We start from the raw sequence: 121,896 nt of genomic DNA on the forward strand, positions 1-121,896 counted from the left end.
GTCCAAGGACCGAAAGGCAAAAGAGTTGCTCGAGGAGTTTGTCCAACAGCGAGTCGACCACTCTTCACAGAGTAGGAAAAGTGGGCTAGTGGTAAAATTCGAGTCTGGATTGGGTGTCCGTCAAGGACCAGACGAGGAAGTTAGAGCGGCGGTAGAAGCATCTTATCTGGGGAACGTACATCAGCATGAATCATCGATTCCGTGTCTGAAATGTGCCGACCTTGGGTTCGATCGAGAGAGAAATGGTTCACCTGTGGAGGCTGGAGTCGAGATTATGGATACATTCGCTGGAAAGAAGTATAAACCGGTTGCGTTGAAAACGAGGCCAGTTTATGGTGAGCTTCAGAGAAATATCGCATAAAGAGGGAAATCATCGGGGATCCTTTGGCTGAAATGCCTAAGTTATCACCAAATCCGAGTGAATTCGTACCTACCGAGAGATATACACAAGAGAGGATGGAAATTATCGATAAAGTTCACAACACTGGGTTCTTGAGGAGCGAGGAAATGAAGGTTATTCATAATTTCATGATGCTTCATTGGCCTGCGTTCGCTTGGAATGACGAGGAGCGAGGAACTTTGCGACATGATTTCTTTCCGCCTGTCGAAATACCGACGGTCGAGCACAAAGTGTGGATAGAGAAGAGTATTCCGATCCCGAGAGGACAACTAGAGGAGTTTTGTAAAGTGATTAAGAAGAAAATCGACGCGGGGTGTACGAACCGTCGAATGCTTCATATCGCTCAAGTTCTTTGGTGTTCTCAAGAAGGATGGCAAGAGTATTCGACTCGTTCATGCTTTGGAGCCGTTAAACGCGGTTACAATTGCGCATTCAGGAATCCCACCTGCGACAGAAGAGTTGGCAGACCACTTTTCGGGTCGAGCGTGTGGAGGAGTTTTGGATTTGTACTGGGATATGATCATAGGGACCTTGCGGAGACCTCGCGGGACTACACAACGCTTCAGTCGCCCTTCGGAGCGTTGAGATTAGTGAAACTTCCTCAAGGATGGACGAATTCGTACCAATTTTCCATGACGATGTCAATTTCGTCTTGCGAGAAGAGGTTCCCCACGTTTCGATGCCATATATCGATGATGTACCTATTCGAGGACCAGCAACGCGGTACGAGGATGAGAACGGAGAAGAGGAAACGATACCTGAGAATAAGGGGATTCGTAGATTCTTCTGGGAGCATATGCAGAACGTGAATCGAGTAGTTCAAAGGCTGAAATACTCAGGTTTGACGGTTTCTGGCATGAAAGCGGTGTTGTGTGCGGATGAATTTGTGGTCGTAGGCCATACGTGCTCGCATCTGAAGGAAGAAGGCCGTCGACGGATCGAGTAGGAGTCATTACACGATGGCCTCCTTTGAAGAATGTCTCTGAGATAAGACAATTCTTAGGAGTCTTGACGTATATCAAGCACTTCATTCAAGATTTCCATATTATGAGCAAGCCGATGACGGATATGCTGAAGAAAGGAGTGGAATTCGAGTGGGGAGAGCTTCAAGAGGCTTCTATGGCGTTGATCAAGAAGGCAGTGGCAGAGTGTCCGGCGATTCGACCGTTGAACTACTCAGAAGGATGGACGACAGTGATTCAGATCGATAGTTCGTACAAGGGAATCGGAATCGTGATCTACCAGTATCATGAGAACAACCCAAAGAAACGATACTACTCAAGATTTTCATCAATACCGCTCGACGAGAGACAGGCGAACTTTTCTCAGGCGAAACGAGAGTTGTTTGGCATAAAGCGAGGCTTGGAGCACATGCAATATTGGATTTTGGGCTGTAGAAATCTGGTACTTGAAACAGATGCGTCGTATATTAAGGGAATGCTGGATAATCCTGGCATGGGCCCGAATGCAACGATAAATCGGTGGATTGAACAGATTCTCATGTTCCATTTCGAGTTGAAACATGTAATCGGCAAGACCTTTACGCCAGATGGACTCTCGAGACGAGACAAAGTACCGGGAGATGAAGAGTATGAGAATACCGATGATGGACCCGAGTTGGTGAAGCCAGGAGTGCATAAAGATTGGGATTATTCGATTCCTCAACCGAAGGAGTATGATGATTTCAAGTCGGAAATTGACACGAGAGGTGGATTCTACTTCGGAGCGTTGGATCTCGATGAGCACGACACAATGGAGAACGAAGCCTGGAGGGAGCATGGTCAACTTTGCTTGGATACCTATGTGGAATCAATGGATGAGGCAGAAATTATCAGGGATACTTATCGCAGAGAAGGAATTGAGATGCCACAGTACATTTCATCGTTCGTGCGAGAGCCTGAGAAACTCCTACCGAATTCAGCGTTCAAATGGGATGCTAAGAAGAGGGAACCATATCCTGAAGAGCATCGGACGACAGAAGGAGTACGCGCGGATGAAAAGCTCGAGTTGGTTGAGAAGTGGCTTCGAAATACCAAGAAGAGACCGACTGGATTCACAGATAGGGCCTTCCGAAGCGTTGATAAAATACGCTCGGAAGTTCTTTCTGAGTGAGAAAGGAAGGCTTTTCCGTCGAGATAAGGATGGAATGCACAAGATCGTTGTTAAGAAGGAGCATAGGATGTATGCGATGCGTTCTGCGCACGATAGTTTGGGTCATCGAGGAGCGTATGCAACGAAATCCTTGATTGAAGTCAGATTATGGTGGCCTCAGATGGATCGAGACGTATCTTGGTATGTGAAAACGTGCCATATGTGTCAAGTTCGTCAGAGTACGATGATTCGAATACCGCCTATACCTACGAAGACTCCGAGCTTGTTCCAGAAAATCCATACCGATGTGATGGTCATGGGAGCGACTTCAAACGGACACAAGTTGGTCATTGCGGCGAGGGATTCATTGAGTAGATGGCTGGAAGCTAAGGGCTTGAGATCAGACACACGGCGTCGGCGATTGGGATGTTCTTACTCGAGAATATTATCTGTCGTTGGGGTTGTCCTGCTGAATTGGTGACGGATAATGCGCCCCAGTTTCTCGCGGCTCTTGAGTGGCTCGGAAACAAGTATGGCATTACTGGAATCAAGATTTCACCCTATAATTCGAAGGCAAATGGACCTGTGGAGAGTGGACATCGAGATGTTCGACAGTCGATTGTAAAGCGTGCGCTGGTAACCCTAACAAATGGTTTTATTTCTTGCCTCAAGTTACTTGGGCGGATAGAATTACCATTCGGAGAGGATTAGGCTGCTCACCCTATTACGCTGTGACTGGTTGTCATCCGATTTTGCCATTCGACATCGTGGAATCGACGTGGTTGGTCGAATATCCAGGGAAAATCATCAGTACCGCTGAGTTGGTCGGATATCGGCGAGAGCATTGGTGAAACATCGAAATCATATTCAGGAGATGAGAGATCGAGTCTCAAAGGAGAAGTTAGAAGCTGTTCGTCGATATGAGCGCATCCACGCTGCTACTATCAAGGATTATGACTTCAAACCTGGAGATATCGTCTTGATTCGTAACACTCGCATCGAGAAGAGTCTGGACAAGAAGGCAAAACTTGTTACCTGGGACCAATGGTGGTTGTGAGACGGACAATGGGTGGATCTTATCTAGTATGTGAGCTAAATGGAGCCATGGTACCAGGAAAGATTGGCGCATTCGAGTAATACCCTATGAAGCCAGGGAGAAGATTTCTTTCTCAAAGGACATCGAAAAGATGATCGACATGACAAAAGAGGAACTGGATGAGCTCGCAGAAGGCCGAGAGGATGTGGAAGGAACGGATTTGCAGTTTGGAGACATAGATCTTGACGAGGAAGAGTCAGATTCCGAGAGCGAAAAGTCAGATGACGACGCTTAAGGAGGAAGACTGCTTCAAAATCGAAGAGAAAAAGTGTCACAACGCAAGAATACATTCGTTCGAGGTGTGAAGACATAGTACAGTTCAAGTAACGACCAGGAACGGCTGATCTGGAAAGCCTTGGAAACGAGTGGGGGTATATAGTACTATGGGAGAAGGGATTTCGATGGAGCAGTAAGGGATTTACTTGCGGCCATGGGAAGGACCGTTGGGAGTTGCGAGACGAGCATTTCCGCGGATGATAGCCAAGTACTGGGACGGATCGCTGACGAGGAGAAGTCAGAAATCGAGCACTATGACGAGACTGAGAGGGACGGACGGGAGTTTACTATCAACTTTCATGTTGCGGTCCTTCGCGAGGTCGAAGAGTGTTTGGTAGCGACGAGCGACTACTTCGTACGAGTCACGGGCATATGCCATACGCTGGACAGCGATGAGCACTTGCTGCTGAGCGAGTTCGAGGCAGGCGGTCAGCTGCTTATTGGTGATTCGGACTTCGGTTCCTTGTGCGAATTGATCGAGAAGTTCTTGAATGGTCTTGTACTCGAGATCAGCAGGAGCGGAATCGTCAACCGGATAAGGATTGGTCAAAATCTGGGAAATTCAAGTCAGAAACTTCGAAATCTGGTCAAGGAAAAGTTACAATTCCGGCTACGGCAGCCGCGGGGATCTGCGAATATGCGAATCAGCGATAGAAGGGACATCGGATAGAGTCTACAGACAGTTGGGAGGTCCTTGGGGTCTTTCTTCTTGAAGGATAAAGAAGAGATCGGCGCAGGGGTTTTGCCAGACTCGTCTATGAGCTCGGGAGAACTGGCTTTGTTGCGCTTCTTCTTAGAAGGACTCTTGTCGGTATCGCCAGAGCCTTCCTAGATAAGAACGCACCGAGTCAGGGAGATTGACGATGAAAACGTTCGACTCAGAGTCGAAGAAGAGAGAACGAACCTCTTCTTCTTCATCTTCGGGTTCAGGGGAACGCTGTCGCTGGAGTAAATCAACGTTCGAATGAATATTCAACAGGGAAAATACCTTGTGCGACTGGTTAACGGTCGAAGAACGAGTATTCTGACGCGATGATGAGTTGCGGAGGGAATCTTCGACGGAGAAAAGTGAAACCGGAGTGTTCTTGGACGAAGACGTCTGTCACTGATAAGATAGTGTCGCTTCCGTTTTGGGAAATGATATTACCTTTTTGGTCTCAGGGGTCTTTTTCTTGGATTCATCCGCTTTGTTGCGATGAGCCGCGAATGTGCGTGCAGACGCGTCGATATGCTGCATATGGGCGATACAAGTGTTGGTGTCGCGAAGATGTTGATCGACTTTGGCGGTCCACTTGCCGTCGTTGCGAATATTGTTCTGAATCGCATGGAGTTTTTGAAGCGCATGGGGAAGGTCTTGATAGATCAACTGGCTTGCAGCCAAACGGTCGCGGACCTCTTCCTCCTTGAGCTGAGGAAGCTAAGAACGATGATGAGTACCATTATTCCGACTAGGAAAAGTGACGACGCACCAAATACCGATACAACAAGTGAATTTTACGGACATTCTCGTCGTTGGTACGAATGCGCAAGTCGGAAACGGTGGTTATGAACTCGTGAACGTCGGCTTCGAAGTTCTTCTGGAACTCCTTCCTCGGGTTCGCGAGGGGGCATACATCGAGTCTGCCATTTTGTGTTCAACTGGAGACGTCTGAGGGTTCATATCGTCAGTACTCAGGCTTGGAGGAGACTGTGGAGGAAGTGCTCGTACTGGTCGAGATTGGAAGGGAGCGAATGTCTTTGGATAGAGATGCGAGAGAAACTGGAATGGGTTATCGAACCAGGACATCTTTTATAGGCGATGGCTTATTGCTGGGACAGCAAGATCTTAAAAATGGGGAGATGGGCTCAACGTGGTGCACGTTTTGGCATAACATGGAGAACATGGAGCGCAGCATGGTTGTGGACCGCAAAGCATGGTTCTCTCGAAAGAGCGAAACACTTTGGCGATCTGGATCATGTTTCCACCCTCAAAGATATGCTATTACCGTCGAGATTGCCACTTTCTTATGAAATGCAAGCATGGAGAAGGATATACCCGGACCTGGATCTTATGCAGGACTGCCAAGGCAGCCTGATCGCAGTTTCTGGAAACGAGATCTTCGGTATCAACCAAATCTTCGAGTAGGAAAAGTGCCGAAACAGAGGAAATCAAGGAACAACACGCCCTTTGTGATTCAAAACGCTACTGTAACGACAGGAATGATTGTAAACGACGGTAACGACAGATAAGAAGTTGGATTAAGGGTTTGCGCCGTTGAGATTGTCAAACGACATGATCAGCAGGGCAAGGGTGGAAGGAGTGAGCCTGTGCGGATGGGCAGGTGGAGCAAGCAGGAGCGTCAGGAATGCCCATTGGGACGGAATGGATCACCGGGGAATGTTCTCCATGTTCAGGGATCGTTTCCAGTGCGGGCATATCAGTGAGAGAGGATGCAGAGGACGCGGAAGAGTCGATTGGGGACGTTCATGATCATGGTGTGGCCATATTCGTTCATGAAATCGTTATCTTGGGTATAACCAAAGAGCGATGCCTGAGGGAAATAGGTCAGATCGACAAGAATGGACGATTCGCAGAGGGAAATGACCTTGGAGTGAGCAGATTCGAGTCGAGCGAGTAGCTCTGAAGCGTATTTGTACTCGTTCTTGAGGGATTCGACCTTTTTACGAATTTGCTCGCGACGAATCTCGGCCTTGTCTTCGAGTTGGATGCGGGAGTAATGAGCGAGCTTCGAGAGACGCATGGTACTGGGGTTCCCGTCGAAAATGGCTTCGGCCTGATGGAGTTCGTCGTGGCCGAGTGTGGAGAACAAGCTTTGGACGCCACATTCGAGGAGTTTTTGGGTTTTCACGCGCATAGCGTCGAGGAACGTTTTGAGATGGCCGTTGGTGCGGAGTTCCTCCCACTTGCGAAGTAGGACGAGGGTCTTGGCCATCTCTTCCTGCTCGTTGGTCGTCTTCTTATGATCTTTGTTGACAAGAGAAAGTCAGAAATGCCTTTTTCCTGTCAGGAAAATACCAAACGCACCAAGAAATGCCAAATGAGAGTCACGATTGAGACTATAAATGACATGGAAACCTTCGAGAGTGGAGAAATCGCAGGTGTCGTCGCGATTCAGACCACAGGGGATGCAAGGAAGACCAGCCATGAGGTGGACACAGTCGCGATTGAGGACTTTGCAACAGTTACATGGGCCGATGAGCTGTTTCCCGTCAAGAAATTGCAAGATTTCGAGTGGGAAAAGTGACATACTTCAAGACTCGCACACATTTTGAAGATGGATCGATAGACTTCGTCCACGAAGATGCCGCTATAGAGGATAGGGATCATGGGCTCGTTGACGCACTTGGGGAATACCGTTGTCGGTCATGGTAGAGGGTCAAGACAGACTTTTCTTAGAGATGGAAAAGCTTTTATTCGACGAAACCATTACAAATTCGACCACACAACATCAAGGACGTTATCTAGGCGACCGATCGGAGTTGCTACTGGTGGATTGCTGAGAAGAAGACATGTGGGGAGTTGTGGATTGATGGGAAATCCGCAGATCTCGAACAAAGATTGTCGAGTTGATGAATTGGGAGGGAACCCAAGTCCAAGATCGAGTCAAAATACTCAGGACTTTGCATTGGGGACTTTTCTCAGATGAATTTTACTTAAGTTCGGACGAGAAAGGAAGGCAATGTGAAAATACTGATTATTTTGCCGGTCGTAAAGTACTTTACGCCGGCCGCGCACTGTGAAATATACAAAAATTTTATAGTCCGTAGACTTTCGACCCGCCGACGAGCTCCCAACCATCGAGATGCAACCGGAAACCAGACCAAGGGGATCTCACCCAGATGTGGATGGACCCGCTTCGTTGGAATCGGGTGGAGCGATGGGCATCTCCGTGTCGCCCAGCAACTCGTCGTTCTCCTCCGTCTCCTCGTCCTTCTTGTCCTTCTCGTCCTTGGGACCGTTGGGATAGTTGGATCCTACAGAGGAAAAGAGTGTTAGCGATGGGAAGCTGAGGAGAGAGATGTGGAAGTACCTTTGCGAGCATTGGCAAGGAGCAGCTGGTTAAGGACCGCGGTCGCGGACTCGTCGCCAGTCTCGAGAAGGAAGCGTCGCTCGAGGCCTTCGGAAGAATGGATCTCGACAACCGACTCCAGGTGCCCCTGGAAGGATTCGAGTGCCCGTTTGACCGAGGACATCGCCAGGCGATGGGCTTCACGAGTCTGCGCTGCCAGCTCGAAGACCTCCTTGAGGTGGATCAACTCCAGATGAGTCTCGCGGTTAGAAGACGCGATGAGAGGCGTGAGATGCTCGATGACTTTGAGCATCTCGTCTGAGGAGCGTTGGTGGTCGCAGAGGTGACCCTTTTTGCTGTCGTGGTTGCAGTTGTCGCAAGGAACACCGTATCCCAAAGGGGTGCAGTCTCGGCGGAACATCATGCACATCAGGCATGGCCAAGCGGGAAGAGGGGGCTGGTCCGGGAACGCTCTCTTGAGGAAAGCAATTGGGACGGGTGCGGACTCGACGTAGTAGGGCTCGAAACCCTTCGACTGGATCGTCGATTTGCCGGGGTTAGTTGAGACGGGCGAGTCGAAGGTCTTCACGAGGGCCGTCCAAGAGAGAGGCAACGCTTGGGTAATGCGGGACAAGACCAGCCGGACGCGATTGTTGGGGGTGAAGGAAAGGATGTCGCGCATGAAGCCGCCGCGGTTGGAAGAGACGAACCAAAAGCTGGTTGAGCTTATGGGTGTGTGCGGGGTCAGATGCGTCGAAGGGGGCGTCTCGTCTGCCGGACGATAGCGGAAATACCCATCAGCGCCTGGCACCAACTCATCGTTTAGCTCCTCAGCATCGTCAAACTCCAGCACCGTGCCCTTCTCCTTGGCATATTTCGACTTTTTGGCGGGTGGCTTGCCTGAAGAACGAAGAGTTAGTGGAAGCAAGAAGTGAAGGAAGGCTTGAGAACGCACGGGTGGACTTGGAGACTTTCTCTGGAGAGACAGTCTCTTCTCCAGAAGAATCTTCACGAACACGCTTATGGACGGGAGCCTTGCCCTTCTCTTTCTTGACAGCAACAACGGACTCTGAAGAAAAAGAGTGTCAGTACAATCCGGTTTGGGGGAAAGGGAGATGAATAAGACGTACCATTGTCGTCATCTTCACCGTTCTCTTCCTCGGACTCGACTGGAATGACAACCGGGGAGGGCTGCTTGGCCTTGGGTTTGGGCCGAGGTTTTGGCTTCTTGTCGTCGGCTTGGTGTTTGGCCATCAGGCGTGGAGGCTGGGCAGTTCGAGCTCCTTGAGCTTCAGCGTCGCCGGCATATTGCTAGGGAAGGCTTCGGCGGAAATGTCCAAGTAATATGAACCAAGGTCCTGAAAAACCGAGTCAGATAATCGAAAGGAGGAAATAAAAGGAGATACGCACGGTGAAGAGCGCAAATTTACAAGTCAGGAACGCCCAGTCCTTGTCCAACTCTTTGGAAGGGAGCAGGTCCCGCAATTTGATGGTCAAGTCGACGAGGAGCACGATATCGAGGGATGCATATTCGGTGGAGGCTCGCGAGAGGGATTCGGTGTATTGGAAGATATAGCGCTGGAAAGGGGTGATCAGAAAGGGGAAGTGCGAGAAGAAAACGAGAAGACTCACGAAATACGGGAGTACTCCGTTGAGGTGCGACACGAGAGGAGGAGTTTTCCAGTGTGGCTTGAGGGCAGGAGTAGACGGGTCTTCGGCGGTGACGCGACGGAGGGTGTTGAAGAAGGATTGGCCGGCCTTGTTAACGAAGCAAGACCAGCAGGGGTTGGAGGTCAAGGGGATGATAGGAGTTAGAGAGTCGTCTGACAGAGAGGGCGAGGCTGCCCGAGCCTGTTTCTTCGACGGGGAGGTCTTTTTGGTGGACATGGTGGAAGAAAGAAAGAAAGAATGGGACGAAAAAGAGGGGCGGACAAGCTTTATACGCGCGAGCGTAGGGCTGTGAAGAAGAGTGAAGAACAAAACGTGACAGCAAGGACGCTTCTGAAGCTTAAACCACATGCACCGGCTCCGGGGAATTAACTTTCTCTTGCGCGCAGTCGCGGAACCGCTCTATTTGGTTAGCAGCTTAAGTGTATTGGGTGAATCTGGAAACCCGCGGTAGAATTAAGGGAAGCTTGCGAGACGGAAAGGGCCGACCGGGCGCCTGAACGGAAGCATTCCTTTGTCCGAGGGCAAATCAGTGATCACGGCAACGCCTTTGCTTGGCAGAACCAAAGATCCGACAGAGAATGTCAAAAATTTGAGTCTGAAGTGTCGATCCTTGATCTTCGCTGACGGCAAAAAGTGAAAGATGGAGAGAATTCATTGATGTTGTTGAATTCGAGTATTGCCAAAGACGACTGGGGACAGTCGAGATTTGAAAATGGGGGAGATGATAAGCCGCAGTCTGGGACAGACCAGGAAACGACTATTTTTGTCGATTTTGTTGCTCAGCGCACGTCTCAGAGTTGACATGAGTCCCGAATGGTCAACTAGGGAGTTACCTGCACAAGAACATATCAAAATCCAGTCAAATCCTATCAAATCGCTCATAGTGATTCCAAAGTCTTGACTAGGAAAAGTTCGCAGAGCCCGCTTCTCGCTAGAATCCATCCAATTCTATGCAAAATACCCAAAGGGAGTGTATTCTAAAAGGCATATTCGGTTTGGCGCTCAGTGGAGACTCGAAATCGACAACTCCTAGACTAGGGCCACCCCTATCTCTGTTGGTATCGACGACTGACATCATTGGAACGTGGTTTCGGATCATGCTGGAGGATCGGGAGTGCCAAGGGACGGTTAAACGGTGAAAAACCTACTCAATTGATTGGGGCCTGGACCTGTGATCAACGGCGACTCTAAAACACTGTCGAGGAACTGATCATCTGAACATTGGAAATGCGCCAGGAGAGTTGGGACAACTACCGCTGAGGCCATACGCACAAGATACGAGTTATGGGTGTCAATCGAAAGCTGGGAAGCAGAGCTATCCACTTATCCTACTCAAGATCGAGGGATTCTTCACAAGCAAAACTAGATGGTCGCGAACACGGAAGATTTACACAGGTCATTGACTCCAACACACGCGATACCAGTCATCTGGACCTGGATTTTCGACTCCGGGTCGTATGGCGAAACGATACCTATACAATTATGCACATGGACGACTTTTCTTACTCGAGATTTTCCCTGATTCTATCAATTTCTGTTTAGTATTTATACCTCTGTTTTGTATTTGGCAGGTTCACGGATTGCCCCGCTCTACTAGGTGCATCTGGGGATCTAGCTCGTCAATTTATCTTGCTAGCTCTTTCGAAATAGTATCATCGTCGAAGGATTATTGGTTGAGGGTTTCGGTTGCCGTTTAAAAGAGAGTTCCGGTTGCTGTTTATTGGGTTTCGGTTGCTGGTCGAGAGTTTAAGGCAGTTAGTTCCTGACTCGAGACAACTCAGAGGGTTTAAGGCAGTTAGTCCTGATCCAACGAGTATAAACTCTCCGGGCATCGTATTGGCGCTTCTCTATTGCTGAGTTTTGTCGATAGTACGCTTTGGGGCACAACAAATCAACGTTTTTCGCAAGAAACTCGTATCAACCCTACAACCTTACACATTTGTGCCAAGGCTCTGTTCACAGGGGTCTGTTCTCGCACAAGGAGTCGACGATATTTTGGGTTTTGTGACTTTCCCTACTCGACATTATACAACTTTCTCTCTATCTCAAGTGGAGTTTTGGTTGTTTTTGTTAGTTTGGTTAGTTAGAGGCTCATTTGCTTTGTCCCCACTCCGCACTCATCAGCGGGCAGAAGCAGGGCCGGCCACAGGGGTTGGACTTCAGCAGAACAAATCCTTGTTGGAACGCGGCCAATAAGAGAAAAGGAAGCTTTGGTAGGGGACCGACAAAGAAAGCCCGACCAAGTTGGCAAAATGTGGATCCGGACGCAGCAACGCAAACTCACCCTCCTCGACCTAATGTTCCCAAAACTTAAAAGAGAATCCGCGCAAATCCACCGAGTGGGCCTGGTACGCGTCCGTGAACGACCACCAGCGCAAGCAAGGGCGATGAAGGGGACTACACGTGCCTGATCAATGTGGAACGATTTTTGATTGCCATCAGAGCTTTTGATGACTGCATCTTGCTATATCAACCTTACTTAATCAATTATTAATTTTGGTCCCTGGGCTTATAAGTCCCAAATATAATATTACGAATATTCAGCCCAAAGAAAAGGTGATTTCTCTTCCTATATGTATTTTTATATTAGTCATATCTCTTGATTCCAGTGAGAAATTCTTGAAATACATCTGTCACAATATCTTTTGCATTACCCCCTTGGGATGGTACCCACATCTTTTGCATAGATGTAGCTATATGTACTGTTCCAAAAGCTTAAATGATGTCCAGCGCAACTACGAAATCCACGACAAGGAGATGCTCGCGATCATCCGCGCACTCGAGGAATATAGACACTTCCTCGAGGGCACCGCGCACCCTGTCGAGATTTGGACTGACCATAAGAATCTGGAGTACTTCAGGAAGACGCAGCACCTCAACCAGAGACAGGCCCCGTGGTCCCTATACCTCTCCCGGTTCGACTTCACACTGCACCACAAGTCCGGTCGCGACATGGGCCGACCCGACGCCCTCTCCCAGAGACCCGATCACGGAGTCGATTCCAACAACTCCGATGTTGAACTCTTCCACGTCCACGCACTCAAGGGCGTTTCCGTTTCCGGTCCTGGCTCTGAACTCCTTTGCAATATTCGTGATACCCTTTCCGGTGAGCCTGGCTTGGAGGAACCTGTCGCACTAGCAGCCCGGCAACTCCTCAAGGTCCAAGGTCAAGCTCGAGGCCCCCGCTCATCACATTCCAATGAGTGGGCCGTCTCTGGTGGTCTTCTTCATTTCCGCGGGAAGATTGTGGTACCCAAGGACAAGGACCTTCGGAGACGCATCATCGAGCTCTGCCATGACACTCGAAGTCGCCGGACACGCTGGTCGCTTCAAGACCTTGGAGTTGGTCTCCCGGAACTACTGGTGGCCCCAGATGTCTCGCCATATCGGCCGGTACATCGCGACCTGTGACCTGTGCACTACCTATTGCTGATTCTATGCAAAAGATGCTGGCAATTGCTTACCAGGCTAATGCAAAAGATGTCAGGCCCCTTGTATTTGCTGATTTTCTCAATGGTACTGATGTATATGACTAATGTTTTGACATATTATGTCAGATAAATCACCTTTTCTTCAGGCCGATGACTCGGTATGTAATATTGGAGACTTAATAGGACAGAAACAAGGAAATAAATAATGGCTTAAGTAAGATTGATCTAACAGAATTCAGCTATCAAAAGCAGTGATGGCAATCAAAAATCGTTCCACATTAGTCAAAATACCTTATTGCCATCAATCCCATCAATGATATCATCTCCCAGGTGCTAAAAACACAGTAATACTTCTTTGAATAATATATCATAGGCCCTTGCCCTCATCTTTTGCATTAGCCTGGTAGGCAGTGGCCATCATCTTTCGCATAGATGGAGCTATATGAGCTGACCTGTGCTGTTGCACTAAGGCCCTCCGGAGATTGCCCCATGGAGCGGTGCACCCAACGGAAACACCCCCAGAGCACTGGCATACCGTCTCCGTTGACTTCATTGTCGAACTCCCCAAGGCCCATGGGTACGACGCGATCATGGTCATCGTCCACCTGTTGCAGCTGGTCCAATGCACAAGTTGTGGGTTATAACCCAATGGTCCAATGCACAAGACATGGGTTATATACCAAAATATACTATAAAAGCATAATGTGACTAATGTGACATCATATATGTTATTGTAAATCACCTTTTCTTCAGGCCCATGACTCGTGATGTAATATTGGGCTCCTAGGAGAGGAGGGAATAGAGATCAATAATAACTAGAGAAGAAGTGATGCAGCATCATGTGATCATCAAAACAATTGATCTCTTGCAAAACTGGTTCAACAAAGATTCGATTTAGTTTGGACCATCAATCCCATCACTAATATCATACTAAACAGCTCAAAAAAGAATAAAATGAAACCAAGTAATTATTTCTCCAAATTCCCCTGAGCTATAACCCATGTCTTGTGCATTGGACCTTTGGGTTATAACCCATATCTTGTACATTGTAAGAGGGGCACCAGCTGTGTTGTCGACACCCTCGGAAAGCGCGCCCACTTCTCGGAGTGTCATACGACGGTCGACGTGGTAGGAGCAGCCCGCCTCTACTATCGGAATGTCTGGCGACACCACGGGACCCCGGAGAAGTATGTTTCCAACCGCAGGTCGCAGTTCATCGCGGACTTCACCCGAGAGCTCTGGCGTCTAATCAGCATCAAGCCTGCCACGTCCACCGCGTACCACCCCCCAACGGACGGCCAGACAGAGCACGTCAACCAGGAGTTGGAGCAGTACCTGCGGATCTTCACCAACTACCAGCAGGACGACTCAGACAAGCTGATTCTGGCCGTGGAGTTCGCTTGCAACAACCACGTTCACTCCTCTACGCAACAAGTCCCATTCATGATGGACACGGGACGACTCTCGTGCATGGGCTTCGAACCTGGAGTCTGCTCTGCTATGGAGTCAGTAAACGAGTTCCGCAACCAGATCACCACTGGTGTTGCTGAAGCCAAGGCCACACTTACTAAGGCCAAAGAGGAGTACAAGCGCTACTACAACTAGAGACACACTTTGTCTCCGGAGTTTAAGGTTGGTAACCGTGTTTGGCTGAATGCCTCTAACATCAGGACAACTCGCCCCTCAGAAAAGTTCTCCCACCGCCGCCTTGGACTGTTCAAGATAGTCGCGGAGATTAGCAAAGGTGCCTACAAGCTCAACCTCCCTCCTGCTACTCAAAGCTCCACCCGGTCTTCCCCATCGTCAAGCTTGAGCTTGCCTAAGACGACCCCTTTGATGGACGCCCCGGCTACGACCAGCCCCCTCTGGACCTCGAGGATGGAGTCCCGGAGTGGAAAGTGCAGGAAATCCTGGACGCAAAGATGAGGTATAAACGGCTGAATTACTTCATCAGGTGGAGAGGCTATGACATGTCGCACGACCAGTGGGTCCGCTTTGATCATAGCTTTGCCTCAGTTGAGGAGTTCTATCGTAAGTACCCTGGCAAACCACAACACATTGCCTCTGCGACCTTCGACACAATACCCTTCTGGTTTATGCGTCGGGACACCACATTCAAAGGGGGGGTGATATCAGGGGAACCCCCCTTTTGGCCCCTCAGAGACGTGTCCGATTCCTGTTCCGACTCCGGTCCGGCCCTCCATCTCGCGTGCACAATCACCGATCTGTCAACACCCTCCCGACAGTCGCCCTGGGACCTTACCTACAACGCCGCCCAGGCCTTCTGTGCCCGACAGCAGCAGCTACAAGCAGTATATAGTCAGCTCCCTAGCAGGCAGACCCTTAGAGTTTCTTCTCTTTGAATCCTCCCCTGTGTTGAAATAAGCGATGATCCAAGTGCTGATGGGATCAAAGAGAGCGATAAGGGTTTGCAATCACACTCCAATGAAGGATCTGTGTGTTAGGGCAAATGATGCCCTACGCTGACTATCTATTGAGTTTATATACTAGTTGTACACTATTCTAGTATATTCTAAGTGAGTCTAGGAAAATCAGTTGGCATAAGTAGAATGTGCCAGAACATTCCGGCAAGTCACACATGTGACCATCACAACTTCAACACCCTGCTAGGTCAGCTTCATTTGTATTTGCTTACCAATGTTCATGCTTTGGATCCTCCCCTGCTAGGACCTTGATCTCAGGCCTCCGGGGTTGCCCTTACAATTGTGACCAAGGCCACACAATCTGACCTTCTCATACAATATACTTTGAAGTTTTGACTGGTGTAACTATCATTACCATTTATGTTATACCTACTAATTTAGGAACCTAGCTTAAAGTCTCAGACTGTGACAGCAGTTCATTATTAGCAATAGCAGCACTGAGAGACGTGAAAACTTAGAGATGTTGCAGAATTATTGGGGTATTTATTGTAGCATAGGGCATTTGGGGTCATCCCTTCATATCAGAATGTGCAGCCCACTGGGCTATACTAATATAAAAGGATAAGTGGAATTGGTAGGTGGATTGTGTTTATAGGCATGTGACTAGTCATCTCAAGTGTAATTCTGACAATTTCTGTAATGTTGAGAGGTAAAGAGCTGGGGAGTAGGCCTGAAGAGTGAAGGCTCAATAGCTCTAGCTTAATTGACACATCCATTTTATCTACGTCGCGTCAGTGCATTTCCAAAACGGGCGATTATGTAACAACACAGGATCCCGATTCCCCATCATGCATCATGTTACACCAGACTACATTGACATCGTTCCTTTATACCGCGTCACGGTGTCGTTGGTCAAACTCATTCTTCCCCAAATGACACTGTCGCAACTTCCAGTTCCACCTTCTGGGCGGGTCAGAAAAGGCCGTCTACGCCTTGACAAAAACAGCTTCACTGTGTTTTCTTCTAGATGCTGCCGGCGCGTCGTCAAATCAAATGTCTCCCCGAACAACTTACGAATCTGCGCGAGCGGACAGAGGGGGAGTACTAGTGGCAAGACACGCCGCAGATGGGAATGGAACCTAGAATCCCCTCAATGGCACTGCGCATCCCAAGCACATTACCACGTGTGTATCCGCCGGTTGACTCGGAGGCAAGCTCGGAGGATCTATCATCTGTTTGCATGGTGCTTGCTAGTGTACGACCTCCGGCCGCGGGCTGTGCAACAAAGCTACACAGAACTCTCCGGGGCCATACGTTACGTGCACACCTGGTGTCTTCGACTTCTCACGCAAGACCCACAGACCTCAATTACAATTCACGGCGGTCTTGACTTGACTCGTCAGCGCAAGCGCGCGTTGACGGTCAAATGTTTTGGATGAATTGCAATCAATCACTGGTAATATTTACGTACCAAACTTGACTCGCAATCGCGGGAAAGCCACGGTATAGATAATGCCCATGAATTCTCGCCTACTGGCCGCCGCTCGTTCTGATTCTCTTCAAACTGCCAACGATGAGGAAATTATACCTCACAAACATGAAATTTCGAGTTCACGATTTGGAGGAACTCGTAGTATTCATTGGACCCACAATGACGTCTTATGCGTGCGACGCACTTTTGGTGCTCGGAAGCTGTTGCGTCCCGGTCGCTGTAGAGCCAAAGTGCTGAACTACACAGTGGGGCACTGCCAGTGGTCCGCGGCCCTCTTCGAATAATCAGTGGTCGGACTCAAAGTATGCACCCCGTTCGAGTCATAGTATCCTTCAGGCCCGGGTTCAAGTTTCCACATGCGGAGAATCATAATGGAACCCTCTACAGCTTTGAATTGTTGACAATTGTAGTCTGAGTCCACGAACCACCTCGTGGTACGCATCCCACGTCTTGGGTCGGGCATCGAGATCCATTGGTGACTCTGCTTAGAGCTCACGGACTCGGACAAGATATACTTAGGTTGCCGACAAATCTATAAAATTCGATGCCAGCGACCACTTTGAGTTCAGTCTGCCCCTCCTCGCAATCTTCTTCCAAGCTCACTTTTGCCAGTGGTATGATATCCACATGCAGTACTGCTCGATTCTCATGACATACTCATGAAGAGATAAAGATTATCAGCATGTGTACAGGCTGTCCTTACTTCAAAACCCGCAAGTGGTGCACACACAAAATCCAATTTCCGGAGAGTTTCAAAGTTGTAAGCGACTGTCCTAGTTCAATAAACTTAAAGGATTCAAAATGTAAATGACTTATCATTTCAGTGGACCGACTGCGGCGTCCAATACTGCGCGAGTTCACAGATGCATAGAGGGACTCCGCCCCATAGATGTCTAGAGAAGGGGTGTTACGACAAAAGGTTTGCCACTAGTACTCTTGTGCAGATGTGAGCGAATAAACTGACCAGTTGCAATTGCATTTAGAGTTTATGATATGACTTTGCAGGAGGATGGACTAGGTTATCTAGGGGAAATCAAGGTCGGAGACAGCAGGTGCTCAACATGCTTCAAACGTTGAGCGCGCAAAGAAAGGTTGGACAAAGGATCACAATGATTGGTACCAATATGGCTTGAACTCCCATACAACTTGAAGTAGTTTGCTGACTGGATCATATATTTCTTGGAACCACATTTGTGGAAAATTGCTTGTGCACAGGAGACTGTTGTACCATTTGGCCTGCCAGTGGCCCGGGCACTTTTTTACTAGTATGTCTATGATTGTGATAACCTCCTCCCGGCTCCGAGTTCTGTGACAGCTATTATTAGCACTTGGGACTTATCAGCCGCAGAGTTGCCAGCGCCGGCGCGTGGGAACTGGTTGTTTAGTTCTGTTTAGTTCTCCGTAGTGATCCGACAGCCCGGTGCCAGATTACCCTGCAATGACTACTGTATCATGATCGTGACTGCTACTAACTTTTTCATCGGCTTCAAATCGCGTCATTGTAGGCTTCATGATCTTTCTAAATTCCCAGTCGACTTGCAAGTTCCTGGGTCAACAGCACCCCCAAGGCTCCAACTTGAATTCGAACTTGAACTTGAATCATGATGCACATCATACACCCTCCGCTGATCCGAGAGTTAATTAACAACTTGAACATCAAGTCAACATTACATATGTTTTTGTATCGGTTTACAGTTGATTTTATCCTTGCTCTGCTATGTTCAACCCTCGGTGAACTTTCAAGTTCCACAGCACATCCTCGATAAACTGCTGCTCTCAGTCCCAAGTTGGCCAACCACCACACCACCTCCGTTGTCCCGCTATCATAATCCTCACTCTGCTATCTCCGACCCTCGATGCACTCTCCACAGCACATCTTCAATAAACTGGCTAAATGTGCTGTTCTCAATCCACACCACCACCTCCGCCCACCCCACTACCATCGCGTCCACCAGCTGGCCACATCGCCAGTCCATCGTACGTATTCCGCATTCCCGCGAGATGATGAGCAGGAAAGTCGGAAAGGAAATAGGTCCAGGAAAAACTCTGCCGAAGAGTGGCGAAAAGCGGGTCGGTTGCGGCATTGGGGACGTGAGTGGAGGTATAGAGTGGTGGACGTTGCGAAGATAGATTGAGCTTGAGGAGCTCATCAGTTAACTTTTGGTGCACTTGCTGCATGGTTCCGTCGCGGTTCTCTTGGAACTCTCCGTCGCCGACTCTGATATTCGGACCAATATCCGCCCATCGACTTCTCGATCTCGCTCGCTATAGCCAATAACTCGGGACTTGCAAATGCTATATATGCTCCGCCAGATTTGGGGACGAATCCGTTTGTTCTCTTTGAGCCGCAGTCTGGGCCGAAGAAGAAGCTTCTGGGAGCTGTTCGCGAGGTAGGGGATATAGAGAACTTCATTTTACTTGTCTTTGAGCGTCGCCAGGTCGCGTCCAAGAAGTGGTATTGATATGAATGATATACACGAGGCGCTAGAGCCTGAGATCAATTCCCCAATCGAATGAGAGTGCTTGGGCGAGCAACCGTGTCGTGCCGGGGGGCGTCCGGGAAGGCTTCACTAGCCTCGTAGCGTTTACCATTGATTTTCAGACCGACGAGATGACCCGGTGTCCCGAGTAGCGTCTTAGTCGTAGCTAAGTAGAGAGTCAATACAACGGTGTGTTGAGTCAAATAATGACTTACACCATGCCCCCGCGTCCGGTTCATTCTGCCAATCACCCATGGTGCACCACATGAAAGTCACCCCATTCCTTTGCAACGAAGAAATGGCCAGTGGAACCAGAGGAGACTGTTCCTGCGCAATGTGGTATTGCCAGACGCCGGATATCATCGTCGAACGGTTGGCCCAGATGACACACATATAATTAGTGCCAGGGATGGGTATACCAGTGGTGTACCGGGGAATAGCCTTGGCATGTTCAGTGCCATAGTCAGCCTACGTCTAGTTAGTTTTTTGTCCGTGTGAAGGTTCAAGAGTTATACTCCAAGCATTCCCCAATTATCAGGGTCCTCAAAGGGGGCGGCGACGGCCAAGCTCTGCGACGGGGGAAGGGAGGGGGAGGGGTAGTTGCCAGCCATGTTATGGTGGCAGAAGATGAAAACAAATGACGCCACGTGACAAACAAATACAACAAACGAGCTTACGCCTTGTTACTCTTGAAGCTTTGTCAAGCATTAGTCAAGCAGGCCAGTATTGAAATTCTCGTGCGATTTTTGCATCGGCTTCAAAACCTTGTGGTCGAAGTCATTGTAGACTTCATGCTCTTTCCGAGTCAACTTGCAAGATTCTGAGTCAACAACTTGAACTTGAATCATGATGTCCCTCAAAATCATGTTTTTGTATCAGTCTACCGTTGATTTTATCCTCGCTCTGCTATCTCCAACCCTCGGTGGACTTCTGAGTTCCATAAACTGCTGCTCCGTTGTCCCGCTATCCCCGCTCTGCTATCCCCAACCCCCGATGCACTCTCCACAGCACATCCTCGATAAACTGGCTAAATGTGCTGTTCTCCGTCCCCACCACCACCTCCGCCCGCCCCACCACCATCGCGTCCACCAGCGGCACCAGAAACGGCCACATCGCCAATCCATCGTACGTGTTTCGCATTCCCGCGAGATGGTGAGCAGCAAAGTCGGAAAGGAAATAGGTACAGGGAAAACTTTGTCGAAGAGTGGCGAAAAGCGGGTCGGTTGCGGCATTGGGGACGTCCGTGGAGATGTACAGCGCCGGGCCGTGGCAGCGGGAAGAATGTTGCCAAGTTGTATTGCGCTCAAGGAGCTCGTTCGTCAACTTTTGGTGCACTTGCTGGATGGTCTGGTCGCGTTTCTCTTGAAACTCTCCGTCGCCGACTCTGATATGCGCGCCGAAGTAATACCCACCCATCGACTTGTGAATGTCGCTTGCTACGGCTAGCAGCTCTGGACTTGCAAATGCCATGCTACGCCGGACTTTGGTACGGATTCGCTTGTTCTCCTTGAGCCGCAGTCTGAGCCGGGAAGAGCCGAAGAGACTACCCAGCTGAAGAAGCTTATGGGAGCTGTTTGCGAGGTCGGGGATGTAGACAACTTCATCGTACTTGTGTTTGAGTGTCGCCAAGTCGCGGTTTGTGTCTAAGAAGCGGTATTGATATGGATGGGTGTCGTGGAAGTCCAGAATGTCAGTTGTGTCGAGATTCATGGCACTTGGCGAGAGTTTGTCGAGATAAATCACGTCCCAGCTGCTCAAATTGAAGAGCCAGGCGGGAGAGACATGCGTGAACGAGTCTTGGTCTAGACATTCTGGCGGGATGAAGCTAGAGCGAAGCTTGGGGCAATGTCGTAGTCCCGTCTTCTCTGCAAGCGCGAGGATGATTTGCAGCTTGTCGGAGCTCACATATCGAATGGGATTCGAGCCGAGACGCAAAGGCGGGACAAGCACAGTCCGGTTGGTCAGTTTACCAAGAATGAGCGCGTTTTCGAGTGCAATGCGTTGATTGTGGAGGCCACTATGCGGAAGATACGACAGGAACTTGGCGTCGGGGGAGAAGATGGAGGGAGCTTGTGGGAAAGAGCAGCAACTGGAAGCAACATCGGGCAAAACATTGGTGATTGATGACACGGAGTGGGAGCGAGTAGACGAGTAGTACCAGTAGCACGAGAGACATGAAGTGGACAGCAGGCACGCGACAAAAACCCAATAGTTGCCGATTCTGGTCAACATGATGATGGTTTTCTGTAGGAGTGTAACAGGGAGTCACAGTCACTCAACGTTCAACTTGAAAAACCAACTCTAAATCACAATAAGAGTTAGATTTCTTTGCAGACACTTGCATTACCATGCCGTACACACTCCAATGCACTGATAGCTACTCTAATTACCAACCGTTCAAGTTCTGTGCTATGTTAGAGTAGTTAGTACTGTAACGTTAACATAACAGGGAGTCGGGCGGGTCCCGGTGCCAGTGGGGGCTTCTGAATCAAGTTCAACTCTACGAGGCACTCAGGCCTCAGGCTCTCTTGCATCAACACACTCCAATTTGTACTTACTCCTGATTACCGACCGCTATTCCAAATGGTATCAAATTCAGCTTGTTGGCCTGAAACAGCTTTGAAGACCAAAGCAGTCCAGACCGCATCTTGAAACAACAGGTGCTATTTGGTGCTGACACCCTTGGCTTCCCAGAATCAAGCCAGCCGTCCTTCCACCAACGATTTGATTCTGAAAGCACTGATAAGTACAACTATACAAAAAGCAGCTATGCTATAATGAGTAGGGTAATCGAGAGAAGCAAATGCAGCGATATTAACCATGTGTATGCCGGAAAAAATGTCCTTCCCTTTGTTTTCCACCCGTCAAACGCCCAACGCGAAACTTAGGGAGTTCTCCGCCTCCTTATCGCGTTCAAGATCGTGCCACGCAAATGTTGCATTAGTCGGTGATGACGGAGTCGAGGTAGGCAAAAGGCCTAAAGAAACGCCGCCACTTGTACCGCCACGCCCACCGCTCCCTTCATCTTCCCGGACGTCAACGTCCATAGCGGACGGAGAATTACTGGTCTCCTCTCCGCCCACATTCTTCAGAAACTCTTCCCAAGCAGCATGATCTGCGTCAGGCATCGGCATGTCGAATCGCTCTGGTGAAGTTGGAGTCGTCGCAGCGAATTCTTGGCTTTGATGCCCGTTGGCCATGGCCATGTACATCGGATGTGGCCTCGCCCTTGGCATTGGCTGTCTCCTCTCCAACGTCCCTTTACTTGGGAACCCATCCACACTGCTAAATAAACCTTGTTCAGGTGTCTTCCCAGCCCATAACGCCCGTCGCACACGGTCGACTGCAGTGCCCTTCGCAAACGGGTTATTCACCGTCGCATTCGTTTCCGATATCGGGATGTCGGTGTAAACCGCACGAAGCAGTGGAACCCGTAGCGAGCTCAGTGGAGGCGGGGGGAGTTGAGGTAGCGCAATTTGTTGCGGACTCTGGGAGAAAAATGCCGATATTCGGCCATTATTTTCTTCCCCCGCAGCCGCTGGAGGTGGCGGAGGATCCACAACGAAAGACTGCGACTGATCATCGTCAATCTCGCCTTCTGCGTCAATTTCATCATCCGCATCCTCGTCTTCCCCACTGGCTTCTCCGTCACCATCGCTTTCTTCAAGCTCCCAGTCATAATACTCTTCGTCCATGAACATCAGTGCTTGCGGATGTGGTTTGCCCGTGGCACTGAAAAACTCGTCCGCTTCTCGGCTTACCAGCGAGCGGATGAGTGCAGGGCTGTATCTCGAGCGCCTATGAAAATGAATTAGCGACCAGCAAATGAAAATGCATCTTGACGCACATTTCCCAGACCCTAAACCGACAAGCAATCTTCCACACACCCCAGGAAGTATGCCAGTTTGACATTGGCTCAGGACCTAAATCCTCCATGTGGTATGGGTTCTCATATAATGCCTCTTGTGCCTGGTTCTGAGCGCTAGGAGCAGCACTCTCTGGAGCTGTAGTAACAGCAGCAGAATTATCAAGCGGTTGTTCCACGTTTGACGGTTCAGCGAGGGCAGGGGGATCCAATTGAACTGGCTCGACCGGTTCCGCCTGAGGTTCGAACGCCAACAACAACGGGCTGACACTGCTGGTTCTTGTCCTTCCCATTCGAATCATCCCATGACTCTGATTCTCCTCAGCCTGACGCCGTTCCCATTCATCTGCCTCGGCTCTCTCCCCTGCCTTTCGCCTTCTGAGCATGAGGGCATTCCACTCGATTGTGTGTGTATGGCGTTCGGAAAAGGTGCTATACGCGTTTGCATTTGGGTACCCAAAGGACTGCGACTGAGATGGTTGCTCCTGAGAAAGAGGCGGAGGCAGATTCTCCCGTTCTCGAGGTAATGTCCAGGCGGGAGAAACCGCCACAGGGCTGGCAGCGCTCAAGTCTAATTCTATGGGGGAACCGTCAGGAGCGGTAAATGTCGCAATTGAGCTGGGCTGTGCGGAGTCATCTGTTGCATCGCTACTCCAAGTTGAGTCAGCCGTGGGCGCTAATAGTGGCGCTGGTGCCGAAGTCGGTGCGACGAATGGTGATGGCGCAAAGTCTTCAGGAGAAAGTGCCCGTATCAGTGGTGGTAGTGAAGCGGCTATGGATATGGGGGAAGTCGGAGAGAGAGTCGGGGATGTAGGACTGGTTGGGATCGGAGTCGTAGTTATTAAAGGAGTAAGGGTGGATATTGAGGTGGGGAGGGTGGGAGGTGAGGCGGGACACGTCAAAGGAGGCGACGATGGATTGACTGCTGACAACACTGGACTGCTGGCGGGGGAAGTTTGGCTTCCGTTGCTTATCTTTCGTGTTGTTGTGGGTGGAGTTGCTGGAAAGGAATCTTAAGCATCATCATTCGAATGATAAGGCGAAGTGCACTCACCACGCAAAGGCATTTCAACGTCCACCTCCTCGACAGGCACACAAACCAGCTCCCTTTCTTTCTCCTTGCCCTTTTCTAAATCGATATCGACATCCAACTCCATTTCTATTGGCTCCATCTTCACCACAACTTTCTTCGTAGACCAAAGAACGTCAGTTCGTTCCCGCACTGGACTGACACCCATATCGATTTCATCTAAGCGACTGGGCGCAGGGCTTGTTCCTCGACTTGCGGTACCGTTGTTGGCGGAGAGGGAAAGAGTAGGCCGAAGGGTCATCGGGTTTTGATTTTGGGAGAGTGGTTTTGACGATGATGCGCTTGTCGTCGCTGAAGCCGCCGCCTGAGCATGTGAATGAGAAACAATTTCAATAACTGCAAAAAAAGAACTTACATTCGCCAACAACTGAGCTGTCCGCCTCGTCAACCTCCGCATCCCCAAGGGCGGTACCAACGTTTGCGCCTGCGCTTGTTGTTGCTGCCTGGTCTTGGCTTTCGTCGTCTTCTTCTTCGGGGTTTTACGGTCGGTGGTTTCAGCAAAAACAGGCTCGATGGGAAGCCCACTACTTCTCGTGTTATGAACGGGAACATGGCCGGGCGAGTCTGTCGGCTGGGGTGACGCAGTGGCTTTCGTTCTGCTCTTACGAGTCGGTGTTGGAGTCGGAGTCGACGAGTTTATGCTCTAATTGAATGGGGTTAGCGACAATCGACAATCCGGGTCACAAAAAAACCACAAGTCAAGGGAGGTTAAACAGTATGTACCTCGGCCGAATATCGTTCTCTTAACCGGGTTGACGCATTCCCGCTGGCACTGACTCTACTCTTCTTGACCACGCCATCCTCATGCAAATCCGGACTCTTTCGTTTCTTCGGCCGAGCAGATGACTGTTTGCCATTGGGAGTCGTGTTTGCCCGCGTGCTAGAGGATAGACCACCGCTTCCGTCAATGGAAAGAGAAAGAGCCTTGAGGCTGAGCCGCCGGGAGTGACGGGGCTCTGGGGCTGGAATACGCGAGGTCGATGCCACAGGGCTGAGCGTAGTCATCGTGGTTGCCTGTCACACCTATGTCACGGTCATTCGGAGAGTTTTCGTCATCGCTCTTGGCCCTTGTATTATTATTGTCTTCAGTGAACTAAGGCTTGAGGACGATACACGGGGTATATTATCTCGCAAAAAAAGTCCATTCAATGCTATTACTGATTCTTCTTCTCAACTGCATCAAAGCCCTTGGGAGGATCGACACGCAACGGGCTCTGGATGCTCCCGAGGGCATTGATACCGAGCATAATAATCGGAAGGAGAACAAAAAGCGTAATGATTAGAGCCGTAATCAGACCCGGAGTCAGCAGTTGATAGTGGGCCAAGATACCGCCTTTACTCGACGGACTAGGAGCAGCCCGCAAGTTTACAGGCGTGCTGCGCTTTGAGAGTGACGCGGAGCTGGTATATATGACAATATGGTGCGGGAAGAGGGTTGCAATTCGAGCAAGTTCAGTGGAGAGTATGTCGTCTAAAATAAGTAGATGCTTAATGGTAAATTTCATTGCAGAGAAGACACGCACCGTGTTTCAAAAGAGCTTCTTTGCGATCCTTCGCGAGCCCATCCAGAGGTGGGAATGTCAACGCCAACAAATGTTTTGCGCTCCCTGACAAAGACGAACCATATCCTGGCGCATAGGAGACATATTGAGAGTTACACCGAGCCGCAGTAGTCTCCAAGAGTTGTGGGACGTTGTGACCGTGGTTTGGTACATATGGTAGTTGGCGGGATGAAGGCGCCGATGCGAGGGAACGAGCCAGGTGGCTAGTCGGAGATAGAGAACGCAAATCTGAGGCGCGTAGCTGAAAATGCAGGTCAGTAGTGCTTCGTGAATAAGATGGAAAGTAATGCCTCGGGTTGGTCAATGAAGACTACCGCATCGTGCCCACAAATGTCTGTACTTGACAGCAAGGCATCCAAGGTAAACTTTGAAGGTAACGAATCCAATAAGGTCGAGCTATGAACCACGTCTCAGCATATATTTACGGTTGATATTCCACTAACCTGTGAGAGGACCACGAGATAACCGGAGCTGTGTTGGAGAAGGCCAAAGCAGCAGACAAGAGAGCTGAGAGAACGAATAACTTCATCGTCGTCTGAAGGCAGGTCACGCGTGACCCACACTTTCAGCCTTCCGAATTTGAGCGCAACTTGTGCTTCAAAAAATGAGCCTTTCCGCCCTTCTTCTTGGAAAACCCAAGAAAGTTGACTCGGAGCTGGATGCACTGTTTAAATCCAATGTCCGTCCCATTAGTCTGCTCTCGAAACAAGACTTGATGCAGTTTATAGCCCATTCCGCCACAAAATTCCAGCATCCCTGCTACATCAACCCAACCGCCAACAAAGAAGCGAAAAATCCAGGAATCTCATGGCGAAAAGAATACGAAACGAGCTAAATCCGGCAGCCCCATAAAATTGCCAGTCGAAACCAAGCCAACCAAGTCTTCGAAAAAGCCGAGAAAGTCTCCAACACCTGTACCCCAAAGCTCTCCGGAGCCTGACGACTCTGAGGACGATAACGATGATTTGGAAAATGCATACCTTCTTAAAAGTCAGAAAAGGCAACCCGACCAGTCCAACAGAGAAGATAGTAATAATTCAGATGCCGGCGGGTCTGAAGTCGAAGTCGACGATGAATCGGATGCACCTCCACCAACCCACGAATCACTCCTATCCTCTGCCAAACGCGTGCGTGTGAAAACCAGCAAAAAGAAGGATAAATTCGTGCCCGAAGACGAATCGGCAGCGCAGCGAAACGCTCGAACTCTGTTCGTTGGAGGGCTTCCAGTAGAAGTTGCAGAGAAGAAAGTAAGGCTTTGAAACTGTCCTTCCGCATTCTCACTCCCTACAGTCACTCAAAAAACAACTTTCACGACACATTCTCTCCTTCCTTCCACCACCCAGTCAAGGAAAAATCAAGATAGAATCCGTCCGCTTCCGCTCCGTAGCATACCAAAAGCCATCCAATGGGCCGACTTCCAACAAAGACGGGTCGAAACCTGCTCCCAACGCCAATGCCTCTGAGCATAGCAAGTCGCGGGCAGCCAAATGGCGAGACGATGCAACAAAAGAAGAAGAAAAGCCGAAGGAGTATCTCACGCCTGCTCAAAAGAAAAAGGTCATGTTTATCAAGGGGGAGTTCCACTCCGAAGGACGGGGCGTCAACGCCTACGTTGTTCTGGCACATCCAGTACAGCGAGACAATGATGTTGATATGGACGGGTCCGACCCTTATAATGCTGCTCTTGAGATCGCACGTGCAGCAAATTTCTCTTCATTCTTAGACGTTGCTATCCGTGTCGATGTTTGTGGCCAGCAACAACCAAATTCGAACTCACAATCCAATTTGGACGCCATCGGTGCCACGGGCGACCCGAAATTCTCCCTTTTCATTGGAAACCTGGAGTTTGGTTCGCAAGAGCGAGATGTGATGGAGTTTTTCGAAGGTGTGGTCGCTGGCGAGCGAGGACCAGCCCCTGACTCTGCCAACGACGAAACTAAACAAGCAGCAAGATGGGTTCAAAGCGTCCGCCTCATCCGCGACCCAGAAACACAACTCGGGAAAGGGTTTGGTTATGTGCGGTTTTCGGTCGGTTTACTCTTCCGCTCATGCTGCAATGCGCTCATCATCTTGATCACAGGACCGCGAATGCGTCGACGAGGTTCTCTCCCTTTCCAAGACGGACGAAGGGAAGAAGAAGCTCAAATTTGCGAAACGCGTCCTACGAGTCCAGCGATGCAGAGCTACCACAACGAAAAGCACTTCGTCTAAACCAGCATCCGACTCTGTTGTCCAGCCCATCATATCGCCAACCAGTAAAACGACTAAACGCGGGGATCCAACATTGGGCGAGCGACTTGTGCATCTCGGCAAAGAAGAGCGCAAGGCTGCGAAGAAAGCAGACAAAGATAGGGAGAGTAGGAGGGCGGAAAAGAAAATGAGAATGCGGATGAAGGTCAAGAGCCAAGTCCCTGGTGGATTTGGAGGCAAGGGAGCTGGGAAAAGTAGTGTGAAGAGCAAAGAACGAGAGCGGATTAGGAAAGTTAAGAAATAACAGTCTATATATTCATGCTGTTGCTACTAAAAAAATGATAGCTGTTCACGGGCTTCGACGCCCACGACTACATATCCTCGAAAACACCAGTTGTTCTGATTCCACTTTACGCCCGTAATCCACCTCTGGAGGCCACACTCGATTTGTTGCCAAGGACTGCAGCATAAAATCAACGTCTTCTGCGTCTGCAAGCAGATACGTCCTGCAAAATTCCGGGTCCAAATAGTTGCCAAAACGCACCCAAGTCACAAAACTGGTTTCCCTCTATGGCGCATGCACACAGTCCCCCTCATACCTTCATTTTGTACAACCCATTGACATCATGGCCATCTTCCTTCTCTGACGATGCCTGCCAAATCCCTCTGAGCCGAGCCGAAATCCCATATAACGCGCTTCAAAGGTTTGACCAACCCGATCATCGTCAAACTCAATACCGTTGAGCTTTGGTGTCGCAGATGCCGGCCCAAAGAACACCTGAGTCAAAACTTAAAAGAGTAAATCTTCTGTCCGATCTGTTGCTCATGGAGAGGCAACATTAGGCAGCCATGGATAATTCAAGCGGCCTATCCGGTTCACGTTTACAGCAACGAGCTTTGAGAAGCTGGGTATTGTTCGTAAAGCAGTGCTGAAAATTTGCCGGGAATGACGAGGGTTATATCCTGCGGGGCCAACTTTGAAAGTAACGATAACGATTTGGATTTCGAGCTCAGTGTGTAGACAGCACCAATCATGCAACGTAAATAAAGCAATAATACACTTGGTTTCAAGAAGTGGCTGGGAGAAAACCAATCGTCAGTTTGACTAGAGAGATTGCCACTAGCCAACGCACCAAAACCACTATTCATGCCTCATTTTGATTCAGCATTCAACCCCCCACTCGTGTTTATTGTTGTTTCTTCGTCTCCGGCTTTCCTTGGGCATTCTTAACACCAGCCTCAACTCCGGTCTGGCTGTATGGATTCGACGGCGCCTCGTAGGGTTTCTGGACGCGTTCCGAGCTAGGATCGACGCGGTGGACTTTGGGGTCTGTGGCCGGGGTCGAATCCACCTCTTTGGTATATGTGTCGGTTGTGTGGGATGCGCTGGTGCTTGACTTTGCTGCCGCGGATGTGGATGAGCTGGCGTAGCGTTTGGCAGCTGGGGCAGAAGAGCGGAGGAGGGCAGAGCGCATCATGGTTGGGTTGGGTTGGTCTAAGCCGTGTTAGTTCTTGGGCGCGAACTGGGCAGCTTGGGCGCACCTTATAGTATTGGGGCGGTAGATGGAGTAAGACGAAAGCCAAGGAAAAGCTTCGAGTTTAAGCTGGCGTCACACCGACTGTCAAATGAGGGTCAGACGACGTCATTGGCAGTGCGGCCATCACGGATGTGGCCATCACGGATGTGACCGTCACGCGACCGGCCAAGAACAGCTCTAGTACAGCTCTTCACAGAAACTGACAGGAATCATTGCCGCTCGCCGCCACGCCTGTCGTGCATTATTCTTCTCCCCCTCTACGTCGCTCCTCCTTCATTCACGCCCTGCACATTCCCCTTTCTTACGCTTCTTGCCTCTCCCCTCCTTCCTACCCAATACCCGTAGACGATGAAGCTACGCAACACGCTGCTTCCTGCACTCCTCGCGAGTATTCCAGCCACCATTGCCCTCCCCAAAATCACTCGAACGGGCCGCTACCTCTACGACGAGAACGGGACGAGGTTTTTCATCAAAGGTCTAGCCTACCAGACTCAGGGTACATGGTCATTCCAGTTTCACAAGCAGCGCTGACGAAGCCCGCCTCAGGCATTGTCATTCCTGGCCCCGACAACCCACTCGGAAATCCTTCTACCTGTGTGTTCTCTTTTGTCAAGTCGGCTCCTCTGACCATGTTGCTGCTTAGATGTGGACAATCTGGCTGATTCGGCTGCCTGCGCTCGCGACCTCCCCAACCTGCAAAAACTCGGAATCAATGCTATTCGGGCGTATTCTGTCGACTCCCGGCTTAACCACGACTCGTGTATGGCTGCGCTCAGTGGGGCGGGAATCTATGTCATGTAAGACCCTTCCGTTCCCTCGTCCGCAGTTCAGCTAAAATTACTTTTCTTAAGCCTGGACTTGACGCTTCGTGTGTTTTGTTCCGACTCTGTCCTTCTTTGACTGACCATTGTTAGCTCTCAATGGCTCCATTGATACTACCCTGCCTACCTGGAGCACGAATCTACTTAACCAGGTATGTTATCCTTGGCCCTGCCCAGCCCTCCTGACTGGTCGTAGTACATCGACACAATCAATCTTTTCAACAAATACGACAACATCCTTGCATACAACGTTGGCAATGAAGTTCTGACTGCTGACGCCACCAACGCCGCCCCCTTCCTCAAAGCTGCTGCCCGCGACACCAAAGCTTACCTTAACTCCATTGGATCCTCTGCGCTCATTGGCTATGCTGATATCGACGGAGCATCCTCGTTCCGTGATGCGGTGTCCGCCTACCTATCTTGCGACCCGTCTGGAAAGAACGACGGTAGCACCAGCATTGACTTATTCGGGCTTAACAACTAGTGCGTGCCTAACAGCTTTTGATTTATAAGGTCTCACTCTTCCCGCAGCGCATGGTGCGGCAATGCCCCCACAACCACCTACAACACGCTCAACGACGAGTTCAAAGACTATAACGTCGCGGCTTACTTCTCCGAGTATGGCTCAGAGAACTGCAATCCTGGTACACGGCCCTGGACCGAAGTCGGCACCCTCTTCGCTACTCCTATGAGCGATGTGTGGTCGGGAGGCATCGCATTCAGCTACTTCCCTGCTGCTGCGGGAGGCCATGAGTTTGGCATGGCGACTTTGTCGTCGGACAACAAGACTGTAACCACCAATGCCGACTTCGACAACCTTGTCTCCCAATACGGCAAACTGACCTCCCTGCCCACCACGCCCGCAAAGTCGTCTGTCCCTGCCTCAACTTTCGGGACGTGTCCCGCAGAGAACAATGCTTTGGAAGCGAGCACTACCATCCCGCCAACACCAAACACGGATGCCTGCACCTGTCTCCATAACAAGCTTCCGTGCTTGTTCAAGCCTGCGACCAGCGACTTCAATGTTGTCTTGGGCACGTTGACGGGGGTCGTCTGCAGCCTGCTTGGTCAAGTCGGAGGCAGTTGTGCGGATATTGGAACAAACGGGACCACTGGTGTGTATGGGACAGTTGCTAGCTGTGACCCTGGTGCGTTTATCTTTGCGACTTTGGCATTCAACAGTCTCATCTTTTTCCATTTAGCCACTCGTCTCTCTTATGCCTTCTCCCAATACTACGAGCTAACCGCTCGTGCGGCCACTTCTTGCGACTTCGCGGGCAATGCAACGCTCTCCGACTCGGTCAAGTCGTCGCCGGCCAACGTCGTTGCGCCAAGTTCAGCTGTCTCCCAATGTCTCACCAGCCCGAGCGCGGTTTTCACCCCCAAAGCGAGCTCTGGTGCCCCGGGTCCCTCGGGCAGTGCTGGCGGTGGAGGTGGAGGTAATGGTTCGGGCGGTAATGGAGGCAATGGTGGCGGGAATGGCGGAAGCAACAACACAAACGACGCTAGTGTCCCTATGCGGGTCGGGGTGGTTACCGTGATGATGGCCGTATTGGGTGGCGCTGCGTTCGTGCTTGCTTAAACGTGGGTCTCACCTTGATTGCTACTATTTCCCTACTACTACCGAATGGACGGACGCACATCGGACATGATAGATACGACTACTACTACCATATTCTTAGCTACAGCTCTGCGTGTACATATAGTTTTGTGCCTTGGCAGACATCCCATCGCTCGTTTTTCTCCTTACGGGGCTGTTAGGGACACTGAATCTAATTTGAAGGACTGTAAATTGGCTATGAAAACTGGTCGGCGTAAACGGAATGTTCTTTCAATAACCAAAAAGCATCGTATAGACACAGCGCAATGTAGAAAACAAACTAACGCGGCGAATGTAGAGAATATCCTAGTCGTAATACCTACTCACTGTGAAGTAAGCACCCATTCATGTCGCTGTCGCAAATGCAAGCAAAAAAGCAGCCGAGGCATGGCGTGACATCCATCTTGGCCTATTCCAAGTCCCAAACAAAGTTTTTTCAGGACGCTGCCTCCGAGCCAGCGGCACCTGGTCCCCCCTCCTCTTGGTGCGCCTCTTGTTAAGCCAGCAGCAGCAAACCCTCGAGCGGCAAAGCCTCCGCCACCTCGCCCACCACGTCCCCCACGGCCATTCGGACCACCGCCGCGGCCAGCTGGGCCGGACTCATTGTTGTTGCCTCCACCGAAACGCTGCTCACGATCAAGCGCCTGCTTAACTTCGGGGACCACATCTTTGATTTTCTGCAATATCCAAGTCAGTTTAGATTCTCTCGGGGGAAAAACAAGTCCACACGCACAGGAATGTGCTTGTCCAGGCCCGCACGCATCGCTTCTTCGTCGCCGAACTCGATATAACCCAGACGCATTGGTCTATTAGCAAAAGGAGGTGGTAGGTTAATTTTGGTGATCTAAATGATGAGTCAGGAATCAGGAAGGTTTCGAAGAAAAAATAGAATAAACGCACCCCCATCCTTGGCTTCGCCAAAGAACTCTTTGATATCAGCATCCGTTAGTGCCACAGCCGTAGGCCACTTCATGAATATCGTCCATGGGTTACGCGGTGGGCGATTTGTTTTTGGCGTTCGTGCCCCACCATCGGTAATGGGCGATTTAACGTCTTCAGGCTCGGGAGACTTGGCGGCGGCAGGAGTAGAAGTCGATGCATCTCCATTCTCAGTCTTGTCCTTCTCAGCCTGCGCCTTCTCAGCACGCTCTTTGTCTTTCCGCTCCTTTTTATCCTTCTTTTTTTGCTTTTCCCGTTCAGCTTTCTCAGCCGGAGTAAGTCCATTTGGCTTTGTAGCGGGTGTAGATGATGAAGAGTTGTCTTTGGAGGCGTCTGCTGCAGCTGCGCTTGAAAGCTGCGCGACAGGGACAGGAGTAGATGATTTCGAGGCCGCCGGTAAAGCGGACGTTTGCGAGTTGGGTGTGGTCACCGAAGCAGTTGCAGTACGACGATACGCGTAATTGAAGCCTAAGAGTGTCAGGCAACATCAAATAAAGAGCAACTAAAAGACGCACCCTGACTCTTGAGCTCGGCACTGACCCGGCCCTCCTTCACATCCAGTATCAGGGAACCATAAGCGGCATCACAGAGATTCCAGTTCCAGCAGTTTTTCCACGCAGGCTCGTCGGCAGACCCAGCGGTCGGTACTCGGTCAAGGACATGTAAGGCCTTGTCTAATAACACGCGTTGGTTTTCGTCGATGACTGCGTCAACCTGGGTCTTGACACTCTCCCAAACTTTGTCGAAAGCTTCCTTGCCCTGCGTGAGCTTTGTGCGGAATGCTTCAAAATCGCCTTGCACGCTGAACTCGTTGTAGGAGGTAGCATAACGGAAATGAAGGCCGGCCGAAATGGTCAAGTCGGCTTTGACGACCAGTGCGAGCTGGGCCATGATGCCTTCCCTGCCGGGGCTTGCGTGGGTGACGAGGAGTCTCGTTTCTGTGGGATCAAAGACACGTTGGGCAGTGTCGACGAGTTCTCCGATTTGGAGGGCAGTGGTCCACATTGTCCCCTGGCCACCAGCAATTGTCGCATGTCCGTCTCCATTGTCAAACATTTTATGGGGAACCAACGCGCCACCCAGGCCTAATAGTCGTAATTTGACGCCACCAAGGTCAAGGCAGCGTGTAGTGGCTTCGTCAAGAACGTGGAGGTTGTCGATTGCATATGCGCCAGACCTGAACTTTTCGAGGACCTGAACATCCTCACAGGCACCCCAAACGGTGAAAACCGGGATTTGCAGTTTTATTTGGCCGGAAAGAAGGACGGGGAACTCTGAAAGTAGCGAAATATTGACGGTCTGGCGGATGACAGCTGGCGGGTTGTCGGGGGCAAGGAGGTGAGTGCGTTGGGAGGTCGAAATGAGTGGCGAATACATCGTGAGATGTCGGAGGGTGCGGTCATTTATCCGTTCGAGTGAGGGAGCCTCAAAGAAGCCAAAATCGCCAGTATGGACAATGGCTTGTGCATTCGCGTCTCGAGCGAGGTCATTGAGAGCTGAAAGACGACCACGAATGTCTGCTATGCATAGAATCCGACCATGTGCGGTGTCGAGGACTTTTGTTTGGGTATTAACGCGCGGCGGCAACGGGGCGGCCGACATGGTGGTGGTGAAAGCAAAGATTTGCTGGTCACGCCCACACAAAGAAATTTGAAAGAAACGTTGGTCCTCTATTCAAAATTTATGCGACACATCGACCCTGAAGCCTAAACCCTATTAGGCAGACTTTGCAGACGATATACTGAACGCAAAACGGTGTAAACAAATGACAAGCGTGACGCCTTTTAGCTTTTGCTCTCATCCCGAACAACTTTACCGTCTACCACCGCCGTGTTATCTGAAGAACACGCTCAGCAAAGGTTGTCCGAGTTTGGTCTGTTGTCTACACTACTCCCTGTCACCTCCATCTCGTTGCGTGAGCGATGAACAACAAACTGGTGTGTGCCAAAATTTTGCTTACCGCATTATGTTCTGAGTCAATCCACCAAATCAGAAGCGACTACTCTTGAATCACTTCTTTCACTGGGAAAAAACCGTTCTCGCATGCCGTCGTCCCAAGACACCACATTTTTCAAGCAACGAAGCCTATCCAACCGTTGCTGCTAACACTGTCGGGCGAACTCTTTCTCCCCCTCCCTCTTCGGCGCATATTAAGGCTCCACTATCCCTTCTCCACCGTGCCTTGCGCATTCAGAACATCGCGCCCCACAAAAACATCAAGTCAATAACTGACCGAATCTTCAGTGGACCGCTTGAATACGCTCAGTTACAACAAGAAGGCTCAACACATTTCGTGACTCTGAGCTTCCTCAGCAGCGACTCTGCCTGGCTGTTCGCTCGCTCCCAGCTTACCGACCCTTTGAAGTTGGAACAACTCACAGGCTCAGATTTGGCGCGTTGGGAATGGCTACCGCCAACCCCACTCCCGCGCGAAACTGCCGATGCTATAGGCACCAAGCTCGCCAGGCGTACGCTGTGCATCTCATGGCATAAGTCCTCCCCGTATCCCACAACCCCTCAGATTCACACCCTTCGGAGAAAGTTATCGCGATTTGGACCTTTTGTGTGGTTCTGGCAATTCAACGATCGGCGTTTTGTCGTCGCCTATGCCGACATCCAAACCTCGATTTTTGTAGGCGTTTTCTCCTCTCAATATCTTGTCTTTGACCTATTTTACAGGCACGCAACAGACTGGAGGACGCCTTAGAGAATCAGGCCACAGTCAGGTACTTCCCTGATTGGACTGAGGTCTCCACATCGTATCGTAATAGTCTATGGAACTGGAGGATGGAACAACGTAAGATTTTCAAGGAACCAATCATTATCATTGACTCTTCCTTAGAACAGAGGGTGGGAAATAAGAGAGTACGCTCGTTCTCGTTACTTACAGTGTGAACATTCGTAGCTAATGCTTTCTAGGGGGTCACTCCGGAATGGCACTGGAACTAGATCTTTGCTCCGTTTTCTGAATGGAGACGATATTATTGACGTTGCTGGCTTCATTCACCAAATTGGGCCAATGGGGAACAAGCGTTAGCTGGCCAATCAGTGCTGTTCCATTCACAACAGAAACTGAACCCAAGTGTTGTGACCAAACGACGCGGAAGGCTTACAAGCTGTACGTATACGCTATACATGTGTCCTTATTCATGTAACATGTAGCCATTTTACTCTCCCTGTGCTTGTCTCCTTACTGCGATCATTCCAATCAAAATGACGGCTGACTCAGCACAACTTGGAATCGGCCATGGCCAACCGCACTCGCTGTACCAGGATAACATTCAAAAAGGCTAATAGCCTCTCATCACCTTTCAGATGAGCTCGCTTCCGAACCCTCCTGGAAATTGCTGCTCCTCAAGCGAAAATTTCAAGGTGAGTCTACAAGTCAGGTTACGCGCCACCCACATATGAATCATCAATAGGCCAGGGTGTAGCGACGCTTTCGGTCATGGGTCCACTGGTGCAGCAACTCCGTGATCGTCATGAACATTGAACAGGCAAGGAGGCCATCTTCCATCTTTGCTCGTCAAGTCATGCTCGTGATCCACAGCATTCTCTGGAACGCTTGATTAATTCAGGCTCGTACCCTACGTGTAGGACAAGCGTAGTAAAATAACTTTGGTGTTTTTCTGTAAAGACCGGACTGCCCACTCGAGACGAGTTTTTGTCAACAAAAAAAAAGTTTGGGCTAAGAAGCATTGTACATCGAGATAGAAAGGAAGGGTAAAAGTGTTGAACGAAGTGAAAGTACGTGAGAAGGATGTGGGCAGTTTGGGTTGTCAAAGGTCTGTCCAATGTCAATTGTGATACGGAAATGTTCGTGGCTCAGAAGTCTGTGGACAGATCAGCAACAGCTCTGTCTAGCGAAAGCATTCACCCACCAATGGGAGAGGTGAAGTTGTGGACCATCGGATGCACTTTGCCAGAGGGAATCTGACGGAGGTTGTGCTGCGAGAGATTGTTTTCGGTCAGCCGGTCGATTCCACCCATCTCGATGTCTCCGCCCCTGCGTCGATTGGGGCGCATGGCGGGCAGGCGTGGGAGTTCCAATGACTGTGCGTCCTCGAGCTCTTTCCCGCCGGCATATGGGGGCGTTGCGACCCGGTACGGGTCGGACGGAGGGAAGGTTAGGCTAACGCTGGGTTTCGTGATCTCTGGCGAGGCCTGCTGCGAGGACATGTAGGAGTTGCTGGAGTATCGGCCGTAGTCCTGGTCCAAGAATGTCGATTGGCTTGGGGCTCCACCATGGCGAATCCGTTTGCGGTCGCGAGCGGCGTCTTTGTTGGCGATCTCGCTTTTCACAGAGCGCGGGAAGAAAATCTGGCATCGTGAATTGAGTTTGGGCAGACAGTCGCAAGACAAGTGGTGACATACAACAAGCGTCAAGGACGAAGAGATACCGCAACCAAAGGCAGACGCCATGATCAATATGTCTAGAATAGGCTTCTTGTCAAACGACACGTTGCATAAAGATAGAACACACCAGTCCATAGCATGCTTTCGTTGATATGGTTATGTGGGCGAACGCCATCCACACCCAGAATGACCAATGGGATACACATGATGAAACGGAAGCAGACTCGAATCATCTAAGGGGTTTATTCCGTTGGGTATTCCAGAAAATGTTTGCGACATACGTTGAGTTCATGAAATTTCGTCAAACGGACGACAGTATCAGTGTCTACACCCTCGTTCTTCTGCGGGGACATCAGACTGACCGATGGACAAGGAAGAGCACATACCAGACTATTGAGGAATGCAGGGAACGCCCATCTATCGTGGTTGTCATGATAATCAAGCTGGGTAGACAAGATAACTCACAGTATGGGAGTGAACCAAAGGGTGAGCGACAGGCTACCGAGACTACCGGCCAAAAAGGTGTAGGCTTCACACTATAGACGCTGAATCAGAGATGAACAGCAAGCAAGCAATCGCGCACCTTCAACACATCCGAACGCGTGAGGATGGTCAACAGCGGCATATAGGTGATCGCGATAGCCGAGCCGATGACCCATGTTCGGAAGTACCAACTCCTGAACCAGTCTTGTTGTACGGAGCCCGAGTTGACTAAGAACAGCCAGAAACAAAGCTCTAAGCTTGTGTTAAGGGTACCAATAAGGTTAGGGAAGATATGACGGACCTTCGAGGTGGGTTATCCTATGACCATGAAATCAGTGCTTGATGTGGAGTAGCGTAGGCTGACGCACATTTCTAAGCTCCATGCTATGGAAAACGCGAGTAAGAAAGGGAATACTGCGCGTTGCTCCGCCTCCGGCCATAACTGAACAGGTTTTGGGATGACTGCCGCGCGTTAGTTTCTAAAAAAAGGCACCAATGGAGACTGACTATGGCCTTTGACATCGATGAATCCTTGCTGGTACTTGATGACTGGAATGAGTTTGAGATTGGCGGAGGGTATGAGACCAGTAGGACGCACTAGTGAAACCGAGAGAATACGCCAATATTAACGGTGTGCTTGTTAGATACGAGTACTGAGAAAGGATAAATCAGACTTTTGAACAGAAGATGCAGTATTGCTCACCGTCATGAGCCGCTTGAACGCTCCCGACGACCCTGTATTCCATCTGCATTCCCATGTTGGCTGTAACAAACTTGGTTCAATGGGAGTGCACACCGTAGACACTGGAATCGGTCGAAGGACCAGAGATGGAAGATAAGGAATGATAAAAGCTGCAAGGAGAGTGAGTACCCCTCGAAATAGCGGCAAGGAAACACGCACAATAGTGGATACTATAGCCCAAACAAGGTACGTCGCGGGAGAAGTGTGGGACATGGTAGAACGAAAGAAAAGAGGATTGCGGCTCGAGCCGGCGAGAAAGTGAAAAGGCAAGAATTAAACTGCTAGAGCTAACCTAGGAACACCGTTTGGACCGTTGACTTTATATGATCGCCATGTGCTTCACCGACATTGATAGGTTTTGATGTGGAGATGAAGGTGATGCAAGCGGAGCCTGGCTTGGTCGTCGCAATTTGCGTTTGCGTTGCCTTGCCCGCAACCTCGGAGCGTCATAAGGCTATGAAACATCGCTGACCTTCACCGCGTGGCTCCGAGTCGGACATTCAGGGGTAACAACAAGTAAGACAGAAATTTCCTTTTTGGCAAGCGTGGGAGCGAATACACATCCTGATGCCTCCCTCCATCGACGAGCAACAAGACGTTCTTCTCGCCTGCAGATACGGCGATCTCGACGATGTTAAACAGTTCATAACCGCATTCGGAGCCCAAGCTGCTGCCGAAGTCCGAGACGACAACGGTAACTCTGCACTGCACATGCTGTGTGGAAACGGGCATGAAGGTTATTATTCTCTCTTGCTTTTTGTCCCTCAAACATCTCAGCTTTATAGCACATTTCTAGACCTCCTCGACTATCTTCTGCCCATCCTCCCGTCCTCTCTACTGTCCGCCCAAAATAATGCACAGTCGACACCGCTTCACTGGGCAGCACTAAACTCGCATCTGAACATCGTAAAAAAACTAGTCGAGTTCCCGGGGGGGCCAGGAGTCGATTTAATTGACATAAAAAATGCGGCCGGACGATCTCCCCTTGCGGAGGCCGAGCTGACTGGTTGGGACGAGGGAGCGCAATGGCTGGTGCAGATGATGAAGCTGGATGATGGGGTCAAGGAGGGTGAGGGTGAGCCGGATGCCGAAGACGCACCACTTGAACCGGGGCAAAAAGTCGAGATCGAAATTCAAGATGCTGATGGTGAACTGGCCAAAATGACAATAGGAGGTCGGGAATGAATAAGTGAGTGATTTTTAGTTTACCAACTGAGTGCTCGACTAACAATCCGTCAGTGTTATCTTCTCTTCCGAGCTCAGGTTTGGGCTTGTTTCTTGGCTTGTTTTTGCAAGTACTACTCCATCCATTTACTTATTCGGACTGAAATGTTTGCCGCGGCCACGCGACTATTCGTGATTGCGTTGTGTTCATACATTCTGTCAAGATCTGTCCTTCCAAAATAATAGCACAACACGTCAGAACATCCTCTAACAAAGCTCTAACGATAGTTTCGTCAGTGGTGGAATTGGGGACAGTATCATATTTCAAAGGCCTGATAATCTATTCGGACTTGCTTGTGGGCTGAGTGATAGTGAGGCTTGTGCTTACTTGCAGTTTGGCTGGGAATTGTACTGGTCAGAAGATATCAACGACTACAAGCTCTGACCTTTACTGATGTGTCTTCAACTGTTCCATGATGTTCAATGGGTGCGCGGAGGTTGACTTGACTGGTGGAATGCTTCGGTGAAGGTCATTGGAAGCTTCTCTAAATTGACAAAGAGTTCAAGTCGTGCTGGTGGAATGATGGTAGTCTGAATAATACATATCATAGTTGCGACCTTGATTGAGGACATACTAGCTTGCTGGAATGCTTCAAGTGCTTGCCGAGACTGTAGCTGAAAGGGAGCTTGGAGGGTGGATTGGCTGCTTTGAATGTCGTTGTGCAATGCCAAGTCTGGGAAGGTTCAGAGGTCGTGGTGAACATGGCGAAAGTTTACCTGGTCGGGGTTGCGGAGCGAATATAGTCAGATTTTGAGCTGAACATTGTGCGTCGAGACTTCCTGTAGCACGATTTTCGGGCGTTTCGTTCCGACTCGGACCAAGAATATGTTGTTCCATAGCGTCAAGTGATAGTGAGTGACTGCCATTTCGACGTGAGGAAGGGAGCAAAAGAGTGGACTGTTGCAAGTCCTCGGCAAAGTACAAGCGAGAGGAAAAGGGCTCAGTAGACGGAGGAGGGGAGCGCAACGCGTATTTGCGGAGGGCTACAGTCGCAGAACTATCTTCCTGGGGGGAGTTGGAGGCGACTGGAGAGAAAGGCAAGAAACTTGGAACGCAAGCGGAGTTTGAGGCAAGTTCGGGATATTCTGCATCCACTGCGGGGGGTTGGATTGGATATATCAAGGAATCGCGCAAGATATTATTCGTGACAAAACGTGAATGTCTGGTTGCGTAGGTTTCGTGATTATTCTTCGAGTTTATGAATGAGTGTGGGTCTACGTTCTCGGCATTTTCGTCGTAGCCTGACGAGGGAGTAGATGTCCGCTCGGGTGGGGAGCTGAATGGGCTGGGCGGCATGAAGAAGACGAAGATGTCACGACCTGTCACATCCACCCGTGACATCTTCCGCACCGCCAACCCGCCACATCGCGCAAAGCTGACCAGGAGTTGGCTCACCGATGGAATTCTTCTCCCAAACTTATGTAGCCCTTCGTGGACCCACTGGCGCGCCACAGACCGCCACAGACACCATTTCGCGGTTGAGCGATCGACTTTCGCCTGCAACTCTGTTGGCAGACCGTCGAGCAGCAGTTCAATCGCTCAAGGGACTGGCACGGGACTGGAAGGAAGATGTTGGAGAAAGGGCTCTTCATGGCCTACTTGAAGTACTCGCAAATGATGCCGAAGTCGATGCGGATATAGGAAAGGCTGCGCTGGAGACGCTAATCGTCCTATGTGACGTGGAGGAAAGTAAAGAGATTGGGTTCAAGCACACGGACGTTGTCCTCGAAACGGATAAAGCCATAAACACCCTCTTCACTCTCATGGCTGATACCAACTTCTATACGCGTTTCGCGTCGCTTCAGTTTCTCTCGACATTGCTGCAGAATAGACGGCCCGTTGTGCAGGCCTATTTCCTCAAAGCGCGTTCTGGATCATCGAGTATCATGTCCGTGTTAGAGGACAAACGCGAGATAATACGAAATGGTGAGTTATCCTACCTGTTGGATGAATTTAGACTAAAAACCTAAACAGAGGTCATTACTATGGTCCAGACATTAATATCCCAGAGTCCCGATATTCAAAAAGTGCTCGCTTTCGAGGGTGCCTTCGAGAAACTATTCAATATCGTTACCCAAGAGGGCGGAGTCGAAGGTGGGGTTGTACCTCAAGCAGCGTTGTCTTGTGTGGATGCTCTCCTGCGGTTCAATACCTCGAATCAGGTTTGCCGCAACTCTCTTGGCCTTTTGTTGTTCATTTTAACACCAGAGCTATTTCCGTGATACGCCTCTACCTCCTGTGCTTTGCACACTGCTCCTCTACCCCCCCAACCTTCCTGTGGATGAGAAGGCACCTCAAGAATTTGCGTTGCAGTATTGGGACGATCAAAAAACCGCCAATGCGTCTCTCATCGTCGCTATTATGGGCATGTTCATCGGTAGCTCCAAAGGGAACAGTGTAGGTCCAACTGGCCGATTTGCACGAAAACCTAAATCTTCTCTAGAGTCATGAACTTTCATCTTACACGCGATGCCTCATCGAAATGGCTTTGGCCTCGAATGCACCAACCCCGCTCAAGACACAGGCATACTCTTTCGCTTGTTTTTTCTGTGCTACTAGACTGACAGATGCCCTGTAGGCTCTTAAACTACTCCCCTCCAACTTGACCTTTCCGCTCTCGGAGCTGCGACTGACTCCGTACATGCCGGTTCCAGAGACCAATGGCGACGAATGGGATCGTTTGGAGGAGGCCTCTGCCCTAGACGTGCTTGTGGAACTTGCTTTGCACGGCGAATATAACGGCTTGGACAGCGAGAAGCGTCTCAAGGATGCACTCGAGTTGCGAATAGCGGCTGTTAACGTTTTTGAGGTAATGGATTCACATATCCTCCTGTCATTAACGCAAGGTGCCCATAGAATTTTGTACGACAAGAAGACATCCGGCTGGCGATCCTACACGGAATGCTTCCTGTGGAAGGCTCTGGTATTGTTACCTGTTTTTTGTGGTAATGCCTAACTTGGCACTAGGACCTTCAGATGGGCCTTCACTGCTCCACGCCCTTGCCCTTCCGCCGGATACCAGCACAAATGTCGACCGATCAGCATCAACCACCACCCAGATCGCCGCCTTCCTCTTTGCCCATTTACTTCGTTCCTCTGTTCGCGCCAAAACGCTTGCTCGGTCAATCAAGCCCCCAAATCTTATAGAACCGTCCGGGGGTAGCTTTTTTGTTCCAGCAGATGGAGGCCCACCGCCCGAGACGGCGCCAGCAGAGGAAGAAGACGATCCACCACAAGCTCTACTGCCCTTACTTCGCGAGCACCTATCGCTTGCTGCTTTGGCGCGAGCACGTGCGAACACGGATGCTGACCCTAGAGAAGCAAGAGAATGGGATCGGTTTATTGCGGCCCATCTCTGTTTGCTGGCACAATGGTTATGGGACGAGCCAGCTGCAGTGCGCGACTTCTTGGATACCGGGGGGCTTAGTGTGGTATGTTAAGAATATTTTATCTTGAAACTCTAATCAACTTGGCAAGCTCGTGGACGCGATTAATCAGACCACAGAAGGCGACGCCCTTGTTCCCGGTCTTTGCGCTTTTCTTCTTGGAGTGTGTTACGAATTCAATCGCGAACCCGGCGAAATAACACGGTTCGTTGTTTTTCTCTGATGACTAGATTCAGCATTCATCGCTATTGCAGAACAACAATACACCCTATTCTCCATCTGCTGGGCGTTGAAACTCTTGTGGGGCGGATAACCCGGCTACGCGAGGATGAGCGATTCCGCACTGTTGGCCCCGATTCGGTCGTTCTGCCCTACCCGACCTCACAACTTGCACCCACCGTCCCGATTCTGAAGGCCGCGCTCCCAGAGAAGGACAAGGAGGGCGAGATCTGGTTCGACTGGGCATTTGTCGACTTTTGGAAGTCCAATTACTGTCAGTCCCCATCCCCGATTCCGAGGCATCCCTCCCTTATTTCCGTTTACCAGACACCGTCCAGCGAGGACTCTCGACAGAGCCGGATCAGATGACCGCGTCCTCATCTGGACAAAGTGCTGAGACTGCCATGCTGATTGGCTCGCTCCGGGAGGCCATTCGAAGTCAAACGCAGGAGATTGAAACGCTACAACGGCAACTCAAGGAAAAGAGCGGTGCCCCGCCTCCACCACCACCACCGGCCCCGACACAGCCTTCCGGGCCAAGCCCAGAAGAGGTTGGTCTGAGACTAGCCCGGTTACTATGTCCGTTAACACATTTTGTGCAGTTCCAAGCCCTCCAAAACCGGGTCTCGGAGTTAACATCCCAAGTAACGAGTCTTACGTCGCAATTAGAAGATTCAGAAACAAAGCGAAAGGACGTGGAGAAAGAGCAGGAGGATTTGCTGGTGCTGCTTGACGAAGTTACGGCCAAACGGAAAACAGATAAAGCGAGACTAGCCGCTGCAGGAATGGAGGTTTCGGACGATGAGGGAGATGATGATGATGATGAAGACTAAGATCCATGTCTGCTTACCTTTCGGGCTAATGAAACTTTTGACCAGTCATTGACGATTAAGCGTGGAATTTTATGCTACCGTGGAGTATTAAGGGGACTTCGTGATAAATGAATGCGTGGGGGTGTTTCCGTTCGTGGTCATTTCTCCGTCTGTGGTTTCCGTCCGTCGTCATTTTTTGTTGTCATAATGCCTAGATCGCCAGCCCAACCTGGTCCCCCTCTTTCTGGAGTTCGTATTCCTGCCAAAGACTAGAGCGTGTACTATCGTGAGCCAAAAGTCTGACAAACTGGGTCACATTCCAGACGTCTTGGAAGTTGCTCGCAAGCCCCAGACTGATGCGTACGACACCCAGTTCGTGTCCGATAGTGCGAGTGAATTCTGCAAGGCTTACGCCATCAGAGAGCCGATTCATCTCTTCCTGGTAGCCCAGAAGTGCTGCCGCGCCACCAGGATTGCACATGCACCCCGTGCGTAAAGAAATGTTCACACTGGTTGCAGCATGCTCGATGAAGGAAAGCGGCAACATCTTGCCAGAGGGCTGTTGCGGCAAAGTTAGCTTCAAATTGTTGTCGCAAATCGAGATGACCCACGGAAAGAAACACGAGGGAAATGAGCGATCCCGTATCGGCCTGTTCTCCCACAAATCCAAGTCTCCGGCTCGGCGTTGCGGACAGGATTCTCACAACCGGGGTGTTGGTAAATTCGTGGTGGAGTTGTGACAGTGTCGAAAGGAGATAGTGCATCAAGCACGAAAGGCGGAGTGGAAGAAATGGCAGGTATGCAGATAGAAAACGCAGTCCGTTAGTCACGGATGGCAGGAGAAGATAGTTGATCGTGCCGTCCTAAGTAGGAATAAGTAAAACAACTGAATCGAATCAAGCCTGAACTCTACCTCAAACTGTTCGTGGAGCACCGTAGAGCGCGTCCTAACCGAGCCAGGGACCTGGACGATGTCGACCGTCCCCCCAGCGAACCAAGGCCGTTCCAGCTTTGCCAAGAACGACTTCTTGATGACTAGAGCGCCAATACCCGTTGGGTAGCCAAACATCTTGTAGAATGAAATTGCCATAGCATCAATAGAGGAGCCCGTCAAGCATATCGAAGAGCTCGCGGCAAGTGCTGCCGCATCGAGAAGAGTGTAGTAGCCTAACGATTTGGCGTATTCGAGTACCGACAGTGGTGCTTTCGTGTTGGTGATGTTGGATTGTCCGGTCAGCGCGAACAGCGATGGCACAGTATTCTTCGCTCGTGGTCTATTTCGCAGTAAGATGTTCTGAGAACGCGTCAAACACGAGAAAAACGCGTCATTGAAAGCACTGTACCTTTGCTGTGGGTGGGTCAAAGCCACCAGTAGATGTCGCGGGAATGTAGGAAACCCGTGCTCCTCGAGAGGCGGCGAATTCTCGGATTCCGTGGACGCTATTGTGGGAGTCGCACGCGAGGACGTAGGAGCCCCCACCAGAAAATGGAAATGCTTCGCCAACAAGCTTCAAAGCCCCGGTTGCGTTCGATGTGAAGATGACGGCATAATCCTCCGAGGACGCGTGAAAGAAGGAGAGGACAGCCGAGCGCGCTTCATCGGCACACTTTAAAGATAACTTTGAACTACATCGAACCCATTAGCATTTTTGTCAATCAGACTCGCGACCTAACCTGTTGCTGACCGAATGGGTGTTGCCTAGCACGGTCTGACTAAGAAATTCGGTGTGGGCGTAGAGCAGGCTGTCTGGATGTAGCGCGCCCCCCATATAATCGACGTATGTTTCGCCTTTTAGTCGCCGGTAATCATTTCGACGAAGAGTGTCAAGAATCCAAGTTAAGCGATATTCTGAGCTGGGGTGAGTATTGGTCCATGGATAAAGCATTTCGACGCACCAGGGAATACGGCGAGAAAGTGCTTGTAGTCGGCAAGAGCGTCAGTTGGAATACTATCATGGCCCGGAGCGTAGGTCGGAAGCGGGAGCCATTTCGGAGATGGCGGTGGCGAGTCATGATTGTCGGCCTTCTCCCGCTCCTGGCTTTTGTAGCGTGCCTTTGAATTGAATATGCTGCTCGAGTCGTCATCAGACGCGACTGTATCGAGAGCAACCTTGGCTGTTGATGTGCAAGGGATAGGTATGCGAAAGGATTTCCGGTGGGAGGAGGGAGCATGACCCATGGCGAGGCAGCGGTGTTACGGCGAGGTGGGGGCCTTATAAGCCCTCACACGAAAGTACATCGACTCGATATTGATGGTTCTCGTCAGACCTTGAGTTGATCTCTAACGCGCTGAAATAAATAATTGGTAACGATGCGCGCCGAAAGCGCGTAAGAAATGGAGACAATTACTATTTTGGGAAGCGGTTTTTCCACGAAAACTCCGTGGTCATTTTTTGATCGGAATTGATCCCGCGGCTGAGCGTTATCGAGTGCACTGGAAAACAGCTGGATCTGGTGCTAGCATATCAGAATGCGGCGGATGCGCCTATTCATGAAACGCGCTCGGGTTTGTGGCAAGTCTCTGAATGTGGAGCTGTCTTTTCCAGTGCTGTGGACCCGCCGGCGGTTTATAATTTTAACGCAGCATAAGCCACTCTCCTGCTGCATATCCAAGACTCCTTGGAGCCAAATTGAATGCACCGCGGTAAAGATGCCTGCTCAAGAATACTTGGTGTGACTCGGATTGTGATGCGAGGCCGATTTATGCCGCTAAGTGGGTCGCAGAGATATGACTTGATTTAGCAGTCCTGGGGACCTGGACAAGTAGAATTCCGGTAAACAGTAACCGGTAAAGCCACCGATATGAAAACGAAGCAAACGCCGCTCATGGGGCGGTGATATACTTCCAGGTTTGGTTGTTTGGGACGGGCCTCGGTCGGAATACTCAGTCTCTGACAGATTGTTGTCGTTCAAGCTGTACTAGTAGGTAAATATGACCTGAGAGAGTGGGGCGAGCCCAGTCACAAGTTTAAGATGATTTTGATATATTCAAAGGATTCCTAGTACTTTTACTTTTTCTGTCAAATGAGTGGATAACATTAGCAATAAGGATAAAAAATGAGGTCTAGATCATCAACTCAGAGTCCTTTTCTTCTTGCGTCGCATGCCAGCTCTTGTACGCGTCCAAGAGCTTCGTGTATCTCTCTTCACTGGCGAGAAGCTTGGCAAATTGGATCACGTTCCAGATGTCTTGGAAGTTGCTCGCAAGGCCGAGGCTAATGCGGACGACGCCCAGCTCGTGTCCGATGGTACAGGTCAAGTCCGCGAGGGTGGCTCCGGGAGAGAGTTTTTGCATTGCGACCTCGTACCCCAGCAGAGCTGCCGCCCCGCCCGGATTGCACATGCAGCCAGTGCGAAGAGAAATGTTGACGCTAGTTGCCGCATGCTCGATGAAAGAAAGCGGCTCCATTTTGCCGGTGGGCTGCGCGGGCGATTAGTCACTGTTTAAAGCGCTGGGTTAAGTACTGACGGAGAGAAACACGAGAGAGATCAGCGCGCCCGTCTCGGCTTGTTCGCCCACTGAGCTAAGCTTCCGACTCGGAGTTGCGGACAGGATTTGCGCAACTGGAGCATCGACCGACTCGTGGCGAAGTCTTGTCAAGTGCCAGACGAGATAATGTACCAAGCACGACAGGCGCAGAGGGAGAAATGGTAGATATGCAGACAGGAACCGCAGTCCGTTCGTTATGGCCGGGAGTTGCAAGTAATTAATGGTGCCATCCTATTGAACTGGGTAAGCGACAGCAAGTGGGGCGATGGAAGAGACCTACCTCAAACTGTTCGTGCAATACCGTAGAGCGCGTCATGACCGAGCCTGGGACCTGAACGATGTCGACAGTCCCACCAGCAAACCAAGGCCGCTTTAGCTCGGAGAGAAATGAGTTCTTGACAACCAGAGCACCGATACCCGTTGGGTAGCCGAACATCTTATAGAAGGAGACCGCCATTGCATCCACTGCCAAGTCCGTCAAAGATATTGAAGAGCTTGCGGCCAATGCTGCGGCATCAAGGAGGGTGTAGTAGCCCAGTGACTTCGCATATTCGAGTACCGACAGTGGTGTTTTGGCGTTGGTCACATTGGATTGTCCGGTCAGCGCGAACAACGACGGTTGATGCCTTGGCCTATTTTGTAGCAATATGTCCTGAACACATCAGCATAAACAACACGGCCGTAAAAACGCTACACACCTTGGCTATAGATAGCTCAAAACCACCTGTAGACGTGGCAGGGATATAAGAGACCGCTGATCCTCCTGATGCAGCAAATTCTCGGATTCCATGGACGCTATTGTGGGAGTCGGCCGCGAGAACGTAGGAGCCGCCGGCAGAAAAGGGAAACGATTCGCCGACAAGTTTCAAGGCCCCGGTAGCGTTCGGGGTAAATATGACAGAGTATTCGTCTGAAGAAGCGTGGAAGAAGGAGAGGACGGCCGCACGCGCTTCGTCGGCACATTTTAAAGAGAGTTTTGAGCTATATAGAACTTGAGAGCGTGTTTCTCTATCTGGTTCGCGGCAACCCACCTGTTACTGACGGAATGAGTGTTGCCTAGCACGCTCTGACTGAGGAAGTCGGTGTGAGCGTAGACGAGGCTGTCCGGATGAAGAGCGCCGCCCATATAGTCAACATAAGTTTCCTTTTTGAGTCGAGAATAATCGGTCCGACGGAGAGTGTCAACAATCCAGGTCAGGCGGTACTCTGTGATACATTCAATGCACGTTCTCAGCATCTGAACTTTCAGCACACCGGGGAATATAGCGAGGAAATGCTTGTACTCGGCAAGTGCATCACTTGACAGATCATCGTGGCCAGGAACATAGGCCCGACTTGTGGGGGCTTTCGGACGTGGCAGCGGTGGGGTGTAATCTGCCTTCTCGTCCCATTTTTCGTTTTCAATGATTAAGTCGTCGCCATCAGACGCGGCAACTGGGACTTGAACGAGGGATGTTTGAGTTGAAGTTTTGCGTTGAGAGGATAGTGCCGAGCCCATGACAAGTGAGGTGCGGCATTCTGGGAAAGGAGCGCCTTTATGAGGCTTAGACAAAAGTTACCGACTCTTGGAGTCACGGTTCTGGTTGAGCGGCCCAGGATCAGTGACCCGATGATGGATGCATCGATATTACTTGATCCGACTGGGGGACATGTGTTGTCGTGCGTTGTGCACGACCATGCTGATCCCCTGCCGACGCAGTATCGGATCTGTCGTCATTGACATGTGAACTTCCCACACGTTACTGCTTCTCTTCAAAAAAACTGAACCTAACTTGGTCATGAACAGCCGGTGCAACTCATAAGCGCTTGCGTCGACCTCGGGGCCAGTCTGCTCAATTCCCATCAAGAAACGTTTGAAGACCACAGCGGAAACTCGTGAGCCGCATGATACAGCCATCACAACGATCAGCCCATTCGGAATGTTTGTGCCCAAGCATGGAGAAAGCTTGGTGCAAGCACCCTGAACTATTCGCCGAAGGACAAAGCGTCGGTAGTGTCATGGTATAGATGGCCTACAATTCATCAATCGCGGATCAACAGATAGGCAGCAGCAACAGTAAGTCGCACGCCTGCAAACCGTTGCAAAATTTCCATGCAATCCACAATTCCACAAGGACATAAACACAGCCGGATGTGCAGTTTAGGTTCCGTGAGCGAAGATTTTCCAGGCCAAGAACCAGAGGTCGGAGACCGTATCGAGCGCAACGCACTCATCCCTGGATTCGTCAAACTTCACGGCATTCTGCTCGGGTTTGTGGAAAGTCTAAACCCTCCGATGACTTATCAGATGAACGACCACGTAGCGAAACTTGTCGGACAATCACTCACCGACCGGCAGTTTGACGAAATGATTCTACCGCACCGTCCGTAACCTCCTCCCGACGAGCCTTAGCGTTGTCATTCGAGATGTTCAGGTTGTCGACCTTCGGAGCTGTCAGCAAAGTAGTCGCACAAAGAAGCAACTTGAAATATGGCTCCCACAAGTTCCATGCCAACTTGAACATCTTCGAGAGAGGTATTCCCAATTGGCACATGGCATGTACTAGTAATTTGCCCGGCCAGTCCACCCTACAGAAACAGTCAGCGCACTATTCCCATATTCGTCACATATGGCTTTGTCTCACCAACCAGAGAAGCTTGATCATCGCCTGGGTCAATATCCAAGTCCAACAAACCGCTGTTACCGCTGTTACCACCAAAGCGCAAGTCGCCTGATTTCGAGATTGTGCCCCGAAAGATTCACCCGCAACTGTCACTGCTCAAGAGTAGGGTATGAAAACCATCAACTGGAACTATCAAGAGTACTTCCATAAACTCGATTTTCCTCTGCCTTATGACGCACTGTCGCGGGTAGCTTGCGGGCGGCGCCATTCTGTGCTACAAAGTATTCTCATGCCGATTCGCGAGTCATGATACTGCCAGTTGTCAAAAGCACGAACTTGAATGGACTCTGAGCTTACCTCGCCAGCGAAGGTTAACCAGCTCTTTGACAACTCGATGGCTCGCACAATTCGAAGTTACAGTTTGGCCTTGAAATTGTAATGGATTGCTCTGCTTTGTGTGTTGACTGTTAAACGTTAAACACACATGTTTTCTAGCTATCATTATCCCTGGGCCTCTTGCAGAAGAAGTTGAATCCTGGTCAATGCTGAGAGAAGGGAAGATGGATGTCGTGTTCTGCTTTTCAGGCACTTGTGCTTTCGAGCTGCTAGGTTTTCTTCCTGTTCAGCATGAAGGAATTGATACCTTGAGATGGCACAATCGTCGTAGAACTAAATAGATTCTGCAATGCCACATGAACCATAAATACCCAGGACGAGTCCAGCAACCTCAGCGCAGTTTGAAGAGGGATTGTTGTTTTACGCTAAAGGGTATTGTCAAAACCCTAGTTGATTTTCCGACGGAACCTAGCGAACTTTAGTTTGCGTCTGAACCGGAAGCAGGTGTGAAGGCGTTGTGTTGTGGTTTGGTTGTGGTGGTCAAAAACAACGGAGTCACAGTGACCGTGACTCCGAAAACGAACTTGGTCAGCCAATTGGGTTTTCCCCCATTAATATTGTGGGTTGTCTGCAACCACGTCCAGTTACCAGGGACCGATGGCCGCCAACCCTCTTCCACCTCCGTTCATCACCATTGAAGGCATCATTAACGCTCGTTCTGTCGGAGGCTACAGTGACCCACCCACGAAACCGAATCTCCTCTACCGTTGTGCAGACCCGTCCCGCATCACCCCGACAGGCAAGATCCAGCTTCAAGCGCTTGGAATAAGTGACGTGTTCGACTTTCGCGCGGACGATGAAATCGCAAGCTACAACACGCCTGCACCCGACGTGGCTGGGATTACCTTTCACCGAGTGCCAGTCTCGGAGAAAAGGGCGTTTGACCCAATAAGTTTGGCTGCGCGGTGAGTTGTCCTATCAGTTGTTTTGTAGGACTCCTCATTCTCATCGCACAAGGATGGAGGAATTTGCCAACGATGAGCGAGGGGTGCGCCAATTATCAAAAATGAAGGCTATCGATTGAACCCATCTATAGACCTTCGTGAGACTGAACAACGAAATTTTGGAAAGCGCAGGTCCTGCTTTTCAAACGGTGCTTCGCCATATGCTTGATAACCCAGACAAACCTTGCATGGTCCATTGCACCAGTGAGAATGCTATCCGGTCGTGCTAGATCATGCTCAAAGTCCATCTAGTCGGGAAGGATAGGACTGGGATATTCACCGCTTTGCTTCTTATGGTGAGCTTTTTCCCTCTTACTTCCAAATGTTGACGAAAAGGCAAGTTGCTCGGCGTTCCAGACAAAGACATTGCGGCAGAATATGGACTCACAAGCGCTGCTCTCGAGCCTTATGCGCCGCTACTCATAGAACGGTTCAAACAACGTGTCGGGAACGTCGAACATGATAACTGGGAAGGGCTTTCGCAGATGATCAGTTCCAAGTGGGTTTTCTGTTGCTCCACCCTCAGAAAAAAACTTATACCCCCAGACCTGAAAACATGGAAGCCATCTTGCAAATGGTCCGCGAGAAATATGGCGGCGCAGAGGGATGGGTCACAACACACACTAGTCTTACGTCCAGCGATGTTGAACTGCTACGTCAAAACTCTCGATGAAACCACACGCATTCAGGCCATAACTTTTTGTGACAAGTACTTATTAGTTGTCAATTTGTTTGTGATCAAACCTCTACTTCCTTCATGCGCACCCAAACCCCGCCTCGTATATATGCCGTCAAGTGGCTCTTGACAAAAAGCCGCTCCTTACGCTTCCATCCCAATAGGTCCTGTTCCGGGTCTTTCCATTCGTTTGGTGGATGGCTTTCGGGTGGCTGTGCATCCATGTCCAGCGAAACGTCAGAGAAATTTTGCAGTAGGCGGACGAGGAACACGGAAGTCTCGTGGTAGGCGAATTGTTGGCCCAGACAGATGCGCGGGCCGGCGCTGAAAGGTAGGAAGATGAAGGGGTTGGGGATCACTGATGAAGGGTTTATTGAATCAGAATAGGCTGATAACAAGTGCGTTGAACTCACGGTATTTGTGCAAACGTTCGTCGATAAAGCGCTCGGGGTCCCATTCGAGTACGTCTGGCCCCCATAAATCCGGTCTACGATGCATAGCGATGGTTGCATAGGGAACTCTAGAAAGCAATTGAGCCCTTGGGCTACAAAAATGTGAGTTAAGAGCTTACTTGGTGTTGGCGGGAATATAGAATGGCTTTGCCCCAGGTTTGAGTGGTGGAAGGATTACGGGTTCAGATGTGCATCTACAGGGAATCAGAGAGTGCCAGCAATATCTTTGCGGCTTACCGCATGTTCAGCGGAACGGGTGGATGGAGTCGGAGTGTTTCTGAAAAGTCCATAATGATGTTGGGTGGGATTTGGAGCCGAAATAACACACCATTCAACACTGCACGCAAATACTTCATCTCGCGGATATCATCGGGTGTCGGCGCTCGAGTTGGACCGACAGTCTCCATTATTTCGGCGCGCAACTTGGCCAAAACATGGGGATGGTCGGTGAGCATGTAGATGACGAAAGTGAGCAAACTAGACGTTGTGTCGCGTCCTGCGAGGCCAATATTGAGGATTTCGTCGCGGAGAATGGTTTGATCTGTGGTCATTCAGTTATGCTGAGCATGAAGAAGAAGGGTAACAACAAACCTTGGGTGTAGTGGGACAAATGCTCAACCAGAGTTTCGCCCTCTTGAACCTCACGGTCGTCCTTGATACTCTCAGCAGACAGCTTCTCTACACCGGCTTGCTTCCCATTAGCAATCGCGGCTTGCAAAATTGGATCCAAGAAACGTCGAATAACGCCCATCTCCTTCGTGACTTTGTTGCTCCAGAACTCCATCAACGGCCACGCAGGGCCTATTGGTCCTCTTCGTATCGTCGACTCCTGTGCACGAGTTATGGCACCAGCAAACTCCAATGCAGCTTCGTGGTCTTTGTCTAGAACTGTGGTCGATCCAATAGGTGATATGGCGGTATGTGGATACGGCAGGCCAGCTTCAAGAGTGCGCGGGTCGTAGCCGAAAAGGAACTCGCCAGATGCGTCCATTGCGAAACGCGTTATGACATCCTGAAAGTCGACCGCGAACCCGTCACGAAGTCGCTGTTTGATTTTGTCAATGGCGATGAGCGAGTAGCGATCGAAGAGCGCAAAGTCGCTGACGCGGTCGCGCTTGAAGAAGGGGCGTGTCATTCCACGGTGGAATCTGACAAAATTGGATAAGTTGGTGTGTTTTTTTGCTGGAATTTACGACAACATACTTCCATAAGTCGCCTAAAACAAATGAGAATGGTGAACCCAATATGACATAGCACACGCACCATCCGCCAGAAAGACACCCGTGCCCAAGAGGTCGCTGAACATGTCGCGAGAGTCTGCCCCCTTCTCAAAACTGGAAAATTGGGTTGCGAGTATTGCCTAACACGTCACAGTCAGAGCTGTACTGGAACGTAGTTGTGTTCTGACTTTGATATATTCTGGCTCTGCAGTTATCATCTATTTTCCGCATTAGCATTGAGGATTGACAAGGAAGAATTGCCACGCACTCGATTCTCAAACAAAATGCGTAGGTTTATTATTGGTTCCCCAAGCTGTTGACTGAGAACAGAGAAACCTTCCCCAGGGTACATTTTCTCCGCATTGACGACTGCATCGCGAAGGACGTCGACACCGCCAATTGCGCTGGGTTTGGTCCGCGGCAAAACAGCCCCGTTGGCGCGCGCATCGCGTCTGTCACGGAGAATCGCCCGCCAAATTCGGAAAGTGACCGTGAGTGGGATGCTGGCCAGCAGAATGAGGCTTTGCTGCCATGCAGGGAGGTTTGGTGGAAGAATGTCAATGTCAAAATACCGCTGCCCGAAAATGCGCGTGACAATTACCGCCAAAGGAGGTAGAACGACAGCGGGAAGGCCTCGTGCGATGAGGAGCGGCCCTGGCGGAAGCGGGGCCATGATTTGCGTCCCTGGAATAGCCATTTTTATGCAGCGTGGATTTGGTCAACTGGATTCGTAGCTTCCCGGATACCCGGACAATAACTGAACACTCAATTGAGTTGGCTTAGATTGCACGGCTCTGGTGGATGTGCCGAGCGACTTCATCATCCGCGGCAGGGTATTCGGGACTATTCGGAAACCAGTTCGACAAGTTTCGTGAAGAAAAGAAGGGTCACACGTTGTCGTGACGTCGCAACGCCGCATTGACCCGTTCACGCAGGTTCACGCAGGTTCACGCTTTCCAATTCACGTTTTCGTTTTTTGTCCTTGAGGCGCGAGTCCCCAGCCCCAGGTCGTTGTCCAGCCCACAAGAGTCCCCCACCATATATCCCACTCATCCGACACACAGTACTAGTATGTTTCTCATTGAAGTTCAAGTTCTCCGAGTCTTGTAGTCTCGCTCGCAATCCCTTCTTCTGACCCGTGAAGATAGTCATTCACGAGAAACCTTCCGCAATAGCCACCTCAAACACGAACATGTACTCGAGATCCACCCGCGTCATTCAAACAGAGATATCGATCCACCGATTATTCTCACCGCCCCCCCCATATTTGCGTCACTCTCTGCAGCCCCTGGTAGAAATGAGGGGTTTGCGAAGGTCCTGGCGAAGTATCTGGATGGAGCCAGGGTCGGGGAGGCTGGGGAGCTGATCAGAAAACTTGAAGAGGTCGAAGAAGGGAGATCAAGGTGGGGATTCAGTGCTGCTCTTGCTTTGTTTTTGACTCGGACTTGCTTGCTTCATGCTTTTATCGATTTAGTGGAAGTTGGCGCCCGGCAATCACAAGCAAGCCTTTCTTCTTTGAACTTTCAGCCCCCGGCTTCAATTAGAGCAGCGACAACCACGGTTGCAATTTCACTTGTGAAAAATACTCAAGGACAAAGGCCTTTCAGATACGATGACATGATAAAACTGCCAACAACGTAGTGATTGAACGCTCACCTTCTTTAGATTTTCCCTTGCTCGCTTTAACAAACGACGCAGTGAGTACATACTTATGTTCGACGAGCCTGGCGCACTCAGTTGAATCTTCTAGTTCTATCCCCTTTCATCTTACGCGAACCATGCCTGCCACTGCCAGCTCGTCGAGGAAGCCGGGCTGTATGTCACTCTTTTATACTGCCAGGCTACTCCGCTCATCCACCCCATTGCTAGGCCAGTCTATTATTAGTATATTCCATAGCAAAAGCTTCCAGAGGAGATCCTCCATCACCAATTCACCGCAGGCATGTTTGCTCTGGACGCCAGCGACCTCAAATGTTGATATATCTGCAGACATTTCCAGAAACAACTGGCTTTGCTCGCCGGGGTGAAATTAAGCAGGATGTCTTCGGTGACGGACCGTTGACACTGCCCACACCCGTAACTTTCTCCCGGGAGGACTTGCGTGTGCGGCACAGTGCTCCGGACTCCGACCCTCCACTAAGCTACACAGACAGTGTAGCCGAATTGATATTCGAAGACCGTTCAGACGCCAGCAGCGACAGTGAGGATGTGACAATTGGTGTTGACGAGTCCGACCATGAGCCGGAGCTGCCTTTAAGCCTAGCCAATCCGCCTGCCATGGAATTAGACGAACCCGAAGACGATTTCACTGGCAAAATAGAGGTATCTCCCCACAAGTAGCATAGCATAGTACTAGTCAAGAGAAGTCAATAGTAGGAGTAGTAGGAGTCTTGAGTCTTGTGTCGTATGCTTCCACATCTAATCTAATCATTTACTAGTAGATCACAGCCTAATTGACGGGCAATTAATTACATACTCGATCCTCCTTTGTACTCCAACCACCATGTCCAGTAGCAAACGGTGTTTCTCTAGCGATGGCGCGCAAATCTACGCCGACGCGGCTGGAAATGCACAGAACCCGAGCATGGTCTTTGCCCACGGATTCGCGCTCAATGGGGTCGTATTTGATCAATTGTTTGCACATCAACTTCTGCTGGACAATTTTTATCTAGTACGTCGTACTACTAGTCAAGCCACGATGATAACAATTCTCAGGTGCGATACGATGTTCGCGGGTATGGATGAAGCAGCAAGCCAGATGACTCAGCGGCCTATCAGTCAGCTCTCTACGCCGATGACTTTTCTGCGGTCTGTCAAGCGTTTGGCCTGGTCAAACCGATATTCGTTGGATGGAGCGCTGGAGCCCCTATCATTGCAGACATCTGTGCCCATATCTCGCCTTGTCCAATTCTTGCTGCTGTGGCGATGTCAGGCGCTCTTTGCCCCGCAACATCAGAGCAGACCCTCCGTCCGCTCTTGCTCGACTTCATCGCCAAATTCCGCTCGTCTGACGCCAAGACGACACTGGCGGTCCGCCCCGCTTTCGTTGATGCGTGCTTCGTGAACCCTGCTTCGGTTGCTGTTGAGGTCAAGACCGCTTGGATCGGCGCGACTGTTGTGCATACGCCGAATATCACTGAGGCTGTCTTGAACGGGCACCAGCCTGGCGCGTGTCAAGATGCGCTGACAAAGCTGGGCGGCGAGGGCTTGCCTGTGATGGTCTTGTATGGCACCGAGGACAGCATTCAGGACGGCGATGTTGCTGTAAAGCTTGCAAAGGAGTATTTTGTTGATTTCACGGCTGTATCGGTGCTTGGCGCGGGACATGCGGTGTTCTACGATGCTTTGAACGAAACGGTGAGGCATCTTGTCGGCTTCGGTTTGCGTGTTTGTACAAAGAAGTAGATGTTTGTAGAAAAGTCAGTCAAGAATCTTGAGACTGCTATGTATCCATATCCGAGGACCAATGCGGCAATGCCAAGCTTGAGGGAGACAAACGTCGCGTTGACGACAGAGGATCCCAAAAGAGTGTTGCCATTATGGTCTAAGCGTAAAGGAAGGAATAGACAAATGAAGAATGACAAATGAAGAAGGTTGCCGAACAGAGCGAGGCATTGCTTTGTTCTGGGATCAAAGCGTCAGGCTCTTTGTGCCACTGGTGCTATATATACGCGCCTGGTACATCGGTATGAGCCCTCCATTTACGCTCTGAACACCTCTCCCTTCCATGTTCCGCAAACTCTCTGATCTGTTTGGCTACTCCCGACAAAGTGGCGCGCTCCACAATCCCCGTGAGGGTGGCCAGAACCAGCAATTCGTCATTGTTTTGCCACCTCAATCGCCATCTTCGAGCCAACGCGAGCGCAAGCAAGCACGTCAAAAGTATCAAGTACACGAACGCAGGGTTGTGCTGCCCCCAATCAAGCTGCCGCTTACTCCTGGATGGAAGTTGAACGGGAGCGATGACGGATGGGATTCTGAGGAGGAAGTTACTTCGTACTCGGACGAGGACTACCCACGGAAGGACACACCGTATTTGCCTCCCGATGCCGCGGATCACTTTCTACGAGTTCCAACACCAGTCCTTTCGGCACACATCTCTGTCCTGGACGGATTCGCCCCGCGGGTGACCCCGTATGTCTGCGCAGTCAGGAGCGTCTAGGCCAACTTTGTAACTGAGATTGTATAAATGAATATGTACTTGTTCGGGCCAAAGGCCGTGCTTCTGTCTCTAACTGCATCAAGTACAACGGCGGTGGCTACTGTTTCTTCATCAGCAGGTACACACACAAATCTAAAGACAACTCACCTGTGTCCCGCGCGAAATCTCTCCGTTTGCACCATCCAGCAAGAGCAATTATTGCTCCGAAAATGTCAGATGTCGAAGCAGAGCGCGTTGTTAGATGCATCGAGCGCGGCCTAGCTCAGCGCAACGCGAAAGCCATGGCGTTAAAGGCGAGTTCTTTGCGCAAGTCACAGCAAGGACGCCCGGGCCGGCCCCACGTGATCGCCGACAACCTTCTCTTCCGACGGCCATCTTGAGACAGACAACATCTAATCGAATGGTTAAGCAACATTAAGGCAAGACAAACGACACTCACCGGCACTCAACAGCCCCAACGAACCAGAGCAAACAGCAAACAGGGCTGGCGGCAAATGAGCAAGATGCACTACTCGGAAGGAACGACTCACCGTGACGGCCAGCCGGCTATAATTCAGCAAGGAGGCACTACTGCGACGTCTCCTGAATCAAATCCGGCCGCGCCGGCCTTTCTGCATCGCCAAACGTGCCTGCAGCCGCCGAAACTCGCACTCTCGCCGACTACTGCTGCTCCACACGCCAACACTACATTCCTACATCGTTTACTGCTACTCTCCTGCCAGAAACCGCGCGCCAACAACGTTCTAGGCGAAAACTCGGCGCGCAGGCCCGGTCTCGCCCACTACCCGCCAAACGGCGGTCTTGACGCCAACTCCCACCGCTCTCACTGCCAAACTCGCTATAGAACGGCTTCATTAGCAAGAACACCGGGCGGGACTACCCAGCAAGCCGCTCCTGCTTCATTCTCGCTTGTTGCGCCAGCAGCATCACAGCCTCGACCCAAAACTCGCCGAAGCTGCTCGTCCAACCATTCGCCCGCCAGAAACCGCTCGCGGACGACCACGAAGTCGAATCTGGGCGCGCAAGTCCGACTACTCGCTAAATGGGGCCGGTTTGGCGCCTATTCCTGCCGCCCTCGCTGCCCAACTCGCTTCAGAACGGCTCGATTAGCAAGAGACGCGGGCGGGAGAGCCCAGCAAGTCACTCCCGCTCCCTCCTCGCTTCTGGCCCCAGCCCCGAACCGAATCAAGAGCAAGAACACCAACGAGCACGTTGGGAAAGACAGCGCCCGGGCAACGCGGCATTCTCACGCTAGGAGCGGCGAGCCCGACGCTGAGCTCGCAACAACGCCTCCTCCGCACCACCCGACGCGCCTTCTGTACCCCAGTCCAACTCGGCACAAACTCCGCCATCCAACGCGCTATAGAGGGGCTTGACATTAGCAAGATTTGGCAACCAAGACGGCGATAACACACACGGTGTCGGTATCACCAACTTTGGCGGAACAGCGCGAGGTAGCGTTGTTGCCGTCCTTTGCGATGACCGGAGTGGTCTCCCGTCGTTGCCCGACTCGAAGACGCGAGTTGCAGTCCCAACAACGGTGTCGTGGTCATTGTCCTGCTCAACTGTGAGTGTATTCAAAGTTGGATAACTTAATGCTCACCGTTGTTGCAGATATCGTGAACGGCGACCAAGCTTGGTACCATGACTGCAACAAGGCAAGTTAATGTCTTCCTGAAGAAACTGACAATGAACTCACAAGCGCGCAGAGGGCGGGATCAACACTCGGGAGAACACGGTCGTCGTTGAAGACGTGTCCCCTGCTGAGTCAAAACCTAGGCTGTCGTCAACCCCACCTCCCAACGACTCTCCCCAATGACCAGTTATTCGGGGGGGCTCACGGCCGTCGCCTGTCGCGATCTGTAAGGAATATTTGAAGTGCAAAATGGCGATACTTAGTCACCGTTGTTGCAGGCGTTGTGCTTCGACAACAGCGGTTGTGGGACGGGTACCGCAACTGCAATGTGGTAAATCAAGGCTTGCGGGAAGAATGGCACGACCGACTCACAAGATCGTAGACGTCGGGATCCGGACAACGGTGTTAACGCGACCTCGCTATCGGTTGGCGCCCGATTCAAGGTGCAGTCGACGTGGGAGTTGGTGAGAGATGAGGTGGGCAACGAGGAAGTCGGCAAAGCTGGCGACGTCGTATGTAGTTCGCGGTCACCTGGGATAGTGTCAGGAGAATAAATCCATCAATCACGATGAGACCATGCCCGTGCAGCGCAACTTGAGCTCGACATTGCTCGCAACGACGAGGTCGATGGTGGTCGTCGAGATTGTGCACTTGCGGAGCGGATGAGAAGGGAAAGTGAGGGAGAGAGGGAAAAAGGAAGAAGGGGGAATGATGGGAATGGCGGATTTGGGCTGGGTTTTATACCCAGGGCGCCACGCAAGCGAGCTCTGAGACATGTGAGAAAGTTCTCACCGGATGCACGGATCGCGCAGGGCTGGACTGGGCGGTTTCGCCACTGTCGGAATACGCGATAAATGCTTGGAAATGGATTTTCTGAGCATTTGTGTGCTATCGTGGCGGAATCTGGGCGCAGTACAGCACTGAGGCTTATGGAGAGCCTTGTTAGAAATGTTCTTGTGCCTTACGGTGGTGGATAGCACACTGAAATGCATGATGAATCGAAAACATTGTTGGGGGCAAAAACAGGAAAATACGAACCATCCGTAAGGCGGAGCGCCCATATCCTAGGCGAGTGACAGACGGGATGATTAGACCGTGATATATGGCATGTTTCACGCCGTGATTCCCTGAGCTTACCGCTGAGCAGGTGGGAAGCGCGGAAAGACCATCTTGAATATACACCGCGTATACCGCCAGCAAGGGGAATTTGAGGAGGGGAGACGGCTTGGAACACCACCCATGGGACATGGGTGAGTTGCCAAGGGAATCGGTTGAGCCCCAGGCTCAGACTCCCAGGAATGAGCGAAATCACGCACCTGGGCAAGATCATATATAGGTGGGACTCATTCGCCTCAGATGAAAGCATAGGCAGGCAGAGTGCTTACGTAAGCACTTGATCCTAAAATTGGAGCCCAATCGGAGCATTTCTAGGTATAGAGCGGCGGTGAAATCACAAATTTCCCTTTTTGGTCGCAGGCGTTAGCACACGATAAGGTCACGTGACCGCTCGGCGGAGCGCAGGTTTGACACTCTTACTTGAGTTTTGGGTGTGAGTTATGCCCGGAATGTCATTAAACTTCAGCAGATAGGCGAGTCAATGACAGCTTTGAATTGATTCAAAGCAAACTTGATATTATACTAATCTGTAATTCTCATTGTGGGTCTTAAGCGCCTGATTTTTATATCTATTTTGGCTGCCCCTGAGTATCCTCAGCTTTAGGATTTGTGGAACTCAAATTCCTCAACTTGTTGAACTACTCAACTTCCATATGGAAACGGTATCCAGGAATGTCTATACTTAGTTTTTTGTTGACATTTCTAAAACAGATTCCACTCTTTTTGAAGCACTTTTTGTAAAAACACAAGATTTTGGAGTTGCTATATTAAGATTCTTTATAAATGTAAAAGCCAATATAGTTCTTCACCTGTCAGAAGCAATACTTGAGAAACAGTCCACCAGAAGAAGCAGCAGAGCCAATATACTAGGAATTCAGAAACGTGAGAACTGACATTAGCATAGCCACCAATGTCAGATCACGGACAATTTGATGTCAAAGCTTGTGCAAGGCCCAGAGCACCAATACCTGGAAGTACAGTCATGAAAATTGCACAGAAGATTATATGGTATTAGAGGACTTGTGTGACCAGGCCACTAAAATGAGCATCCAGGAATTAGAAAGATATTCAGGATCTATCTTTCAAAACATTTCTACAGGCAATCTAGCTGAGGGTCAGAGACCTGACCAAGAAAATGGAATCAGAGGGAGTAGTGCATATGATCTTCAATCTGACACTTGCCTGATGGGATCTGACCTGGAAATTTTGAGTTATAACCAAATTGATGTTTTGAGAAAAAAACTCATGGTTTTGCTTGTATATAATAGCTCTGTTGAAATATTTTATATCACTGATAAGCACTTGACCTTGTCTCATAAACCTGTGCATGCGCATGACATCCTTTTGATTCTCCTTCTCAATAGAGTATAATAAGTAACAAATTGAACTTTTTGTGCATATGATAGGATAAGCTTGTGATACCATCAAAACCTGTCTATATGATCATTGCCCACCAGTCACAGCTAAACAATTTTATTATATTTTTACCTACTTTCTATGTTTGTTAAAATCACTGAGAGACAAATATCAATTTTGACATTTTATTGCATTTTTATATACTTTTTGTTAGGACCAAAACGATAGTTAAGCTAAGAATTCAACACATATGTTGAGCTAAATCAATACCACTTTTGAGCTTACTCGCAGTCAGGATTATTTGTTCTGAATTTATTTTTATCTACTTTTTGTTTTATTTTTAATGTAGCTTAGTTCAATAAACATAGCTTCAAGGCTCAGCATCTGATTAGGTCAGGTGACTGAGATCCAAAGTTATGGTATTTTCTTGGAAGTTAATGTTACCTACTTTTCATTATGCTTATTCCTTGCCAAGATTGCTCAAACACCAGATATTTATTAATAAACATTTTATTTGATTTTTACCCACTTTTTATTGTGCTTATTTCTGGCCAAGTCGTAGTTTGGTGTTCCATCAGTAATTGTAACGACCCAGTTTCTATCCAGTTCTTAGCCCATTTTGGCTAATGACACCCTATTGAATATAAATCTGAATGTCAATTTTTTCAAAGTATAGGAATTTTGTACAAAGGAAAGTTTTTTTACCCACTTTTTTTATTCCTGGCCTATAGCAATTTTTGTTGTAACTGAACAATCACACATTGGCTATTTGATTTTTCATGACTTTCTATTGAGCTTATATCCAATCAAGAAAGGCTTATTACCCACTTTTTATTGGGTTCCAGTTCCCTAAAACCAATCATCACTGCAGGAGTTCGGGAATAAACGGTGCCCCTTTCGATCCATTATACACCTAAAATCAGTGTACCAAAAAAAGAAAATTTTTTATACCTCTATTTGCACCCAAAAGAAATTGTTCCAAATTTGCCTGCTTATATGAGAAATAGATGCTATAAACAGACTCAGTTTTGTCCCCCCGGTTTGGGGGCAGATCAAACAGCCTTTTCTAGACCAGTTTTTGTATCAAAACATAAACCTAAAAATATGGTCCAGGGCCCTGATATATATCATATAAGTGAATATATGTGAATATTTTTGGTTCATGTTTTGATACAAAAACTGGTCTAGAAAAGGCTGTTTAATCTGCCCCAAAACCAGTTGACAAAACTGAGTCTGTTTATAGTATCTATTTCTCATATAAGCAGGCATATTTGGAACAATTTCTTTTGGGTGCAAATAGAGGTATAAAAAAATTCTTTTTTTGGTGCATTGATTTTAGGTGTATAATGGATCGAAAGGGGGCACTGTTTATTCCCAAACTCCTGCAGTGCATCATGGAGTGATGGCAAGTCAGCTTACATACTAACGATCAATATTTTCTCCAAATTTGATTTTTTACCCACTTTCTATTGGGACAAGGATTAATTTTGACCATGGAAGTCATCAATATTATAAGAAAAGTGTTGATTTGATTGTTTTATTTCTGGCCAAGATCCGTTTTGATGTTGACATTTGATTTGATTTTTTACCCACTTTTTATTGGGCTTATTGTTCGTTTTGGCTGGATCATTTTGTTCAAAATTCAATTGAGATCAGCAATTTCCTCCAAGAAAACCTTGACTAATACATATTTCAACCTATCCTTACTTACTATTTGGATTGGTTTTTGATGCAAATATTTTTACTTTTTATTGGGCTTATTCATTGCCAAGTCCTGTTTTGGCCAATACTTTGTTCAAAATCCAATTGAGATCAATTATTTTCCTCTATCATATATGTACCCACTTTCTAGATTAGTTTTTAAGATACTTAACAGTTGAGATGCATCTCATGTGATTTATTTTTTATTACCATATCAGGAAGTGTTAAGTTCCACTTGCCTATTTTGGAAGATCTGTCATAACTGCCATTCTTGGAATCAGGCAGATACTGTTGAGCACCTTGAGCTCTAAGTAATGAACTTTGTCTCAGGCTGGAGTTGAACTCAGGACTTACGACGAAGATGAAACGGTCTAGGCCAGAACGTTTCATCTAGACTATAACATAATATTTGCAAGGTCCGATCAAACATAGGTGACGCCAAGTAGTCACGCCTAACCGCTCTTTTCTCTTTCCCCCCACGTCGTTGTGCTGCTGTGGGTGCTCTTGCTCTGTGTTGTAGCTGTTGACTGACCAGAGCCTTAGTTTCCTGCTTCCCTCCCCTCTCCCCCTCCCCACCCTCTCCTTCACATTTTTTTTTGTTGCCGTTGCTGCCCTGCCCTCGGGAGGGGAAACCCTGGCCCTCGGTAGAAGGAACTGCAGAATGGGACTGGCTACCCAGGGCACGCGTTGGAATGGCTTAATTGACGCGATTTTGGGTACATCTCAATTTTTCTCCTGCCAAACCTATGCCAAAAAGTGTAAAATCACGCAAGTCCAAATTAAAAGTAGAAACACGTGACCGCGTGGACTTGGGCGTGGGCGGAGGTGGGGCCGGCCGGGCGGAGGTGGAGCCGGCGTGCGATCTGCGTGCAGCGCCGAGGTCGAGGAGCCATGTGCGCGTGCGTGCGGCGCAGCGGTGTGTATCCATGTCCAGTAGCAAACAGTGTTTCTCTAGCGATGGCGCGCAAATCTACGCCGACGCGGCTGGAAATGCACAGAACCCGAGCATGGTCTTTGCCCACGGATTCGCGCTCAGTGGGGTCGTATTTGATCAATTGTTTGCACATCAACTTCTGCTGGACAATTTTTATCTAGTACGTTGTACTACTAGTCAAGCCACGATGATAACAATTCTCAGGTGCGATACGATGTTCGCGGGTATGGACGAAGCAGCAAGCCAGATGACTCAGCGGCCTATCAGTCAGCTCTCTACGCCGATGACTTTTCTGCGGTCTGTCAAGCGTTTGGCCTGGTCAAACCGATATTCGTTGGATGGAGCGCTGGAGCCCCTATCATTGCAGACATCTGTGCCCATATCTCGCCTTGTCCAATTCTTGCTGCTGTGGCGATGTCAGGCGCTCTTTGCCCCGCAACATCAGAGCAGACCCTCCGTCCGCTCTTGCTCGACTTCATCGCCAAATTCCGCTCGTCTGACGCCAAGACGACACTGGCGGTCCGCCCCGCTTTCGTTGATGCGTGCTTCGTGAACCCTGCTTCGGTTGCTGTTGAGGTCAAGACCGCTTGGATCGGCGCGACTGTTGTGCATACGCCGAATATCACTGAGGCTGTCTTGAACGGGCACCAGCCTGGCGCGTGTCAAGATGCGCTGACAAAGCTGGGCGGCGAGGGCTTGCCTGTGATGGTCTTGTATGGCACCGAGGACAGCATTCAGGACGGCGATGTTGCTGTAAAGCTTGCAAAGGAGTATTTTGTTGATTTCACGGCTGTATCGGTGCTTGGCGCGGGACATGCGGTGTTCTACGATGCTTTGAACGAAACGGTGAGGCATCTTGTCGGCTTCGGTTTGCGTGTTTGTACAAAGAAGTAGATGTTTGTAGAAAAGTCAGTCAAGAATCTTGAGACTGCTATGTATCCATATCCGAGGACCAATGCGGCAATGCCAAGCTTGAGGGAGACAAACGTCGCGTTGACGACAGAGGATCCCAAAAGAGTGTTGCCATTATGGTCTAAGCGTAAAGGAAGGAATAGACAAATGAAGAATGACAAATGAAGAAGGTTGCCGAACAGAGCGAGGCATTGCTTTGTTCTGGGATCAAAGCGTCAGGCTCTTTGTGCCACTGGTGCTATATATACGCGCCTGGTACATCGGTATGAGCCCTCCATTTACGCTCTGAACACCTCTCCCTTCCATGTTCCGCAAACTCTCTGATCTGTTTGGCTACTCCCGACAAAGTGGCGCGCTCCACAATCCCCGTGAGGGTGGCCAGAACCAGCAATTCGTCATTGTTTTGCCACCTCAATCGCCATCTTCGAGCCAACGCGAGCGCAAGCAAGCACGTCGAAAGTATCAAGTACACGAACGCAGGGTTGTGCTGCCCCCAATCAAGCTGCCGCTTACTCCTGGATGGAAGTTGAACGGGAGCGATGACGGATGGGATTCTGAGGAGGAAGTTACTTCGTACTCGGACGAGGACTCCCCACGGAAGGACACACCGTATTTGCCTCCCGATGCCGCGGGTCACTTTCTACGAGTTCCGACACCAAAAAAAATTCCTCCTTTCGGCACACATCTCTCCATAGACTGTCCCGGACGGATTCACCCCGCTCGTGAAGTGGATGACCCTGTATGTCTGCGCAGTCAGGAGTGTCTATAGGAAAATTTAACCTTGATTTTCTTCGTCAGATAGAAGTCCACATCGTTACGAACGTTGACGCCTTTATCCGGTACTGGGACATGCATGGCTGGGACAGCCTCTTCAAAGCGCGGTCTTATGTTCACGCTCGAGCAGCAGAGATGCAGCGCCTGACGCGCATGGGGAATCAAAGAGCGGGGGAACAACAACGTCTGGAGTTCTTGCACTCTCAAGACCTCGCGCTGGCATATGCCCAGCAAAAGTTCGCCGAAATAACGCATTTCGGTGGAGGTTTGGGGCAGGGGGATCCATAGAGAGCCTGAAATGGATTGTAGACAAGAGTGGTTCCAACTGCCAGAGCCATGGCCAACCTTGGATCCTTGTAACTAGTACTGATGTTGTAAAAATGATATGTTGTGCTTGTTTACTGCTGTTTACCGTCGATTGTAAGTCACATGACTCACATCGCACTTGACTTCCGACCAAACATTTCTGCGACCCCCGCTTCGCTCAGTACATCTCTCTCCCTAGACCTTGTAGAAATTTCTGGGCACTCTATGCAACATACTGCTCTTGCTTCTATCTCCGCTGCTACCTACTCCGTACACTCGCCTAACTTGAAGCCCCTCCGCAATACTACCAAGGCCGCTGTGAAACGCGCTGAGGCTCTGATGTCGCGCAAACCTGGCTGTGTGTCTCGCCGGGATTTTTGGCACTCCTTACTCACCGCTGTCATCTGTATTTCACAGGCCAAAGCCGCGCCTGGCCAAATGCACCATTCCACTCAAAGACTTTCCAGCGCTCTCCAAACGTCAAGAATCAGCAGCAGGTGTGTCTCGCTGTGCGTTATATAATCTCCAATCAAGCCCATGAGGCCTTGGCCGATTCGAAATATCAAGGAGCGCCGAGAGAGTATCAAGAATCGCGTTTTCAAGCGGCCTCTGGTGCTTCCTTCCGCAATTCGAGTGACACTAGATGAAATTCGCTTTCGTACCGACCTCGAGCTTACTCCTGCTTCTTTCATGTCAACAACCTATGAACCCGATACAGAAACCGAATACAACGACTCGATCTCCGACGAAGATGACAACACAGACTATCCAATACCACGCTTGAGCTCAGAGAACCCTTACAGTTACACGCAATATCGCCTGGCGAAGAGAACCGACCGCACGAAGAAGACCGAAAAGGTGCGCAATCGCGCTCGTCTGTTCTTTCTGCTGACATATGGTAGGAAAACATTCCCGTCCATCCCAAGTCGACTCCTTCTCATCGGAATATCTCCTTGAAGAAATAGTGGCCTGGACTGACTCGGAGATCACATGTACAAATCGAGTTCTTGGATAGATAGTGCTACATAAGTGTACAATAGAAGGAATGGACGGGCTTTATTGCTGCAACTGTGGGTGTCTTGAGATGTATTCGTCAGTGTCAGAGGGTTCTGTGGTGAAACTACCCACTTAGACCGTTTGTGGCACACCAGTGCGTCTTTATCGAACGTCCGCCACCGTTTTGAAGGGGGACATTGCATACAATGCATCTTGTCACGGTCTTGGGCAGGTAGAAGTGTTCTTGGAACCGTATTGGGGTCAACATCCGGATGTCTGGCAGGTGAAGATCAGGCAAGGATAACTCTCAGAGTGTTTAACACGGACTTATCGACCAGGTGAGTGCACAGACCAGCTGTTTTGACCAAACGATTACAGATTGGACAGCGGGTTTTGCCGTTGGGGTTAGAACGAGACGGTATGCATGCGTATTCACGAAGAATAAGACCACGGTGCTCGAGCCATACTATGCGACATTCAGCGAGTATTGACAGTGAATTCGGTCATACCTGATAGAGTGATATAATCGAGGTCGCGTTCAAAGACTCGTAAGACGGTGCGAAAGGTGTTGGAGTGTTTGAGGAGGTTATTGAAACTGACATTATCCTCGGCGATACAGAAAGTCTTAATTCTATAAACAGGGCCTTTTATGAGGTATTGTATAGAGGGAGAAAAAACACACACCGTTCGTAGTTGACTTTCCGAACGTTGGCGGCTTCAACCAGATACAGCTCTTTCCATGTGTCGAGTTGCTTGCCGTTCTAAAAGAAGAGGTGAGATTTGGCTCTGGTCCGCAGTTGTTAACCGCATAGTACACTCGTAAGAAGATCTTGAGTCCGGGCGCGTTTTCCTTCCTCCAACTAACAACAAAGTCTTCAGCATCAGGTAAGCATGGTCAGGCCGGGGCGGAGCACCTGACGGACTTGGTAGATCGTGCAGTTCGAGGAACTTGAAACATGATATGGTTGGCCCGTTGGCATTACTAACTGTCCTCCTTGTTGTTCTGCTTTCTGGATGGCCTCGCGCAGAGCCCGTCGAGTGTATACAAAGTATTGCTCCTCATTTGACACCAGTCGTAGTTGCAGCCGCGGAAGCCAGGAGAGGTATGATGAACTCGGTGCACGGGGGCTGCCGCCAGGCTCAAGCAAGAGGTATTTTTTGCTGGAAATGTTAGTCAACAGTCAGGGCTTATCGGAAAACCACGCACGAGAACAGAAGCTTTTCACAAGACACCTGTGTAGAAGATAAGGTGTAACATTTTGAAAGAGAGGAGACGAAGGATGCGCACTGAACAAGCTCAGGCTCGCAGTCTAAGAACGCATGTGAAGGGCAGCTTGTCTGTCTGGACTTGACAACTCTGGGAGCCGAGGGGTTCATGAGAATACGAATGAAAAGAGGTGTTGCGAGAACATACGTCACATTTCCCACCACCAAAGAGCCAGGTAGCATACGCCGACACCGAGTAATTCCCACTCGTTTCGATGCCCACTGGACAAGAAGGAAGAGCTTGGCAGTTCCCCCGCGAGAACGCGGTAAAGGCAAAGTCCCAAATCCAGGGGTGGGTTTCAATTACGCGCAGGAGGAAGCGAGAAGTCTGGCGCAGCTGAGTGAGATCAAACGGGCTGCAGTTTTCAAGGATCTGAGCCGATGTCAATGCACGCTTCATATTCAAAGCAGGACACTGACTACAAGGCCCACGTCCAACGGGAAATTGTTGAGCATGGAGAAGGTTTCGTGCATATCGAGTCGAGTATGGATAGCAAGCAAGAGGGAAGAACGGCGCGGTCACGTGACTTCATCACAGCTTAGAATACCTATAGACAAGCGCAGCCCTAAAGACCGCTCAACTTCAGAAGAAAGAGGAATGATTACAGCTAGGGCAAGTACAAAATACTTGGTACTTGGTCGCACTCTTGGTTAGCTGTTGCTGTAAGCCTGAGCGCCACGACAAGGCGGTGCGACATTGCCCAGGGCTCTCCACTACATGGTTCACAAGCAACAAAATAACCCTCGTCCACACGATGAATCCCATATACCGCTACTCCCCCCAGTCGAAAGAGTTTGGTGCAGGCTCAGCAATGACGCGCCGTTCCGACCGACTCCGGGTCCCCAGGCATGGTCTATTGGTTGACTGATCGCCACAGAGCAGCAAACGCCGAAAACGGCTTGGCTATCACCGGCAGATGCCTGGGCCAAGAGAGCGGAAAACCAGTGTGGTACGGTAACAACATCTCCAAACCGCGACACGAGTTCGCGCATGTCTGGAAACTCGCTTTCGCCGTAGCACCAGTCACCGTTAGTGCAAGCACTGTCCCTTTTCTGTTGATGACGACCCGCGATGCAAGGTACTCCAGTCAGGACGCTCATTCGTTGCCTCTTGATGTCGAGTGGCGAAGGGGAAAGGGCATGTTGGACACCGCAGGAGGTGAAGATAGGTATGTCCTTGATTTACGAAAGCGTTAGATTGCTTCGTGATCGAGAACAAACTCACATCGCCGAGTAACAAATTCATCCTCGAAATGACCCACAGTGATATGCGAAAGAGTTTGGTGAAGGCTCGGATACGATACGTTGCCCGACCGACTGCGGTTCCCCGACCATGGTCTATTTTCTTTCTGATCGTTGCCGTCTAAAAGGGAGCGGAAAACGTGTGGCCACGGTGACAAGATCTCCGAGTGGCAAAACCAGTTCGAGCCTGGAAATTTGCCTTCGCCGTGGTACGCGTCTCCGTTGGTCGCCAGGACCGTCCCTTTTTTCTTGCAACGAACCGCGATGCTCGGTACTCCAGTCGGGCAGCTCGTTCGTTGCCGCCTGATGTCGAGTGGCCGAGACGAGATGTTGCAAGACATATATGCCCTTGATTTGCGAAAGCATCAAATAGTGACCAAGAACGAAAGAAAGAAAGAAAAAACTCACGTGGCTTACATCCACAAACGCAGCTCAAATCCACCACGTCGAAGAATACACCAAGCACTTTAGCGAAGGCAAAGATATGAAGCGCACCCAACGTGTGGTTGCCCGAGCATCATCTATTTGCCTTCTGATCGTTGCCGGCCAAAAGGGGGCGGAAAATGTGTGTTTACGGCGACAACATCTCCTGCCAGTAAAACGGGTTCACGAAAGCTGGAAAGTTGCATGCGGTAGCACGCATCTCCGTCGTCGAAGCGACAGTCCCTTTTTTCTTGCGAACGAACCGTGATGCACGGGACTTCCGGTTGGGCAGCCCATTCGTTGCCGCTTGATGTATGCATCTGTCGAGTGGCGAAGAGGAAATATAGCAAGTTGCAGCTAGGTAGAAGATAGATTAGCTTGAAATGAACAACGATGAGAGCGAACGAAAGCTCACACTGGCATCGTTAAACCCGGATAGTGGAAGTCAAGCGGAAAGAGCGCAATATGTGACGAGCATGGTCACATTCGCTTTTATTTCTCAAGATATGAGACCGCCGCTTCAAGTCAAACGCCGCACCCGCAAAAGACGTGAAACCGCCGTTTCCAGAATACTAAACTCCACCGGTTTATCTTGGCAATCGGCGCAGAGATGATTCGAGGAGTGGTATAGAGCTGTAATAAGTCGATTGGGGTCGGTCAGAGGGAGATTCCCCACGTAGTAAGAAGTAGTTGAGGAGATAGCGCAACAAATGGACTTCAGACGTTTGCTCAGTCAACGACTGCAACTTGAAGACAAGGCAATGAACTTGAGGAATCATGAAGGCCGATTAACAGCGCAGACGGTAGCTCTGCCCTTCGTGGTTTAGGCAGTGTGGCCTGGTGGTGAGAAATTGACACAGATTTCGAGTCAGAGCCTATGGGCCCGATTGTTGCGTAGATGGTCAGGAGCAGATACAGATGGTTTCCAGCAAGCCATACCACGCTTAACTACCTCGAAGTACTTATCGTCCCGTGAGCAAACAAGTACCGAGAAACGCGTCGTGCCCGCGTCCTTTGAGTGCGGCGGGTGCGAGGCTTAGACGTGGCTAAGATTTGCGTTGAATCCGTCAGTGGCGGGAGTTTTCATGACGATTCGAAAAATAGAGGCAATCTTGGATCATGTGCCTTGCTTGATCTTCTTCCCTAACGCCCATGGAGGCTCCGCCTCCGCCTCCTCCCCCGCGTTCCCCACTACGACCCCCACCCACAGCAAGTACCACAACGATAGAGACTGTACTTCAGAGCACGGCAACAACACCAGAGCCAACGCTTTCCAAGCGACAGCATGCTCTCCACGAGCTCCTTTCGAGCGAACGAGCCTATGCTTCAGACCTTACTCTTATCCTTGAGGTCCACATACCTCTTGGTGCGTGCTAGTATCTCCGCTACGCAACCCTTGCTAAAGACTTATAGCCCAGGGCCCCATGACGCCAGACGACATCAAAATAATATTTGGGAACATTGGGGAACTCGCCGAGCTGTCAGATGCTTTCTGTGAGGCTCTAGAACGAACGATGGGGAGTGCATTAGAAAAGGCCGATGCCACCGACGACCGGATAGGCGAGCTTTTCCTCCGTTATGCTCCAGAGGTCGAAGGACCCTACAAGCAGTACATCACGCGACATCCCTCCGCGCTTGCCCATCTCACTGCCCTCCCAACCACGCCCGAACTCACCGCCTACCATGCCAAGACGCGTGACCTCGCATCGTCACTCTCCCATGCCTGGGACTTGGCGTCCCTGTTAATCAAACCGGTGCAAAGGCTGCTCAAGTACTCGTTACTTCTTGGGGCCATAATCGACGCCACACAGCCCACCCACCCAGACCGACCACATCTCGTTAATGCACGGACTAAAATCGAGGAAGTAGCCCATGCCGTTAACGAAGGCCGGCGAAGAGCAGAGGTAGTTAAAGAGGTTTTGAACGCGCCGAAAAAGCCGCCCACTGTCCTCCGTATTAAATCCTTCCGGGCCCCAGCAGACGTCAACTCAGAGGCCGCTCGTGTTGACCGAATGGCTAGTGAGCTGGCCAGAATTGACGTGTTTGCTCAGCAATTGTCACGAGGTGCCCAGGAATGGGCCAGAGCGGCAGACGCGTCAACTCATGCTTTACTCACTTGGGCTCGAGCGTTTGCTGCCGCAATCGGGCTTTCTTCTACCGTCCGCTCCGAAGCATTCGATGCGTTTCTTACCACACTTGTGGAAGGCCTCGTCCCAGTCGCAGCCGGTCTCCTTCCCAAGATTGCATCCGACCTTCTCGCTCCGTTAGCTCGTCTGCTTGCTACTACTACCCAACCGCGACAGCTTCTTGCCAGCATGAACGAAAATGCCCCCCTTCATCACCATCTGTTGACCATGACAGTTTCCGCCAAAAACCGGCCACCACCGGCATTGATGGAAGCCTCTGCGCGTTATCTTGCGCTGAGAACCCAACTCGCAGCTGAGTTTCCAGAATACCTAACTTTGCTCCATCGCGGGCTCGCTGCGTTGGTTAGGCGCCTCGCTGCTGTTCAAGCTGCCTTCTTTTTCGACTCTCGGGAAGTTTGGGCTGGGCTGTGGGACATGTTACGAGTCGAGGGCGAGCGGAATGGGGGTGGCGAAGAAACCGTCGCTGTTTGGACATCACGATGGGGAGACGTTGATCAGGGTATCCAAACTCTCAAAATTTGCCAACCTCTTACGAGCGGACGACTCTCCATCCCACAAACCGTGGTTGTGGCTCCTCCGCCGCCTCCACCACCTCCTGGAGCCTTATCGCCCGCTGCGGCTTATGCACGTGCCCACGCTTATGCCGAGCCGATCAATACTGACTTTGGGACAACCACCGTTGGGAGTATCGGCAGTAATACTCTATTCGAAAGCCCAACATATGTGAATGGCCACCAGCCGCCCTCGCCACATTACGAACGGAAGTCTTCTGGTTCGGCAAGCTTCCACAGCGGGAGCAGCACGAAAGCGCCGTCCCATGTGTCGAATGCTCTTGCGTCTTTGGAGCCTGCTAATCGGCGGAGTGCCCCAGCATCGTCATCCTCTGCTGCGGGCGCGTTCATGCAAGCGTCGCATAATGTCTTCTCGCCACAAATGGTCAGTGGGCCATATCCGCTGTCGCCGAGCCATGGGCGGCCTAGAGGTGGTAGCGATGCAACTAATAATGGCTGGACGGGGTTCCCTGGGTGGAATGCCCCGACGACAAGAGGGAAAAGTCCGGGGCGGGTTGTGGGGAATGGCGCGATCAAAGCCAATGCGAAGGTCAAGCGGAGCAACAGTCCGACGCCGACATCAGCTACGGCGAAGACCGCACGAGAAGGCGGTGCTGAGTTGGGGGAGTTTGTGTCTGATTTGGGGTGGGATTATGGCGGGATGATTCTGCCGCCGAAGAAGATGAAAGATGTGGAAAGGGAGGAAGAAAAGGCGAGAGAAAAGGCGAAGGAGAAAGAAAAGAGAAAGGAAAAGAAAGAGGAGGAGGAACGGGAGAAGGCGAGGAAAAAGGAGGAGAAGTCAAAGCAGAAGAAATCAAATGACGTGAGCTCGCGTTTGGCTTTGTTGGAGGGAGGAGGATATGGGACCCGCGATGAATCGCGGAAAAAGCCAGAGAAAGACAAGGGCATGATCAGGCGAGCGAGCGACCTTACCCATGGCAATTCGAGTTCAGGGAAAAGTCGCACGTCGTCTGCAACACGCCCATCGTCAAGGAATAGGCCGCCTTCAGTCGACTCATTCATACCATATTCGGCTCCACGACCTGCCCCATTACCGCCCGGAACTGCTAGAGGTCGGTCCAGGGCGCCTTCCCCTGATCAGCATCTCGACGATGATGACTTCAGAGCGCGTCACTCAACGTGGCTCGCAGCCCCAGTCCAATACTCTTGTCGGGTGGTCCACCCATGTACCCCGCCATCAGCCGTCTCGTATTTCGGCTTTCCATTCTTTGCCTTGGAGGAACATGCGATCCTGGGAGTGCTGCACGAAGCTGGCCATCCTAGCACACATCCGAGATTACCGCTCTATGTCGACGACGGGGCAGACTGTCTGCTGCTCTGCCGCGACTCTGCGAACGAAATCGGCTGGGCATTGGCCAGCTTTCTTGCGCCGCTCGCTGCCGACTGAATCAACTAATGTAACCTTCTTTTCTGTCCTGTTTGTTGTAAGTACTAACTCATCTGGTTGGCCGGTTCTCGTAGGAGACACAGCGCAATGTAATACTATCCTTACCCACACAATCTTTCCTTTATACCACCAACGTATCATACTAGATGTAGAATACCACTACAATCATATCTTACTCATCAATCATTGCTTGCTCTGTACATCCCAGTTTACGAGCGCAACACAATCGAAGCCTGTCTAAGCCTGTCACGTTATAAACATGACCCTGGGCTTTCAGCTTGACCAAATTGCCCTCCCCCATGCACGTATATTCGACCATTGATCGACTGAGTTTTTTTGGGCATCTATACTGTTAACTTGGTGCTATTGTACACTGTCTAGCATAGTACTTGGACCAGGATTCGACCGACCCACACTGGCGATAGTGATTATTTGTCGCGACGTTCTTACGTGGCGACAGGCACCAGTCAATTATTAACTCATCACATCTGCTGCCTGATCCTTCCTCAGCTCGGGCTCTAGTATGAATTCAGTGCATGATGATCGCATCATCCACAGCTACACCGAACACAGTACATAACTTAGCTCAGCGCATGCCAGCGTTTGCCTTACTTTTCCAGCGGCTTGGGCATCTACAATCATGACATCCCTCTCGCCTTTTACTAGAGGGATCCGTGTTGATGCCCAACAATGCTGCTTTCACCAATTTCTCGCTTCCTCAGCTCGTTCTGGGTTTATCTTATTGCTTCGTTTTGTTCCGTCCCCAACGCCTCCCAGTTAGTGAAAACTTGATAGCTGTACTCATGCCTTCTGCGTCCTTTACAGCCGCTTGCAGAAAGGTTGGGCACAACGGATTTTTTTTTGATGATCAACCAAAATTTTGACCAATTTGGGTCCTGGGCTTCCAGCAGCCATTTCTCACTCAATAATCCATATTTTCCCATAGATTTTTGAATATTAAGTCTACCTCATTCAACCACAGGCCCTAATATTATCGGTACTACACATCATATGTTTACTTGCACATCTGTGTCCTTAATTTTGCTGTATCCCATAGGCCTGAGCTTGACTTTGGGGCCTGAGTTGACTTTGCTTCGAGTTGGTTAAAGGTTTGCTGGCACTATGTGTTCTTGTTCTGGGACCAGATCTCAGCTACTAGTAATTGGGGGGATGTAGGGGTGTAGTTTGTGGCTCGGATGGAGAGCATCGGCTCGCTATCATTCAGACATGTACAGACCTATTTTCGAGAGTTTTGTGTTTGACGCAAATAGTAGCCACGTGGTTGCCATGTGACCGTTGGCTGACCAAAATTAGCGTTGCGGAACTTCTTCCATCTTCCCCAGGTCCTTCGGAATACCTTTACAAGATGCCGTTTTCTCTCGCCTGGCAATACATTTCTCCTTATGACGACCTATGAACTTGCCCTCACCCTTGGCCTTTTCGCCACTCTCTTTGTTGTCTTCACCCTCAAACCGCGTAGGCTGACAAACCTACCGCCGGGTCCTGGTTCGTTAAGAGCATACAGTCCGTTGTAGACTTGGGCTGACGAATAAGCAGCACCGACTAGCTGGCTGGTCGGCAATCGCAACCAGGTTCCGCAGTCCAAGCCGTGGAAATGGTTCCAAGAGCTCAACGAACGCTACGGGCCTGTGGTTTATCTTCAGCTAGGCCGGACCCCAACGGTCGTTCTCGGAAGTGCGCAAGCAGCGTGGGACATCCTCGAGAAGAAGTCGCCGATAACAAGCGCGCGCCCGCGATTCATCATGGTTTGTCTGCTCTAGCCTCCAAGTATTTATCACCTGCTAATCCCACTCGCAGGGCCAGGAAATCATGAGCAACAACATGCGCGGGCTCATGGCGAGCAGCGGCCCACTTTGGAAGCGCTGGCGGAGGGTGCTTCATGGCGCATTCATGCAGAAGACAGCCGACACTTACAGGCCAATTCAGAGTCTCGAATCAAAGCAGTTGATGGCGGAACTCCTCAAGACACCTGCTAAGTACCGTGAGCATCTTGAGCGGTATGCAACCTCGGTCATTGTGGTCATCACCTATGGTCGCCGCGTTCACAACATCTACACTGATGAGGTCGTCTGTCGCAACCGGGAGACGCAGCAATACCTCATCAGCATCAAGTAAGAGTTCAAATTATTAATGTTGCTCGAATCCTGATGTCTTCAAGTATACCGGGTAAATATTTGGTCGAAAGCATCCCCGCACTTCTATACCTCCCCAACTTCCTCACGCCTTGGCGCACTGCTGCTCTCCAACAACGCGCTAAAGATATCAAATACCTCACTCGTTTGGTGAACGAGGTCAAATCTAATATGGAAGCTGGTCGCGCGCAACCCTCGTTCTGTCGGAAACTGCTAGAAGACCGAGAGAAGAACGACATGACCGATCTTGAAATCGCGTATACGTGTGGTATGCCTTGATTTTCACCTTTGTAGTTGTATTGACTAATTGGCAGCAACTCCCTTTGGGGCTGGCGTGGAGACTAGTGCGGGGAGTCTCTCCTCATTCATGCTTGCCTGCGTGGCTTTTGGACCAACCTTCATCCCTCGCGCGCAAGCCGAATTGGACTCTGTCGTTGGTTTTGACCGACTTCCCTCTTTTTCCGACTACGACTCGCTCCCGTTTATACGTGCTATCGTGAACGAGACTCTCCGCTGGCGGCCTGTGGCGGTATTAGGCGGCACTCCTCATGCAAGCACTGAAGACTTGGTCTATGAAGGAATGTACATTCCAAAGGGCAGTACGATCATTGCCAATCTTTGGGGAATCCACTTGAACCCAGTTGATTTCCCTGACCCGCATACATTCAATCCTGACCGGTTTATGGAGGCGCGCGACTACCCGGGACCATGGCAGCACTCAAGTTTCGGGTATGGCCGTCGAGTTTGCCCGGGAATGTACCTTGCTGCGAACAGCACTTTCATCAAGTATGTGGTTCATTTATTCCAGTCGTTTCACGCTCATCACACCGTAAGTATTGCGCGAATCTTGTGGGGATTCAATGTCTGCAAAGCACGTGACGACTCGGGCCAAGAGATCGAGGTGGACACGTTTGCGTATACGGACGGGTTCAACAGCGTCCCGTTGCCCTTTCCCGTTTCTATCACACCCAGGAGTCTTTCACATGAGGCGGTTATTATGCGCGAAAACGAGGTCGCGCAGGAGGAGATGTGTGCTTATGATCACTGAATCCTGATGTTGACATTTAACGCTGGCAAGCCTGCCAGCTGGGCCCGTCGAAGTAGTCAGTACTTACTGTAGTATTCCCTTGACACTTTTTCTTTTTTTTCTTTTCATGATTCATTTCTCGGATGCCACTAATGTTTATGAATGAAACTCCGCGCGGTGGTTTCACAAGAGCGAATCCACTCTGCAACAAATCAAAGTGTGACCAACGCAGTCACACATCTTACTCTTTTCTCTTAACCGCCATTGTTCGCATAAGAGCTCCCTTCTTCAAATATCCTTTACATGCTAGCTTCTGTCCAATCTTCATCTTCTGGTTCCTACGCTTGCGACTGTGAAAGACTTCGCCACTCAACATCAAGAGGCAACGAATGAGCGTCCCGACTGGAGTACCTTGCATCGCGGGTCGTCATAACCAGAAAAGGGACAGTGTTTGCACTAACGGTGACTGGTGCTATGGCGAAAATGAGTCTCCAGGCATTCGCGAACTCGTGTCGCGGCTTGGAGAAGTTGTTACCGTACCACACTGGTTTTCCGCTCTCTTGGCCCAGGCATCTGCCGGTGATAGCCAAGTCGTTTTCGGCGTTTGCTGCTCTGTGGCGATCAATCAACCAATAGACCATGCTTGGAGCCCCGGAGTCAGTCGGGACGGCGCGTCATTTCTGAGCCTTCACCAAACACTTCGACGGGGTAGAGGAGGACTAGATGTGGCTCGTAAATCAGCGCTGTAAATTCTCTCCCCTTATCTTCAGACTTTACCTGAACCCTTTGCAAATGAAGCGCATAAATCTGGAACCACATTTCGCCACGCGACATCAAGCGGCAACGAACGAGTGGCCCGACTGCAGATTAGTACCGTGTGTCGCGGTTCGTTTGCAGCAAAAAGGGACAGTCATCGCGACTAACGGAGACGCGTGCTACGGCGAAGGCAAGTTTCCCGGATCGCAAACTTGTGTTATGGCTGGGAGACGTTGTCACCGTGACCACACGTTTTCCGCTCCCTTTGGCCGAGCTTTCGGCTGGCTGCGACGATCAGAAAGCAATAGACCACACATGGGGACCCGCGGTCGGTCGGGCTATAACATCGTATCTGCGCCTTCGCCAACCTTTTCGCTTTCGACGGAGTTGCAGTCAGGGATGAGTTGCATTTGTGAATCAATGATGTGAGTTTCCGTCTTCCTAGTGCTGGCAGAACCTCACGTTTTCGTATGTGAATCAGATTATCGCAACCTCTTCACTTCTCGACATCAAACGGCGACGAACGAGCTGCCTTACCGGAGCACCGACCATGGCGGTCCGTTGCAGCAAATATGGGACAGTCCAGGCGACTAAGGAACACGCGTGCTACGGCGAAGACAAATCTTCAGGCTCGAAAAGGTTTTGCCACTCGGAGATCATGTCACCGTAAACACACGTTCGCTTCCGTTCCCTACGGGTAGAGTTTGTCGGCCCGCTGCAACGGTCAGAAATAATAGACCATGTTCGGGGAACCGCAGTCGGTCGGGCGCGCATCGTATCCAAGCCTTCACCAAAATCTTCGAATTTCGTCGGGGTGGAGCAGAGGTGTTTGGGGAGCGGCCGTATTTGTCACTGTGGAGGGTTGTTTTGTTGTTCGTGAATCATGTCGTGGAGAGCCCTGGGCGATGTCGCACCGCCTTGTCGTGGCGCTCGGGCTTGAAGCGAAAGCTAACCAAGAGTGCGACTATGTACTTGTGTGGGTAGTATTCAAGATTATCAATGCTCCTCACGTTCTGGTTTCGCGCCGCTTTACATTTTTTGGTGCCACTTCAGCGGAAGTCTTGACAAGCTTACGCTGAACAGACAACATATTCTCATTCATTTATTCTCATTCTAGTTTGACTTGAAGTAAGTACGACAACAGGAGCTTTTCGGAAGGATGGTATTTCAGTATTTTTTCCAACTGACCGTGACTTTGGGTTCGAGTTTGGGCCGTCGTCAGCAATACCATTTTGACACAGGCTTTTTGAGAATGTGCAATTTAAATTCTCCAGAAGCCTCTGTCAATGTCCGAATCTAAGATGTGGTGGCGTAGGAGGCTCATGTGTCCTTGGGTCCACAAGCTCCAAATCGGCATTCAGCGGCCAGATATTGTTGCGGAAGAGATTGTTGGGGTCGTACTTCTTCTTGATTTCCACCAGGCGTGGCCAGTTGTCCCCGTAGGAGGAGATAACGCGCGAGGCGGGCTCGTGGCGCCCAAGGAACTGTAAAGCGGGTTGAGTGGACGAAGACGATGAATGGAGAGGAGGTACACTAGGGAATGGTCCACCGCATTCAACCGGTTTCAACGAGTCGCGTATCCACTAAGAAAATGTCAGACTTGTCTTGCATTACCTCTCACGTACCTCTTCAGCGGAGTCGATGCACCTATCATCGTCAACGGTCATTTCCCACTGGTGTAACGCGGCAATCGTAAAGGCCGCTTCGCGTTGCGATTTGGGCACGCAGTTGTCCTCATGATCTAATATGGCGCCGCCAGCCAGGTTCGAATAGCCATGCTGAGAATCATCATGAAAAAGTTGCTTGAGTGGGAAGTATAAAAAACCGACTGCATCCAACGGGCGTGCCCGCGAATTTCAAGACCGTCTCGTTGATGATTTCGTCGGGAAGAGACGATATTAAAGCAGACCTAATAAACCATTGCCTTCCAGCTAACAATAGAGCTGAATATGACACAAACAGATCAGTGATTAAACGCACGTTTTCCGCGCAGTACCTGGGCGACACTGTCCTGCTGATGCAGGAAGCTTTTCTCGTGTACTTCGTTTAGGAGACAGCGCTCTCCGTCCCAAGAAGACAGGGCTTGGAGGTATTCTTGGCCCTTGTCTATCCGATTTTGTTAGCCGGACTTCCTCCATGCAACTGAAAGGTCTTACCCTTGGGTCCGATGTAGCACATTTGAACGACAATCAGCGAGTCTTTTCCTTCCGGACCAGCAGTGAGAAGTACGTTCGCATAGAGCTCTCGCGGAGCCCCTTTCACACAGTCGCGGAAATGCTTGATGAGCGAGGGTGCAGTTGCGCTGTGGAATCGACTGGATATAACTTTGAGACTGATACCTCAAAGTGGAGAAGGAAAGAGTCCTTACTAAAGCAAATTTCCAGCAAAAACGACAGGTACCGGGTAAGCTTTGGCTTTGTATCGGGTCACGACACCCAGAGCGGGCCCAGCACCGCGAGCAGCCCACCAGAGATCTTGAAGCGATAGATTGGCAACCAGAACTAGGGGACGATGAGCAGACACATACCTGGGTGACTGTCCTTATTGACAATGACGATGCGCCCGTCCGCGAGAATCATCTCCATCTACTTGATAATGAGCATCGCATTTGAAACATGATATGTTCCTTCACTTCAACCAAACTGTCTATGCTCAGACTGTGGAGCCGACTGAGGAAGCCGAAACCGCCCAAAAGCATGACTCCGGAGCCCACCGGATGAGCAGAAAAGGGTATATGATAGGGAACCGTGAGGTTTGTACCCGAAAGCGACTCCGCTGGTAACTGGTTCTCGGCTGTAAAAACATCGACCTCTTTTTGTCGCTTGCCGGCGCCAAAAGTGACGAAAGCATGGGGGTAAATAGGCTGGGCCTGCGCAGCCAGATTGAGCGGTATGGGAGGGAGATTCGAGTTGGTGATAACTCGATTGCCGGCACCGGAGCGTTGCTGGGCCCATGGGTCTGGATGGCGGGGTGGGTTTGCGTTTTGGCGGAGGGTGGGCGGTGCAGCTGATTCTGTCTCTTTTGTATCATCGAGATAGCCGAAAGGGTCACCACCTGAGGTAGCAGTAGGGCGTTGTGCTGGGTTGGATGACGCTGATGGAGGGGGAGACCGAGAAGGAGAGGTGACAGTGGTGGAAATTTGAGTCCTCGCACTGCGTGATTCGTCAGAGTTAGAGCTTGATTCGCCGGAGCTCGATGAGATATGGCGGGAGCGTGGGCTATCACGGATAGGCTCGTCTAACCGGCGACGAACTGGCTGGGGCAAATCCCACCCTGGTTGATATGGGCCGCGCAGGAAATCAGCAACACTTTGGGAGGCGGCATCGTAGAAACGAAGAGCAGAGTCCTCTTCACGACGCCGTTTTCCAGATGGACCGTTATCCCGTTGTTTGTTTGCGGCATCCTGATCAGTCAAAGGCGTGTAGCCCCTCCCATTGGGAAGTGGGGCCTGGAGCAACGTTAGCATCAACGACCAGGCTGAAAATACGCTTCAAAACCTCAATATGAAGGTCAGTGAGCTTGGATAGGTCGATTATGATGTCGCCTGGCACAAATTCCACTCAACATCCGAGAATAACTGGTAATTAGATGCCCAACCTCCAATAGCCCAGCCTCCGGTTCCATAACCGCCGGCTTTGACGCTGACGAGAGCATTAGAACTACCGGAAAGGAACTTTGAGCAGTACTCGCCTGGGGGAGAGCGAGTGCTTCGTGCAGAACACAAGGATCCTATGAAACAGAAACAAAAATCAGTCACAGGATTGGACCCGCGTTTTCGACCACAACCACCTACTTGCTCACATCCTCTGCGTCGAGCGGACATACAATCGCTTTGGCGACACAGACGACGTTTCCGTTGAAGATGCTCGAGTATTCAACGAACCTGTCATCACAAAATTGTCAATCCAGGGGCACTTTAAAATTTTCGCGACACTTACTCTGCTTCGTCCCGGACATGAATAGGCCCGCGAATCGACGCACCGAGTTCCTCATAAAGACTCTCTGAGAGGATTTGACTGGCGACGGCTTCAGGCATCGATTGGGGTGGTGGTGGTTGCTGGGAAGGAAACTGTCCGTCTTAACGGCAGGCACCCAGCTTGCAGGGGCCACTTTTAAACAAAATTCTGAAAGTGGCTGTCAGCTTCGCGAAGACACGAGTCCCAACGTCATGATCAATGTCTGCGTGCTTATTCAATGATATACTTACTCTCCAACAAAAAACGGGGAGCGGCCCGACCCAACCTCGGAAGAGTGCCAAGTTTCGTCTTAGCTGCTATGCCCCCAGATATTCAGCTGGTTCGAGCCCGATAGGCTTGTTCTCCGTCTATGAAAAGCTTAAGCTCGTCCCTCAAGACTCGCTTCACTGAGGTACCTTAACGACTGTACGGACTGCCGACTCATCTCGATTGCGGCATTGTCAAGTTCCGCCGATAAGTAGAGAGAGTGCATGGCCATGTGGGAAAGCACGACATTGAACAAGGTAACTCATTCGGCATTTGCGATAGATGTCTGATTCTGCCAAAGTAACGCTCGCACTCAATATGAACAGACAGACCAGCCGGATGTGGGCGATAAAGACGTAGAGGGCGTACGTCAGGGCATGCAGCCCTTTGTCTCCATCCCATTCGACAGTCGCACTCACGCGAATGTGGGTCTGTCAGGAGAAACTTGACCACGCGACGACCTGTTGAGTAATAGTTCACAGGAGAAGGCGAAAGACCGATCAAGTTGTTGTGGAGACTTGCTGAAGTCTGGTCGAAAAGACACGGTATCCTCAAGGCACGCTGACTTTGGTCCAAGAAACGCGCAAGATTGATTCAACACATGAATATGGCGTTCATAGCGGGGTCCATACCAATCAAGTTTGGCCTCACATCCCCTGCGCCAAGACCCTCAATCAGTCGCTCCTTCCATCCGTACGCTCTTGACCGACTGAGTCGTTCTTCTGTCAGTTCGACACGTACTGTGAACGCCGGGGCCTTGGCGATACTGTCAACTGGGTCAATCAATTGGCAGACAACGCAGCTGAAAATTCAGGTTGTAACACGAGTTGGGCGCGGGCAATGGATTCTTACGGCGCGGGGTCCGCTGCTCCACGGACGTCAGTGTCGGGTCGACCGTTGACGACAGACTTGATCGCTTGCAGCATATCTAAACCACGAAACTTTGGATCGTTCAGGGTGGGGGGGAGGAGAGCTGGTACACGACTCACCATTACATCGACCACTTCCAAATCGTATACGAAAGCATCGACAACGTGGACGAGCTGAGAGACATGCGATATACCGGTACTACGGAGATACAATAACAAAATTTGTTGGCGTCCACCTAATGGGTTTTCAGCAAGCGAAAGTGCGTCAATGGCTAAGACAGATAATGAGAATTTGAAACCAACAAGTTACGAGACTTGCCTGCCGACTGAATCTCTTCCATGTGCAGGTCGCGCCAGCCCTTCAGAGCTTTCAAGTTGACATGCCATCGGCGGTATAGGCCTTCATGGGGATCAATAAAGTGAGGGAAATAGTAAATGTAACTCACTCTCGTTTTCCGGGATCGGTACTGGCGGAAATGCACAGCTTGCCAGCAGCACTTCATGCCAATTTGTCGTAAGGAAACCCGCAGCTCGGTACCCATGGAGCTCCTTTGGCCACATTGGCGTTTGGAAAGTATTCCAGGCTAGAATGATTGAGACATCTACAAGTTTGGAATATTGGAGACACACAGTTCGCGTGGGGCGCAAATTCGACGATCTGGAACGAGAATGCAGCAGGCCCACCCACTTCTTTGGCTCGCTCCTGGCCGATTCTTTGATACTCGCGTGGATTGCCTTCGGTCTTGGTGTCCCTCAGTATTTCTTCATACTGTTCAAAAGAAAGTGGCGCTGCAGCGTGGATCGTAAACCGACGTTTCGCTCCAGGCGTCTCAAAAAGGAGGACAATAAATACTGGGGCATCTTTAACGGTCTGGAATGAAGTCCACGAAGCCCTACCATAGTCATCCGCGTTCTCAGGATAGTGGCACAAGTCCAGCGCAGAGATGGCAGCGGCAATAAGCTTCTTGCGATGTCTTCTGTCCCAAATAACTATATCTTCAATTGCCTTGCTGGCATCTGGTGGCAGAGCAGACTTCTCCTCGCGCCGTTGTTTGCTGTCGAAGTCGGTAAGGGAATTTGCGATAAAAGGATGAACCACACCATTCCGGTTTATGTCGCGGCCACTAAGCGTCATGAGCTCGGGGGTTCATTGGAAGGAATGGAAAATAGGTACATCCGATTTTTGGCACTGGGTGCTGTAGGCAGCATGAGGTCGAGACAGATTCGCGAGAAGATAACCACGAACCTACAATAAACTGTCATGCCTTTACCTCCCACAGCGCAAGCGGCACACGCCCTCAATTTACCGCCGTATTCAGTCTTTCTGCAAGCAATATGAGCGAAGAAAAGCTTCAGCACCGACACACACGTCTTGTTACACTGTAAAGGTGGATCGAATCAGAAAAGGAAGACGGAAAGCTGCATACGGAGGGGGAACAGCATTCTTCAACGAGCTTGTTGCTGTATCGAGGTATCATGGTGTAGTTTACAGAGTTTACAGAGTCAGAGACATGGAGGTAAAGATAGAGTTGATTGCCGTGGCAATTGCAGCCGAGCAAATCTGGGCTTGTTCATAGACTACGACATGCCACGAGACCGCTCACGCTCTCAGTCTCGAGAAGGTGGCGAAAGGCCTCAGGAGCGCCATGACCGACAGCGAAGAAGCTGCAGTCCCGCTCAGAAACGACGAAAACTATCGACATCTCCTGAACGAAGACACCCTCACAGAAGTCGCTCTCCACATCGCTCAGTTTCGCGTTCTCGGTCAAGGTCAAGGGAATGGAACAGGGATAGACGACACAGGTCGCGTTCTGTCAGCAGTTCTTCATCAGACGACCGGAAACGGCGGAAACACAAGAGCAAAAAGCGTAGTGCTAGTGAAGAGAGAGAGCGACGAGAAAAGAAGGAGCGAAAGAGGGCCAAGAGGGAAAAGGTATGTAGCTCACAACCCTTGCAGTTCACGATGACTGAAGACTTGTAGAAGAGACTAAAGGGCAATTCACAGTGGGGAAAGTACGGGGTAATATCAGAGGCAGAGTGTGTATCTTTACTCTGCACTTTCCAAGCTTACTCTATCCAGTATTTTCACCAAATCCCAGGAATTCCATACCTGGCTGGTCGAAGAACGGAAAATCAATCCGGAGACCATTTCTAAGGATCAGAATAGGAAAGAGTTTGCGCGGTTTATGGAGGACTATAACACTGGTACGCCCTACGACGTTTATCTTGTTCACCTCCCTGAAATTTTGCTTGCAGCTACTCTCCCCGACGAGAAATACTACAACATGGAGTCGTACAATCGTCGTATGACTGCGCTTCGTGGAGGGGAGTTGGCGCCGCCGGCAGAAGATTCCTATGACCCACAGGCCGACATGAAGGCAATCAGCTCAGCACACAAGAGGCGCAAATTTGCAGAGGAGGATAGTCTTCTGAACAGAGAAAAGTTGATGGAGCTGCGAAAAGTGCAGAATGAGCGCGTTCAGGTAGGATTATCACGATATCGCAAGGAAAATGCTGACAGTATGCAGGCTGGGAAGATGAGGCAATTGGGCATGGAAGTCTCTCAAAGTATGGGTGTCAGGATGGATGGGACAGCGTTTGAAGATTGAGAGTTTACACTACTACTACTACTACGAGTGGTAATGTCTACAAGCTTGGCAACTTGAAGAATCACTTGGCCGCGGCTATCCTTTTCTCTCCCTTCCACTACCTACTTATCTTAACGAAACCCGTTGTCTCTCAAGACGCCGCAGTGCGCGAATCTGTTTGATCGATTACTGAATACTGCGACCGCAGTTTTCGCGATAAGCAATGATCCTCAATTGTACTGTTACACCAAAGCCACTATGCAGGCGCTGATTACTTGCGACAGGTTATCGCTCGCAGTCGCCTCTGGGCCTTCGAATACAAAACGACACTGTATGGTGTGCAGTGAGTGACAACAAAAAGCCCTCAGTCTGGCGCTAATGGACTCAATTTCGGCCGGCGCCAGTTTTGGCGCAGTTGACCGCAGCGTGGGGCATGTGCTCAAATCACTGTCACCACCGACGTGAATAAAAAGAAACCAGCTCGCTCCAGGAACTAGGTCTTCTCTTTCCCTCCCTCCATGATCGTGACCGAGAGCACACCGAAAACTCCACCAAAATCGAACACTCCATTGTTGGGAGAAAGCAGTGCCCCTCCTGCTTACGCACCTCGAGGCCCAAGCGCCGGTCCGTCAGGACCTTATATCGTATACCAACAACAGCCTCTGTATCCTCAGCGACCTCCCCAGTCGGCTGGTAAACGTTTCTTGAAGGCGTTCTTGGTTGCTGTTGGAATTTGGGTTTTAGCATCAGCCTTACTAGGAAGCATATTTAGTAGCAGGGTGAGTCGAATCAGCTGCCCCACAATCCTCTTTCTAATTGACAGCGATATCGCCACTACCAGATGGTCGACCTCCAGGCTACATACCCTGTCCCAGACAACGTGGAACTCGACGAATGCGTCACTGAATGGACTACTGGGCCCACAAACCCCACTTCATCTACCCCTTACACATCTCTGGCATCTTTCTCGTTCCCCATCCCTTCCAAGACTTTGCTTCTGCTGTCTAAAGGCAGCCTCTCCGGTGGCCGTCTCAAAGTCGTCACCTCGGCGTCAGATGATGTCAAAATCACTGTGGCCATCCATTATGCTGACACACTTGCTCGCGAGCTTGCGAAAGTATGTCTGATTAACCGTGATGAGGGAGAGCAGGGTGTCGGTCTCTTTGTGCGTGGTCTTCGGTCAGTTTATGCAATGCTAATAAGGTTTAGACTCCAACAGAATGGCGAGGGCGCCCCTATAGTGTCTCATTTGATGTCGAGCTTTCCATTCCGCGCTCCCAATCCAACAATCCACAATTCATCAATGCCCTTCTAACGGACGTGAACAACTTCTCGCAAGAGATAGACTCCCTTCAAGATGTCGTCGTTTTTGATACGTTGACACTGCAGGGCTCGAACGGCGGCATTCGATCTCCCAGTCTCGTCGCAACGAACACCATAATAAAGACTTCCAATGCGCGAGTGGCCATCGGGGTGAGATCACTCTCACCTAATCGCAGTCTTATTTATTTATGCGATAGCATTTGATGTCGTCAACCGCTTCAGTCCGCTCTTCGGGTGGAGGAATTACGGGCACATACGTGACCAAGGGACCACTCAACCTCATCACCAGCAACGGCGCCATTGATGTCTCCATCTCCGTCACCTCCGACACAGACCGCCAAGTTCCTGTTCTCATGACCACTTCCAATGCGTATGTTATTCCTCTCATACAAATCCGAAGGTTACAGCTCTCTACGCAGCCAGATCAACGCCGTTGTTGACCTCATCTCCACCTCCAATAGTGGCGGCTCTTTCCTCGTCCAACCTAAAACTTCCAACGGCCGGCTTACGACGACGATCAAATCGCTTCCCATTGACGGGAAGCTCAAGCTGGAGGCACGCACATCCAATTCGCTTGCTCAGGTAGCACTTCCGCTGACCTACGAGGGCGGCTTCTCGCTCGCCACCTCCAACGCCGCGACACTTGTCCAGCGGAGAGGCTCGAGCGAGCGCGACCCGAAGTGCCCGGACTCGGGTGAATGCGAAGGGCAGCGCAGTCGTACTGTGAGCACGCGGATGGTGAGGAAGACTTCAGCGGCGGGGGTGGTCCATTGGGACGCGAAGAATGCACAAAGGGGCGATGTCAGCCTTAAGACGTCCAACGGAGGAGTTACATTAGTTCTGTAGTCATGACATACATGCGCATACATTCTCTTACTGTTTGTTGTATTACTAGCTCAATGAGTTCCTATTTAGGAAGGTCGCTTGCCTATTTTGGAACTCGCTTTCTAAAATATATGAAACTACCGTCTTCGTTTCTTCCACTCGACTAGCATTTGTTTCTCGGCCATATTTGTTTTTCGATCAACTTCCCCATCTTCTCCGCACACTTTATGTCGGATAATGCCGATGTTCATCGACGTCTCGACCCACAGCCGCTTGCCCTCGTCCACCGTCAGCGGCTCTGCACGGAGTGCCAGCCGTCGAACTGCGGGTCCGAACCAGTCCTTAATGTTGTACGTCTGGCTGAGATGCAGCGTCTCAACAACAGAAAGCGCGCCAAATACATATGGCAGGAGACGACAGCTGATGAATGGCGAGCCGTACAATCTTGGGATGTCGCGGGTAGGCAACTTCGAGTACGGAGATCCAGTCCGTGGCAGTTGGGCATTCATGCTCGACGTAATCACTACAAGAGGGTTATCAAGATTGAGGAAACTTGGTCTACATACGATTCGGAGGAGTAAAGCATCGAAAGGAACCGGTCGAGCGATTCCTTCCTCTGGCGCTGGTAAAATGCCAGGTCAAAGTCCTTGAATAGATATCGGTGTAGTTTGTATTCGGTGTCATCCACCTGGCGGTTGTTGTGATTTCAAGTATTGCCAGTGCGGTTTCAAACTTCGAGCTTACCACCAGGGAAGAATACCAGAGCTTGAGCCACGATGAGAACATGACAGCAAGCGTCCGCGTTCAGGCTCCCCGTTTTCCTCCGGGTCTGGCTTGCGACTATGATTGACGGGTAATGAGATGCATACTCTAGAGTGGAAAAGTACTCGTAACCTACGAGGACAAGGTATTGAGTGATCAGGCAGTTGGAGAGCTTGATTCAACACACCAGGCACAGGTATCACAGTCATAAGAGGAAGTGGGAGGAAATTTGACAAGCAGGTGACAGTTTGGTGAGTGTTGGCGAAAATGAGTCGCCCTCGTAAGCACTCACTGGGCGTTACCCAAGTGGGTTGCCAGCATGGCCGCGTTGGAACTTGGTGACGCTGGTAAGTAGCTAGCGCTGAACATGATCGCGCAAATTCCCCGCTCGTGTGTTTCCGTGCGCTTTAATTGCCACAGTACAGTTCATCGGCCTAGTAATCATGATTAATTCCTCAAGTTATTGGCACGACATTGGCGCTTGTCTTCGAGTTGCACCGGACTGCTGCAAGATCAAACTCGTCCAGGCCCACTGGCACACGGACCACGGTTGGCGTCTGCGGTCCATTTGTTGCGTTATTTGAGGAGATACTTCTTAGTTCACTCCTCGACATCTCTGCGCCGATTACCAAGATAAACCGGTGAAGTTTAGTATTCTGGAAACGGCGGTTTCACGTACGTTTGATCATGAAGCGGCGGTCTCATATTTTGAGAAATAAAAGCGAATGTGACCATGCTCGTCACATATTGCACTCTTTCCTCTTGACTTCCACTATCCTGGGTTAACGATGTGAGTTTGCGTTTACTCTCATCGTTGTTCATTTCAAACTAATGCATTTACCTAGCTGCAACTTGCTATATTTCCTCTTCGCCACTCGACAGATGGCCATACATCAAGCGGCAACGAATGGGCTGCCCAACCGGAAGTCCCGTGCATCACGGTTCGTTTGCAAGAAAACTGGGACTGTCGCTTCGACGACGGAGATGCGTGCTACGGGAATGCAACTTTCCAGCTTTCGTGAACCCGTTTTACTTGCAGGAGATCTTGTCGCCGTAACCACACATTTTCCGCCCCCTTTTGGCCGGCAACGATCAGAAAACAAATAGACGATGCTCGGGCAACTACGGGTTGGGTGCGCTTCATATCTTTGCCTTCGCCAACATGCTTGGTGTAATCTTCGACATGGTGGATTAGAGCTGCGTTCGTGGATGTAAGCCACGTGAGTTTTTTTTCCTTCGTCCTTGGTCACTATTTGACGCTTTCGCAAATCAAGGGCATATATGTCCCGCAACATCTCGTCTTGGCCATTCGACCTCAAGCGGCAACGAACGAGCTGCCCGACTGGAGTACCGAGCATCGCGGTTCGTTGCAAGAAGAAAGGGACGGTCCTGGCGACCAACGGAGACGCGTACTACGGCGAAGGCAAATTTCCAGGCTCGAACTGGTTTTGCCACTCGGAGATCTTGTCACCGTGGCCACACGTTTTCCGCTCCCTTTTGGACGGCAACGATCAGAAAGAAAATAGACCATGGTCGGGGAACCGCAGTCGGTCGGGCAACGCATCGTATCCGAGCCTTCACCAAACTCTTTCGCCTACGATGAATTTGGATTGGGTTTATTTCGTGGATGGTTCTAGTTTATTGCTCCGACTCGTGAATCGGCGATGTGCGTTTCCTCTCGTTATTTGTTGTGAGGCAAGCCTGACACTTTCGCACACAAGGCAGATTAATCCACCTGGCTGTTATCGTCACGGTATACAACACCTCCTCTCCAAGTAGCGACGAACGAGCTGCCCGACTGGAGTCCCGAGCATCGCGGTTCGTTGCAAGAAGAAAGGGACGGTCTTGGCGACCAACGGAGACGCGTACTACGGCGAAGGCAAATTTCCAGGCTCGAACTGGTTTTGCCACTCGGAGATCTTGTCACCGTGGCCACACGTTTTCCGCTCCCTTTTGGACGGCAACGATCAGAAAGAAAATAGACCATGGTCGGGGAACCGCAGTCGGTCGGGCAGCGCATCGTATCCGAGCTTTCGCCAATTCGTCGCATTTCGTCGGGGCGGAGTAGAGGTGTTTGGGGAGTGATCGTTTTTGTCGAGGGTTGTTTTTGTTGACCGTGAATCATGTCGTGGAGAGCCCTGGGCGATGTCGCACCGCCTTGTCGTGGCGCTCAGGCTTACGGCGAATGCCAACTAAGAGTGCGACGACTACTATTTCAGTACTCAATACCTATCTTTATCCCTACAATACACGATTTAGTGGTCCAGTCAACTGTGGATGTAAAAATCAAGTTGGAAACATTTCTGAAACGCCCTAGAGGTTTATGTCCGTTCCGACGGACCGAGTCCTCAAAAACTGACTTATCCTCCAAGTAGTAAAAACAATTCTGACTTTGGTAGTTCTGTTTACAGTGGTACAATACTTGCTAGCTGAGTCGACCATCTAATGTACAGTAAGAGTCTGCGGTAGCTCGTCATGGGAACCGAAATACTTGGAACTGAGCTCATACCTAGTTTGGAAGCTGGTTTGCGCCGTATCGGAATAGGTTGAGGAGCAGATCGGTTTGGAGGCAGTGATCTCAAATATGCTGGGCAGATGCTCGCACAAAGTGGGGCATTGGCTTGGGTATTGTAAGGTCGTTTTCCTATGAACCGCGTGTCAACAGAAGGAGCCGAAATAAGCCATGGAATTCGTACCTTGCCGCGGATGCTAGTCTTGCGGGGACTAACTTCTTGAATCGTCGGTTTAGAAGTCGGGTAGGTGTTGACCTGAAAGAAGCCACTGGTTGCGATCACGGGTTGAGGGACGGAAGAGTGGTTGAAGCTAATGGTAGTAAGGGGATGGAAACCGTCGTCGGCGTCGTCGGCGTCGTTTATAGTCGACTCGTCTGAACTACTGGTAGAATCGCTGTCCTCGCCAAAGTCTGATTTGTTGCCAGCGCTGGTGTCGTCTGACGGTGGAGATTCTGGCTGAGGCGTATTGAAACGAACACGCAAGGCCGAGAGATCAAGGTTGGGCCGAGCCAGAACAAGTGGTACTTCGGGTAGCTTGAAAACGCGCTGTAGGATCTTGAGTCGTCTGCTGTGTGCATCGTCCACAGGGTACTGAGAAAGTTGTCGACACGTTAGCGAGGGTGGGTGGGGGAAAGGACAGACGTGCCTGAGCGGGGATAGAGACAGACGAAGTGAGTCTTTGGAAGCGCTTGGAGTGCCATGGACCGTGGTCGCGAGACTGGCCTAGGGAGCGGTGAGCGAGACAGCCCGTCCGCAGAAGGAGTCCAACGTACAGCCCGCCTTGCGCGTCCGCTCCGGGCCACTCGGTGGGTTCTGTGGAACAACACTAGGCGAGACGATTGCGCGAGCAGCAGCGTCGATGCTGGACATTTGATTGAGCTTCAAGTTGGGGTCGGAGGGATCGCGTTGACGGGGTTGAAGCTAGTAACGGAAAAGCGAGAGAGGGCTTCAGCTAGCTAGCGAGCAGGGAGTTGTCGAGGGTTTCGCTTTGAGAAGGAAGGTTGAGGGATGGCGAAGGAATGAAAGAAAGAGAGTTTGCTTGCGTGACTGCCAGTGGTACTGTCACGGCGGCTGGTTCGGGTTGGACGTGGTTGGACCTGGAAAGGGCATATGTGCTACCAGTGCGTCCCAGAACGGTACTTTACAATCTTGACGATGCATATAGCTCAATACGTTTTGGAACGCGCTGGCGGTGACTAAACCCGGCGTGGTAGACAACTTGCAATTGGTGGTAGAGATTCAAGTTGGCGTCAATAACTCACGCTGCCACGCGTGGGACTCCCAGTACAAGAAACGTTGTTGTTACCCTCTCGGTTTGTGCCAGTGCATATATTTTCTGAGCTGACTACTGTGTACTTACATGTCCTTGCGCTTGATTTGGGCTGATTATTATTATTATTATTATTATTCCGAGGGCGAATATCAACGTCTCAACAGAACGAAATGGCTCTTGTTACAAATCCGAGTCGAGTTTTGGTACATTGTATTGTGAAGAAATGGAACTGAGGTGAGTCATGAGGGACACCAGAAAGTCAATCCACGCACTTGGCCGCAGCGCGTGTGTGGTACACTAACGCGTCTTTGTCGTACGTCCTCCATCGGTTTGAAGGGGGACAATGTGCCTTGCTGCGGTCTTCGGCCGGTCTTCGAATCGTACTCAGGCTATGTCAGGTAAAAGGTAGCTTTCGAAGCGTTGGACACGGACTTGTCAAGGAGGTGCCACGGTGCACATTGCACAGGCCAGCTGCTTGGACCAAACGACTTATTATTGTAGGCACGGCATTTATCAGGCATTGTATCCAGGGGAGAAGAAACACGCACCGTTGGTACTTTCCGAACGATGGCGGCCTCGATTAGATATAGCTCTTTTCATGTGTCGAGTTCCTGGGAGGTGAGATTCGGTTCCGTTTGGTTGTCAGCCACATACACTCGTGAGAATATCCTCACTCAGAGGCTCCTGGCACGTTTTCTGCCGTCGTTCTAAAAACAAAGTAAGCAATATAATTATGTGCTGGCTAATCGGCTTCACCTGAACGGCCGCGCGCAGGACCTGCCGAGAGTTGACAAAGTACTGTCAATGCACTCTATGGGAAAGCAGCCGTAGTTGCAGCCGCGGAAGCCAGGTCGGAAGCGTATGAACTCGGTGCACGCGGGCTCGTGTCAAGCATGAGGGACTTTTTTCCTGGAGACGGTCTTCAACAGTCATGGACGTGTCGGAACAACCACGCACGAGAACAGAAGCTTTTACAAGAAACGAAGACGAGACGAGACGAAAGACTGCGAGTGGGAATTTGGTAGGAATGCTTGGAAGAACGAAGAGAGGTGCTTATGAGGACATACGCCGCATTTCCCAACACCAAAGAGCCGGCACCGAGTAATGCCCCTGGCCTCGATCCCAGCTGGACAAGAAGGGAGCGGCCCGCAGCTCCTCGTAAATGCGGCGTCCCAGACCATCCGGTGAGTGTCAATTATGCGCAGGAGGAAGCGAAGTAGTCATTCCCCTCGTCTACAGCGAGCGGTGCAGCCCGGAACGCTGATGGCGGGGTGCCTTGGGTGGAATGTATATCCCGGCTAGTCGTCTGGGGTTTTAATGTTTGGGTTGAAACGACAATGGGTTCATCTTACATACATTGTGGGCCGCGTAGAACGACACTTCGAAGTTCGGGAAAAGGTACAGTAGCTATCTCGTGTTAGATTCAACCAGCGTCGCAAACAATCTGAAAGCCACGCACCACAAAGGCGTATCCGCCATCTTCCAGCCAGAAACGACAGGCATTTAGCCAGCCTCCCTCGTTTGCCCATGGCCAGCTTATCGTACATCATACCCAATACGCTAGCTGTTGGGAGCGAGGACACGGCGACACACGCGCCGCGCGTGCGCCTGAAGAGCTCGAGTCCGCCCATATGCATCCCGCCGCCTGTGATGGTAAGGGTGCAAGCGCGAAAGCGCCAGTCACATGATGGATTCACACGCGGCCACGCGGGGCGGCACCGGGCCGTGCATACTGCCGCACCTTGCACATGTGGACACCACGCGGTTGTCTCTTCCTTCCCTCCCCCATCTGCGCTGCAGCGAAACCACTTGCGATGAACACAGAGTTTGAAAGTCTAACGGCCAGCGTGATGAATTTGACCCTGTATGGTGGGTACTATGAGAGTATGATTGGCCTGTAAACCCTTATTATTTTCAGGTGGCAGAGGTGGCAGTGGTGGTCGTGCAAATGGCACAGGAGGTACTGGTGGTGTTGGACAAGGTCCAATGGTCCCAATAACCACACATTCTCTGACAATTCAGAGGTATGTCCATGTCCACCATGTAAAACAATTGTTTACATTTCTCAAGCTCAAGTGTGCAAGCACAATATGGTTATTCTCACCAACTATGTTAATCTTTCCAAACTGACCATGTTGGCAGACATAGATATCTTGCCCTATCAGGGATGCCCTCCTCCTAGTAAATTCTTTACAGGTCGTGAAGATATTTTGGCCCAGCTTCAAGCTTGCTTTGGGAGCAACAGCAAAGAAGGGTGTCATGTTGTTCTGCTCCATGGTCTTGGAGGAACTGGCAAGACAGAAATAGCTCTCAAATTCATTAGTGGTTCTGGAGATAGGTATGCTTTCATAAAAAAAATAAAAATGTTATATTCACTCTAGAAAAGATTTGCAGACCAGTTCAAGATTGATGCAAGTGATGCAGCCACAATCCAAGCAGGCTATCTCGATATTGCTAGGGTCAAGAATTTAGAGCAGTCAAAGCCTGCAGTACAGGACTGGCTCATTGTAAGGGCAACCCTGGAGACTCCGACGAAAGCCTAGCAGGGGAGGATCCAAAGCGTGAATAAAAGCTACGGGAAATACACGGAGGGACCGACCTAGCAGGGGAGGATCCAAAGAGAAGAAACTCTAAGGGTCCGCCTGCTAGGGCGCCAACTATATACTGGTCGTCCGTAACTGCCGACGTAGAGCGCAGAAGGCCTGAGCGGCGTCGCAGGCTCTGTCCCAAGGTGATCGTTGGGAGGGTCTTGACGGATCGGTGATTGTGCGGGCGAAGGAGGCCGTGGGACGATGGTCGGGGTGAGTCGGAGCGTCCGAGGGGGCGCCCGGTCGGATGCGCCTCGGATGCGTTCGGAGGGTCCGAAGGAGGCCGAGCGGGGTTCCCCTGACATCACCCCCCTTTGAATGCGGCGTCCCGACGCATAATACGGAAGGGCAGCGAGTCGAAGGTTGCTGAGGCGATGTGCCGTGGTTTACCCGGGTATCTCCGATAGAAGTCCGCAATCTTGTCTGGCGCAAAGACACGGTCGAACCGAACCCACGAGTCGTGTGAAGCATCGTAGCCTTTCCACCTGACGAAATAGTTAAGACGCTTATACCTTATCCTGGCATCCAAGATTTCCTCGACTTCCCATTCGGGAACTCCGTCCTCTAGTTCGGGGGGCGGTTCGTCGTAGCCGGGTCGTCCGTCGAAGGGGTCGTCCTGAGCGGGCTCGAGCTTAACAACGGGGAAGACGGGGTGGAGCTTGGAGTAACGCGGGGGGAGGTCTAGCTTGTAGGCACCTTTGCTAACCTCTGCGAGCACCTTGAACGGTCCAAGGCGCTTGTGGGAGAACTTCTCGGAGGGCCGAGTCGTTCTAATGTCAGAGGCGTCCAACCAAACCTTATCACCAACTTGAATCTTCGGAGCGTCCGAACGTTTCCGATCGTAGTACCGTTTATACTCGTCTTTGGCTTTTAACGAGTGCGGCCTTTGCCTCGGAGACGCCGTTAGCTATCCGATCGCGAAACTCGTTTACCGACTCCAACTCTGAGCGGGCGCCTGGCTCGAAACCCATTCGGGAAGCCGGCCAGTGTCCGTCATAAAGGGTACCTGTTGAGTGGAGGAGTGAACGTGGTTGTTATAGGCGAACTCAGCGGCAGGGATAAGCTCGTCCCAGTCGTCTTGTTGGTAGTTGGTGAAGATCCGGATGTACTGCTCGAGCTCTTGGTTGGTTAACGCTCGGTTTGTCCGTCGGTTTGCGGGTGGTAAGCCGTGGAGGTAGCCGGTTTGACGCCAATTAAGCGCCAAGAGTTCGCGTGAAGTCAGCGATGAACTGCGAGCCGCGGTCCGAAATGTACTTCTCGGGGTTCCGTGGTGCCTCCAGACGTTCCGATAGTACAAGCGGGCAGCTCCGACCGCGTCTATTGTCGTATGGCACTCAGTGAAGTGGGCGCTTTCCGAGGGCGTCGACCACTACCATAACCGCGTCATACCCATGGGCCTCGGGCAGCTCGACAATGAAGTCTACAGTGACAGTGTGCCAACGTTCGGGCGGGACTTCGGTCGGATGGAGCTCTCCATGCGGAAGCCTTCGGAGGGCCTTCGTGCGGCAGCATAAGTCGCAGGTCGCGACGTAGCGTCCGATATGGCGAGACATCTGCGGCCACCAGTAGTTGCGCGAAACCAACTCTAAGGTCTTGAACCGCCCGGCGTGTCCGGCGACTGCGTATCGTGGCAGAGCTCGATGATGCGCCTCCTTAGGTCCTTGTCTTTAGGGACTACAACCTTGCCGCCGGAAGTACAGGAGGTCGCCGGAGACGGCCCACTCGTCCGAACGTGATGAGCGGGGGCCCCGAACTTGACCTCGGACCTTCAAGAGTTGCCGGGCCGCAAGCGCGACGGGCTCCTCTAGGTCAGGCTCACCGGATAGCGCTTCCTTGATGTCGCGGACAAGTTCGGAGCCAGGCCCAGAGACGGTGACGGCCTCAAGCGCGCGAACGTGGAACAGTTCGGGCGTAAGAGGGTGACATCCGAGTTGTCGCCGGAGATACCGTGGTCGGGCCGGGCGAGAGAGCATCGGGACGGCCCATCTGGCGACCTGGGGACGTGGTGCAGCGTAAAGTCAAACCTGGAAAGGTACAACGACCATCGGGCTTGCCGACGGTTAAGGTGCTGTGCCTTTCGGAAATACTCCAAATTCTTATGGTCAGTCCAGATCTCGACCGGATGCGCGGCGCCCCGAGGAAATGCCGATACTCCTCGAGTGCGCGGATGATCGCGAGCATCTCCTTGTCGTGAATCTCGTAGTTGCGCTGGACATCATTTAAGCTTTTGGAATAGAACGCTACAGGGTGCCACTTCCCGTCCGGGGCGGATTGTTGTGAAAGAACCGCCCCGTCGCATAATCTGAGCTGTCTGCTTCAAGTCGGAAAGGCCGGGAGTCGTCCGGGATCGCTAAGACGGGCTCTGAGACGACTGCGTCTTTGATAGCTTGAAAGGCGGCGGCTTCGGCGTCTCCCCAGGTCCATTTCTGGTCTTTCTTGGTGAGCGAAGAGGGGTTGCGCTAGGGCCGAGAAATCCCGAATGAACCTGCGGTAGAAATTAGCAAACCCCAGGAACTGCTGGACGTCCTTCTTGTTCTCGGGCGGAGGCCATGCGGAGACTCCGGCAACCTTAACGGGATCCATTTCGACGTGGTTGTGAGAGATGATAACCCCCAGGTACTCGATTGACGATTTCTCAAGTCGCACTTCTCCTTGCGAAGGTATAGCTTGTGCATTCGGAGTCGCCGAAGGACTTCGCGGACGATCTCGCGGTGCTTACGGAGGTCCGAATGCGCGATAAGGATATCGTCGAGGTAGATCATGACGTCTCCTGAGAGAATGAGATCCTGGAAAATGTCATTCATCATCTTTGGAAAGTCAGGGGGAGTTCGTCAGGCCAAAATACATCACCAAAGGTTCGAACAACCCTCGGTTGGTCCGAAAGGCCGCCTTCCACTCGTCTCCTTCTTTAATCCGGACGTTATTAAAGCCCCAGCGAACGTCGAGTTTGGTGAAGTAACGGGCGCCCTTAAGCCTGTTGATAAGGTCATTAATCAACGGGAGGGGGTACCGGTTCTTAATCGTCATTGCGTTGAGGGCGCGGTAGTCCTGGACAAACCCGAAGTCCTCCGTCCTTTTTCTTAACGAAGAAGACGGGGGAAGCCATCGGAGATTTCAAGGGCGGATACGGCCTGTGGCAAGTCCCTCCTCGATGAACTCGTCAAGTTCGCGCTGTTCAAGGGGGAGATCGGATACACCTTGCAATTAGCGGGCTTCGCGTCGGGGACGAGTTCGATAGCGTGGTCCCAAGCCCTCCGCTCTGGTAACGTGTCGAAGGACTCCTTGTCAAAGACGTCTTGGAACTCCTTGGCCCAGTCCGGAATCTCCGAAGGGGGGGGCCGAGTTACGGGCGAAGGCCTCTGCAAGGCGTTGGGACACGGTGCTCCCAGCGCGAATCTCCTCGATTGGGCGAAAGGAGGTGTAGAAGATGCGGTCGCCGTCTTCAAGATGCTCGTCGTCGTCGTCAAGGTCTGGTGAGCGCTCCGGAGGGTCCGAAGGAGCCCCCGAGTTCGTCGTCGGCATCGTCTGGGCCAGCGATATCGATAGCGCAAACGGTGGGGAAGGCGCCCGCCAAGTAAGCGCGATTTAAGGAGTCGGAGGCGGCGAACCTCAGCGCGCTCGGTCCGTTCCTCGTCGCGGCAGGTGGAGCAGCTTCGGGGGCAGCGGCTCATTTTCACCTCCTTTGTTTCCCAGTTGATCTCGGGGTTATGCTTTTTGAGCCAGGAGTACCCGAGTATCAAGTCCTGTTTCCCAAGGTGGGTTACAGCCAGCTGAACGCGTTCGGAGTGTCCGTTGTATCGTAGGACCAGGTCCGCGATTTGGCGAATAGACCCAGCATCATTGGGGGTGCCGTCGACATTGTAGACCGGTATGGGTACTGAGAGATTTCGGACTGGCACGTTGTTTCGGTTGACGTATTCTGTGTCGATAAAGTCCGAAGTGGCTCCGCAGTCGACCAGACCCGAGAGGGAGAGCTTGAGCGCGTTCGCAGTGGACTCAAGTTCAAGGGGGAGGTGCAGCGAGTTAACGCCAGGAGCGGCAGAGATGGTATAACTGCCAGGTAGCTTTTTCTCCCAGGCAAGTCGGCGTATCCGAACGGGGGGCTTCGGAGGGGGCAGGGGGTGCGTCTTTCGTTTCAGGCTCGTTGTAAGGCAAGGGAGTTGATTCATCATACAAACAAGTGAAACGATTTATGGACGCGAACGAGGGCACACCAGTCACTCGTCGCGGGGGACAAAATCCTCTGCCGGAGCCTCCGAATGCGCTTCTGCTAAGGCCGCGGTGTCGGACAACCGCGCAAGTAGCTCTCCTAGCATCTCATCGCCAAGTTGCTGGATCACCTCGTCGAGGATGTCCATATGGCGAACATCGGCGGGGAGCGGACAGTCCCGAGCCAAGTGATTGGGGTCGCCGCATCTGAAGCAGGCTCGACGAGGGGCGCCCGAGCCCTAGTACGATCCAACTCCATAGGGACAGGAGCCGGAGGTACCGGGACGGGGCGCGGGCCGCGGGTGGCGCAGGTGCGGCCACCGGGCGGATGGGGAACGGAGTTGCCGAACGAGTGATGGGGAAGGCGCCGCGGAGCTCCCCGGCGGTCCGCGGGGTAGCCGTTCCCTTAATGAGCTTCGCTCGCACCAGGGCTTCATACTGTCGGAAAGCCCGAGTGCGCCAGCCTAGATAGTCACGGAGGTCTGGGGGGTCGTTCGAAGAGGTGATGCCGTTGTTGATCAAAGGGTCAAGTCCGTGGCGGTACTTGGTTACCTTAACCAACGCGTCTTGAAGCCAGCGAGGTCCATCAAGTCCTCGAAGTCGTCGGTATATCCGTAGACATCCCGCGTTCCCATGTGATAACCCCGCTTTCCAACTTAGCGAGCGCGAGGTCCTGTTCGTTCTCCTCGACGAACCGAAGGCGAAACTCGGAGAGGAACTGGCTCCACCGAGGGAAGGGGAAGGGGTTTTTGCTCCCATGACGCTCTGCCCATTGCTGAGCAGGTCCCTCCGCCATATAGGACATGGCGTAGCGGACGGCCTTTTCTTCGCTCGGCTCTCCGTTAACTACGAAGGCCTCCGGGGCAAGCCGAGCGTAGGTTTTGACCGCGTATAGGAAGGCGCGGCCGCGTTTGCGATCTCCGTTAAACGCAAACGGGGGGTTTGGTCGTAAGACCAGTTTTGAGGCGACAGTAATGTCACCAAATAACGCATCCGCGTCGGGGGCATTCGGAGATGCCGAAGGCGGTTCGGGAGCTGCCGGAGGTGGTGCGGCAGCGGAAGCCTGGGAAGCAAGGTGGGTGAGGAGATTGGTGAGGTTGTCTAGTTTTGCCTCAAGTGCGTCCATGCGCGCGTCAGCGTCCGGAGCAGCTCCGGTAGACATAGCGGGCGTAAAGACGACAAGAGCAGAGGAGGAGGGGTCAAGTGGCAGGGGCGGTGACGAGGGGGGTACGGACTCGTACTCCGAGCCTGAGTCAGCACCAAACCTGGCAATCTTGACCGGTTAATCCCGTAGAGAGTTTCTTCTGCTGTAAGGGCAACCCTGGAGACTCCGACGAAAGCCTAGCAGGGGAGGATCCAAAGCGTGAATAAAAGCTACGGGAAATACACGGAGGGACCGACCTAGCAGGGGAGGATCCAAAGAGAAGAAACTCTAAGGGTCCGCCTGCTAGGGCGCCAACTATATACTGGTCGTCCGTAACTGCCGACGTAGAGCGCAGAAGGCCTGAGCGGCGTCGCAGGCTCTGTCCCAAGGTGATCGTTGGGAGGGTCTTGACGGATCGGTGATTGTGCGGGCGAAGGAGGCCGTGGACGATGGTCGGGGTGAGTCGGAGCGTCCGAGGGGGCGCCGGTCGGATGCGCCTCGGATGCGTTCGGAGGGTCCGAAGGAGGCCGAAGCGGGGGTTCCCCTGACACTCATCAAGAACAGAAGTGAATGGCTTCTCCTCTTTGACAATGCAGATGATGTGGATATCAACCTCAAAGCTTATTTTCCTCAGTGCTGTCATGGCAATATTCTGATTACATCACGTAATCCAGAAGCTGCCATTCATGCACAGGACTCAATCAAAGTGGCTGATTTCAATACAAAAGAGGCTATTGCTTTATTGTCAGAATTTGCCCAGATTAGTGACAAAGCAGCTGCTAGAAGTATTGTGAAGGTGAAGGAATTATAGTAAGATAAACTAGGAGCTGATGATTTGCAGGAGTTACATTATTTCCCCTTGGCCATTGTGCAAGCAGCAGCATTTATTCGTCAATCTCATTTGCTTAAAAGGAATCCCCTATCTTATATAGACATCTATAGAAGAAACAAGCCAACTCAATGGAAAACAAAATCTATCCAGGCTTCTGGGGACTATGAGAAAACTGTATATGCAACATGGAAAATCAGTTTTGATCATCTTTCTCAAGCTGGGAAAGAAGTGATGCAGGTATTCTGCTGGATGCATTACAACAAGATTAGTCCAAGCATCTTCCAAAAAGCTGCCCAATACAACAGTTCAAACCAAAGAAAGGCAGGGCATCTGGAGATGTTTTATAGATATGCAGAGAGGTTCTTGTCCCAGTTCAAGGATACAAGCAGAGCCTGGGATGCTTATAGTTTTGAGAGCACTTGCTATGAAATAGAAAAATACTCCTTGATCACAGCCCAGGATAACTGTTACTCTATGCATCCCTTAGTCCATGAGTGGACAAGAGAAACTATAGCAAATATCTATGCACAACAACAAATGGTCATAACTATACTGGGAATGGCTGCTGCTCACACAGTTGATTTGGCAAATCAATTAGTGCTAGCAGTTCACTCTAAAGAATTGAGTGAGATAGTGACAGAAATTCCATGGAATTTTCAAATCCAGTTTGGTGATATATATATGACAGCTGGACTATTTAAGCATGCACAAACCATGAGAGAAGCTGTGGTAATCAAATATCAGAAGTATGAGAAGGAGAATGATCCAGCAAGAATACTTGCAGAAGCCCACCTGGCACATACATATATCAAACTGGGCAAGTATGAGAAGGCATGTAGGCTTGATGAACAAGTTTTGAAGAAACGCAAACATCTGCTTGGTCCAGATCATCCAGATACTCTGATTTCCCAGGCTAACCTGGCCAGCACATATAGCTATCTGGGAAAGCATGAGGAGGCATGCAAGCTAAAAAAACAAGGCTTAGAAAGGTTTAAATATGTGCTTGGCCCAGAGCATTTACAAACACTCAATGCCCAAGCAAATCTGGCAAGATCATATAGTAAGCTGGGAAAGTACAGGGAGGCATGCAAGCTTGAGGAGCAAGTTCTGGAGAAGCACAAATCTCTGCTTGGTTTAGATCATCTAGACACCCTTCTTTCCCAGTCAAACCTTGCAAGTACATATGGTGATCTGGGAATGAATGAGAAGGCATGTGATTTAAAAGAACAAGTCTTAGAGAAACGCAAACATCTGCTTGGTCCAGATCATCCAGGCACCCTCCTTGCCCAAACAAGCCTGGCCAGTACCTATATTCGTTTGGGAAAGTATGATGCAGCATGTAAACTTCAAGAACAAGTTTTAGAGAAACGCAAGCATCTACTTGGTCCAGATCATCCTGACACTCTTCTTTCCCAGGCCAACCTAGCGGCTATATACAGTGATCTGGGACAGTATAAAAATGCCTGCAAGCTGCAAGAGGAGGTTCTAGAGAAGTTCAGGCATGTTCTTGGTCCAGAGCATCCTAATACCCTTCATGCACAGGCCAACCTGGCAGGTATATATAAGTGTTTGGGATAATAAGTAGTAGTCAGCATGGTGCTCTATAGTAAATATGGTCAATTGCCTGTAAATTTAAGTATACAATTTATGACAAAATTTATATTCCTATAGAATATCACTGTACTTGAATAGCAGTGAAACACAAGAAACACAAAACACCAGCACTAACAAAACTCCACCACAACACACAAACACAACAGAACACAAAACCAAAGAGCCTAGTACCAACACACGCGGGCCGAGTTTCGGATCACTCAGATCAGATCGGATCAAGAACGGATCACGTCGGAGTTTGAAGTGGGTGGGTAGTTTACTGATGCGCGCAAGTATGGGGGTTCCAGCTAAAGTATATAGCTGTTGCAATCCAAATAAACACGTTTAATGGCTCGGAACAATAAGGTTGGGTGATTAGGTAAGCGAAACAACAGGCGGGACCAAGATCAACAGTGGGCGGGACGGCGGGCGGGCACTCGGAACAACGGGGCGAACTGACAGAACTTCTTCAACACAAACGGCGATAACGGAAACGGCGATAACGGCGACAACAAATAACAACGGCGATAATCCACAATAAGCCCCGCACAGAGCTGGGCAGTCATATTCTCTACCCTATAGCCTACAAAAGCTGCAAATATATACCTCTAGGCGCACTGCCTACCCACTGCCTTCCAACCTGCGCAGGCCGCTATCTGGCCTGTGCCTGCAGTGCACGCAGCACGTACAGCGCGACCTCTAACCTGTATCGCCCTCCTGCTTACACAATTCTGCTTACGAGCTTGGGCCGCTTGATCCACCAACGTTTGGCGGTGTTCTGGACATGTTTTGACGCGGCTATGCCGGCACTTCAGGCTCCGGATGCCCTCTGGTGTCGTCCCAACTTGCCAGATGCGTGCTGGATGCATCCCAAAGGCCCCCAAGGCCTCCTCTTGCCCACTCATCTCTTGGAGCAGAACGGAGCTCGGAGCGGAGCTCGGTCTGGCCTGTCAACCCAATCGGGAAACACCGCGCCCCGGACCAGCGCTTGCCAGCCAAAATGGCGCATGCCCGATTGCGGTGGCTATGGGCGGGCTGTGGGGCCCGATTCCAGGGAATCCAGGCTGGCGCGAATCTCGCGCGCGTGTCAGCAGATATGCCTATTGCACCAATATAAGAAGGGTACATATAGTGACATGACACTACAGGGCATGTCAGCTCTATAGCAGAGGGTACATCACTTTGTACACCTGTGTAGCCTAATACCCACTGTATACTATCTAGTCCACCCCAGCAGGATGTTGCAGATAAGCCATGCTGCTCTGAGTATTGGTATAGAACCGAATAAACCTTAGAAAGGAAACTGAATAAATTTGAGCAGTTCTAATATTTTCACTAGTTTTTTGCACCAAGTCCATACAACTGGCTTTTATCACCTCACTCATAGTATGAATAATATTCAATAGATCTGGCATTTCCTAACATTGTATATAGTTTAGCTTATTAGTATATTTACAGCTATTATACAAGTGCATTCTAATATGAATAGTAATAAATAATAAATAATTCAAATCTCTAGAGACTTGGGTTGGACTCAGTACTCAGGTGATGTTGTTATATGTGTCATATAGCATGACAAATCTCCCCAAAAGGAAGTTTTTGCCATTTGACTGTCCACTTATCAGCAAATAGTAGCGGTCACGATACCCGCTGCGGGCTCGTTGCGAGACACGTCGCAGAACTCGATGCGGGAGAGTGTGACGGGCTGCATCACTCGCTGCGACGAGCCCCCGTCATGACTGACCCGTTGTACATCTCGATATAGCACTCGTTGTGGGTAGCATTTGAATTTGAGTGTTTCATGAGTCGGGCCATGTGACACCTTCTCCGAGCGCCCCTAACTCTTTCTGTCGCCCACCACTTCCCTCCTGCTGCGATGGTGCGACAAGACACACGTGGGGCGCGTGCCAAAAAGCTAGTCAAGCTCACTGGGGCCTATTTTCGGACTCGCAACCGCCGCCGCCGTCGAGAGGCAGCCCAGTTAGCTCATCTGGAGGCTCATGGTGTTTCTGCACGAGCTTTTGCGGAAGCTCACACTACTCTCATGTGGTATACTTCCTCGCCAACAACCCCGCCCATCTTATATCGACACTCTTGCCCACGATTCTGCTGAGGACTGGGGCTCCGATTACGACAGTGACTCTGATGCTTCCTCTGCATCAAGCAAGTCCGACTCCGAGAGTGATTCCGAGTCCGACATCGATGACCTGCCAGCCCCTCAACGAGCACGGCCACGCATACCACATCCTGAACCCTTCTCAGTCATGGGTTGGGCCAGCAAGCAGATCGACGCCATGTATGCACGCCGTTATGAGAACGAGCGACACAAGATCGTGCGGTCGGACGACCCAACGATGCGTGTAGCGCTGGACACCTGGCGATACGATGACCCCGATTCCTTTCGGACAGACCTTCGTGTCTGGCCGAAAACATTCAATCGCCTGGTCCAGAAGCTAGAGAACAATGCTGTCTTCCACAATGGCGGCCCTAACAAGCAGAAGCCCGTTGAGGAGCAACTGGCGATTGCTCTCTACCAGTTTGGACACCACAGCAATGCTGCATCACTCACGTCAGTCGCAAATTGGGCGGGGTACGGAAAGGGTACCATCTCCAAGTGCACAACACGTGTTATCAAGGCCATCCTTGCAGAGGACCTTCTCCGCCGGTATGTGCGGATGCCAACAGAGGTTGAGAAGGAGGAGGCGAAGAGATGGGTTGCCAGGAAGGCGGGCTGCGAGGGGTGGCGTGATGGATGGTGCATGGTCGATGGCACTCTCGTACCGTTCTATGCTCGACCTCACTATTTTGGCGAGAGTTACTTTGACCGCAAGCAGAATTACTCACTCAATGTTCAGGTTTGATGCCCTTCTTTGTGTACTATCTCCATTAATACTGTTTTCAGGTTGTCAACCTTCCGAATCTGCGCATAGTCGATATTGGATTTGGCCATGTTGGAAGTACGCACGACACGACCGCTTTTGGCACTACCAAAATCTATCAGCAACGCCAATTTATTCTGAAGCCAGGGGAATGGATTTGGGGTGATGCTGCCTATCCGGTGAGTGTTTCTAGGTCATTATTCACATCCTTACATGTGTAGATCTGCGACTGGGTTGTCTGCCCATTTAAAAAGCCTGAACGGGACGAGCCCGATAACACTCTGTTCAACAACCATGTCTCGTTTGTGCGTGTACGCTCTGAGCACTGCATCGGCTTCCTCAAAGGGTGCATGCAGTCACTCAAGGGTCTACGGATTCTTGTCCGCAGCAAGCCGGACCACACCTATGCAACTCAGTGGATTGCCTGCTGTGTTGCAGTCCATGCCTATGCCATGCACCATGAAGCGAAGATGGCAAAAGCGGAGGGCAAGGATGACTACGAGGAGGTATGACAAGATGCATTTGTTGCCCAGGGAAGGGAGGAGTTCACGGCTGAGAACCCACGTCCAGTTAATGAGGCAAGGGCACTCTCCGCCTGGGCAGCACATCGGGCACGTGTAGCTGCTGGACGCTCAAAGAGGGAACAACTCCGGGATGCACTGCTACAGGCGCGAACAAATCGTTATAATCATAGACATATGTAAATTTAAAAGGCAAATTTAAAAATAGGCTGCGTGTAGTTCGTACCAAACTGCTCGTTCACAGCGTCGTCGCCGAATCTCTCGCGCAACTCAAAAAGTTGAGCTGCGCGAGCAAAATCCTCCTTATCTTTCTTCCGCGTCTCGCGAGCCAGCAGTGCCCTGGCACGGACACCCAATACCTCTGTTGAGTGTGCCCTGTCTGCATCAGCACGCGCCTTCTCCGCCTCTGCGTCCTTGGCAGCAACAGCGAGACGCTGCTGCATGGTCTTCTCCTCCGCCTGTGCCAGCCCAGCCATATCTGATGCAAAGCGTGGCTTCTTGGCTCCAGGCTTCTTCTTCTTCTCGGATTGCTTCTCCTCTCCAGGGCAACGAAGCGGCTGATCATCCTCGGATGATGAGGAGCTGATAATGGAGACACCAGAGCTTGAGCGAGCATGCTTGCCGAGAGTGCTGGGGTTTGACTTGGACTTGGACTCGTCCTCGTCCTCGTCATCAGAAGGGATAGAGAGAGGGAGAGGTGAGTCGGGGCTATTGCTGTGGCTCTCGTCATGGTCAGGGGAGGTGATGCGTGCACTGCGAATGACGTTGGAGCTGATGCTGTCGCTGTTGCCAAGGCCGACAGGTTCATCGTTGGGACGCCCAGCGATGAGCTCGCGCATGCGTCAGTAGAATGGGAACTTCTCAAGATGAGCACCTGTAGCACTGTATTGAGAAGTCGTTGTTTCAGTAGAGACAGCCACGCACCCCATGCCGAACGCTTTGGGTCGTCCTCGTCAAGCTCCGAGAGCTCCTTTTCAGTCATCTCATTGCCCGCACCCGTCTCCTTCATCATGTCCTTGATGTGCAGAGTCTCCTTCCGCAACCTGTCTGGTGTAAGTGGCTGACAGAAGATATCGAAAGAACACTCACAACGTGAGCCGGTTCTTGATCTTGTTCTGCACTTGCTCGCGTGGTTTTGCCGCGCCTTTACGAAGAATCGCAAAGTGTGCCTTGAATTTCTCACCCCACAGCCCCTCAGCCACTCTGAAGAGTGCCTCCGTCTTCTTCAGCCCTCCACCCTCCGCTGTCGATGTGTTGGAGCCACAGTCTGGGAACAGTTTCCCCTTGATCAGAACATCGTCCTCGATGAGCTTGATCATCTGCCAGGTGAGCGGCACCTTATCATCGCCGCTGAAGCTGGTTTACAAAGCATGAGAGCTTGAAGATGCTGGTTAGAAAAAGAAGCGTACGGATCCTTGCCCAAAAAGTCACTCGTGACGTCGACTTCGTCAGTTGATGGCTGAGGCTGGTCAGGCATGGCAGTAGACGCCGCTTTGCTACTGCGAGTGGACCGCGGCGCCGGTGTGGGGGCAGAGGGCTTGACCTTCTTGGTCATGGAGGAAGACGGAAAGGGGCGTTCGGCACATGACTCCGGAAGGCTGACTCGTTGCAACGAGTGCCCCAGCGAGTTCAGGACTCGCTGGGGCCGACTCGTTTTGATGTGTTTTGCAGCGAGTCGGTGTGACACCTCACGGCGTGTCTCGCAACGAGCCCACAGCGGGTATCGTGACTGCTACTAATGTCACAAATCATCACAAAATCAAAGTTGTATAGTTTGACTATATTGTAAGGGCAACCCCGGAGGCCTGAGATCAAGGTCCTAGCAGGGGAGGATCCAAAGCGTGAACATTGATAAGCGAATACAAATGAAGCTGACCTAGCAGGGGAGGATCCAAAGAGAAGAAACTCTAAGGGTCCGCCTGCTAGGTAGCTGACCATATACTGCTTGTCCGTAGCTGCCGCTGTCGGGCACAGAAGGCTTGGGCGGCGTCGCAGGCGAGGTCCCAGGGCGACCGTCGGGAGGGCGTTGACGGATCGGTGATTGTGCGGGCAAGATGGAGGGAGTCGGAACCGGAGTCGGACCGGAGTCGGGGCGCGTCTCCGGGCCGAAAGGGAGGTTCCCCTGACATCACCCCCCCCTTTGAATGCGGCGTCCCGACGCATAGACCGGAACGGAATCGAGTCGAAGGTCGCGGAGGCGATGTGTCGTGGCTTGCCAGGGTACTTACGATAGAACTCCGCAATTTTCTCCGGGGCGAAGACGCGGTCGAAGCGGACCCATTGGTCGTGCGATGCGTCGTAGCCTTTCCATCTGACGAAGTAGTTCAGCCGTTTATACCTCACCCCTGCGTCCAGGATTTCCTCTACTTCCCACTCCGGGACTCCGTCCTCGAGGTCCGGAGGGGGCTGGTCGTAGCCGGGGCGTCCGTCGAAGGGGTCGTCTTGAGCGAGCTCAAGCTTGACGACGGGAAGACCGGGTGGAGCTTCGAGTAGCGGAGGGAGGTCGAGCTTGTAGGCACCTTTGCTGATCTCCGCGACTATCTTGAACGGTTCGAGGCGGCGATGGGAGAACTTTTCCGAGGGGCGAGTCGTCCTGATGTCAGAGGCATCCAGCCAAACACGGTCGCCAACCTTAAACTCCGGAGACGGAGTCCGTCTCTGGTCGTAGTAGCGCTTGTACTCCTCTTTGGCCTTAGTGAGCGCGGCCTTGGCTTCAGCAACACCAGTGGCGATCCGGTCGCGGAACTCGTTCACTGACTCCATGGCGGAACGGACTCCGGGTTCGAAGCCTATGCGCAGGGAGCCGTCCCGTGTCCGTCATGAAGGGGACCTGCTGCGTGGAGGAGTGAACATGGTTGTTGTAGGCGAACTCCGCGGCCGGAATCAGCTCATCCCAGTCGTCCTGCTGGTAGTTGGTGAAGATCCGCAGGTATTGCTCCAACTCCTGGTTGACGCGCTCTGTCTGACCGTCCGTCTGTGGATGATACGCGGTGGACGTGGCGGGCTTGATGCCGATTAGACGCCAAAGTTCTTGGGTGAAGTCCGCGATGAACTGCGAGCCGCGGTCGGAGACGTACTTCTCCGGAGTCCCATGGTGCCGCCAGACATTCCGGTAGTAGAGGCGGGCTGCCCCTACTGCATCGACCGTCGTATGACACTCCGAGAAGTGGGCGCGCTTTCCGAGGGTGTCAACGACGACCATGATCGTCGTACCCATGGGCTTCGGGAAGCTCTACGATGAAGTCGACGGAGACGGTATGCCAGCATCCGGGGCGTTTCCATGGGGTGTAGCTCTCCGTGGGGCAGTCTCCGGAGTGCCTTGGTGCGACAGCACAAGTCACAGGTCGCAACATACCGGCCGATATGGCGAGACATCTGAGGCCACCAGTAGTTCCGGGAGACCAACTCCAGGGTCTTGAAACGACCTGCGTGTCCGGCGACTCGGGTGTCATGGCAGAGCTCGATGATGCGTCTCCGGAGATCCTTGTCCTTTGGTACGACGATCTTTCCTCGGAAATGGAGAAGACCGCCGGAGACAGCCCACTCGTCAGAACGTGAGGAGCGGGGGCCTCGAGCTTGACCTTGAACCTTAAGAAGTTGCCGGGCCGCTAGTGTGACGGGCTCCTCTAGGTCTGGCTCACCGGAGAGGGCATCACGGATGTCATGGAGGAGTTCAGAGCCGGGACCGGAAACGGAAACGCCCTCGAGTGCGCGGACGTGGAAGAGTTCAGGCCGCAGAAGGATGACATCGGAGTTGTCGGAATCGACTCCGTGGTCAGGTCTCCGGGAGAGGGCGTCAGGCCGACCCATATCGCGGCCAGGCTTGTGGTGCAGCGTGAAATCGAACCGGGAGAGGTACAGGGACCACCGGGCCTGTCTCCGGTTGAGGTGCTGCGTCTTCCTGAAGTACTCCAAATTCTTATGGTCAGTCCAAATCTCGACAGGGTGCGCGGCGCCCTCGAGGAAGTGTCTATACTCCTCGAGTGCGCGGATGATCGCGAGCATCTCCTTGTCATGGATTTCGTAGTTGCGCTGGACATCATTTAAGCTTTTGGAATAGAATGCTACAGGGTGCCACTTCCCGTCCGGGGTGGATTGTGAAAGAACCGCCCCCGTCGCATAATCAGAGCTGTCCGCCTCAAGTCGGAAAGGCCGTGCGTCGTCCGGAATCGCCAGGACCGGTTCCGAGGTGACCGCGTCCTTGATCGCTTGGAACGCGGAGGCCTCCGCGTCGCCCCAAGTCCATTGCTGGTCCTTCTTGGTGAGCACGAAAAGAAGGCGCGCAAGGGTCGAGAAGTCCCGAATGAACCTGCGGTAGAAGTTAGCAAACCCAAGGAACTGCTGAATGTCCTTCTTGTTTTCCGGAGTCGGCCAAGCGGAGACGCCTGCGACTTTGACGGGGTCCATTTCGACGTGGTTGTGGGAGATGATGACTCCGAGGTACTCGATTGACGATTTTTCAAAGTCGCACTTCTCCGCTCGAAGGTACAACTTGTGCTCCCGGAGTCGCCGTAAGACCTCCTGGACAATCTGCCGGTGTTTCCGGAGGTCGGAATGGGCGATCAGGATGTCGTCAAGGTAGATCATGACGTCTCCGGAGAGGATGAGATCCTGGAAAATGTCATTCATCATCGTTTGGAACGTCGCGGGAGAGTTTGTCAGGCCGAAATACATCACCAAGGGCTCGAACAGGCCTCGGTTAGTCCGGAAAGCCGCTTTCCACTCGTCACCTTCTTTGATCCGGACGTTGTTGAAGCCCCAACGGACGTCGAGTTTGGTGAAGTAACGAGCGCCTTTGAGCCGGTTGATGAGGTCGTTGATCAGCGGAAGGGGGTACCGGTTCTTGACAGTCATCCGTTGAGAGCACGGTAGTCCTGGACGAGCGGAGTCCGCCGTCCTTCTTCTTGACGAAGAAGACCGGAGACGCCATCGGAGACTTGGAGGGGCGAATCCGGCCCGTCGAAAGCCCTTCCTCGATGAACGCGTCGAGCTCGTGTTGCTCGAGGGGCGAGATGGGGTACACCTTGCAGTTGGTGGGCTTAGCGTCGGGGACAAGCTCAATGGCGTGGTCCCAGGCTCTCCGCTCCGGTAGCGTGTCGAAGGACTCCTTGTTGAAGACGTCCTGGAACTCCTTAGCCCAGTCCGGGATCTCGGAGGGCGGTGGGGCGGAGTTCTTGGCAAAGGCTTCGGCCAGACGCTGTGAGACGGTGCTACCTGCGCGTATCTCCTCTGAGGGACGGAACGAGGTGTAGAAGATGCGGTCACCATCTTCAAGCTGGTCATCTTCATCATCCAAGTCCGAGTCCGGCGTCAGATCAGGCAGGTCGGAATCGAGACCGGAATCGGAATCGTCTCCGTCCTCAGGGCCAGAGAGGTCCATAGTGCAAACCGAGGGGAACGGGGCCGGAGCGGAGAGGCTTCTGAAGTGACCGGAGTCGCCGCAGCTCGGTCCGTTTGACGCGCTCTTCCTCACGGCAGGTCGAGCAATTGCGGGGGGCACCGTGTCATCTTGACCTCCTTGGTTTCCCAATTGATCTCTGGGTTATGTTTCCGCAACCAGGAATACCCCAGGATGAGGTCTTGCTTGCCAAGATGGGTGACGGCCAGTTGAACTCGTTCGGCATGGCCCTTGTAGCGCAGGACCAAGTCCGCGATCTGTTTGATGGAGCCAGCGTCATTGGGGGTGCCATCGACATTGAAAACCGGAATCGGCTGATCGAGGGTGCAGACCGGAATGCCATTCCGAGCAACATAGTTCGTGTCAATGAAGTCGGAGGTGGCACCACAGTCGACAAGCCCAGAGAGTGAGAGCTTCAGCGCGCTGGTGGTGGACTCAAGCTCCAACGGGAGGTGGAGGGAGTTCGCCCGGGGCGGCAGGCAACGGTGTACTGCTTGGGCAGTTTCTTTTCCCAGGCAGTGAGGCGGCGAAGGACAATGACTGGAGTCGCGGGCGGAGTCGGAGACGGAGTCGAGGCGGGGGCAGGAGAGGGTGTGTCTTTCGTTTCGGGCTCATTGTAGGGCAAAGAACTGCATTCATCATACAAAGAGGCAAAACGATTTATAGACGCGAACGAGGGCACACCAGTCACTCGTCGCGGGGACAAAATCCTCTCCGGCGATCGACTCCGCTGCCGTCTCCGGCAGGGCAGCTGTGTCCGTGTAGCGGGCGATCAACTCCGCTAACATCTTGTCACCGAGTTGTTGGATCACCTCGTCGAGGATGTCCATCGAGCGGACATCAGCGGGGAGGGGGCAATCCCGGGCGAGATGGTTTGGGTCGCCGCACCTGAAGCAGGCGCGGCGAGGGGCACCCCGAGCCCTGGTGCGATCCAACTCCATAGGGACGGGAGCTGGAGGCGCCGGAGGGGGGCGCGGGGGCCGGGTGGCACGACCGGAGCCACCGGGCGGAAGGGGGCCGGAGCCGGGATGCGGTTGACCGGAAACGGAGTCCGAATCAAACCGCCAGGCGTCTTGGGGGTGGCTGACTTGATCAGCTTGGCCCGGACCAGGGCCTCGTATTGACGGAAGGCCCGGGTGCGCCAGCTAAGGTAATCCCGGAGGTCTGGGGGGTCGTTCGAGGACGTGATTCCGTTGTTGATCAAGGGGTCAAGTCCGTGGCGGAACTTGGTCACCTTGACCAGCGCGTCTTCGAATCCGGCGAGGTCCATCAGGTCCTCGAAGTCGTCGGTATACTGGTAGACATCCTTTGTGCCCATGTGATAGGCGGAAGTCTCCAGCTTGGAGAGAGCGTGATCTTGCTCGTTCTCCTCAACAAACCGGAGTCGAAACTCGGAAACGAACGAGCCCCAGGACGGAAACGGAAACGGGGCTTTGCTTCCGTGGCGCTCCGCCCATTGCTGAGCGGGTCCTTCTGCCATAAACGACATGGCATAGCGGACGGTCTTTTCCTCACTCGCCTCTCCGTTGACCACGAAGGCCTCGGGGGCAAGGCGGGCGTAGGTGCGGACGGCGTAGAGGAACGCGTGGCCGCGTTTCCGGTCGCCGTTGAAGGTGAACGGGGGGTTTGGTCGCAAGACCAATTTTGAGGCGAGGTTGATGTCGCCAAAAAGGGCTTCGGAGTCGCCCTGGACCGGAGTCGGAGTCGGAATTGACGTCTCCGGCGAAGGTGTTTGAGGTCTGCCAGCATTATTAGCGGTGGCAGCGGCAGCGGAAGCCTGGTTGGTGAGTAAAGCAAGGGCCTCAGTCAGGCTATCAATTTTCGCCTCGAGTGAGTCCAGCCGGGCGTCTGCGGTAGGAGTGACTCCGGACGGCATGACGGGTGCGGGGACCACAGGAGTAGAGGAGGAGGGGACAAGTGGCAGGGGCGGTGACGAGGGCAGAACGGACTCGTACTCCGAGCCTGAGTCAGCGCCGAACCTGGCAATCTTGTCCGGTTGATCCCGTAGCAGGATGTGCACTCAGTTTTACTAATAAAACTGTGGCTACTGGTGAAGGGCTGTACTCATAAAACCTGGGGGAGCTCATGCCAGCCATGGCCGGAGTACTGTGACAAAAAATGTGACATTCAATCAATTGTGAATATCTCAATGAGTTTGACAGCTATGACTAAGATATTACCAGATATGGAAAGGCAAATCACCATTTTTTCAGGCCGAAGACCCGGATAAACATCTAGGTAGGCCTGTGATCTAGGGCAAAGGTATACACCCTAATTAGGCTAAAATTGATGTATCCTGACATAGCCATCAATGATACTGATGTCCATCAAAAATCGTTCCACATTGATCACTTTATCTTGATGCCATCAATCCCATCATCAATACTATGATCTAACACCCAAAAATGAATAAAATAGTTTTTTAAAAAGTGTGACATTTGTGACCCCTGAGACCTTCCCCAGGTTTTATGAGTACAGCCCTTCACCAGTAGCCACGTTTTTATTAGTATTCCTGAGTGAATGAGCTGCCCGTAGAGAGTTTCTTCTGCTGTAAGGGCAACCCCGGAGGCCTGAGATCAAGGTCCTAGCAGGGGAGGATCCAAAGCGTGAACATTGATAAGCGAATACAAATGAAGCTGACCTAGCAGGGGAGGATCCAAAGAGAAGAAACTCTAAGGGTCCGCCCGCTAGGTAGCTGACTATATACTGCTTGTCCGTAGCTGCCGCTGTCGGGCACAGAAGGCTTGGGCGGCGTCGCAGGCGAGGTCCCAGGGCGACCGTCGGGAGGGCGTTGACGGATCGGTGATTGTGCGGGCAAGATGGAGGGCCGGACCGGAGTCGGAACCGGAGTCGGACCGGAATCGGGCGCGTCTCCGGGCCGAAAGGGAGGTTCCCCTGACATATATAAACAACTTTCATTAAGTGACCTATAGTCACAGTGCAATGACTATGTTATTACTGGCTAATCACTAACTGATCCATACCTGATATAGTAATATATCCCTCAGTAGACAACTTACAGAGGTAATTTAAGTGTACCTGAATGATCATATCAATATCCTTGATAATAAATTCTTATTAGTATCCCTCCCTACATCATTTCATGATGATTCATCACATATATTGATGCTGCAACATCTCCCCCAATTCTGCATGAATTCAGATGATTGTTATACTGATAGGTAGCCAGTAATCTACACTTGAAATATTCTGATGTCATCATAGTTCTATATCTTGAGATTATGATATTATACTGCTTTTCTCTTAGTTTTCATATTTCAAATTTGATCAGACACAATGATCCCTCAATATCTCACTGGAAAACTCATGGATAAGCATAATCCAAGTTGCATTCCAGTCTAATAGATACCCATCATAGATGTGGGAGGCCCCCATAATTTTATGTATCATATCTACCTATATATATGAGAGATATCCTGTCATACCAATCCCCCTATAACTCACTCAGAAGTGAGAGTTCCCTAATGAAATAAGAGTAGAAAGCATACAGAGGGGTGCCCCTATGAGATTATATTATTAGTGTCAGCAAGCAGCAGTCCCCGACTTTCAGATCAAGAGACAGCATTTGGATTGAAACAAGAGGTAGCTGTCAGGGGTGTAAGGGGAGCATGTGATGTGACAGCTGTGACTGATCACATGACTGGTCCGTGCGCAGATAGCCCTGTACTTAAGTAGTTGGCCGTGGGGCTGTTCCCCCGGCTTTGGTATCAACTAGGCACCTGAACCCTCATCCCCTGACAGCATACCAAAGCCTCTATATTGACTCTGGCACTCTTCTAGCCCCAGTTGATCCTCTCTATCTCTTATATTTGTCCTCATCCTACTGTGCTTGCCTGCTCTTCCCTAATGACGACTTCTTGTCAGACTGCAGGTCAGGCCGTGCAAGGTCCTCTCCTAAGAACACGTGCCTGGAACAGAACAGACGGATAATCGGGCCCGCGAGTACGGCGAGCGGGGGTAGATCGAAACCGAAAGGGCCCGTGAACTCGGGCCCTTGTCGTCTGCGGTGGTCGAAGGTTCGAATCGGGTCGTGTCGGGCCCGATAAGTTGCTGGCACCTCCTTGCACAGAGTAAGGTAGTTCTTTAGACGATCTAAGCGATAGAGTACATGGTACACTATCACGCCTTATATACGCAGGCCCGCAAAGGGGTAATCGGACACCCTGGCCTCTCCTCCCCTCCTCTCCCGTTCCTGGCGGCAGAGGGGACGATCGGACATCCCTTGCAGGCCAGGCGCTACTCCTAACCTCCTAGCACTCCTCCCCAACCCCTGGTGTCGAGTTGGGCTCGGCAACGGCTCTACGCATCGTTCTCGGTCACGTGCTTCCCACGTGTGCGTTCCTCCTACTGGGGCGCATGTTCCCCGTCGTCACGTGCTGCGTGTTACGGGCCCGCGGTGGCCCGACACCAGCGCCCGGAGCGGACGGGCCGGGTCTTATCCGTGACACTTCTGGTGTCCCTGTCGACCTGTATTCGTACTGCCTGCTCCTGCAGAGCGAAATTACTCGCCTCACCGACCGTCTAGACCGCCTTGAGTATGGTCTGCCTGCTCCATCCCCTGCGTTCCCTTCCCCTGGTCCCACGTTCCATGGTGTCTGGGATGGCAGTCATGTAAAATCACAGAAACTTGTTCCAGTCGTGACGCTCGGCTTGGGGGCTCGGGGACTCGAAAGGCGCAAGAATCTGGTGGTCGGGGGCTACACCAGCAACCTGCCCTCAGCGGAGCAATCTCGGCACTGGTTGCGATGCGAGCTCGGTGGTGGTTGGGGTGTGAGAAGTCCTATCAAATGATGATGTAGACTACAAGCAAATAGCCACATCCGAATATTGATGATGGGGTCCGAAAGCAGAAGCTGTTATGTAGGGGTCGTTCCGAGTAAGTATGTTGCATTTGTGGGTGATATAGTCAAAGCAGAGGACAGGCTGAGCAAGAAAACAGCGCAAAGGCATACTACTACTACTAGTTATTGCACACCATCCCCCCCTCCCCATCAGTCCTTCCCCACGCGCTCCATTTCTTTCTCTATCACCTCCCCGACCTTCCCCGCGTCCACATACGCCCCCAGATCGCCCAGCACCGCGTGCCGCACCGCGCCGATCGCCACGAGCATCTCCACGCCGACCCTCCGGCCCTCCTCCGCCGTCAACGGGTGTCCCCGGAGCGCGAGATCGCGGATGGCCGGCGCGCGCCAGGCGGGGATATCGTATGTCTGCGCGAGCGCGAGGCGGTCGACGGCGGAGAGGGCAGATGAGGAGAGGTGGTGGATCGCGAGCAGGACGACCGCGGGGTGGCGCGGGTGCGCGACGGGGAGGACGGCAAGCCAGTTGGCGGCGGACTTGGGTTCCAGTTGGATGTAGGTGCTGTATAGCCGTCAGTAGAGCGTCAGATGGAGGAGGACTACATGCGTTGGGTACAGGATGGAGAGCAAGCTGTCAACAGCTTCTTTGTTTTGGCGAGCGTAGAACGCCGCGTCGAAATCCGGGAAGAGGTACGCGTGCACTCTGTACTCCGTGCCCTCGACCTATCTTCCACATCAGCACTCCGCCCAAGCACAATCTGTAAGAAAACTCACCTCAAATGTGAGGCTCCCGTCCGGGAACCAATACCGCGCATGCCTGCCCGGCCGGGGCGAGCGCGTCCGCGACCTTGATTTCGGCCTGCTGTAGTAAGCCCGCGGCGGCGACCGCGACCGCGACCGCGAAAAGACGGGCACGTGGTGCGGCTCCGGCTCCGGCCTGGAATCCGCCGCGCGACCGGGATCGGGACGATCTGCTGGGGCTGGATCACTGGCAGCGGGCCGGGACGCGGCGAGCGCGAGCGCGTCCGTCCAACATCAACGTCCAGGAAGTGCGGCGACCGCGACCGGGAGCGCAACCTAGGCCGATCAACACCCGGTCCCCGGTTGAAGGCGGGCCGCGGGGACACGGCCCCAACGACGGGCTGCGGCTCCGGCGCGTGGGGCGGCCGTGACCGGCTGCGACTGCGGCGGCGGCCCGACGACGACCGGATGTGGGACAGACGCCTGCTGGGGGGCGTAGGCTGATCATTCAGAGGTATTCGCCGCGGGCTTCGGCTCCTGCTTCGGCTCCGGCCCCGCGACGGCGACGGCGAACGTGACCGTAGCCTGGGCTTGTCAACGCCCGGTCCCCGGCTGACAGGCTCCGGCGCGTACCATCTGCGGGACGGTGACCTGCTGCGACTGCGGCGGCGCGGAGAACGCGACCGCGCTCGGCCGGCGGCCTCGACCGGGACGGGTGCTGCGGCGACGGGCGGGGGCCGGGCTCCGGGTCCGGCGCCGTCCGGGACTCGGGCTCGGCGTCCACTCTCGGGTTCTGCTCCGACTCCGGCCGCGACACAGCTGGCCCGCCGCCGCCGCGCGCGCGCTCGAGCTCGAGCGCGACCACGGCCAGACGGGCTCATGCTGGGGCGGTGGTGGGGTGTGCACTGGGGATGGGACGGTGACTGGGACTGGGCCGGGGCCGGGGCCGGGCGAGTCGGGGCTGCGGGGAGTATACGAGCGGGAGCGGGAGCGCGGACGGGGAGGCATAGCCAGCGGCCATCCCGCCCATGGCGCCCCGACGATCGCCGTCGGGGCATATGGGACGGGGACATCTTCGGTCGGCGCCGGCGCGGGACTCCGGCTTCGAGAACGTGAACGAGAACGAGAACGGGAGGGTGAGCGGGAGCGTGATCTAGCAAAGGGCTAGCAAGAAGGACACGCGCGTGCATAGTGGGATGCTTACCTGTCACTGGCGGCTGTGACTGACGCAGTAGGACTCGTTACAGCCTCCACAACAACAACAGACTCTGCACTCGCGCCAGACGAGTCCGAGGCTCCTCCAAGTCTCTCCCTGGAGCGCGACCGCGACGGTGAGCGGCTACGAACTGGCGTGTCTATCGGCATCGTGGGTGGGGGCAGAAGACAAGACGCTGACGCGTGACGTGACGCGTCGCCGGGCTTTAAATAAATACGGCAGCGCCGGCGCCTATCGGGCACAGCGCGGGCACGCGGCGCGTCCACAGACGGCGTTCGCTGCTGGGAATGGAGAGCGGGAGTACAAAGTGGACCGAATGACGTGTAGAAACACGCATGTGGGTGCCCGGGCCATCCCCGTTGCTTTCATCTCCACGATTGACCGAGTTTGCGATAGCGGCTGGAGCGGGCTGGTGGAAAACACGCCGCGCACTATCGCCCAGCAAGTCATCATCATGATATCTCCCCTATATTCGACAGCAAAACGACTCGACAGCAAAACAAGCAAAACAGCAAAGCAATCAACAGCTCCCCTTCCTGAGGCTTCCCCTCCTCACGCCGCTCCTCAGTCCTTCTTCACCCGCTCCACCTCCCGCCCAATCAACTCCCCGACCTTCCCCTCATCCACATACCGCCCCAGATTCGCCAGCACCTCCTGCTTGACTGCCGCAATAACCACCAGCATATCAACACCAATTTTCCGGCCCTCCTCCACGTTCAGCGGCTCGGCACGGAACGCGAGCTCGCGCACCGCCGCGATGCGCCATGCCTGGATGTCGTAAGTTTGGCTGAGGGAGAGGCGGTCGACAGCGGATAGAGATGAGAAGAGCGCAGGGGCGGAAAGGTGGTGGATCGCTAGCTGGACAATTGCGGGGTGGCGTGGATGAGCGATGGAAAGGACAGCGAGGCAGTCGGCGACAGTTTTGGCTTCACTGTCAACATAGTTCCTACACCCACGTAAGCAACGCATCGACAGCAGGAAAGACACGCACGTTGGGTAGAGAATAGAAAGGAATCTGTCCACCGCGTCTTTTTCCTGCGCAGCATAGAACGCCGCGTCGAACCCCGGGAAGAGGTGCCGATGCACCTTATATTCCGTGCCCCCGACCTATCTCCCCCACATCGTCAACACTGGCATATTCCCCGCAAACGAAACGCACCACGAACACACACCCCCCATCGGCAAACCAGAACCGCGCGTGTCGCGGCCGCTGGGCGTAGCTAGGGCCGGGCACTACGAACACTGACGGCCCCACAGGGATGTCTCTGGCAACTCTTCTTGGCGACCACGACCTGGACCTTGACCGCGAGCGTGAGCGTGACCGCCAGCGCCGCGCGCCTACGAGATATCAGCCAGCCAGCCATAATGATATAGCGAGCGACGCACCAACGGGAGGCAGCGTGTCGTCTGGCTCCGCTGCAGTCACCAACGCGTCAGGGTTAGAGGAAGACGGGACCGGGAAACGCACCGGTGCCGAAGAGCCTGCGCTCGAGCCCGCCCATGTGCATCGTGAAGGCGGGGGTGAGAGTGGGGGTGTGTGGGCAAGAGGCGGTGGCGTGTGAAACGCGAAACACGCGAGGGCGCGTATCAGGTGATGCGTTCACACGTGGCTGGCGGCATCGGGCCGTGCGCGTGCTTACATGGCGAAGGGTTGACATAACATAATGTTTAAACATAAGTACTGTAGTACGGGCAAATCGGGACAACAGATTCCCAAGGAATCGACAGCAAAACAAGCATATCACCAATCCCTGCCCTCCCGCCATCAGTCCTTCATCCGCGCAACCTCCCGCGCGACCAGCTCCCCAACCTTCCCCTCGTCCATATACTGCGCCATATTCGCCAACACCTCGTGTTTTACGGCCTCAATCGCGAGCACAGTGTCCACACCTATTTTCTTCCCCTCCTCCACACTCAGCGGTTGGGCCCGGAATGCGAGTTCGCGCACTGCCAGTGCAGCCGCGCGCCAGGCAAGGATGTCGTACTTCTGGGCGAGCGCGAGGCGGAGAGCGATGAGAAAAAGGCGGAAGAGGGAAGGTGGTGGGTGGCGAGACGGGCTATGTCGAGATGCCGAGGGCTGACGGGAGAAAGGTTTGGGATTCATATTGCATGAACATAATACTGTTTTCAAGTTGGGATAAGTCCGGCGTGGATAGAAAAGTGAACGAGCATACTGTTGAGTACAGCACCGACAACTCCAATCGACCGCTTGCCTCTTCAGGCGCGCGTAGAGCGTCGCGTCTAACTCGTCAGACAAACGACTGTGCAGCGTGCCGTTGACCTGAGTCACGGCATTGTGTCATTGGCTCGTGGATGAAGACTAGCGAAAAACGTGCAGCTCCCGTCTGCCGCGCGCTGTCTGAGCCTCGCAACAGCTGGCGAGTAGACGGGCCCGGGGACCACGGTCACGCGGGCCCGCGTGAAGCATGTCTTCTCGAATTCGGGGGGGGCAGCGACTTGGCCTAGCAGCTCTTTTTGTGTATCGTCCTGCTCAGCGTGTCAGCAACGTGTCAGCAAAACAAGCAAGCAATGACGGCGGCAGAGAGCGCACCCCGCGCGCTGCTGAACCGCTCGAGCCCGCCCATATGTACCGCGCCGTCCGGAGAGCTCCGAAGGTGGAAGTTCAAGGACAAGAGGTGCGGCGTGCGAACAAAACTGTCATAGAACTGTCATCTCGCCGGTCAGATGATCTGCGCGATTCCCATCAACTTCAAGTCCTCACCAGCATGTACGCCGGCGCTGTTCTTGACCTCAGGCGTGAAGTGACGCACGT

The 121,896-nt window shown here is 51.7% G+C and overlaps 32 protein-coding genes across 32 annotated transcripts; 16 read left to right on the plus strand and 16 right to left on the minus strand.

Annotated features, from left to right (window-relative positions):
- Positions 1-18,756: 18,756 nt before the first annotated feature.
- On the minus strand, positions 18,757-19,957 carry MIND_01383500 (SAM domain-containing protein; the record flags this gene model as incomplete). Its single annotated transcript, XM_037370252.1, has 5 exons — positions 19,847-19,957; positions 19,547-19,799; positions 19,388-19,497; positions 19,270-19,335; positions 18,757-19,116 (listed from the first exon to the last, which is right to left on the minus strand). Exons 1-5 carry the CDS (start codon positions 19,940-19,942, stop codon positions 18,757-18,759), a joined length of 885 nt encoding a protein of 294 aa, XP_037213253.1. The 5' UTR covers positions 19,943-19,957.
- Positions 19,958-20,294: 337 nt separating this feature from the next.
- Positions 20,295-21,563, minus strand: MIND_01383600 (SAM domain-containing protein; the record flags this gene model as incomplete). The annotated part of the gene is made up of 1 exon (XM_037370253.1): positions 20,295-21,563. The coding sequence occupies one exon, from the start codon at positions 21,561-21,563 to the stop codon at positions 20,295-20,297; it is 1,269 nt and encodes a 422-aa protein (XP_037213254.1).
- A 632-nt stretch (positions 21,564-22,195) lies between these two features.
- On the minus strand, positions 22,196-25,300 carry MIND_01383700 (uncharacterized protein; the record flags this gene model as incomplete). The annotated part of the gene is made up of 5 exons (XM_037370254.1): positions 25,010-25,300; positions 24,642-24,929; positions 24,251-24,590; positions 23,179-24,196; positions 22,196-23,129 (listed from the first exon to the last, which is right to left on the minus strand). The coding sequence occupies exons 1-5, from the start codon at positions 25,289-25,291 to the stop codon at positions 22,196-22,198; spliced, it is 2,862 nt and encodes a 953-aa protein (XP_037213255.1). The 5' UTR covers positions 25,292-25,300.
- A 140-nt stretch (positions 25,301-25,440) lies between these two features.
- MIND_01383800 (uncharacterized protein) lies at positions 25,441-26,377 on the minus strand (the record flags this gene model as incomplete). The annotated part of the gene is made up of 4 exons (XM_037370255.1): positions 25,441-25,757; positions 25,810-26,089; positions 26,139-26,244; positions 26,292-26,377. 4 exons carry the CDS (start codon positions 26,375-26,377, stop codon positions 25,441-25,443), a joined length of 789 nt encoding a protein of 262 aa, XP_037213256.1.
- Positions 26,378-26,452: 75 nt separating this feature from the next.
- On the plus strand, positions 26,453-28,509 carry MIND_01383900 (RRM domain-containing protein; the record flags this gene model as incomplete). The annotated part of the gene is made up of 6 exons (XM_037370256.1): positions 26,453-26,527; positions 26,577-26,838; positions 26,890-27,095; positions 27,139-27,876; positions 27,929-28,330; positions 28,384-28,509. 6 exons carry the CDS (start codon positions 26,453-26,455, stop codon positions 28,507-28,509), a joined length of 1,809 nt encoding a protein of 602 aa, XP_037213257.1.
- Positions 28,510-29,225: 716 nt separating this feature from the next.
- On the minus strand, positions 29,226-29,516 carry MIND_01384000 (uncharacterized protein; the record flags this gene model as incomplete). The annotated part of the gene is made up of 1 exon (XM_037370257.1): positions 29,226-29,516. One exon carries the CDS (start codon positions 29,514-29,516, stop codon positions 29,226-29,228), a length of 291 nt encoding a protein of 96 aa, XP_037213258.1.
- A 408-nt stretch (positions 29,517-29,924) lies between these two features.
- MIND_01384100 (1,3-beta-glucanosyltransferase) lies at positions 29,925-31,979 on the plus strand (the record flags this gene model as incomplete). Its single annotated transcript, XM_037370258.1, has 8 exons — positions 29,925-30,072; positions 30,123-30,170; positions 30,220-30,373; positions 30,428-30,444; positions 30,491-30,549; positions 30,594-30,880; positions 30,929-31,545; positions 31,600-31,979. 8 exons carry the CDS (start codon positions 29,925-29,927, stop codon positions 31,977-31,979), a joined length of 1,710 nt encoding a protein of 569 aa, XP_037213259.1.
- Positions 31,980-32,827: 848 nt separating this feature from the next.
- MIND_01384300 (DUF2433 domain-containing protein) lies at positions 32,828-34,538 on the minus strand (the record flags this gene model as incomplete). The annotated part of the gene is made up of 3 exons (XM_037370259.1): positions 32,828-32,841; positions 32,898-33,404; positions 33,452-34,538. The coding sequence occupies 3 exons, from the start codon at positions 34,536-34,538 to the stop codon at positions 32,828-32,830; spliced, it is 1,608 nt and encodes a 535-aa protein (XP_037213260.1).
- Positions 34,539-34,858: 320 nt separating this feature from the next.
- MIND_01384400 (uncharacterized protein) lies at positions 34,859-35,885 on the plus strand (the record flags this gene model as incomplete). The annotated part of the gene is made up of 5 exons (XM_037370260.1): positions 34,859-34,873; positions 34,930-35,568; positions 35,616-35,733; positions 35,779-35,801; positions 35,856-35,885. 5 exons carry the CDS (start codon positions 34,859-34,861, stop codon positions 35,883-35,885), a joined length of 825 nt encoding a protein of 274 aa, XP_037213261.1.
- Positions 35,886-36,761: 876 nt separating this feature from the next.
- MIND_01384500 (uncharacterized protein) lies at positions 36,762-38,730 on the minus strand (the record flags this gene model as incomplete). Its single annotated transcript, XM_037370261.1, has 15 exons — positions 36,762-36,769; positions 36,818-37,256; positions 37,311-37,369; positions 37,420-37,525; positions 37,574-37,633; positions 37,679-37,709; positions 37,758-37,828; positions 37,876-38,027; positions 38,077-38,093; positions 38,144-38,237; positions 38,283-38,324; positions 38,374-38,428; positions 38,479-38,521; positions 38,572-38,627; positions 38,677-38,730. 15 exons carry the CDS (start codon positions 38,728-38,730, stop codon positions 36,762-36,764), a joined length of 1,287 nt encoding a protein of 428 aa, XP_037213262.1.
- Positions 38,731-39,084: 354 nt separating this feature from the next.
- Positions 39,085-39,702, plus strand: MIND_01384600 (Ankyrin repeat-containing protein P16F5.05c; the record flags this gene model as incomplete). Its single annotated transcript, XM_037370262.1, has 1 exon — positions 39,085-39,702. The coding sequence occupies one exon, from the start codon at positions 39,085-39,087 to the stop codon at positions 39,700-39,702; it is 618 nt and encodes a 205-aa protein (XP_037213263.1).
- A 1,437-nt stretch (positions 39,703-41,139) lies between these two features.
- MIND_01384700 (uncharacterized protein) lies at positions 41,140-44,180 on the plus strand (the record flags this gene model as incomplete). Its single annotated transcript, XM_037370263.1, has 11 exons — positions 41,140-41,668; positions 41,717-41,904; positions 41,951-42,139; positions 42,186-42,266; positions 42,321-42,551; positions 42,599-42,665; positions 42,710-43,173; positions 43,220-43,332; positions 43,383-43,621; positions 43,675-43,898; positions 43,950-44,180. 11 exons carry the CDS (start codon positions 41,140-41,142, stop codon positions 44,178-44,180), a joined length of 2,556 nt encoding a protein of 851 aa, XP_037213264.1.
- Positions 44,181-44,370: 190 nt separating this feature from the next.
- On the minus strand, positions 44,371-46,338 carry MIND_01384800 (Cysteine desulfurase; the record flags this gene model as incomplete). The annotated part of the gene is made up of 6 exons (XM_037370264.1): positions 44,371-44,718; positions 44,771-45,022; positions 45,073-45,453; positions 45,503-45,785; positions 45,834-46,008; positions 46,056-46,338. 6 exons carry the CDS (start codon positions 46,336-46,338, stop codon positions 44,371-44,373), a joined length of 1,722 nt encoding a protein of 573 aa, XP_037213265.1.
- Positions 46,339-47,223: 885 nt separating this feature from the next.
- MIND_01384900 (Cysteine desulfurase) lies at positions 47,224-49,147 on the minus strand (the record flags this gene model as incomplete). The annotated part of the gene is made up of 6 exons (XM_037370265.1): positions 47,224-47,580; positions 47,629-47,880; positions 47,930-48,301; positions 48,348-48,630; positions 48,681-48,855; positions 48,904-49,147. The coding sequence occupies 6 exons, from the start codon at positions 49,145-49,147 to the stop codon at positions 47,224-47,226; spliced, it is 1,683 nt and encodes a 560-aa protein (XP_037213266.1).
- A 2,098-nt stretch (positions 49,148-51,245) lies between these two features.
- MIND_01385000 (TYR-PHOSPHATASE-2 domain-containing protein) lies at positions 51,246-52,265 on the plus strand (the record flags this gene model as incomplete). The annotated part of the gene is made up of 6 exons (XM_037370266.1): positions 51,246-51,553; positions 51,606-51,636; positions 51,685-51,796; positions 51,845-51,888; positions 51,934-52,091; positions 52,139-52,265. 6 exons carry the CDS (start codon positions 51,246-51,248, stop codon positions 52,263-52,265), a joined length of 780 nt encoding a protein of 259 aa, XP_037213267.1.
- A 65-nt stretch (positions 52,266-52,330) lies between these two features.
- On the minus strand, positions 52,331-54,637 carry MIND_01385100 (uncharacterized protein; the record flags this gene model as incomplete). The annotated part of the gene is made up of 10 exons (XM_037370267.1): positions 52,331-52,626; positions 52,682-52,788; positions 52,840-52,914; positions 52,958-52,997; positions 53,049-53,261; positions 53,312-53,868; positions 53,924-53,936; positions 53,984-54,080; positions 54,129-54,158; positions 54,209-54,637. The coding sequence occupies 10 exons, from the start codon at positions 54,635-54,637 to the stop codon at positions 52,331-52,333; spliced, it is 1,857 nt and encodes a 618-aa protein (XP_037213268.1).
- Positions 54,638-56,443: 1,806 nt separating this feature from the next.
- On the plus strand, positions 56,444-57,345 carry MIND_01385200 (AB hydrolase-1 domain-containing protein; the record flags this gene model as incomplete). The annotated part of the gene is made up of 3 exons (XM_037370268.1): positions 56,444-56,611; positions 56,656-56,667; positions 56,719-57,345. The coding sequence occupies 3 exons, from the start codon at positions 56,444-56,446 to the stop codon at positions 57,343-57,345; spliced, it is 807 nt and encodes a 268-aa protein (XP_037213269.1).
- Positions 57,346-57,667: 322 nt separating this feature from the next.
- Positions 57,668-59,478, plus strand: MIND_01385300 (uncharacterized protein; the record flags this gene model as incomplete). The annotated part of the gene is made up of 2 exons (XM_037370269.1): positions 57,668-58,074; positions 58,512-59,478. The coding sequence occupies 2 exons, from the start codon at positions 57,668-57,670 to the stop codon at positions 59,476-59,478; spliced, it is 1,374 nt and encodes a 457-aa protein (XP_037213270.1).
- Positions 59,479-64,657: 5,179 nt separating this feature from the next.
- Positions 64,658-65,739, plus strand: MIND_01385500 (AB hydrolase-1 domain-containing protein; the record flags this gene model as incomplete). The annotated part of the gene is made up of 2 exons (XM_037370270.1): positions 64,658-65,005; positions 65,050-65,739. The coding sequence occupies 2 exons, from the start codon at positions 64,658-64,660 to the stop codon at positions 65,737-65,739; spliced, it is 1,038 nt and encodes a 345-aa protein (XP_037213271.1).
- A 322-nt stretch (positions 65,740-66,061) lies between these two features.
- Positions 66,062-66,819, plus strand: MIND_01385600 (uncharacterized protein; the record flags this gene model as incomplete). The annotated part of the gene is made up of 2 exons (XM_037370271.1): positions 66,062-66,496; positions 66,556-66,819. 2 exons carry the CDS (start codon positions 66,062-66,064, stop codon positions 66,817-66,819), a joined length of 699 nt encoding a protein of 232 aa, XP_037213272.1.
- A 1,074-nt stretch (positions 66,820-67,893) lies between these two features.
- Positions 67,894-69,555, minus strand: MIND_01385700 (Inositol-pentakisphosphate 2-kinase; the record flags this gene model as incomplete). Its single annotated transcript, XM_037370272.1, has 11 exons — positions 67,894-67,915; positions 67,966-68,109; positions 68,161-68,299; positions 68,343-68,464; positions 68,518-68,594; positions 68,649-68,693; positions 68,748-68,755; positions 68,821-68,994; positions 69,041-69,066; positions 69,122-69,190; positions 69,248-69,282. 11 exons carry the CDS (start codon positions 69,280-69,282, stop codon positions 67,894-67,896), a joined length of 861 nt encoding a protein of 286 aa, XP_037213273.1.
- Positions 69,556-71,904: 2,349 nt separating this feature from the next.
- On the plus strand, positions 71,905-74,870 carry MIND_01385800 (DH domain-containing protein; the record flags this gene model as incomplete). The annotated part of the gene is made up of 2 exons (XM_037370273.1): positions 71,905-72,130; positions 72,178-74,870. The coding sequence occupies exons 1-2, from the start codon at positions 71,917-71,919 to the stop codon at positions 74,868-74,870; spliced, it is 2,907 nt and encodes a 968-aa protein (XP_037213274.1). The 5' UTR covers positions 71,905-71,916.
- Positions 74,871-76,189: 1,319 nt separating this feature from the next.
- MIND_01385900 (Cytochrome P450) lies at positions 76,190-78,071 on the plus strand (the record flags this gene model as incomplete). Its single annotated transcript, XM_037370274.1, has 6 exons — positions 76,190-76,376; positions 76,428-76,636; positions 76,689-77,002; positions 77,050-77,291; positions 77,338-77,809; positions 77,858-78,071. Exons 1-6 carry the CDS (start codon positions 76,274-76,276, stop codon positions 78,069-78,071), a joined length of 1,554 nt encoding a protein of 517 aa, XP_037213275.1. The 5' UTR covers positions 76,190-76,273.
- Positions 78,072-80,089: 2,018 nt separating this feature from the next.
- On the minus strand, positions 80,090-82,860 carry MIND_01386000 (FAD-binding PCMH-type domain-containing protein; the record flags this gene model as incomplete). Its single annotated transcript, XM_037370275.1, has 12 exons — positions 82,745-82,860; positions 82,600-82,689; positions 82,404-82,447; positions 82,304-82,350; positions 81,439-82,254; positions 81,334-81,391; positions 81,175-81,280; positions 80,963-81,120; positions 80,787-80,912; positions 80,646-80,737; positions 80,432-80,584; positions 80,090-80,389 (listed from the first exon to the last, which is right to left on the minus strand). Exons 1-12 carry the CDS (start codon positions 82,840-82,842, stop codon positions 80,090-80,092), a joined length of 2,088 nt encoding a protein of 695 aa, XP_037213276.1. The 5' UTR covers positions 82,843-82,860.
- Positions 82,861-83,623: 763 nt separating this feature from the next.
- MIND_01386100 (FAD-binding PCMH-type domain-containing protein) lies at positions 83,624-85,376 on the minus strand (the record flags this gene model as incomplete). Its single annotated transcript, XM_037370276.1, has 13 exons — positions 83,624-83,831; positions 83,882-83,970; positions 84,019-84,170; positions 84,218-84,298; positions 84,345-84,482; positions 84,529-84,660; positions 84,712-84,750; positions 84,796-84,953; positions 85,000-85,022; positions 85,073-85,094; positions 85,145-85,222; positions 85,268-85,278; positions 85,326-85,376. 13 exons carry the CDS (start codon positions 85,374-85,376, stop codon positions 83,624-83,626), a joined length of 1,182 nt encoding a protein of 393 aa, XP_037213277.1.
- Positions 85,377-85,544: 168 nt separating this feature from the next.
- On the plus strand, positions 85,545-86,507 carry MIND_01386200 (uncharacterized protein; the record flags this gene model as incomplete). The annotated part of the gene is made up of 6 exons (XM_037370277.1): positions 85,545-85,668; positions 85,731-85,831; positions 85,880-85,935; positions 85,979-86,103; positions 86,155-86,381; positions 86,427-86,507. 6 exons carry the CDS (start codon positions 85,545-85,547, stop codon positions 86,505-86,507), a joined length of 714 nt encoding a protein of 237 aa, XP_037213278.1.
- Positions 86,508-87,004: 497 nt separating this feature from the next.
- Positions 87,005-88,655, plus strand: MIND_01386300 (uncharacterized protein; the record flags this gene model as incomplete). The annotated part of the gene is made up of 5 exons (XM_037370278.1): positions 87,005-87,265; positions 87,310-87,651; positions 87,696-87,959; positions 88,007-88,179; positions 88,229-88,655. 5 exons carry the CDS (start codon positions 87,005-87,007, stop codon positions 88,653-88,655), a joined length of 1,467 nt encoding a protein of 488 aa, XP_037213279.1.
- Positions 88,656-88,771: 116 nt separating this feature from the next.
- Positions 88,772-89,318, minus strand: MIND_01386400 (uncharacterized protein; the record flags this gene model as incomplete). Its single annotated transcript, XM_037370279.1, has 2 exons — positions 88,772-89,157; positions 89,201-89,318. 2 exons carry the CDS (start codon positions 89,316-89,318, stop codon positions 88,772-88,774), a joined length of 504 nt encoding a protein of 167 aa, XP_037213280.1.
- A 5,612-nt stretch (positions 89,319-94,930) lies between these two features.
- Positions 94,931-95,725, plus strand: MIND_01386500 (uncharacterized protein; the record flags this gene model as incomplete). Its single annotated transcript, XM_037370280.1, has 5 exons — positions 94,931-95,051; positions 95,101-95,206; positions 95,253-95,275; positions 95,325-95,520; positions 95,569-95,725. The coding sequence occupies 5 exons, from the start codon at positions 94,931-94,933 to the stop codon at positions 95,723-95,725; spliced, it is 603 nt and encodes a 200-aa protein (XP_037213281.1).
- A 9,823-nt stretch (positions 95,726-105,548) lies between these two features.
- Positions 105,549-106,939, plus strand: MIND_01386600 (DDE Tnp4 domain-containing protein; the record flags this gene model as incomplete). The annotated part of the gene is made up of 3 exons (XM_037370281.1): positions 105,549-106,403; positions 106,451-106,606; positions 106,649-106,939. 3 exons carry the CDS (start codon positions 105,549-105,551, stop codon positions 106,937-106,939), a joined length of 1,302 nt encoding a protein of 433 aa, XP_037213282.1.
- Positions 106,940-119,687: 12,748 nt separating this feature from the next.
- MIND_01386700 (uncharacterized protein) lies at positions 119,688-120,631 on the minus strand (the record flags this gene model as incomplete). The annotated part of the gene is made up of 5 exons (XM_037370282.1): positions 119,688-120,069; positions 120,115-120,230; positions 120,283-120,461; positions 120,510-120,539; positions 120,592-120,631. 5 exons carry the CDS (start codon positions 120,629-120,631, stop codon positions 119,688-119,690), a joined length of 747 nt encoding a protein of 248 aa, XP_037213283.1.
- A 257-nt stretch (positions 120,632-120,888) lies between these two features.
- On the minus strand, positions 120,889-121,227 carry MIND_01386800 (uncharacterized protein; the record flags this gene model as incomplete). The annotated part of the gene is made up of 1 exon (XM_037370283.1): positions 120,889-121,227. The coding sequence occupies one exon, from the start codon at positions 121,225-121,227 to the stop codon at positions 120,889-120,891; it is 339 nt and encodes a 112-aa protein (XP_037213284.1).
- Between the last annotated feature and the right edge of the window lie 669 nt (positions 121,228-121,896).

Source organism: Mycena indigotica, assembly GCF_014461135.1.
Source record: "Mycena indigotica strain 171206Taipei chromosome Unknown Mind.scaff0017, whole genome shotgun sequence".
Lineage (NCBI taxonomy): Eukaryota > Fungi > Basidiomycota > Agaricomycetes > Agaricales > Mycenaceae > Mycena > Mycena indigotica.